This window comes from Dendrobates tinctorius, unplaced genomic scaffold, assembly GCF_039654945.1.
Source record: "Dendrobates tinctorius isolate UK_male_01 unplaced genomic scaffold, ASM3965494v1 ptg000265l, whole genome shotgun sequence".
Taxonomy (NCBI): Eukaryota; Metazoa; Chordata; class Amphibia; order Anura; family Dendrobatidae; genus Dendrobates; species Dendrobates tinctorius.
Genome location: NW_027361932.1, coordinates 10560002 through 10703908, shown reverse-complemented (window position 1 = coordinate 10703908; position 143907 = coordinate 10560002). Strand labels below are relative to the sequence as shown.

Genomic DNA, 143907 nt, shown 5'->3' with positions numbered 1-143907 from the left:
AGTATATACCTTTGCCAACCAAAGTTGGCTATCTTGTCATGGTCTTACTATTTTTACCTTTAGGCCACAGGTGTGTACCTGGTTGTGTTTTATGCAAAGTATTTCACCTTGTAACAAAAGTTGTGTACATTGTTAGGAAATCACCAACAATAAACACAACTTTTTAGGTGAAATACTTTGCTTCAAACACAACCAGGAACACAACTGTGGCAAAAAGGTAAAATGTACCCACAGTTATATACCTGGTTTTGAATACCTTTTTACCTTTGAAATACCCTGTATTTAACCTTTTTTTTAAACATAGTTCGCCGCAGAAAGAAATGACAGACAACCATTGTGAAACGATAATTTAACTTTTATTTAAAATATTTTTTTTTTGTAAAATGTTTTTAATGTGCAAAAAACTTTTTTAATAAAGGTTTTAAAAACAATAGGCATTTTTATTAAAAAACACATTACAAATCTGTGTAGTGTGGGGTGGAAATACTGCTGGAGGGGCTGCGGGACACTTCGACACTGGGAGTGTGGAGAGAGGACTGGGATCGTGGTGGGGAAGGAACAGTTAGAGGTGAAGGTGTGGAAAAAGCTACAGAATGGGTGGACATGTAGGAGGCAGAAGAGGTGGTGGGCGGTGGAGTGGAGGGTTGGGCAGGGACTGTAGGAGCAGATGATGTTGATGGCAAGTTGTATGGGGAAGGAGTTTGGTAGGGGGAAGGAGTTTGGTACGGGGCAGGTTGCTGGAAGTGGGGAGATGTCTGGTACTGGGGAGGTTGCTGGTACTGGGGAGGTTGCTGGTACTGGGGAGGTTGCTGGTACTGGGGAGGTGGCTGGTGCTGGGGAGGTGGATGGTATGTAATAGGAGGGGGAGGATGGAAAGTGGCTGGAGGGGGTGCAGGTGGAGGAACTACTGTGGTGGGAGGAGGAGGTTGGGAGGTAACGTGCTGGAGAGCACCGTGGCATGAATGCATTACATGCATCTGCTGGGTAGGAGAGAGCGTTTCCATGCGCTCCACAACAGACCTGAAAAAGGTATGGTTTGGCGAAGATCTTGCTTCTGAATGCATGGTTTGCAGAAGTGTCTTCACCTCCAGAATGCTGGAGTTGATCTGCTGAAAGCCTGCGGAGATTTGCTCTGACAAGACTTTTAGACAGTTCTGGAAAGATGCATTCAGATGCAAGAACTCTGGCGCATAAGTCTTTTCCTGACCCCTCTGCCGCTGCCGCCCAGTACCCGCAGGTGTACTAGAGGTGGCAGGGGCAGAAGGGTGGGGTAAAGGGAAAGCGATCTCCTCACCAGCAGCTTCATGTAATGTAGGCGGCCACGATGCTCCTGTGCTGGTGGATGGGACAGATGGGTCGAATGTGTGGGAAGGCTGGGAAGGTGCAGATGTACCGGGGCGGTCGAAGTGTCCCTCAGTGCCGGTCTCCTCAGGGATCGCCTCAGAAGGGTCCAATCGTGCAGGCTCCCGAGTGCTGCTCACCGTGCTGTGGAATAAAGAGAAAAAAAAACAATTAAAATAGTGACATGGTATGGCCCTGGCTGAAAAAAAAAAGTTACATAGAAACATTTTTTTCACATGTGCTGTGTAATATTTACCTTCTGGTGACCATTGTTTCCCGGAGGAACGACAGGGCTTGTGTGTACTTGTACTTGCTCCTGCGTCCTCCAGATCCACTCGGGGCCCGCATCTCTTTATTGAACTCCTGCTTGAAACGATCCCTCACAGACCGCCACCGCTTCACAATTCTGTCCCCTGAAACGAGAAAGGAGTGGTTAGTATACAACATCAGTGTTTCCCAAACTCCAGTCCTCATGGTCCCCAGGGGTCATGTTTTCAGGATTTCCATAGTAAATGGAAATCCTGAACACATGATCCGTGGGGACCACGAGGACTGGAGTTCGGGAAACACAGGTTTACATCAAGCAACCGGTACTATATATACTTACGCTCTTTAATCTGGGCCCGAGCATCGAGGTCCTCCTAGCGGTCCACAAGGAGCGAACAGATTTCCTCCCAGAGTCGTCGGGTAATGATCAGGTCAGCATGGCGGCGGTCAGCCATATTCCATAGCGGCTCCCTTTCTCTGACGAGATCGATGAGGTGGTCCACATCAATCCCTCCATCCTCACCGTCAGAGTCGGGAGCACGCTGTGAAGGCTGTTAAAGAAAAAGACAAAAATAACATAATTAGCCTCCACAAAAGAAATGAAATAAAAAGTGCAAAAAAACAAAACACAAATATTTATACTTACACGCTGGTGACCGCCGCGTTGCTGTCGCCGACGACCCTGGGAGGCACTGCGAGGACCTCTTGGCCGAGCACCAGATTGGGAAGACTACAGAAGAAAACAAAAAATGTTATGTCTTTGGATGTTGGCATTTGTTTGCTGTGTGTGGTCTGCAGAACATTGTTTTCTATGTGTTGTGTGTAGTGTGATGTTGTGTTTCTGCGTTTGATGCAAAAAACTTACCAATTGTGAGCCCACTCCAGGTGTCTGTCCACCCCTTCCTTCTTCTTCTGGGAGCTCCTCTTCATCTTGTGATTCCTGTTTTGAAATAAAAGGCAATGAATAGACATATATTACAGAGATGATAGATTTTGGAAATAAAAACTTACCGACAAACGCTGACGATGCGAGGGAGGGCTCCCAGAAGATGATGTGCTGTCTTCCTGCTGGCCAGACTCCATGCCTGTGGGTGGTGTTACTGCTGCTGCCAGTGCTTCCAGTGCTGCCACTGTTGCTGCTGCTGCATCTCTTGGGCGGCTGTTGAATAAAGAGAAACAAAGGGGCAATGAATATCTTGATATTCCATGGCCCTAGTTTGGAGGAATGGGGGATTTGATAATTACCGTCTCTAATCTGCTGCTGGACTCCCCTCCCGTTGTTCAGCATGCTGCTCCATTTGGGGTGGTGGTGGTGCTGATAGTGCTGCTGCAGTGGTCTCCTGCCTTCTCCTGCGCCTGGTTGCTGTCTTGGGTGGCATGTTGGGTGTGGCTGAGGGTCCCACTGTCATGCTTTTATATATGTGTCTTGTGGGCAGAGCTACTGAGCATGCTCAGACCAAAAAAACCGGATCCGGCCACCGGATCCGGCTGTCGCCGGATCCGGCGCATTGCGGCGCTCATAGGCTTTCATTGTGTGAAAAAGCCGGACGCGCCGGATCCGGCGTGTCCGGCTTTTTCGCCGGAGACAAAAAACGTTACAGTAGCCGTTTTTTCCAGACGCCGGATTGCGACACATTGCCGGATCCGGCGAAAACCGGATGAAACGCATTGGCCATCCGGCGCGATCCGGCGCAAATGCAAGTCAATGGGGGGGAAACCGGATCCGGCATTGCATTTCGCCGGATCCGGTTTTTGTCAAAAGCGCCGGATCGCGCCTGACGGCGAAAACCTGATGTGTGAAAGAGGCCTAAGAGGCACATGCTACTTAATGAATTAAATGCAAGTGGCATGCACTGTGCCAGAAATACTACTCCAGTCAAAAACACCATCATTTCTAATAATAATAATAATAATCTTTATTTATATAGCGCCAACATATTCCGCAGCGCTTTACAGTTTAACAGTTTCAAAACACAAGTCATAAGTAACAATGTTAACAATACAATAATTAAAGCAAAATAAGACAAAATAAGACGGCCCTTCTCGTGAGAGCTTACAATCTACAATGAGGTGAGGGAGATACAAAGTACAGGTGTGTATTTGCAATGATGGTCCAGCCATCTTGAGGGAATGAAGGATGGATGGAGATAGTGAATGGGCTACACATGCACACTTACACATAGAATGACTTTGATTAGTGAACGTGATAGGCCGCTCTAATGAATTTAATGGGAGGTCATGGCCATGCCCTGTTCCAGCTCCTCCTTAGTGCCTCCCATTTTGGCGGAGCTGATTTAAACTGACATGGAAATGGCAAAAGTCTCCATTTTTGTACAACTCTGTGTTCAAATCTTTTATAACTTCTCAATGCTTTTATGCAAGGCGTTCTTGCATAAAAGCTGTGATGAATTGGCCCCATAGTTTAAAGATATGGCCAGGGAACAAAGCTGGAGATAAATCTATTCTGGTGTCACCCTGGCCAACTTCACCCCTCACCTCTCTAGTTGATTGACCAATCTTACCCTTTATACTTGGCTGCAGTCATGCACTGATTTATGCCCGTGGTTTGGGCTGCATGTATTGACTAATGGATTCCATTTAGAAGTAATTTTTAGGATAGTCTTAAATTTCAAAAAATTCAATGACTGACAATGAGGGTTTATAGACTGGGAGAAAAAAAGCGCAATAGGGTCTTAACTGGTTAACGATGTTGTACAGAGAAAGGGAATCTGCACACCTGGTAGAGTTGCACTTAAGCAACATGTATAGCACATGGATCAGCTGCTGCAGGACATGGGTCCACAGGGACTGAGAAGCAAAGAAAGTGTCACCTTGTTGCGCTACTTATGGATATAGACTGCCAGACGGTATACTTTCAAAACTTTAAACAGGTTGTATAGGTCGACGCGTTTCAAGGACAGCACACGACCTCTTCATCAGGACAAAACCTAATAGCAACTATCAGAGATGATTGTCTTATATGCGGTCATTTTTGAAAAAAAAAAAACGCAAAATAGGGTAATGTCAAAGTTCATCACATACTAAGAACAGACATAAAAATCAAAATATATAGTCAAAAAGCAACTGAGATTACTGCTTCACAAAACAAACTCCCAAAATATTTGCACAACTATAGGAAAAATAATAAAAACATAATAACAGGTTTATTAAACAGAATCATAGATTGATATGCCTGAGAAAATGGTATCGAATAGGGAGCCGAAGACCAAGTTGATATGAGTTTGGATCCCTATTTGATACCATTTTTTATTTGTGAAAGTGTTCAGTGAGGAGTGCTCCTATGCCTGGATGAGGCATCCACCTCCTCTAAGAACAACATTTAGAAGCAAGACGCTTACATTAGACAGCGAGGCTCCATATGCCATAACACTGCCTGCACCATGTGTGACAGGTAATATGGGATGTCTTGGATCATGAACCCGTTTCCTTCTCCGTATTGTTCTCTTCCAATCATTCTGGTATAGGTTAATCTTGGTTTAATCTCTCTATTGAATCTTGTAACAAAACCGGCCGGCTTTTTTCAGTTGCTTTCGAGGGATGAGCGAACGTGCTGGGATAAGGTGTTATCTGAGCATACTTGGGTGCTAACCGAGTGTCTTCAGAGTGCTCAAAAGATATGTTCGGGTCCCCGCTGTTGCATGTCTCATGGCTGTTCGGCAGCTGCAACACATGCAGATTTCCTAACAAACAGGCAATCCCCGCATTTGTTGTGATTGTTTAACTGCAACGAGACATGCAACAGCCGGCACTCATTCTTCGAGCACGCCGAAGACACTCGGTTAGCACCCGAGCATGCTCAGATAACGCCTTATCCGAACGCGTTCGCTCATCACTATTGCTGTCCACTCTGTCCTTCCTGTTCCTGTGATACCAGTAGTTTGCCTCCTGAGAAAAACCTGCTGGATTTCCAACAATGAAGACGTCTTATGATTGTTGACCTTCACAATGATACATCCATCTCCTTGAGAGTGTTCTTGACTTGGCAAGGTGCTGTGAATAGAAAGAATTCTGTGATGATCCACTTTACATCTGTGCGCTTGTTTCATATGTGATAATAGCTGTAAGTCCTACACGGTTAATGCAGTATTTTGTAAATGTATTTATTTATTGTACTGTTATATAGCGCCATTAATTCCACAGCGCTTTACAGACATTATACTCCATGAATTAAAGCTGAAGGTCTACACTTCATTCACATCGTGATGCTTTTAGTTTCAGTCCTACTGTAAACATTGAACAGAGAATAAATTATAAAAATGCTGTCTGGACCTGACTGTACCGAATAATTATATGGCTCCCACATGATATTTATAGTTATTCATGTACAATGTTCATATTTTATCACTGGAGTTACTACTAAGGAGATGCCCTTATATTATATATTCCTTGGTAAATGTGCGGCTATTAGAAGTTTTACTGTATTTAGGTCTTGCTATTAATATAGATAGTAGTGTCCTCATATCTTAGGTTCCCTGGTAGATATCACTTCGGTGAGCAGCCATTAGGTGTTATACGACAATCCAATTCTTAGTAATATCACTGCAATAGCTCAGCTATTGGGATTTGCAGATACTGTATATGGCATGTGGGGTTAGTGTATATGTAGGGAGGGGATGTGTATTTACAGGACTATCCTCGACTATTTAATTTTTTTTACTATGGACCTAAGAACTAACAGGGGCTGTTAGTTGCTAACTACCTGCCTGTTGTGCCCGCCGCTGATCTCTGCTAGCACAGAGTGGTCACAAACCGCTCCTTCTGGAGATTCTGCACATTCCAGTGACGTCACGTCAAAGGAGCAGTGCTTCTTCTTCTGTTGATGGGGCATCCCTGCCAATGTCGTGTAGCCTAACGGCTGGGAGACAACTGTCAATCAGCATGATGTTGGAAGTCATGCCTCATATACAGAGCAGAAGAGTTGCTCTATTGACGTGAAGCAGCTGAATCGTCGGCAGGAGCAGTTAGTGACTGCTCTGAGACAGCACCAGGAAGAACAGGCAGGTAGATAGCAACTACCGGCTTATTAGTTATTAGCCTCATAGTACAAAAAAATTAAATAGTCCCATATAACACCTTTAAGATTCCCACTGTGGATGGGATGTAATGAGGAAGATCTAAGCCTCCACTGGTGTACAGGAGAGTAGGCTATATACAGTGGGGGAAAAAGTATTTAGTGAGCCACCAATTGTGCAAGTTCTCCCACTTAAAAATATGAGAGAGGCCTGTAATTGACATCATAGGTAGACCACAACTATGAGGGTCAAAATGAGAAAACAAATCCAGAAAATCACCTTGTCTGATTTCGCAAGATTTCTTTTTCAAATTATGGTGGAAAATAAGTATTTGGTCATTAACAAATGACAGAGGTCAAACGTTTTCTGTAAGTCTTCACAAGGATGGCACACAGTGTTGGTGGTATGTTGGCCCATTCCTCCATGCAGATCTCCTCTAAAGCAGTGATGTTTTGGGCCTGTCGCTGGGCAACACGGACTTTCAAATCCCTCCAAAGGCTTTCTATGGGGATGAGATCTGGAGACTGGCTAGGCCACTCCATGAGGAATTGATGGTGTCCACATCAGCAGACCTTATACACGTCAATTCAGCAGCAGTTGAATCTGAGCACTGCAGCCCAGTAACTCCCATATGAGAAAACATATACTAATAAAGATCTATGATAGTTGGGTGCCTTGTTGGAGATTTTAATTGGGGCATACGAGCTCAGGCTGGCCTAAAGGGAACCATCTGACATTCATCTTCTTTCTCAAACCTCCTCCTCCACCTTTTCACAGCTTACATAAGCATGAGAACGGGAATACGCTGGATCTGGTCTTCTCCTGTTTCTGTTCAGTGCATGACTTTACTAAGTCCCCTCTTCTACTCTCTGACCACAGCCTTCTTTCCTTCTCTGTCAAGAACTGTCTTCACACCCAGTACGCCCCCAATTACCACACATACAGAAATCTACGTGCCATCAATACCCAGGAGCTTATGCATAATATACAGTCATTTTTAGCTCCCATCTCCTCCCTCTCTTGTCCAGATTCAGCATTGTCACATTATAACAATATATTGCAGAGTGCTTTTTCTCCAGCGCTGCTCACGGTGTGCCGAGGGTCTATGGAGAAAATCACTTACAGCAGAAGACTTCATCCACTAAAAGTTCATGCTCAAAATGTATTATTATGCTTTCCATTTGGCCAAACAAGTCTACTATACCACCTTCATCACATCACTATTAGTGATGGGTGAACCTGTGGATGTTCGAGTCTGGCTGAACATCTAAAAAAAGTTTGGTTCGGATACCAGAACAGTACTCAAACTTGGATCCAATTCAGATGAATGGGGGTCCCGAACATCCGTTGTTTGCTACACTGTCATCTGCATGACAGCACGGCAAACATGGGCTCTCATCGGTGGTCAGAGCCAGCAGCTGTGGCCAGCGGTAAAAAGGTTACCGCCGGTCACAGGCGTTGGTTGTTGAGAGAGTACTAGATAAGAGAGCAGGCACTGCTGATGGGAGTATTCATCAGCCAGCACCTGTGCTATGAATAAAGCTCTCACACAGCAAGGGGTGCAGTAAGTGAAGTCACCGTGGTTCATCAGCTATGAACTCCAGTGACTTTGCTCACAGGAGCACAGTGCTGCACACTGCAGCAGCGTGATTACAATACTGTCTACATGTGAACCGGCTGGCGTGGATAGTCATCGCATCACTGATGTAACCGAAATCCAAACTATCCAGTTCTTTGTGGGAATGATATGGATTATCTTCATGTAGGACAGGTGAGGAATATGGTTGCTTATTATTTTTATTCTTTTACAGGGGACATGAGCTTCAAGGGATTTGTATAACTGCTTTTTATTTAAAATAAAAATGTCAATGTATTTCAATTAAAGGGCTTTATTCTGGCAGTGTCTTTTTACAATCTAACTATGGGGATAGTAATGGGGTGTCTCATAGATATCTCTACATTACTAACTCCTGGGCTTCATGTTAGTGGCCATAAAGCAGATAAAATAAACCCCAACCCTAGCACACCACTTGCCACCGCACAAGGGGAAGAGGTAAAAGCCGGGCATCTAACGGGCGGCTGCGGGTTGCTATTTTTAGGCTGGGGGGGCCAATATCCATCAGCCTGAAAATACCAAACCTCAGCTATCTGCTTTAGCTTAGCTGGTTGTCGAAAATGGGGTGGACCCTACACAGCTTTTATTAAACTATTTATTTAAATAATTGAAAAAAAAGAGGTGGGACCCCTGTATTCTTGATAACCAGCCTTGATAAAGCTGATCCCTGAGGGTTGCAGCTGTCGGTTATGCCTGCGTTGGTTAAAAATAGAAGTGTCACTTAAAAAAATGTATTTATTTATAGCACATGCTGATTAATACTGCCACCAGTGGCGCCTGCTCTCGCTGTTATCAGCAACAGCAGGCATATGTGGAAGAGAGTGTTTCTTACTGTTGGCAGTGCGGGAAACAGCCAATGTTTGGGGCGCCGAACCCGAACATTAACATGGACTTCCTGGAGAAGGTTCGTGCATGAACACTAGAAGTTTGGTACGGACCCCGAAATTTACTGTTCGGGTTCTCCCGTCTCTAATCAGTAGCCAACAATCCAAGACAACTATTCAAAACTTTCCACTCCCTCTTGAGCCCTAAAGTATAGGCCCCGATCACCAAGCTCGGCGCTGACGATCTGGCCACTTATTTCCTACAAAAAAAAAAACAACATGTGTCAGGACACTTTTGCACAATCCCTGCAGAGCCTGGATTCCCTTTCCTCACACATTAAGCTCAATTTTTATCTTCGAGCCTATCACAGAAGAAGTGACGAGGAAGCCTGAAGTATCCTAGCACCCGGAAGTGCGTCCCCCTGTCCTGCCCCTCAGCGCCGCCCACCGCTGGAGGGAGAGAGCGGGAGGGGGCGCGCGCGCGACAGGGAGCGGGTGCCAGGAGCAGCTGTGAGGAGGAATGCAGGACGGGCGCGCGCCTGGACGGGGGCGCGTAGGTAAGGAGACGCTGCGGCTTGCACTGCTGCTGGAGGGGCATTGGCGGGCATAGCCGCCGATGTCACACTGTAAAGGTTAATAAAGCTTGTTGATAGACTGCAGTGCAGCCAATAAACAATCTTTAACGCTGTGGGCACTTCCAGCCCCACGGCCCCATCACAGCCATGCCAAATAATGCCAGTAGGTGACCTGGCCTGACAGTGTAAAAAAATAATGCATTCCCCCCCTATTTTTATAACCAGCCAAGGGAAAGTAGACAGCTGTGAGCTTGGCTTATTATGTCGGGAAGAGACCAATATCCATTGCCCTTCCCAGACTGTTAATATCAGCCCCAAATGTCTGATTTGCCTTAGCTGGTTATTAAAAATGGAAGATCTTAAAATCTTAAAAAAATTACTTGTGGTCCCCCTTATTTTTTAATAACCAGTGAAGTCAATGTAGACAGCTTGGGGCTGATATTAATAGGCTTGGAATGGCCATGGATATTGGCCCCTTCCATTCCTGATAATGCCAACCCTTTGCTGCTCCAGAAATGGAGCTTCCTTTAGATGAGCCAATTCTGGTGCTTAATCTCGGTCCTTCCCGATTGCCCTGGTGTGGTGGCAATCGGGGTAATGAGATTGTGGCGTTGATGTCAGCTGTGTAATGTTCGCTGACATCAAGCCCATGGGTTAGTAATGAAGAGGTGTCTGTCAGACACCCCCATTACTACCACACTAAGTAAAAAGAGAAAAAAAGAACAGAAAAAAACACCCCAACAATTTCCATATTTCACCCATTTTTTTTTTTTAAAACTCACACCAGTCTGCCGTAGTCCAAATGGAGGTCCCACGACGATCCCTGTCTCTATCTTCCAGTGTATAGAGCCTCATTCAGAGAACGTGACTCAATAGACTGGAGCGGCAGCCACTGCTGGGTCTCACGCTGTACTCTGCCAAGTCTTGTGGAGTGTTACCGCTGCGGCCGGCTGCCCTGCCGCCGCTCCCCGGGTCTCCCGTGCTGGTGATGTGGGGTCACGTCGGGTGCCTCCTGACTTGCGTACCTCCCGGCCATCCGCGGTCCATGCTGTTTTCCTCCTTAGGCTGCGGGCGCACCCTTGCTTGGTTCCTTTGTTTGGTTTCCAGGTGACCTGACCCGGAAGTGCTCTCATCCTCTGTGTCTGGCGTCAGTATTTTTAGCACTCTCTCTCACATCGGTGCCTGGTGATGCACTCTGGTGCATACCCTGTACTGGTGTGTCTCAGGTCCCAGCGATCTCCCCGGGAGCATGCTTTGCTTACTCTCATATCTCCTGTACTTTACCCTGTGCGCGCTCTGCTCTGTCCTGGTGTCCTGTACCTTACCCTGTGCATGCTCTGCTCTGTTCTGGTCTCCTGTACTTTACCCTGTGTGCACTCTGCTCTGTCCTGGTCTCATGTCCATTACCCGGAACGCTCTCTGCTCTGCCCTGATCTCCGTTACATTTCCCAGTGCGCAACCTGCACCACCTTGGTCTCTGTCTCCTACGAGCCGGTCCCTGGTACTAGCTGTTGCAGTGTACCTACCCCCTGGGCCTGCTCCTAATGCTCCCTGTATAGGGAGCAGTTCAGCTCGCCCAGGAGTTGTCGGTCCCATGATCCTGTGGGTCCACTCTAGGAACCGTGGCACGAAGTAGAGTGAGAGCTGGAATGATGAGCGGTCACTCCGACAGGTCTCGTGAAGTACAGAATGAGAGCCAGAGTGATGGGCAGTGACATGACCATGAGTGATTTATGCAGCCTCGAGAACAAGGCTCCATAGGTCACTCGAGGTCCTGTCTCTCGGGCGATGATGTCAGTAACGTCATCACCCGTGAGACATGACCGCGAGTGACCTACAGCAGGGCTCCCCAACTCCAGTCCTCAAGGCCCACCATGTTTTCAGGATTTCCTTTGTATTGCACAGGTGAAGCAATTATCACCTGAGCAATACTAAGGAAATCCTGAAAACATGTTCTGTTGGTGGGCCTTGAGGACTGGAGTTGGGGAACCCTGACCTACAGTATGGAGACTCGTTCTCAAGGCTGCATAAGTCACTCGCGGTCATGTCACTGCTCATCATTCCAGCTCTTATGCCCACTGTTCTGAAACTGATCTAAGACCAACATCCTCTATAATCCGGACTTCGCACACCTTAGTCTCCAAGACTTATGTGACGCTCCGCTCGTGTTCTGGAATGCACTACCCCAAATGATCCGACTAATATCTAGCCAACATGTTTTTAAGCATTCTTTAAAACCACGTCTTTTGACAGTCTTATCACCTCAACTCACTAACCTAACTTTCCCCTGTTCCCTCCTAATTGTTAATCATAATCTGCTCCCTCCTGGTCATCTGTCTCCACCAGGGCCACCATCAGCCATCAGGGCATTATTGCCCTTACTGGCGTATGGGGCCCAATGAGCAGAGGGGGCCTGCAGCAGGCCCCCTCTGTTCTGCTCACCAGGCCCTCAGTGGCAGGATTCTGCCACATCAAATCTGTTGCCGTGCAGGAGATTCCTCCCACACGGCAACAGTTAACAGCCAACAGCCAATCACAGGACAGCAGCTGATGTCAACGCGCATGTCGCCGACGTATGACATCATTGTCATACGCCAGAACGACTCTACGCGCCTCAGCTAAATCGTAAGTGAGCTCAGCCAGGTAAGGAAAAACATTTTTTTGGTAAAACCGCGGTATGGAGCATATTATACCGGTATGGGGGTGCATTATACTACTATTCGGGGTGAGGGAAAGGTGATGCATTATACTATGGGGTGCATTATACTATGGGGCTGCTGTATTATACTATGGGTGCATTATACTGCTATAGGGCTGCTGCATTATACTATGGGTGCATTATACTGCTATGGGGCTGCTGCATTACGCTATGGGGCTGCTGCATTATACTCCTATGGGGCTGCTGCATTATACTCCTATGGGGCTGCTGCATTATACTCCTATGGGGCTTCTGCATTATACTCCTATGGGGCTGCTGCATTATACACCTATGCGGCTGCTGCATTATACTGCTATGAGGTTGCTGAATTATACTCCTATGGGGCTGCTGCATGTTACTCCTATAGGGCTGCTGCATTATACTCCTGTGGGGCTGCTGAATTATACTCCTGTGATGCTGCTGCATTATACTCCTATGGGGCTGCTGCATTATACTCCTTTGGGGCTGCTACATTATAGTACTATAGGGTGTATTATACTGCTATGGGGGTGCATTATACTACTATTGGGATGCATTATAGTGCTATGTGGGTGCATTATACTGCTATGTGGGTGCATTATACTATATATGACTATGGGGTACATTATACTACTATGGGGGTGCATTATACTGCTATACTGGATATGACTATGGGGTACATTATACTATTATGGATGACTATGGGGGCAATATGGAGAGACATGGGGGAAGTATGGAGAGACATGAGGCAGAATGGGAGGACACGTGGGGTCCAGAATGTAGGATATTATTACTGTAGGGGTTAATTAAAGGATATTATTTTTGAGGATACCTATTTCAGTGTGGGGGAGGAGATGTCTTGTTACTGTGTAGGGCGACACGGTCACTTTTTTTCTTCATCTGGGGTAATGTAGAGGTTGGGGAAAAATTGGGGAATATGTTCCAGATAACTGTGTTATTTTCTGCAGAGACGAGTCCTGGCTGGAAGAAGTGATGGCGGTGTGCACTGGATAAAGATGAAAAGCGAAGATGAAGGTCTTCAACTTGCAACGTCACCGGTGAGTCAGTGTGTTACCTGTACACTGACACTATACACTGTATAGTATTTACAGAGCTCCTGTGTATAATGTCACTGGTGATCACTGCATTGCCTGTACATAGACACTGTATACTAAGTACAGATCTCCGGTGTATAATGGCACTTATGGTGATATTAGTATTGTGTTTTTTCTATTAATGATCAGTATTGTAGTATTCGGTCACTATGTTGTGGTACTATGTGATCTGGTCATGGTGTGGCTGTATTTGTTCCTTGTATGTGGTATTATTCGGTCACTATGTTGTGGTAATATGTGGTCTGGTCATGGTGTGGTAGTTTTTGTTACTTGCATGTGGTATTATTGGATCACTATATATAGGTAACATGTGGTCTGGTCATGGTGTGGTAGTATTTGTTCCTTGTTTGTAAAATTATTGGTCATTTTAAAACTTGAAAAATAAATAAAAAAATATACCTAAATTGCATTGGATATTTTAACAAATGTTTAGTAAGTTACAGTTGTGCCCGGCCAAAAGAGTCGACCTTGCCGTGGCGGCGGATTAAAAAATCTTTTGGCCAAAATAAAAGCTGTTGGTTCTGTATGCGGTGATGGGAACTGTAAATGTGTGATTGATGAGCATGTGGCGCAGAAGTGGAGTTTTTCCTAGAGAGGGCGGTGGGACTGTGGATGGTTCGAGGGGTGGAGCCTGGGTGAACTCTCAAGGGGGCCCCGAGAATTTTACCAGTATGGGGCCCCAAACTTCCTAGTGACAGCCCTGGTCGCCACATCCTCTATGCATTTAATAGCACATGGTAACTGCACTTACACAGATACTGGCTGGTGACCGGATCATGCATATATAAAAACCCTTATTTATTAAAATGATGGCTGGCATTGCCTTCAAACGAACTTAATATGAAGAGGAAGTCAGAGATCAACTGCAGCTTGGACTTTCTCTTCCTGCTCAATTCATTCTAAGGCGGAGACAGTGACGCCAGCACTGATTTGGCGCCAGGCTCACATGTCACAAGAACCCTGGAACCGCAAGTGCTGACACTGCTGGAATGGCGCCAGCACGGGAGGTGAATCTAGGCTTTACGTTATTGGGGCCAAACATTTACATCAAGAAGGAGCCAAACCCTTTTTATTGCAACTCAGTTGTTTCACTTTAAAAAAAACTAGTGGCATGCAGAGTCCAAATCACAAAGATTATGCCAGTGTCCAAATATTTCTGGACCTAAATGTATCTTATCAGAGAAATCTGCTTTCTTCTCCTTCTGGTTTGATCTTTCATTCTCAATTCACATGTAAAATCTGTGACTCTAATGAAGAGATATACCCAGCTCAACGATGAAGTGAAAAACCGAATCTTTATTCACTCAGATCTTAGCAAAAATAGAGGAAAAAATTCAGCATAGTGAGACATGAAGGAAGCAGATTTCTCTGATAAGATACATTTAGGTCCAGAAATATTTGCACACTGACATAATCTTTGAAGAACGATGAAGTGAAAAACCGATTCTTTATTCACTCAGTTCTTGTCTCACTATGCTGAATTTTTTCCTCTATTTTTACTAAAATCTGAGTGAATAAAGAATCGGTTTTTCACTTCATCGTTGAGCTGGATATAACTCTTCATTGGAATTGTATACGCCAAGACACGGCGGTTCCATGCTCCGAGCTTCATGATGTCCTGATCGGTGAGCTGGATTGCTTTATATTCAAAATCTGTGACTACACACTTGGCATTACTGACATAGGAGATGGCAGTTAGTGGTCATAATTATGAAGAGGAGCTGGAGAGATTCTACTGTAAGTTCTCCTGAAAGGACAGTTAGGCCGGGGTCACACTTGCGAGTGCAATGCAAGAAACTCGCGAAAGTCTCTTGCCTCAATACCCGGCACTGCCTTCGGTGGTTCAAACTGGAGTGTTCAGCTGCACAGAAATACATGCAGCTGCACGTTCCGGTCCCGAGTGCCGGTGGCAGTGCCAGGAATTCAGGCGAGAGACTCGCGCGAGTTTCTTGCATTGCACTCGCAAGTGTGACACTGGCCTTACACTTTAAAGAGGTTGTCCTCAACTAGAAGAACTCCTTCTCATTCCCCATACTTGGCCTTGATAAAATAAAAAAGCATATACTCCACTCCCCGTGCTGTTGCTGCAGTGTCGGTACTCACAGTCCCAGGGCTCCCATGCAGCTGTATGACACGTGACCCTGGTGCCCAAATAATGCTGGCGTCACTGTCCCCGCCTACGTATGCATTGAACATGAAGTGGAAGTCCGGGCTGCAGCCCATCTCTGACTTTCTTTTCATGTTCAATTTAATGGAAGGCGCAGTGACGCCAGCGCTAATTGGGCGCCAGGCACCATTTCATACAGCTGCACGAGAGCCCAGGGACCGCGAGTGCAGACAGTGCAGGAATGTTGATTTTAATAATCAACATCTTTCCGCTGATGTTTGCATGTTGGAGTTCAATCCAGCTCATGGTCATCTTCTGTCCTACACAGTCGGTGTCCTGGATTGTCTCTGCAGGATACTCCAGAGACATCTGCACCTTGTAGGACCCTGTGACAGCTATTTCCCATTGCAGGTGATAGCATAAGCTATTGTCCGCTGTTATCTACAGCTTTGTTCAGTAGTAGGCTTGTGTGGGGTCTCATTGCTTAGCTACAGTTAGGTCCATATATATATGGACAGAGACAACATTTTCTAATTTTCGTTCTAGACATTACCACAATGAATTTTAAACAAAACAATTCAGATGCAGTTGAAGTTCAGACTTTCAGCTTTCATTTGAGGGTATCCACATTAAAATTGGATGAAGGGTTTAGGAGTTTCAGCTCATTAACATGTGCCACCCTGTTTTTAAAGGGACCAAAAGTAATTGGACAATTGACTCCAAGGCTATTTCATGGACAGGTGTGGGCAATCCCTTCGTTATGTCATTCTCAATTAAGCAGATAAAAGGCCTGGAGTTGATTTGAGGTGTGGTGCTTGCATTTGGAAAGTTTTGGTGTGAAGAAAATATGTGGTCAAAGGAGCTCTCCATGCAGGTGAAACAAGCCATCCTTAAGCTGCAAAAACAGAAAAAAACCATCCGAGAAATTGCTACAACATTAGGAGTGGCAAAATCTACAGTTTGGCACATCCTGAGAAAGAAAGAAAGCACTGGTGAACTTATCAATGCAAAAAGACCTGGGCGCCCACGGAAGACAACAGTGGTGGATGATTGCAGAATAGTCTCCTTGGTGAAGAGAAACCCCTTCACAAAAGCCAATCAAGTGAACAACACTCTCCAGGAGGTAGGCGTATCAATATCCAAATCTACCATAAAGGGAAGACTGCATGAAAGTAAATACATAGGGTTCACTGCACAGTGCAAGCCACTCATAAGCATCAAGAATAAAAAGGCTAGACTGGACTTTGCTAAAAACATCTAAAAAAGCCAGCACAGTTCTGGAAGAACATTCTTTGGACAGATGAAACCAAGATCAACCTCTACCAGAATGACGGAAAGAGAAAAGTATGGCGAAGGCGTGGTACAGCTCATGATCCAAAGCATACTACATCATCTGTAAAACACGGTGGAGGCAGTGTGATGGCTTGGGCATGCATGGCTGCCAGTTGCACTGGGTCACTAGTGTTTATTGATGATGTGACACAGGCAGGGCCGGCGTTAGGGGCAGGCAGACCAGGCAGCTGCCTAGGGCCTCCGCTCTTCCATTGGCCCCCAGCCAGCGGCACATCAAACAGCCGCTATGGGGCCCCTGTGAGGCAGGGGGGCCCGCCTGCCCCCAGCGCCGACTCCCGCTGCCGCCACATTGAACTATACCGGTGACTGCCGATACAGTTCAAAGCAATAATGGAGGAGAGAGCGTCAGCCGACGGTCCCTCTCCCATCATTCCCCGCTCTGCCTCTGATACAGCGGGTGTGCGATGACGTCATCGCGCTCTCTCTGTGTGCCAGACAGAGCAGGAGGAGACAGGAGTAGCCAGCAGTGCAGGCACGAGGAGAAGGTGAGGAGTGATTTGTTTTTTTTTGTTTTTTTTTTTAAATCAGTGTGAGTACTGGACTGTGGGGCCACTCTGGGGGGACTATATACCATGCTCGGCTGTATCATACCAATCTGGGGGGTTATATGCCATGCTGTGCTGTATTACACCATTCTGGGGGGGCTATATACCATGCTGGGCTGTATTATACCATGCTTGGCTGTATCATACCATGCTGGGGGGGCTATATACCATGCTTGGCCGTATTATACCATGCTGGGCTGCATTACAACATTCTGGGGGGGGCTATATACCATGCTGGGGGGGGCTATATACCAGGCTGGCCCGTATTATACCATGCTGGGCTGTATTACACCATTCTGGGGGGATATATACCATGCTGGGCTGTATTATACCGTGCTGGGTTCTATTATACCATTCTGGGGGGCTATATACCATGCTGGGCTGTATTATACCTTGCTGGGCTGAATTATACCATTCTGGGGGGCTATATACCATGCTGGGCTGTATTATACCATGCTGGGCTGTATTATACCATTCTGAGGGGCTATATACCATGCTGGGCTGTATTATACCATTCTGGGGGGCTATATATCATGCTGGGCTGTATTATACCATTCTGGGGTGGCTAGATACCATGATGGGCTGTATTATACCATGCTGGGCTGTATTATACCATTCTGGGGGGGCTATATACCATGCTGGGCTGTATTATACCGTGCTGGGCTGTATTATACCATTTTGGGGGGGCTATATACCATGCTGGGCTGTATTATACCATGCTGGGCTGTATCATACCATGCTGGGAGGGCTATATACCATGCTGGGCTGTATTATACCATGCTTGGCTGTATCATACCATGCTGGGGGGGCTATATAACATGCTGGGTCGTATTATACCATGCTGGGCTGTATTACACCATTCTGGGGGGCTATATACCATGCTGGGCTGTATTATACCATTTTGGGGGGCTATATACCATTCTGGGCTATATTATACCTTGCCGGGCTGTATTATACCATTCTGGGGGGCTATATACCATGCTGGGCTGTATTATACTGTGCTGGGCTGTATTATACCATTCTGGGGGGGCTATATACCACGCTGTGCTGTATTATACCTTGCTGGGATATTATACCATGCTGGGCTGTATTATACCATTCTGGGGGGGCTATATACCATGCTGGGCTGTATTATACCGTGCTGGGCTGTATTATACCAAATTTGGGGGGCTATATACCATGCTGGGCTGTATTATACCATTCTGGGGGGGGGGCTATATACCATGCTGGGCTGTATTATACGATACTGGGCTGTATTATTCCATTCTGGGGGGCTATATACCATGCTGGGCTATATTATACCATTCTGGTGGGCTATATACCATGCTGGGCTGTATTATACCATGCTGGGCTGTATTATACCATGCTGGGGGGGCTATATACCATGCTGGGCTGTATTATACCATACTGGGCTGTATTATTCCATTCTTGGGGGCTATATACCATGCTGGGCTGTATTATACCATTCTGGGGGGCTATATACCCTGCTGGGCTGCATTATACCATTCTGGGGGGGGCTATATACCATGCTGGGCTGTATTAGATCATGCTGGGCTGTATTAGACCACGGTGGGCTGAATAACATGTTGGGCTGTATTATACCATGTTGGGCTGTACTATGCCATTCTGGGGGGGGGGGGTATATAACATACTGGGCTGTATTATACCATGCTGGGCTGTATTATACCAATTTGGGGGGCTATATACCATGCTGGGCTGTATTATACCGTGCTGGGCTGTATTATACCAAATTTGGGGGGCTATATACCATGCTGGGCTGTATTATACCATGCTGGGCTGTATTATACCATTCTGGGGGGGGGCTATATACCATGCTGGGCTGTATTATACCATACTGGGCTGTATTATTCCATTCTGGGGGGCTATATACCATGCTGGGCTATATTATACCATTCTGGTGGGCTGTATTATACCATGCTGGGGGGGCTATATACCATGCTGGGCTGTATTATACCATACTGGGCTGTATTATTCCATTCTTGGGGGCTATATACCATGCTGGGCTGTATTATACCATTCTGGGGGGCTATATACCCTGCTGGGCTGCATTATACCATTCTGGGGGGGCTATATACCATGCTGGGCTGTATTAGATCATGCTGGGCTGTATTAGACCACGGTGGGCTGAATAACATGTTGGGCTGTACTATGCCATTCTGGGGGGGGGGGGTATATAACATGCTGGGCTGTATTATACCATGCTGGGCTGTATTATACCAATTTGGGGGGCTATATACCATGCTGGGCTGTATTATACCGTGCTGGGCTGTATTATTCCATTCTTGGGGGCTATATACCATACTGGGCTGTATTATTCCATTCTTGGGGGCTATATACCATGCTGGGCTGTATTATACCATTCTGGGGGGCTATATACCCTGCTGGGCTGCATTATACCATTCTGGGGGGGGCTATATACCATGCTGGGCTGTATTAGATCATGCTGGGCTGTATTAGACCACGGTGGGCTGAATAACATGTTGGGCTATATTATACCATGTTGGGCTGTACTATGCCATTCTGGGGGGGGGGTACATAACATGCTGGGCTGTATTATACCATGCTGGGCTGTATTATACCAATTTGTGGGGCTATATACCATGCTGGGCTGTATTATACCGTGCTGGGCTGTATTATACCAAATTTGGGGGGCTATATACCATGCTGGGCTGTATTATACCATGCTGGGCTGTATTATACCATTCTGGGGGGGGGGGGCTATATACCATGCTGGGCTGTATTATACCATACTGGGCTGTATTATTCCATGCTTGGGGGCTATATACCCTGCTGGGCTGCATTATACCATTCTGGGGGGGGCTATATACCATGCTGGGCTGTATTAGATCATGCTGGGCTGTATTAGACCACGGTGGGCTGAATAACATGTTGGGCTGTATTATACCATGTTGGGCTGTACTATGCCATTCTGGGGGGGGGGTATATAACATGCTGGGCTGTATTATACCATGCTGGGCTGTATTATACCAATTTGGGGGGGCTATATACCATGCTGGGCTGTATTATACCGTGCTGGGCTGTATTATACCAAATTTGGGGGGCTATATACCATGCTGGGCTGTATTATACCATTCTGGGGGGGGGGCTATATACCATGCTGGGCTGTATTATTCCATTCTTGGGGGCTATATACCCTGCTGGGCTGCATTATACCATTCTGGGGGGGGCTATATACCATGCTGGGCTGTATTAGATCATGCTGGGCTGTATTAGACCACGGTGGGCTGAATAACATGTTGGGCTGTATTATACCATGTTGGGCTGTACTATGCCATTCTGGGGGGGGGGGTATATAACATGCTGGGCTGTATTATACCATGCTGGGCTGTATTATACCAATTTGGGGGGGCTATATACCATGCTGGGCTGTATTATACCGTGCTGGGCTGTATTATACCAAATTTGGGGGGCTATATACCATGCTGGGCTGTATTATACCATGCTGGGCTGTATTATACCATTCTGGGGGGGGGGGCTATATACCATGCTGGGCTGTATTATACCATACTGGGCTGTATTATTCCATTCTGGGGGGCTATATACCATGCTGGGCTATATTATACCATTCTGGTGGGCTATATACCATGCTGGGCTGTATTATACCATGCTGGGGGGGCTATATACCATGGTGGGCTGTATTATACCATACTGGGCTGTATTATTCCATTCTTGGGGGCTATATACCATGCTGGGCTGTATTATACCATTCTGGGGGGCTATATACCCTGCTGGGCTGCATTATACCATTCTGGGGGGGCTATATACCATGCTGGGCTGTATTAGATCATGCTGGGCTGTATTAGACCACGGTGGGCTGAATAACATGTTGGGCTGTATTATACCATGTTGGGCTGTACTATGCCATTCTGGGGGGGGGGGGATTATAACATGCTGGGCTGTATTATACCATGCTGGGCTGTATTATACCAATTTGGGGGGCTATATACCATGCTGGGCTGTATTATACCATTCTGGGGGGGGGCTATATACCATGCCGGGCTGTATTAGATCATGCTGGGCTGTATTAGACCACGGTGGGCTGAATAACATGTTGGGCTGTATTATACCATGTTGGGCTGTACTATGCCATTCTGGGGGGGGGGGTATATAACATGCTGGGCTGTATTATACCATGCTGGGCTGTATTATACCAATTTGGGGGGGCTATATACCATGCTGGGCTGTATTATACCATGCTGGGCTGTATTATACCAAATTTGGGGGGCTATATACCATGCTGGGCTGTATTATACCATGCTGGGCTGTATTATACCATTCTGGGGGGGGCTATATACCATGCTGGGCTGTATTATACCATACTGGGCTGTATTATTCCATTCTTGGGGGCTATATACCCTGCTGGGCTGCATTATACCATTCTGGGGGGGGCTATATACCATGCTGGGCTGTATTAGATCATGCTGGGCTGTATTAGACCACGGTGGGCTGAATAACATGTTGGGCTGTATTATACCATGTTGGGCTGTACTCTGCCATTCTGGGGGGGGGGGGTATATAACATGCTGGGCTGTATTATACCATGCTGGGCTGTATTATACCAATTTGGGGGGGCTATATACCATGCTGGGCTGTATTATACCGTGCTGGGCTGTATAATACCAAATTTGGGGGGCTATATACCATGCTGGGCTGTATTATACCATGCTGGGCTGTATTATACCATTCTGGGGGGGGCTATATACCATGCTGGGCTGTATTATACCATACTGGGCTGTATTATTCCATTCTTGGGGGCTATATACCCTGCTGGGCTGCATTATACCATTCTGGGGGGGGCTATATACCATGCTGGGCTGTATTAGATCATGCTGGGCTGTATTAGACCACGGTGGGCTGAATAACATGTTGGGCTGTATTATACCATGTTGGGCTGTACTATGCCATTCTCGGGGGGGGGGTATATAACATGCTGGGCTGTATTATACCATGCTGGGCTGTATTATACCAATTTGGGGGGCTATATACCATGCTGGGCTGTATTATACCGTGCTGGGCTGTATTATACCAAATTTGGGGGGCTATATACCATGCTGGGCTGTATTATACCATGCTGGGCTGTATTATACCATTCTGGGGGGGGCTATATACCATGCTGGGCTGTATTATACCATACTGGGCTGTATTATTCCATTCTGGGGGGCTATATACCATGCTGGGCTATATTATACCATTCTGGTGGGCTATATACCATGCTGGGCTGTATTATACCATGCTGGGCTGTATTATACCATGCTGGGGGGGCTATATACCATGCTGGGCTGTATTATACCATACTGGGCTGTATTATTCCATTCTTGGGGGCTATATACCATGCTGGGCTGTATTATACCATTCTGGGAGGCTATATACCCTGCTGGGCTGCATTATACCATTCTGGGGGGGGCTATATACCATGCTGGGCTGTATTAGATCATGCTGGGCTGTATTAGACCACGGTGGGCTGAATAACATGTTGGGCTGTATTATACCATGTTGGGCTGTACTATGCCATTCTGGGGGGGGGGGGTATATAACATGCTGGGCTGTATTATACCATGCTGGGCTGTATTATACCAATTTGGGGGGCTATATACCATGCTGGGCTGTATTATACCGTGCTGGGCTGTATTATACCAAATTTGGGGGGCTATATACCATGCTGGGCTGTATTACACCGTGCTGGGCTGTGTTATACCATTCTGGGGGGGGGGCTATATACCATGCTGGGCTGTATTATACCATACTGGGCTGTATTATTCCATTCTGGGGGGCTATATACCATGCTGGGCTATACTATACCATTCTGGTGGGCTATATACCATGCTGGGCTGTATTATACCATGTTGGGCTGTATTATACCATGCTGGGGGGACTATATACCATGCTGGGCTGTATTATACCATACTGGGCTGTATTATTCCATTTTTGGGGGCTATATACCATGCTGGGCTGTATTATACCATGCTGGGCTGTATTATACCATTCTGGGGGGCTATATACCCTGCTGGGCTGCATTATACCATTCTGGGGGGGGGGGCTATATACCATGCTGGGCTGTATTAGATCATGCTGGGCTGTATTAGACCACGGTGGGCTGAATACCATGTTGGGCTGTATTATACCATGTTGGGCTGTACTATGCCATTCTGGGGGGGGGGTATATAACATGCTGGGCTGTATTATACCATGCTGGGCTGTATTACACCATTCTGGGGGGTTATATACTATGCTGGGCTGTATTATACCATGCTTGGCTGTATCATACCATGCTGGGGGGGGGCTATATAACATGCTGAGCTGTATTATACCATGCTGGGCTGTATTACACCATTCTGGGGGGCTATATACCATGCTGGGCTGTATTATACCATGCTGGGCTGTATTATACCATTCTGGGGGGCTATATACTATTCTGGGCTGTATTATACCTTGCCGGGCTGTATTATACCATTCTGGGGGGCTATATACCATGCTGGGCTGTATTAAACTGTGCTGGGCTGTATTATACCATTCTGAGTGGGCTATATACCACGCTGGGCTGTATTATGCCATGCTGAGCTGTACTATATCATTCTGGGGGGCTATATACCATGCTGGGCTGTATTATACTGTGCTGGGCTGTATTATACCATTTTGGGGGGCTATATACCATGCTGGGCTGTATTATACCGTGCTGGGCTGTATTATACCTTTCTGGGGGCTGTATTATACCATGTTGGGCTGTATTATACCATACTGGGCTGTATTATTCCATTCTGGGAGGCTATATACCATGCTGGGCTATATTATACCATTCTGGTGGGCTATATACCATTCTGGGCTGTATTATACCGTGCTGGGCTGTATTATACCATACTGGGCTGTATTATTCCATTCTTGGGGCTATATACCATGCTGGGCTGTATTATACCATGCTGGGCTGTATTATACCATTCTGGGGGGCTATATACCCTGCTGGGCTGTATTATACCATTCTGGGGGGGGTATATACCATGCTGGGCTGTATTAGACCATGCTGGGCTGTATTATACCATGGTGGGCTGTATACCATGCTGGGCTGTATTATACAGCCCAGCATGGTATACAGCCTGTATACCATGGTGGGCTGTATTATACCATGGTGGGCTATATACCATGCTGTGCTGTATACCATGGTGGGCTGGCCTGTATACCATGGTGGGCTGGGCAGTATACCATGTGGTGCTGGGGTATATACCTTGTGGTGCTGGACTATATACTATGCGGCTGTGTTATATACCATGGGGGTACATTTTACATTACATTCTATAGGGGGAGGCTGTGTTATATAATATGGGGGGGCTACATTATATTCTATGGGGAGGTGGGCTGTATTATATTCTATTTGGGGCTACATTATATTCTATGGTGGGGCTTTATTATATTTATTATATTCAATGGGGGCTGCATTATACTATATGAGGAGGGCTATATTGTATTCTATGGAGGGGCTACATTATACTATATAAGGGGCTGCATTATATCCTATGAGGGGGTTGCCATATACCGTATTTTTCGGACTATAAGACGCACCGGACCATAAGACGCACCCCTATTTTCAGAAGGAAAATAGGGAAAAAAATAATAATGTGTCAAATGGGGGTCCGTCTTACAGTCCGAATTCAGCTTACCTGGGAAGGGATCCGGCACAGGTGGAGAAGTAGTCACAGGGGTCATTCAGTGGTACAGGCTCGTGCGGTGGCGGCGGCTCTGTGATGGGGCAGCTGCACTGGGGCTGGGGCGGGTGGGCTGTGCAGGAGCAGCTGTGGCAGGGGCAGCTGTGGCAGGGGCTGCTGTGCTGGGGCAGGGGCAGCTGTGGCAGGGGCAGGTGTGGCAGGGGCAGCTGTGCTGGGGCAGGTGGGCAGGGGCAGCTGTGCTGGGGCAGGGGCAGCTGTGGCAGGGGCAGCTGTGGCAGGGGCAGCTGTGCTGGGGCAGGTGGGCAGGGGCAGCTGTGCTGGGGCAGGGGCAGCTGTGGCAGGGGCAGCTGTGGCAGGGGCAGCTGTGGCAGGTGGGCAGGGGCAGCAGTGCTGGGGCAGCTGTGGCAGGGGCAGGTGGGCAGGGGCAGCTGTGCTGGGGCAGGGGCAGCTGTGGCAGGGGCAGCTGTGGCAGGGACAGGTGGGCTCTGCGGTGGTGGCAGCGGGCGGCGCTCTGCGGTGCGGTGGTGGCAGCGGGCTGTGCTCCGGTGCAGGGGCGGCGGCTCCGCCGGCGTTTCCTCGCAGCCCGGAGGCCCCCGCACACCCCTTGCTGGGCGCCGCCATGTTGCGGTGGCCTCCGGGAGCATGGACGCCGGCAAGATGGCCGCCGGTCCGGGGACGGCGCATGCGCAGCTTCAGATCTCGTGCCGAGATCTCGGGCGGCGAGATTCAAATCTCGGCAACGAGATTTCCTGCAGGCCCCCGAAGGCCCCCGTCGCCATCTTGGATCCGGGGGCCTGCAGGAAGCTGGCTTCCTCAGTGCCTGCAAAGCGCAGGCATGAGGAAGCCTTCGGCAGTGCCTGTGTCAGATCGCTGATCTGTCACAGTGATCTGTGATGTGACAGATCAGCGATCTGTCACAGGACAGTGATGTCCCACCTGGGACTATTTAATAAAGTAAAAAAATAAAATAAAAAAAAGTGTAAAAATAATTAAAAAAAAATCGCCAAATATATTAGAAAAAAAAAAAAAATATTCCCCCAATAAATCCATTTTTTGGAAATAATAAAAAAAACAAACAATAAAAGTACACATATTAGGTATCGCCGCGTCCATAACGACCAGCCCTATAAAACTGTCCCATTAGTTAACCCCTTTAGCGAACCCCTTAAAAAATAAAAATAAAAAAGAAGCAAAAAATAATGATTTATTATCATACCGCCAAACAAAAAGTGTAATAACGCGCGATCAAAAAGACGCATATAAATATCCATGGTACCGCTGAAAATGTCATCTTGTCCCGCAAAAAACGAGCCACCATACAGCATCATCAGCGAAAAAATAAAAAAGTTATAGCTCGCTGAATAAATCGATGCAAAAATAATTATTTTTTATATAAAATAGTTTTCATTGCATAAAACCGACAAAAACATAAAAAAAGACTTAAATGAGGTATCGCTGTAACCGTACTGACCCGAAGAATAAAACCGCTTTATCAATTTTACCGCACGCGGAACGGTGTAAACGCACCCCCCCAAAAGAAATTCATGAAACGCTGGTTTTTGTTCATTCTGCGTCCCAAAAATCGGAATAAAAAGCGATCAAAAAATTCCACGTGCCCGAAAATGGTACCAATAAAAACGTCAACTCGTCCCGCAAAAAATAAGACCTCACATGACTCGGTGGGTCAAAATACGGAAAAATTATAGCTCTCAATATGTGGTGATGCAAAAACTATTTTTACAATAAAAAGCGTCTTTTAGCGTGTGACAGCTGCCAAACATAAAAACCGCCATAAATAGTAAATCAAACCCCCCGTTATCACCCCCTTAGTTAGGGAAAAATAATAAAATAAAAAAATGTATTTATTTCCATTTTTCCATTAGGGTTAGGGTTAGGGCTAGGGGTGTGTTGGGGTAGGGTTAGGGCTAGGGCTAGGGTTAGGGCTAGGGTTAGGGCTAGGGTTAGGGCTAGGGTTAGGGTTAGGGGCGTGTTGGTGTTCGGGTTGGAGTTAGAATTGGGGGTTTCCACTGTTTGGGCACATCAGGGGCTCTCCAAATGCAACATGGTGTCTGATCTCAATTCCAGTCAATTCTGAGTTGAAAAAGTCAAATGGTGCTCCTTCCCTTCCAAGCTCTGCTATGCGCCCAAACAGTGTTTTACCCCCACATGTAGGGTATCAGCCTACTCAGGACAAATTGCAAAACAATTTTTGGGGTCCAATTTCTCCTGTTATCCTTAGGAAAATAAAAAATTGGGGGCAAAAATATCATTTTTGTGGAAAAAAATGATTTTTTTATTTTCACGTCCGAGTGTTATAAACTTCTGTGAAGCACTTGGGGGGTTCAAAGTGCTCACCACACATCTAGATAAGTTCCGTGGGGGGTCTAGTGTCCAAAATGGGGTCACTTGTGGGGAGTTTCAATAGTTTAGGTACATCAGGGGCTCTCCAAACGCACATGACACCCGCAGACCATTCCATCAAAGTCTGCATTCCAAAACGTCACTGCTTCCCTTCCGAGCCCCGACGTGTGTCCATACAGTAGTTTTCTCCCACATATGGGGTGTCAGCGTACTCAGGACAAATTGGACAACAACTTTTGGGGGTCCAATTTCTCCTGTTACCCTTGGGAAAATGAAAAAATTGGGGACTAATTGATCATATTTGTGGAAAAAAATACGATTTTTTTATTTTCATTCCCGGGCATTATAAACTTCTGTGAAGCCCTTGGGGGTTCAAAGCGCTCACCACACATCTAGATAGGTTCCTTAGGGGGTCTCGTTTCCAAAATGGGGTCACTTGTGGGGGTTTCCACTGTTTAGGTACATTAGGGGCTCTCCAAAGGCAACATGACACCCGCAGACCATTCCATCAAAGTCTGCATTCCAAAACGTCACTACTTCCCTTCCGAGCCCTGACGTGTGTCCATACAGTAGTTTTATCCCACATATGGGGTGTCAGCGTACTCAGGACAAATTGGACAACAACTTTTGGGGTTCAATTTCTCCTGTTACCCTTGGGAAAATAAAAAAATTGGGGACTAATTGATCATGTTTGTGGAAAAAATATGATTTTTTTATTTTCATGCCCTGGCATTATAAACTTCTGTGAAGCCCTTGGGGGTTCAAAGTGCTCACCACACATCTAGATAAGTTCCGTGGGGGGTCTAGTTTACAAAATGGTGTCATTTGTGGGGGGTTTCCACTGTTTAGGTACATTAGGGGCTCTCCAAAGGCAACATGACACCCGCAGACCATTCCATCAAAGTCTGCATTCCAAAACGTCACTACTTCCCTTCCGAGCCCCGACGTGTGCCCATACAGTAGTTTTCTCCCACATATGGGGTATCAGCATACTCAGGACAAATTGGACAACAACTTTTGTGGTCCAATTTCTCCTGGTACCCTTGGGAAAATAAAAAAATGGTGACTAAAAGATCATGTTTGTGGAAAAAATACGAATTTTTTATTTTCACGCCCGGGCGTTGTAAACTTCTGTGAAGCACTGGGGGGTTCAAAGTGCTCACCACACATCTAGATAAGTTCCTTGGGGGGTCTAGTTTACAAAATGGTGTCATTTGTTGGGGGTTTCCACTGTTTAGGTACATTAGGGGCTCTCCAAAGGCAACATGACACCCGCAGACCATTCCATCAAAGTCTGCATTCCAAAACGTCACTACTTCCCTTCCGAGCCCCGACGTGTGCCCATACAGTAGTTTTCTCCCACATATGGGGTATCAGCATACTCAGGACAAATTGGACAACAACTTTTGGGGTCCAATTTCTCCTGGTACCCTTGGGAAAATAAAAAAATGGTGACTAAAAGATCATGTTTGTGGAAAAAATACGAATTTTTTATTTTCACGCCCGGGCGTTGTAAACTTCTGTGAAGCACTGGGGGGGTCAAAGTGCTCACCACACATCTAGATAAGTTCCTTAGGGGGTCTAGTTTCCAAAATGGTGTCATTTGTGGGGGGGTTCCACTGTTTTGGTACATCAGGAGTTTTCCAAACGCGACATGGTGTCCGATCTCAATTCCAGCCAAAAACGTCAAATGGCGCTGCTTCCCTTCCGAGGTCTGCCATGCGCCCAAATAGTGGTTTACCCCCACATGTGGGGTATCAGCGTACTCAGGACAAATTGCACAATAACTTTTAGGGTCCTGTTACCCTTGGAAAAATAAGAATTGAGGGTGAAAAGATCATTTTTGTGGAAAAAATATGATTTTTTAATTGTATGGCTTTATGTTATAAACTTCTGTGAAGCCCATGGGGGTTCAAAGTTCTCACCACACATCTAGATAAGTTCCTTAGGGGGTCTAGTTTCCAAAATGGTGTCATTTGTGGGGGGTTTCCACTGTTTTGGTACATCAGGAGTTTTCCAAACGCGACATGGTGTCCGATCTCAATTGCAGCCAAAAATGTCAAATGGCGCCGCTTCCCTTCCGAGCTCTGCCATGCGCCCAAATAGTGGTTTACCCCCACATGTGGGGTATCAGCGTACTCAGGACAAATTGCACAATAACTTTTAGGGTCCTGTTACCCTTGGAAAAATAAGAATTGAGGGTGAAAAGATCATTTTTGTGGAAAAAATATGATTTTTTAATTGTATGGCTTTATGTTATAAACTTCTGTGAAGCCCATGGGGGTTCAAAGTTCTCACCACACATCTAGATAAGTTCCTTAGGGGGTCTAGTTTCCAAAATGGTGTCATTTGTGGGGGGTTTCCACTGTTTTGGTACATCAGGGGTTTTCCAAACGCGACATGGTGTCCGATCTCAATTCCAGCCAAAAACGTCAAATGGCGCTGCTTCCCTTCCGAGCTCTGCCATGCGCCCAAATAGTGGTTTACCCCCACATGTGGGGTATCAGCGTACTCAGGACAAATTGCACAATATCTTTTAGGGTCCTGTTACCCTTGGGAAAATAAAAATTGGGGTGAAAAGATCATTTTTGTGGAAAAAATATGATTTTTTAATTGTACCGCTGTACGTTATAAACTTCTGTAAAGCCCTTGTGGGTTCAAAGTTCTCACCACATATCTAGATAAGTTCCTTGGGGGGTCTAGTTTCCAAAATGGGGTCACTTGTAGGGGGTTTCCACTGTTTAGGTACATCAGGGACTCTCCAAACGTGACATGGCGTCCAATCTGAATTCCAGCCAATTTTGCATTGAAAAAGTCAAACGGCGCTCCTTCCATTCTGAGCTCTGCCATGCGCCGAAACAGTCGTTCCCCCCCACATATCAGGTATCTGCGTACTCAGGACAAATTGCACAATAACTTTTGCAGTTCAATTTCTCCTGTTACCCTTGGTAAAATAAAAAAAATTGAACCTGAAGTATTTTTTTTATGAAAAAAAGTTAGATGTTCATTTTTTTTTAAATATTCAAAAAAATTCCTGTGACGCACCTAAAGGGTTAATAAACTTCTTGAATGTGGTTTTGAGCACCTTAAGGGGTGCAGTTTTTAGAATGGTGTCACTTTTGGGTATTTTCTATCATATAGACCCCTCAAAGTGGCTTCAAATGTGATGTGGTCCTAAAAATAAAATGGTGTTGTAAAAATGAGAAATCGCTGGTCAACTTTTAACCCTTATAACTTCCTAACAAAAAAAAATTTTGGTTCCAAAATTGTGCTGATGTAAAGTAAACATGTGGGAAATGTTAGTTATCAAGTTTTTTGTGTGCCGTATCTCTGTGATTTAAGGGCAAAAAAATTCAAAGTTGGAAAATTGCGAAATTTTCAAAATTTTCCCCAAATTTCTGTTTTTCTCACAAATAAACGCAAGTTATTTGAATGAAATTTTACCACTAACATGAAGTACAATATGTCACGAGAAAACAATGTCAGAATCACCGGGATCCATGGAAGCGTTCCAGAGTTATGACCTCATAAAGGTACAGTGGTCAGAATTGTAAAAATTGGCCCGGTCATGAACGTGCAAACCACCCTTGGGGGTGAAGGGGTTAAAAACAGGGTGGCACATGTTAAGGAGCTGAAACTCCTAAACCCTTCATCCAATTTTAATGTGGATACCCTCATATGAAAGCTGAAAGTCTGAACTTCAACTGCATCTGAATTGTTTTGTTTAAAATTCATTGTGGTAATGTCTAGAACCAAAATTAGAAAAATGTTGTCTCTGTCCAAACATATATGGACCTAACTGTATATTCCATGTCCGGAGATTTGACCTAAGGCCGGGATCACACATGCGAGAAACACGGCCGAGTCTCACATGTTAATACCCGGCACTGCCGCCGGCACTCGGGAGCGGAGCCTGCATGTATGTCTATGCGGCCGCACGCAGTGCCGGGTATTAACATGCGAGACTCGGCCGTGTTTCTCGCATGTGTGATCCCGGCCTAACAGTGAGGGCGCAGTCAGACTGTCGTATATATAGGAACACAGTGCACGGACTGGTCGGCGGCTCTCTTGACCCGAGTGTGACAGCGACATGTATCTCTATTTAGCTGTGATGCTCGGAGCCGCCGGCCAGTCCGTGCACTGCGTTCCGATTTATACGACCGTCTGACTGCGCCCTAATATGTAGGATTTAATACTTACTAGGTGTAACTATAATGGGTGCAGGGATTGCACTGACATCCAGGCCTCAGCCTAAAATCCCCCAATGGTCCCTTTGGCCCATATGAGAAGACCTGTTGAAGATTTTGCATTGGGGTCAGGAGCTTTATGTTACACTACAGTGCTACTTACTGAGGTAGATAAAAGCCCCAGGTCCGTCCCTCCCTGTGCCATGTGACTAGCCCTGCTGTGGGCCCAGTGCAGTGGGCTAGTCCCGACCACTGGAGGCCAGGCTTTACTATGGCATTTAGTAAATAGGACCCAGCGCACACTGACACCGCGCCGGGCAAGCCAGGCAGCGGGGGGCGGGGCCGCCTGTGTACTCGCTGACGCTCATTGGCTGCACGCTGTAGGCTGGGACAGGCTCCGCCAATGGCTGCAGGCCGTGCGCTCAGTAATGCAGCGGCAGCCTGCTCTCCTCATCCCTAGGAGTCTATTGTAAGGGAGCAGCACAAAGAACACACTGCACTGCTCACTGCATCACACACTGCACTGCTCACTGCACCCCATCCCAGCGCGGAACATGAGCACCAGCATCAGGTACAAGAGCAAGCTGCTGAAGACAGGTGAGCTGGGGCCCCTGGGAGTGCAGTGCGGGAGCCCCTGTGATCACAGCCCTGACCTGTCTGTTTCCTCTCTCCCCTCTCTCTGCTGGATGCCGTGCGGCCTCCCGGGTCCCCCACAGATGAGAAGGAGGTAAGGGCCCGTTATGTGTGGATTGTGCATGCATAGTACTACCATGGCTGCGGCCCCGGGATGGTGGGCTGTGGTGACAGGTAGACATGGCAGCAGATCATGGCTCCCATCATGCAGCCCAAAGCATGGCATCGGCGGATCGTGCCAGCTCCGTGTCTGCGGCCCCGCTGGAGTGGAGGAGCGCTGGCAGGGCATAGTGATCGCCCGGTACAGTCCGTCCTCTGCCCGGTGCTCGGGGTGTGTGGCCTCACAGGATCCCGGCGTAAGGACATTCTGGATGAGTGAGGGGAAGATGTCATCTGGACGAGGACTTAACCCATTCTGCATCTGCCAGGGGGAGTCAGACTGGGTGGGGTTCAAGCGTGCTGGGGCTCCCTCACCCTAATATTCACTCACACCCTAAGGCTACTTTCAGACTTCAGGCTTTTTGTAACGGCATGATGCGGCGAAAAACCGGACTACCGCATCCGGCCGCAAACGCAGGCACCGGATCCTTCTTTCTGCCGGATATATTCCAGGCAGAGAAGGTCTACCGGGCATGCGCAGTGCGGAAAACCGATCCGGCGTTTGGAAAAAACGTTGCATGCAACGTTTTTTCCAAACGCCGGACCGGCTATTTTAACCGGATCCGGCAAAAACCGGACGCGCTGCATTGCCATCCGGCGCAATGCGGCGGCAATGAAATAGCAGGGGAAAAAGCCGGATCTGGTCGTAACAGGCGCCGGATCCGGAAGTCCGGTTTTTCGCCGCACCATGCCGGATACCGAATGCCTGAAGTCTGAAAGTAGCCTAATACTCACACAACATCCCTCTATCTATCCCATATCTCTTTCTATATCTCTCTCTTTATCTGTCTAGCCCACCATCTCCCTATCTGTCCATCTATCTATATCATAGACTGCACAATTACTGTATATTGCCTCTCCAGTCTTTATTACAACAATAGTAGTAGCTGCACACAGTAATAATTACATTTATAATATAAGAGGGTTCCGTATACACCTACACCCCCCAGTAATATGTATGTAGTGGACACAGGCAGAAGAGGCCCCTGTGTGAGAACAGTACCTGGGCCCTTCGCCATGCAATCGCTCATCATTCCACCTGCTCTAGAGGTGTTACTGGCCCCCTTACCTCTACCCCCCGTGTTACTGCACAGGTTGCACCAATGATTGCCCATCCCTGCTCTGTATACATAGTAACATCTTCTGTAACATGTTCAGTGCTTTCATTACCACCCTAAGGCTACTTTCAGACTTCAGTTTTTTAAATCCGGCGGACCGCAGCCCGCCGGATCATCTGTTGAGGTCGGAGACGTGCAGGAGAGGGAGAGGGCGAGAGAGTCTTTGGGCATGCGCAGTGGAAAAAAGCGGTCCGGCGCTGTCAAAAATCATTGCAGGGAGCGTTTTTTGCAGACGCCGGACAGGCATTTTTTGCTGTATCCAGCAAAAGCCAGACGCCGCATGGCCATCAGGCGCAATGCGGCGATAATGCTAGTCTATGGGAAAAAAGCCGGATCCGGTGGCAACCGGCGCCAGATCCGGCTTTTACATTTTTCGCCGCATCGCGCCCGATGCTTAAAAACTGATGTGTGAAAGTAGCCTAATAACCATACATTGCCAGCATACATGGTAACACCATTATCACTATATATATATATATATATATATATATATATATATATATATATATGGTGTAGATAGAAGAAGCATATATGTATATTTCATCTGTCTATACTGTTTTACATTTTAAAACCTATGAACTACTGTATTAAGAGTAAGGACTTACATGGTTGTTTCTTCTTCCTCCCAATATGGCACCTGCTTTGTTCTCATGCTGTCGGCTCTAGGCTTTTGCTTAGATTCAGAGCCATATTGTTATTTTTTTATTATTTATTTATATGGCACCATTGATTCCATGGTGCTGTACATGAGAAGGGGTTACATACAAATTACAGATATCACTTACAGTAAACAAACTAACAATCAGACTGATACAGAGGAGAGAGGACCCTGCCCTTTGTGGGCTACATTTTCCTGGATGATGGGGAAGGAGACAGTAGGTCGGGTGTATTAGTGGCTCTGGTGGTGTTGAGGTGGCAGCGTGGTCCTTGCAGGTTGTAAGTCTTGAAGAGGTGGGTTTTCAGGTTCCGTCTGAAGGATCCGAATGTGGGGGATAATCAGACGTGTTGGGGCACAAAATTCCTGGGGAAGGGGGATATTGAAGGTAATTGAGTGAGGAATGAATAAGTGTGGAGGAGAGAAGAAGGTCTTGGGAGGACCGGAGATTACGTGAGGGAAGATATCAGGAGATTAGTTTGGAGATGTTTGGAGAAGACAGGTTATAGATGGCTTTCTAGGTCAATTTTAGTAGTTTGAACGGGATACACTGGGAAATTGGGAGCCAATGAAGGGATTTGCGGAGGGGTAGCGAGGAGAGAGATGAATTAGTTGGAAAGGAGAGTTAAGGACGGACTGGAGAGGTGCGAGAGTGCTAGAAGGTAGGCCACAAAGGAGGATGTTGCAGTAGTCGAGGCAGGAGATGATGAGGGCATGTACAAGCACTTTATTAGATTGTGGGTTGAGGAATGGACTGATTCTGGAAATATTTTTGAGCTGGAGGTGACAGGAAGTGTGGTTTGAAGGACAAGGCAGAATCAAGGGTTACTCCAAGTTTCCAGTACAGGGAAAAGCCTGATGTTATTTATTGTGATAGATCTGGTAGGGAAGATACTTGAGATGGAGGAAAGATGATGAATTCAGATTTGTCCACATTGAGCTTGAAGAAGAGAAAGGAGAAGAAGGAGGATATGGCTGATAGACACTCCGGAATTCTGGACAGCAGAGAGGTGGCGTCTGGGCCAGAGAGGTAGATCAGAGTGCCATCAGCGTATAGAGGGTAATGGAAGCCGTGGACGGAAGACAGATTGTAGTTTGTCGAAAAGAGCAAATTACATGAGAGGTGGGAGGAAAGTTCAGTGTGAACATGCTGCTCAAGGAGTTTGGAAGTGAATGGGAGCAGAGATATAGGGCAATAGCTAGATATAGCTTTCAGGTCGAGGGATGAGTTTTTGAGGAAAGGTATGATTGTGGCATGTTTGAAAGCAGAAGGGAAGGTACCAGAAGTTAGTGACAGGTTGAAGAGGTGGGTTAGGGATGGGATAAGTATGCTGGGATGGGGTAAGTGCACAAGTGATGAGGTATGTAGGTAGTTTCTGTTACTTCTCAGATGTCAGCTTACATGGTCATTATAGACAACATTGCCATGTACAGGAGCCCAATCTCGATACACTGTGCATGGGTGTCTGCACACAACAATACAGTATGTAGTATATACATATACCGAAATTTGGGGATTATAAGACGCACTCCAAATTTTGAGGAGAAAAATAGGAAAAAAACTTTTTTAATAAAATGAAGGTGCCTCTTATAATCCGTGCGTCTTATTGCTTAGTGGGGGTGGTGGCTGCGGTGAAGCGGGGTCCCAGGGTTGCTGCTGGAGGAGGCAAGAGTGGCGCGTTGCTGCAAGCCATAGGCTGGGATGAGGGGGTGTTCCGATGTGCGTCGCTGCGGGGGAAAAGGGCTGCAGAGCTCTGTGGTGCGGTGGGGGCTCGTCTCGGGACGAGATCTCATTCTGAGATATCAATCTGAACATGCGCCGCCCTCGGCGGCCATTTTCCCGGAGGCCACCGCATCGCAGTAATGGATATGTGGGGGGCTCGGGGCTTTCATAAATGGCGGTGGAGCCCCCCTTGCACCACAAAGCACTGCAGCCATTTTCACCTGCAGCGGCACACATCAAAACACACCCTCATCCCATCCTGCAGTCTGCAGCAACGCGCCTCTCTTTCCTCCTCCAGCAGCGACCCCGGGACCCTGCTCCACTGCTGCCGGTAAGGTATATCCGCATTATAAGATGCACCCACATTTTCCCCCAAAAATTTTTTTGGGGAAGTGTGTCTTATAATCCAAAAAATGGTGTGTGTGTGTGTGTGTATATATATATATATATATATATATATATATATACACATAGAAATATTTATGAACATATACATCTGTAATAGTTAGTCCAGTTCCAGTCTGTCTTGTATATAGATATCATATCTCGGGAATGTCTTGGATGAAAGAATGGATGTTTTTAGTGATGGAAATGTGCAGATACGAGGTCATACAGATTTGGTATCTTTTAGTAAAATACAGGTGGTGTATTGTTTGGACCTATTACTAATATAATGCATGTGTTGAGCAGAAATGCCAAACCATTTATCATTAGCAGGAATGTGGGCCCTGGAGCTACAGTATATCACTCAGTGAAAACATTATGGATAGGACCAGAGCTGGGCGATACGTGCTAATCTCTATGTAGCAGTGGCATTATATCGGTTACCAGGTATTATAGCCTGCAGTATGAGGTGAGGCCTTGATGGCCGGGTGTAGTGATGCCATCACATGGTCCTTGAGATATATCTTCAGCTATGTCTTCTTTTTCCTCTATTTGTAGCCTTCTTGGTCCAAATAACATTGTCATTTCGATTTCTAAGTGTTGCCGTAAAATTTGCATTGCTTAAAATAAAACCGCACAGTTCCAGCCGCAATGTTGCTGTCTCTATATATTGATTTATTACCACAACTGCTGTCTATGTGGACATTTATATGAGACAGTCAGAATTCATCAAATATCACAAGGATGTGTGCAGTTTTAATGTGAATGGTCACAATGTGGATTTAACTATACCCAATATGGTCTATAATGGTATTGTGCTCAATAAATATCTCTCTATGAGATGAGACAGAGCAGTGGGCTTCTGCAAACAGCAGCTCTCGCTCCGCTAGACCTGGCCCATTGGCCTATGATACCATCTGATCACTAGAGGATGAAGCCAGACCTGCAGCGATCTGCTGACTGCCAGGCCAGCCTTAGGATAGAAAGTGTCAAGCTCAGACGGCCTCATGCTCAGCTATGTCCATGCGTGAAGGGTTGTCCATGTACTAGCTTTATGCTGGTGGGGAATTCTTGTATTACAGACCTGCATTTGCCTCTTATAATGAATGTGGATCTTTATTTCAGCATTTAAAGTTTTTCTGAAAACAAGTAGTTCTCCTCTCTCCATAACAAAGTGAATAACCTAATGATGTAGGCTCGTCATGAATATAGTTGAAGCGCACATTCTTGACCTGTGCTCCATTGATTGTCTATGGCACTGCTGGAAAAAGCCGAGTACACCACTCAGCTATTTCCAGCAGTCCCATAGACAATCAGTGGAGCAGAGGTTGAACATGCATATCTGTAATCCATTCAAAGCTGTACTGCATGGGCTCCGCTTAGAACTGCGGGATTTCCAGTTGTCATATAAATAGGAAGAAATTATTCAGTATAATTAGAGATATGTCTGAGTTATTTCTTATTTGTCCTGGTTTTGTATAAGATTCTGTCTGCACACTGGTGTCTTAAGTTCTTAAAGGGGTTTCCCGAGATTTGGTAAAAGTACACTGTGACATGTGGGAGGGCTAAAGTGGCAGCGGCAGAACTGAGGTCACAGATTGGCTGAAGTCGTCTAGTATGGTAGATGGCACATCATTGCTTCAACCAAGAGTCGGGGACCGTAGCAGCAGTGCTGGATGGGCATCGATTTAGCAGCTCAATACTTGGTGCTTTATTATTTTATCATATTGCCCCAACCTTGTTAAAATGTTAACAAATTCTGGAAAACTCCTTTAAGGATATAAGTGTAAAACTGTGTTGAAAACTGCAACCTCTCATATTTTTAACACAGTCTACAAAAGAAAAAAAAGCAGAATTGCAAATGAGCAAAAACGTGTTTTTGTTTTTTACAGCCACGATCTATACAAATGGCCTCACCCCTATATAAGTCTTAGGCCTCTATCACACTTCCGTTTTTGCCAATCAGTCAAGATCCGCCAATTTTGAAAAAAAACGGATCCGCCATTTTTCTTTGCGGATCCGTTTTTTCCCCATTCACTTTCATTGGGGGATCCTGACTGATTGCCGTCCGTTGCATCCGTTTTTTTGAGGATCCGCCACAATGTTAGTGTCCGTCAACATCCTCAAAGATTTCCAAACGGAGCTTGCAACGTTTCTGTCTGGGTGCCAGACAAAAAAAATTATCTCTCTCTCTCTCTCGCCAGCGTTTCCTTTAAATTTCGTCATTTTCAGGATCCGTCTAAAAACGGATCCTGTGCCATCCGTTCGCGTCAGTTCAGAACGGATCCGCTTGTCTGCCTTTTTGGTGGATTGTAACTGATGCAAATAACTGAAGTGTGAAAGAGGCCTAAGCCATTCATACTTTTCTAATTCACAATTATTTATACTATTTTTCTCCAGAATGTGGATCTAAAGCTTTTGTGAAACTACAACTCCCATCATGTTGTGGTTGTCACAAGTTGGAAAACTACAATTGGGGAAAAATCACACATATTACTTACAGGAAAGATGTATATCTGATAGCCTGATGAAGAGACCTGAGTAGTCTCGAAAGCTTGCAATGTATTACCATCTTTTCAGTTAGCCATTAAAAGGTATCAACTACTGAGGACTCTCAATCCTGAATATTTCACATATTACTTAGGCCTTCTTCACACACACTATTTTTATATAGCTGTAAAAGCTTGAAAAAACACTCGTGGCGTCTTCATGGTCATTTTTGGCAGCGTTTTTTTATTTTGCAATACTTGAAAAACTCCAAAATAAATATGTTTTAAGTCCTATAGAGAAGCTTTAAAGAAAGCCGTACCCAGAGCATGCCACAAATGACATAGACTTGACATTGTTCAGACAAAACGCGAGGCTTTTCAATATTTGCTGTAGGCAATATCTGGCCACAGCATTTTTGACAGCTAAAGGATTACGGTATTCCCATCTCCGCCTTTCATGGCTGAGGTAGGAGCTTCTAGGTGCCATCCACTATAGGTGGGGCTGGGAAAACAATATGATGGCTGCGTACGTTGTTCTGTGCGGTATCTACAAGTCCCACTAATTTCTATGGTAATTCTGCAAACGGCGTAGCGCAACTGCGCTCCGCTCCTTTCATATCCCTGCCTCTGGTAGCTGGGACCTGCAAGCAGTCGTTGCTGTCTTGGCCATGAAAGGCTGAAAAGGGAATACCCCTTTAAAAATGCCAGCAAAAGGACTGCAAAAACTGTATGTGAACACAGCCTTATATCACTTTGTATCTAGCAAAAGACAGGAGAGAAGGTCAGGATTAGTAGCCAATGCCATGACAACCATTATACTTAGGTTTAAGAGGTTTTCCCAAGGTTTAGGTTGGGATCAGACTTGCGAGTAACTCACACGAGTCTCGCACCTCAATGCATGGCACTGCCACCGGAGTGTGCGGCTTCATGTATTTCTATGCAGCCGCACACTCCGGTCCTGAGTGTTGGCGGCAGTGTCGGGCATTAAGGTGCGAGACTCGTGCTAGTTTCCCGCAAGTCTGACCCCGGCCTTAAAGTGGATAGGGTATAACCTATTGATCCTTGGGGTTTGTGGGGGTGGGCAGTGGGCGAGCATTCCCAAGAACGAGGTTCTACTCCAGTTATTCTCTATGGGACTTCTGGAGAAGGCTGAGCCATATAATAGACCAAAGCCCTGCTAGTAAATATTAAAGCACCACTTCAGCGGTTTTTATTTATTGCAGCGCCACTAATTTAAGTTTCCCTGCCCTCTGTCTCATACCCACCAGTCGCCATCTTCATCGTTTATCAGCACTGCTACAGTCATCTTCTGCAGTCGTTACAGAAGTCGCTACTCAATGTAAGTCCGAGAGCCAGAACAAATCCCTAATAGTCTTACATTGATAGCTTGGGACTGTTATCACTGACTTCCGGTCCATCAGAAGTTGTGGTCACAACAAGATGGCGGATCAGGACCGGAGCAGTGCTGGGAACAGCAGAAGATGGCGGCTGGTAAGTGGAATACTATGGCAAGGGAATTTAGATTGGTAGCACCATTCCAACGCTGAAAAAAAACCTAAAACCCTAAAGAGGTGCTTTTGGAGCGCCCCGCGGGGCCTGTGGGTACTCGGTACTGGGCACGTCGACTTGAATGGGGGACGGTGTCACGGCGGCGACCCGGTTCATGGCCCAGAGGCGTCCAGTAATAAAATAGGGGAAAGTTTTGTGGTATTTATGTGGTAAAAATGAAAATAAAGTTATGAGATGGTGAAATACGTGACGCCACCTGAGGTATTCTAGTCAGAGGTGACCAGCGCTGCGGTGTTGTTCCTCTGGGATGGATGTTGGGCGCAGCTATGGTGTTGTAGCCCTCCACAGGTAGGGCTGTAGTCCCAGGGTAAAGATGTTAAATAGTAAAAGTGGCTGTAAACGTTGGGGTGCAGATAAATGAGAGAAAGACACAGAGAGGTGCAGTTTTACCTTTTACTGGTAATAGGTTGCAGTCCGGAGTACCACATACAGGTGATGGAATGAGTCCGGCTCGCCTGGAGGCATTCAGGTGATCCACCTTGACAGGTGGGGATTTAGGACCTTCCTTTCTGCGCTTTGTGTGTGGGTCTCCTGTTGTGAGTTCATTCTCTGGTTCACCAGTTGTGAGTTCTCCTTCCAGACTCCCTCTGGTGGTAATAGGAGGTAGAGAGGCTGATTTGATCGGTGGAGATCTGCCACCTGAGAATGAGGATGACGATTGGATCTCAGGAGTCTCAGATTGGATTTAAGACAGCCGACGCCCTATTCAGTTGCTGGTGATTCCTTCTGGCTTGTCAGCTCTTGGTTTTCAGCTCTGTTCCAGTCATCTAAAGCTAAGTTTTTCTGCTAATGTTTACACTTGCTTTTGTTGGTCTATTCAGTTTTTTGGTGTGTTCAGCCAGCCCCTGCTGGGGGCTGTGCTGAATTTCCACTCTTATTTATCAGTATTTTGCCAATTGGCTTTTTGTCCCTTACTAGTTCGGTCTCTTTTTGCTCTGTCTCAGAATATTTCAGAGTGCTGATATAGTGGGAGAAGTCTAGTGACTTCAGGGTTAATTTTGCTATCAGAAGTGTTGGACATTATTTTTGTAGGGTTTTTTGCAGGTTGCAGACAGTGTCTTTCCTTTCCTGTCTAGTTAGTTTGGGCCCCCATCATTTGCTCAGCCTATTTTCCTGCCTTTGTTTGTGCCTTCATCTTGTTTCACCGTCAATACATGTGTGGGGGCTATCTATTCCTTTGGGGTCTGCTCTGGGGAAGTTAGTTTTCCCTTTTCTTGCTTTAGGCTTATTTAGTCCTCCGGCCGTGACGAGGCGTTTAGGAACATCGTAGGCACGCTCCACGGCTACTGCTAGTTGTTGTGGTAAGATCAGGGATCTGCAATCTGCATAGTTACCAACCTCTCTGGTTTTCTGTGACTTAGCTTGTTCTGCTTTTTTCTCCTCGGTGACCCATTCATAACAGAATCACCAGCCATACCGCAGATTCTAGGGTACTCAAAAGCAGGTTGTTAAAAGAAAAAAACAAAAAAAAGGGTCAGAACTTTTTTTTTTTTTGTATTTTTTCCTCTTTTTTCTCTAGGGCCGTAGGAGGATTTTTTTTTTCTTTTTCCTAATGGAGATTAAGCAATTGTCTGATCGTGTGGAGCAGCTGGCTGCTGAATTGCAGGGAATTTCCACCTATCTCATTCAGACACATGCTGCTGAACCTAAGATCCCTACTCCTGATGTGTTTTCTGGGGATCGGTCTAAATTTCTGAATTTTAAGAATAATTGTAAATTATTTCTGGCCTTGAAGCCTAACTCATTGGGGAGCTCTGTGCAGCAGGTTAAAATTGTCATCTCCTTGCTGCGCGGCGATCCCCGGGATTGTGCTTTTTCTCTGACACCTGAAAATCCTATTCTGACTAATGTGGATGCATTAAACCAGGGTCAGGATTCTGCAGAGTTATACTGTCAAAAATTCCGAAAGTGGGCGGTCCTTACTACATGGAATGATAGTGCATTGGCAGCTCTCTTTCGGAAGGGTTTATCAGAGACCGTAAAAGATGTTAGGATGGGATTTCCTGTTGCCTCTGGTCTGGATGATTCTATGTCATTAGCCATTCAAGTTGATCGGCATTTACGTGAACGTAAAACTACACGGGAGGCACTGCTGCCTTTTGAACAAACGTCTGAACCTATGCAATGTGATGGGGTTTTGTCTAGGGCGCAACGTCAGGAGTTTAGAAGGCGTAATAAGCTGTGTTTTTTCTGTGGAGACGCCTCTCATATTATTTCTGTCTGCCCAAAACGAGAGAAACGTTTTGCACACACATTTGCTGTGGGCAGTATACAACCTAAGTTTCTTTTGGCAATTACTCTGATCTGCTCCTTATCCACGTTTTCCACGAAGGCTTTTGTGGATTCAGGAGCAGCGTTGAATCTGATGGATTTGGACTTTGCTAAACGTTGTGGTTTTTCCATGACGCCGCTGTGGACGCCTATTCCTTTGAGGGGTATTGATGCTACTCCTTTGGCGGAGAATAAACCTCAGTTTTGGACCCAGGTGACAATGCGAGTTTCCCCAGACCACCAAGAAAATTGTAAATTTTTGGTGCTGCATAATTTGCATGATACTATTGTTCTGGGTTTTCCTTGGCTGCAAACTCATAATCCAGTTTTAGATTGGAAATCTGGGTCTGTGGTGAGTTGGGGTTGTCAGTGTGTTCTTAGGGACGCTCCTGTTTTCTCCACCTCTCCTCAGTCTCATGATATTCCTGATTATCTAGCTGATTTTTCTGATGTATGTAGTGAGAGCAAGTCTGCGTCTTTGCCTCCTCATAGGAGTTATGACTGTGCAATTGAGTTGATGCCTGGGTGTAAATTTCCCAAGGGTCGGCTTTTCAACTTATCAGTACCCGAACATGATGCTATGCGATCCTATATTAAGGAGTTGTTGGAGAAGGGTCATATTAGACCATCCTCGTCACCTTAGGTGCTGGTTTTTTTTTTGTGGCCAAGAAAGATGGTTCATTAAGACAGTGTATTGATTATCGTTCCCTTAACAAGATGATGGTTAAATATCAGTAGCCGTTACCTCTGATGTCTGATTTATTCTCCAGAGTTAAGAGTGCCTGCTGGTTTACTAAGCTTGACCTGAGGGGGGCGTATAATCTTATTCGCATCAAGCACGGGGATGAATGGACATTTTGAGTACCTGGTGATGCCTTTTGGGCTCACTAATGCCCCTTCTGTCTTCCAGTACTTTATGAATGATATTTTCCGTGACTTTGTGGATAAGTTTTTGATCATCTATCTGGATGATATTTTGATCTTTTCTAGTGATTGGGATTCATAGAATCATAGAATCATAGAATCGTAGAGTTGGAAGGGACCTCCTGGGCCATCTGGTCCAACCCCCTGCTCAAAGCAGGATTCGCTAAATCATCCCAGTCAGATGTCTGTCCAGCCTCTGTTTGAAGACTTCCATTGAAGGAGAACTCACCACTTCTCGTGGCAGCCTGTTCCACTCATTGATCACTCTAACTGTCAAAAAGTTTTTTCTAATATCTAATCTGTGTCTCCTCCCATTCAGTTTCATCCCATTGCTTCTAGTCTTTCCTTGTGCAAATGAGAATAAAGTTGATCCTTCTACAATGTGACAGCCCTTTAGATATTTGTAGACAGCAATTAAGTCTCCTCTCAGTCTTCTCTTTTGCAAACTAAACATTCCCAAATCCTGCAACCTTTCCTCATAAGACAGGGTTTGCAGACCGGTCACCATTCTGGTCGCTCTTTTCTGAACTTGCTCCAGTTTGTTGATGTCTTTTTTAAAATGTGGTGCCCAAAACTGGACACAATATTCCAGATGAGGTCTGACCAAAGAGGAGTAGAGGGAAATAATGACTTCACGTGATCTAGACTGTATGCTTCTGTTAATACATCCTAGAACTGCATTTGCCTTTTTTGCTGCTGCATCACACTGTTGACTCATATTCAGTCTGTGATCTATTAGTATACCCAAGTCTTTTTCACATGTGCTGTCACTTAGCCCTATTCCTCCCATTCTATATATGCTTTTTTCATTTTTATTGCCCAGATGTAGTACTTTGCATTTCTCCCTGTTAAAAACCATTCTGTTAGTTACTGCCCACTTCTCCAGTTTATTTCTCATGTGGAACACGTCCGGACTGTGTTCCGGATTTTGAGGGAGAATTCCCTGTTTGTTAAGGGATCGAAATGCCTCTTTGGTGTACAGAGGATTTCATTTTTGGATTTATCTTATCTCCATCGACTATTGAAATGGACCCGGCCAAGGTACAGGCCATTTATGATTGGGTTCAGCCTACTTCTTTGAAGGCCCTCCAGAAGTTTTTGGGTTTTGCTAATTTCTGTCGTAAATTTATAGGTAATTTTTCTAGTATTGTCAAACCACTGACTGATCTGACCAAGAAGGGCGCTGATGTGCTGAATTGGTCCCCTGAGGCTATCTCAGCATTTCAGGAGCTTAAGCAGAGATTTACTTCAGCTCCAGTTTTACGGCAACCTGATGCCTCACTTCCATTTCAGGTGGAGGTAGATGCTTCTGAGATTGGTGCAGGAGCTGTGTTGTCCCAAAAAGACCCTGTGACTTCTAAGATGAATCCCTGTGCCTTCTTTTCTCAAAAGTTCTCCCCATCTGAACGCAACTATGACGTGGGGAATCGGGAATTGTTGGCCATGAAGTGGGCATTTGAGGAGTGGAGACATTGGTTGGAGGGAGCTAGACATCAAGTTGTGGTCCTCACCGATCACAAGAATTTGATTTATCTGGAGTCGGCCAAACGCTTGAATCCTAGACAGACTAGATGGACCTTGTTTTTCATGCGTTTTAATTTTGTGGTCTCTTTTCTTCCGGGCACTAAGAATGTTAAGGCAGACGCCCTTTCTAGGAGTTTCTTCACCGATTCTCTTAGTGTGACCGAGCCTACTACCATCCTAGGTGAGGGGGTAGTTCTCTCTGCCATTTCGCCCAATTTGAGACGTGCCCTGGAGAAATTTCAGTAGGATAAACCTGAGCGTTGCCCTATGGGAAAATTGTATGTTCCTGACCAGTGGAGAAAGAGAGTGATGTCTGAAATTCATTGCTCCGCATTGGCTGGTCATCCAGGTATTTTTGGTACCAGAGATTTGGTGAGTCGGTCCTTTTGGTGGCCTGCCTTATCTCGTGACGTCAGGAATTTTGTACAGTCCTGTGGGACTTGTTCTCGGTCTAAACCCTGTTCTCGTTCTAGTGGGTTGCTGATGCCCTTGCCGATGCCCAAGAGGCCATGGACCCATATCTCAATGGATTTTATTTCTGATCTTCCTGTCTCTCAGAAAATGACTTATCTGGGTGATTTGTGATAGATTTTTGAAGATGGTCCATCTTGTACCACTCCCAAAGTTGCCATCTTCCGCTGAGTTGGTGCCCATGTTTTTACAACAGGTGGTTCGGTTACATGGGATTCCTGAGAATATTGTGTCCGACAGAGGAGTCCAGGTTCCAGATTCTGGAAAGCCTTTTGTTCCAATCTGGGAATTCAGTTATCCTTCTCCTCCGCGTTTCATCCCCAGACCAATGGACAGACTGAGAGAACAAACCAGACCTTGGAGTCTTATTTGAGATGTTTTATATCTGCTGATCAGGATGATTGGGTCTCATTTTTGCCCTTTGCCGAATTCGCACTGAACAATAGAGCTAGTTCTGCCACTTTGATGTCCCTTTTTCTGTAATTTTGGGTTTCATCCTCGATTCTCTTCAGGGCAAGTGGAATCTTCGTCCTGCCCAGGTGTGGACACTGTGGTTAAGAGAATGCAGCAGATATGGGACCAAGTGGTGGATAAGTTGTCACTCTCTCAGGAAAAAGCCCAGCAATTTTCCAACCGGCATAGGACCATTGGTCCCCGGTTTAAAGTGGGTGATATGGTTTGGTTGTCATCTAAGAATATTCCTATGAAGGTTGCATCTCCTAAATTTAAGCCAAGATTTATTGGTCCTTATAAGATTTTGGAAATTCTTAATCCTGTTTCGTTTCGATTGGCTCTTCCAGTTACATTCAAGATCCATAACGTATTTCACAAATCTCTGTTGAAGAGGTTTGTTGAGCCAGTGGTTCCTATGGCAGCACCTCCTGACCCTGTGTTGGTTGAAGGCAATGTGGAATATGAGGTAGAGAAAATATTGGATTCTCGTTTGGTTAGACGGAGACTCCAGTATTTGGTCAAATGGAAGGGTTATGGTCAGGAGGATAATTCTTGGGTCTCTGCCTCCGATATTCATGCCAATAGATTGGTTCGTGCTTTTCACCGGGCCCATCCTGATCGGCCTGGTGGCGTGGATGAGGGTTCGGTGACCCCTCCTCAAGGGGGGGTACTGTTGTGAGTTCATTCTCTGGTTCACCAGTTGTGATTTCTCCTCTGTGGAGTCGGTAAGCCAAACCTGCGACTCCGACTCCTCAATTTCCCTTACACCGACTCCGACTCCACGACTCCGACTCCCACACAGATTGCTTATATTTAAGTGAAAAATTTATTGTAGTACAATGTGAACCTCAGACATTTAATCATTTTTATGATCCAATAATCAAGATATTTAGATAGAACAGAATATATATTGGTGTACTACCCGGTTTTCATTCTTTTTGGTACAGATACAATATGGATAGACAGATATGGATAAATGGATAGATAGAGCAGATTTCTAATCTGCTTTTGCTATTGAAAACATTATCTATGAGCTCAAAAACCTTTCAGGTGATGCAGTTTTTTAAAAAGATGATCAGCTTTTGCAGCTGAAAAACGTATCCTCAAAAAACACAGGAAAAACGCTGTGTGTGAATGTAGCCTTAGATCAGGAATAGAACAGCCATTTATAGGACATTTCATAACTTTCCCAAACTCCTATGAAAAAATATTCAGCACATCCTGCATTGAATTACTGTACCCAATTTATTATATATTTTAGGAGTCGGTCCATTTTATACCGACTCCAACTCCGACTCCGACTCCACCAAAATGAGCTCCGACTCCGACTCCACAGCCCTGCTTCCAGACTCCCTCTGGTGGTAATAGGAGGTAGAGAGGCTGATTTGATCGGTGGAGATCTGCCACCTGAGAATGAGGATGACGATTGGATCTCAGGAGTCTCAGATTGGATTTAAGACAGCCGACACCGTATTCAGTTGCTGGTGATTCCTTCTGGCTTGTCAGCTCTTGGTTTTCAGCTCTGTTCCAGTCATCTAAAGCTAAGTTTTTCTGCTAATGTTCACACTTGCTTAAGTTGGTCTATTCAGTTTTTTGGTGTGTTCAGCCAGCCCCTGCTGGGGGTTGTGCTGAATTTCCACTCTTATTTATCAGTATTTTGCCAATTGGCTTTTTGTCCCTTACTAGTTCGGTCTCTTTTTGCTCTGTCTCAGAATATTTCAGAGTGCTGATATAGTGGGAGAAGTCTAGTGACTTCAGGGTTAATTTTGCTATCAGAAGTGTTGGACATGATTTTTGTAGGGTTTTTTGCAGGTTGCAGACAGTGTCTTTCCTTTCCTTTCCTTTCCTGACTAGTTAGTTTGGGCCCAGTCATTTGCTCAGCCTATTTTCCTGCCTGTGTTTGTGCCTTCATCTTGTTTCACCGTCAATACATGTGTGGGGCCTATCTATTCATTTGGGGTCTGCTCTGGGGAAGTTAGTTTTCCCTTTTCTTGCTTTAGGCTTATTTAGTCCTCCGGCCGTGACGAGGCATCTAGGAACATCGTACGCACGCTCCACGGCTTCTGCTAGTTGTTGTGGTAAGATCATGGATCTGCAATCTGCATAGTTACCAACCTCTCTGGTTTTCTGTGACTTAGCTTATTCTGCTTTTTTCTCCTCGGTGACCCATTCATAACAGTCTCCGCTGTATATAACTATGCTGCGACCCTCTATTCGTGATGGTTTCACTAACCTGTACGGCTGTCAGCGTGAGCCTATTCCACGGGTACCTAACTCTTCACCGTCGGCCCCGGGCTCCTTATCCGCTGCCATGCCCTCAGGTGATTAATGTGCACAGGAATTTACAATCCCCTGTACTTTCAGATTCGGCTATCAGGGCGTACAGTTCCTGTCAGCCTAGGACTCTGATGTCCCTTTTCTCTTTATTAGCGCTTCACTCAGGGGTCTACTATATGCAGTATTTTAGCTTCCCTAGAGTCTCTTAGTTTCTGCTCTTGTCCTTTCCCTCTTCACAGATCAGCTCCCTGTCTTCATCTCCTCTCAGATTAGCTCCCTGTCTTCATCTGACAGGATCTTCCAGAAAGATCTCTTTACCTCACGTCCTCACGTTTAACTGTCATTTTTCCTCACAGCTCACAGCTGTTTCGTTTCCATGACAACCCCCTCAGCTGATTTCTAGCTGACTCGCCAACCCCCTCTGCTGGCCAGAATTTATAAGGCATCTCCCTTTTCTGACCTGCAGCAGGAAATTGTGATTAAATCTATGCTGCCTGGCATGGGGTCCCTTTCTGCCTCCAAGCATGACTTCACCTCGATGTCACTGTGACAACCAAACTCTGGGGTGTCACACTTTGCTGCTAATGTAATCCCAAAGCTAAAGATGAGCTATGACAACAGTGACTAATTATTGGTTATATTACACTAATAATGCTGCTTTGAATCTAAATGTCCCAATAACATTTTATTTCCTTGGAAGAAAATAAGAAACGTCACCTTCAAGCCTCATTCACATGTCTGATTTTTTTCCTTTTCTGTGAAAAACATACCTTTATTTCAGTGTGACAGCACTTGGATCCCACAAACCAGTAGAACATGGATGGCATTTGTGTGCTGCCCTTCTTTTTCACAGTGACGGCCACTTGAATATTCAACTTTGATAGATAAATTGGTTCAGAATAGGACTTCTCCACTTTCTTTGGAGGATGGACTAAGGTGACGTTCTAATGTTGAATGTTTGAGTCTTTGGTGTTGCAGATTTTCTTCACCTATTAGGTAACTTGGGTTTCTTGTATTTTTTTATTTTGTTTTTTGATGTGTTTTTTATGCTTTTTATGATGCTGTTGTTTTTGACTCGTTTTGGTAACTAATGTTTTAAATTAAGCTGCCTGGTATTTGACTTTACCAAAACTTTATGGATTCAGGCATGTTCGGTTTACATGAGTTTTTAATGTGTTTCTGTAGCGTTTTGCATATTTTACCTGCCATGTGCATTTATTTCCTACATCTAATACTATGCCGAAAATCTGCAGAGGAAACTTGGTGAACCCGAAAGAGAAATTGACAGGTTGCGTCAGATTACACTGCATGAAAGAAGCATGGTGGGCAAGAGATTTCTCTAAATCCCATCCACTTTGCTGGAACTGCAACACTCTTCATTTTTTGCACAAGAAAAATACGCAGTGTCAAAAACTCACCAAAAAGTAATGTGGGAACTTAACCCATTGATCCACAAAAAAAGATTTAACAAAAAGTAATGGTGGGAACTTAACCAATTGATCCACAAAAAAAGATTTAACATTTGAATGTACCAATTGAAATGAATGTACGACATAAAACTGATGTGTGGATGGTGTAAGCTTGCGAGCAGCACCCTCACTCCTCTTATTAATTGTAGAATTATGTGTTACTTTGTAATGTCTTATATTGTCTGTACATGCCCCCCCCCCGGATTGTAAAGTGCTGCGGCATATGTTGACACCTATAAAAATAAAATGATGATTATGTTTGCACAGGTCAGCTACTTAACAGATTTTCTGGAAGGGAAAAAAATGAAATATTATCCAACCATCTAAAAAAAACCCTCAGCATAAGGCTGCATTCACACCTCCATGTGAGATGTCTGTGTGCTGTGCTTTTTTTCTCTCGAGCAACGCATAAACCCATAAAGTTTTGTAGATCCATACACTCATCCATTTTAAAAATGGATCCATGTGTCTGAGCCATGAGACTTAGAGAATGTCCTGTTTTTATCCGTTTAGTGCATCAGACACGGCCATTAAAGGTTATATAAATCAGTTAAAAGTAGGTTTTTTACCTGCAGATTTTCCGTATCTAATGCAAATCTATCCTACTGTTCAAAAGTTTAGGGTCACTTAGAAATTTCCTTATTTTTGAAAGAAAAGCAAAGTTTTTTACAATGAAGCTAACATTAAATGATTCAGAAATACACTCTATACATTGTTAATGTTGTAAATAACTATTATAGCTACAAACGTCTGGTTTGTAATGCAATATGTTCAAAGGTGTATAGAGGCCCATTTCCAACAACCATCACTAGTGTTCTTATGGTACTATGTGTTTGCTGTGTAAGAAGGCTAATGGATAGTTAGAATACCCTTGAAAACCCTTGTGCAATGATGTTAGCACAGCTGAAAACAGTTTGGCTGATTAGAGAAGCTATAAACCTGACCTTCCTTTGAGCTAGTTGAGAATCTGGAGCATTACATTTGTTGGTTCCATTAAACTCTCAAAATGGCCAGAAAAAAAGAACTTTCATGTGAAACTTGACAGTCTATTCTTTTTCTTAGAAGTGAAGGCTATTCCATGCGAGAAATTGCCAAGAAACTGAAGATTTCCTACAACGGTGTATACAACACCCTTCAGAGGAGAGTACAAACAGGCTTTAACCAGAGTAAAAAGAGAAGTGGGAGGCCCCGCTGCACAACTGAAAAACAAGACAAGTACATTAGAGTCTGTAGTTTGAGAAATTGACGCCTCACAAGTCCTCAACTGGCAGCTTCATTAAATAGAACACGCAAAACACCAATGTCAACGTCTACAGTGAAGAGGCGACTCCGGGATGCTGGCCTTCAGGGCAGAGTGGCAAAGAAAATGCCATATCTGAGACTGGCTAATAAAAGGAAAAGATTAATATGGGCAAAAGAACACAGACATTGGACAGAGGAAGATTGGAAAAAAGTGTTATGGACAGACGAATCCAAGTTTGAAGTGTTTGGATCACACAGAAGAAAATTTGTGAGGCGCAGAACAACTGAAAAGTTGCTGGAAGAGTGCCTGATGCCATCTGTCAAGCATGGTGGAGGTAATGTGATGGTCTGGGGTTACTTTGGTGCTGGTAAAGTGGCAGATTTGTACAAGGTAAAAGGGATTTTGAATAAGGAAGGCTATCACTCCATTTTGCAACACCATGCCATACCTTGTGAACAACGCTTGATTGGAGCCAATTTCATCCTACAACAGGACAATGACCCAAAGCACACCTCCAAATTATGCAAGAACTATTTAGGGAAGAAGCAGGCTGCTGGTATTCTATTTGTAATGGAGTGGCAAGCACAATCACCAGATCTCAACCCCATTGAACTGTTGTGGGAGCAGCTTGACTGTATGGTACGCAAAAAGTGCCCATCAAGCCAAACCAACTTGTGGGAGAGGCTTCTGGAAGCATGGGGTGAAATTTCTCCAGATTATCTCAGCAAATTAACTGCTAGAATGCCAAAGGTCTGCAGTGCTGCAATTGCCACAAAGGGAGCATTCTTTGACAAAAACAAGGTTTGAAGGAGAAAATTATTATTTCAAATAAAAATCTTTTTTCGAACCTTGTCAATGTCTGGACTAGATTTTAAATTCATTTGGCAACTCATGTGATTTAATAAAAGTATGAGTTCTCATGGAAAACACAAAATTCTCTGTGTGACCCCAAACTTTTGAACGGTAGTGTATGTGGAAAATCTGCACATAAAACTTAGGGTACCAGCAAGATATGACATGTTGCGAATTTGAAACGCGCGTCGCAGGTCGGTTTATGCTGAGTAAATAAGAAGCACAGTGAGCATGAGTTTCTATAAATCCCATCTACTTTGCTGGAACTGTAAGGTGTGGCATTTTTGATACCTTGAAAATGCGCAGCGTCACAAACTCTTCATGAGCGCAAAGCCTAAATTGCCGTGGATTTCACATCTGCACCATGTCAGTTTATACTATAGATTTTTTTACTGCAAATTTTACCTTTTGCAATGAATAGGATAAATCTAGAGGAATCAGTTGCAAAATCTGCTGTGGAAAATCTGCAAAATATGTGACCTGTGTGGATGTAACCTAAGGCCTTCTGCATACAGGCAATAATGTAAGATTTTTCGCAGTGTTTATTTTATTCTGTTACATTCGCATCTGTTTTTTTCTGTCGTATTTCAAGTCCAATAGGAAAGCTTAGAAGAAAAAAAACGAAAAAAATCTTATATCTAGAAAATGCTAGGCCAAAAGTGGTGCCAAAATGCCAGAAACCAAATGCATTGCTTGTAGTATGTTTTATATTTCAACACATCTGGATGCAAGATAAGTCGCAAAAACATGAAAAAATGTCCTAAATAATGGGATGTTCCTCTAAAAAAAAAAGCTTGTGTGTGTGAAAGCAGTCTGTAACTGGAAACAGAAGTGGATGGATTTATGGAGGGAGAGCGAATACTCCTTCCACGCTTGGCATGGCTCCACAAATGGCATTTGTTTCCAGCCTTTCCGTACGTATGGAGTAGTTGTTTTGATTCTCCATGTGGGAAAATGATTTGTGTTTTTTTCTATGTTAAAAGATTGGAAATTACCACTTTATAACCTTATAAAAGATTTACTAGATGTACTGAAGCTACGCAGCCCATTGTAATATAGGTGTGGTACCCGCGACCAGCCCATGAATGCTCTCCTGCTTACATTGGCAGAGGAGGTGGGATGGAGCGCCGTAGAGCTATTACACATGCGGAGCCAAGTATTGTGTGTCTTGTATGTAAATAATTGACAAAATTAAATCATTTTTTGGAATAAACATTGTTGTATCTGTCAATTTCAAAGCATTGTTATCATTGGACACGTTACACCTTTCATAGGCTTTGGTGGGTCAGAGCGGCTGTTCCTGATTATCCAGCCAGCGCTCACTGTTTATCTGGCACGACGGCATTACTCAAGACTTGTCTCATTGTAGTATCCTGAGAAGAGCTGGGTAACACCTAGAGAGCTGTGCCGGGGCACGTACGTAGGGGAGCCTGGCCACGAGGATCACATACGGAGTTTTATAGGGAATAGCTTGTATATGTCATTATAGGTTACCCCTTGTCTTCAGTTTACATCATATTTATTATATTATTATGTAATGCCTTTTTATATAGACAACTTTACCTCTTTGATACATTTTTTTTGTCCAGAATGACAGATATTTCCTGCTTCATGTGAATGAAACAATTATTAAAACATACGGGGAAATGCTTTTGTGCTTCTCTTTTAGTCAGAAGAGCAGATTTACGGCTTTGAGAATATAGGTTGTATTATAGTGGTAGCCTATTCGACTGAGGACACGTTCACACGCTCAGTATTTTATATCAGTATTTGTAAGCCAAAACCAGGAGTGGAGCAATCAGAGGAAGAGTATAATAGAAACACGTCACCACTTCTGTATTTATCACCCACTCCTGGTTTTGGCTTACAAATACTGAGGTAAGGCTGGTTTCACATTTGCGTTTTTTAGCGCTGGAAAAAAACGCATACCTGCGCATGCGTTTTTTCCCCTATATTTAACATGGGTGCGCATACCTGCGCGCTGGTAAGCGCAGGTATGCGATTTTCATGTGCTGCGTTTTTTTGGGGTGTGCGTTGGTATTTTCCAGACGCAGCATGTTGCATTTTTTGGCCCTGCAAAAAAGCGCATGCGCACATATGCGCACGTTTTGCGCTAAAAATGGCCATTATAGCCTATGGATGCGCATATGTGCGCACTGGCATGCTCATGTATGCGTTTTTTTGCATATGCGTTTTTTTTTTTTAACCATGGAATTTAGGGGTTTGGGTTAGAGTTAGGGTTAGTTAAGGGGGTTTAGGGTTAGGGTTAGGGTCAGGGTCAGGGTTAGGGTTGGGGTTTGGGTCAGGGTTAGGGTTAAGTATGGTTTGGTTAAGGGTTAGGGTCAGGGTTAGGGTCAGGATTAGGGTTAAGTATGGTTTTGTTAAGGGTTAGGGTCAGGGTTAGGGTCAGGGTTAGGGTTAGGGTTGGGGTCAGGGTTAGGGTCAGGGTTAGGGTTAAGTATGGTTTTGTTAAGGGTTAGGGTCAGGGTTAGGGTCAGGATTAGGGTTAAGTATGGTTTTGTTAAGGGTTAGGGTCAGGGTTAGGGTTAGGGTCAGGGTTAGGGTTAGGGTCAGGGTTAGGGTTAAGTATGGTTTTGTTAAGGATTAGGGTCAGGGTTAGGGTCAGGATTAGGGTTAAGTATGGTTTTGTTAAGGGTTAGGGTCAGGGTTAGGGTCAGGGTTAGGGTCAGGGTTAGGGTTAGGGTCAGGGTTAGGGTTAAGTATGGTTTTGTTAAGGGTTAGGGTCAGGGTTAGGGTTAGGGTCAGGGTTAGGGCTAGGGTTAGGGTCAGGGTTAGGGTTAGGGTCAGGGTTAGGGTTAGTTAGGGTTTAGGGTTTGGGTTAGGGTTAAGTATGATTTGGTTAAGGGTTAGGGTCAGGGTTAGGGTTAGGGTCAGGGTTAGGGTTAGTAAAGTCATGGTTTGGGTAGTGTGAGGGGCCACCTAAAAATGTTGGAAAAAAACGCAAACGCGGTAAAAACGCACTAAAAACGCATACAAACGCATAAAAACGCTGCGTTTTTTTCATGCATGCTCATAAAAATGCTTGAAAAAAACGCAGCAGTTGTATGCTTATGTATGCGTTTTTTCAATGCGTTTTTTTGCGGGAAAAACGCGCTGCAAAAAAAAGCAAGTGTGAAACTAGCCTTAAAGACTGACCAAATACTGAGCATGTGACAGTAGCCTATGTTATTGAACTTCTGTTATAGATTAAGGGTTAAATGGAAACCAAATGTAGAGGTGGCCATGCACGTGAGACGATCTGACCCCACAGATAGGATATTTGGGTGCCCAGAAGTGGAGCTTTGATTTCTCTAACACTTGTGGTGTTTTCTTACACACTAGGAATTGCCTCTCCAACAATGGCTTGTATCCTAAAATTTAATGGAAATAGAGGTCTGTGAGATATTTGATGCAGATAGCAACCCCCTGGTCTTCTCTCCTCGTACCTTGTTTCCATCTTTCTTCTAAATATCACACGTATGGATTGCATTTCGGTACTAATATACTGTACGTGTTCACATGGCTTCAAACTCCGTATTGTTGATCTTGCCTTGCTATTGCTCCTGCTTGTGTATGCCATGGGATATGCACTGATAGATCTCAATGAACACATCTGGTTGTTTTAGGACTGCTTTTTCTGTTTTTCACATTGTCACCATACATTTGAGTTAACTATTTGCCAACATCCATTTCATTATATGCAAATGGAACAAATAGAGAGGAACGATAGGGTGTGTTGAAATCCAACATACTCAATCCATCTCTGAAGATTGGAGAGACCCCTAAACACAATGGCATTTATGTAATGGGAATGACCAGTTGAAGGTGGTTTTACATATCCGTGTATGACCTGGCTGCAAATTTCCTGATCCAAACCCAACAGCTTCATAGGCCATTTTGAATATCTTCGTCCGCACTTGGACCGTGAATCATAAATGTATGAAACAGGCCTCACTTGACTGTCTTTCCCTCCTGGGAAGATATGGTTGATGTGCTATTTTTTATGTTCATAAAAATGATCTTATTAAAATAAAAGAGTTGTCCGATTTTAGAAGAAGGTGTCTTTTTTTCAGACACAGCATTAATTAGTCCATGGTTCTGTTTGGCATTACAGCTAATCTTCTTTAAAGTCAGTGAGTATAAATTCTAGAAGCGGCCCATGGACAAGTTTGTCCTGTTCCTGGACAACCCCCTCAACGTTTCAGAGACAGTTGGACAATTGGGACAATTTCTATAACATATTACACAATCTAAACTTATGGGTTCATGCATGGAACAGTAATAGGACTTCAATAAAGGTGCATAGGGCCTCTACTGTTTCTCAGTATAGTGCTGATTTGTCTTTATCCTGAATGAACCAGACATGAAAAATTCTGTGTTTTGAAGTATTCGACCCTAGAAAACTTGAGTCTCTTACCTTATGGAACCATGTAATGGAGAGCCAAATGACCTCCACACCACATTTTGGGCATAATGAGTTGAGGCATGTTTTATTATCCCTGACAAAAAAAATGTATACTGCAAGCAGCTGTATTGAATAATGTGGCAGGTGTGAAAGAAGCCTAAGGGTATGTGTGTCAGTAGGTGACAGATTGCAAAACTGATTTTTTTTTTTTTAGATAATTGCTGGACAAGAAAAATCAAAATCGAAATATGAACATATATATTATGACCACATAGTGGTGGGTCCTATGTTATTCAGTGGTAAGTCATCCCCCTGCCTGATTTATATACCGGCAGCATAATTCAAGATTTTACTGTGCACTGAAAGGTTTGTCTCATAAGGACAAGTTTCTTCATGGGATGACTAGATTAAAAAATGTATTGTAAATATGACATCGCAAAGGGTTTATCAAGGAAATGCTTAAAGCAATAAACATTGATCGCCTACTGGGACAGCACCACTGCCCTGGTGGACCCCTCGGTCATTGTTGATTTGCCACGAAACCATCTAGGTACGTAAATTCATGGCCTCAGCTGTCTTGTGCCTCACATATAAGCATCACCGCGGAGGCCAGTGATAACGTGGTTAGGCGGCAAGTGGTCAACTCCAGGGAAGTAAGCAGAGACCGGCAGTGACCACTGAAGCAGTGACGCTGGAACAGAATGGGTTTGATGCGTAAGCAATATTTATTTTTTTTATATTGAATCATTCCATGGATTACCAAAAAATAACTATTTTCTGGACAACCCGTTTAATTTTATTTCTAAAGATCTTTAAAATATTCTAATAGATCTTAAAAGAAAATTGCTCCCAGAGTGAGATAAGTATAGAAACAAAAGCATAAAAATTGGCGTTGCTGTGAGTCATGTGGACTTCTTTGAGACTCCCTTTTATTGTCCAGAGCAGAGAACGACTCATAAAGAGCAGCTCTGTCTCTGTAGACCATCCCATCCTTTGGAAAATAGTGTGAAACACAACTTGAGAGCTTACGATTGTTTCCCTTACTGCCCTAAACAACTACATCACGGCATGGTTGGACATATGTTTGAATGCCTGGCATCAAATACTTGGCTTTTCCGTAGTTGGTATTGCTGTCAGTGTAAGAAGATAGCCCATTGGTGACAGTCCTTTTGAAGATATACATGAATAATTGGATCTTTTGTGACAAATGAAAAAAAGAATGCATCTCATAAATATGCCCTTATGGAATTCAACTTTCCATGTAAAGCCTTTATAGTGACCTGTAGTGCACACAAGCCCCAGTATAAAGGATTAAGTAGAGAAAAAGCACCCTGAGCCTATGAAGAGCCAGACGATGGACATCCACTACCGCAGCCCAGGGTTTCTCTAGACACGTAGAGTATAATGACCTGCGGTTACGGACAAAGGTTGGGACTTCCTGGAGCAGAACTGACAGGGAGCCAACATTGAAGGAAATAGGTGATGATATACCTCTCTGTTTTCACACTCCTGGAAGCTAGTTGTTAATTTTACTTCTCCAAGGTCTCATTTTTTGTTTACAGGAACACCTGAGGAAAAGTGATGCTACAATTGATGACACAGTTTTCTATAGGATCATTCCCAGTCATCCTGCCCATCAGTTGTTCTGCCAGATTGGTCCTTGAGCCAGATAAATAAAAACATTTTTTGGTAAGGCCGTTAACCCCAGACTGATCCACAAAGTGCACAACTTTTCATCAGTTGTGTCAAACTCAAGATGTAAACCCAGTCTTAGTTCCTCAATCCAAAAATTAGATTATCGAGCCTTTAGTCCCATGCCCTAGATTATCCAACCCCCACAGTAATCTATAATAATAAATGCGCTAAGCAGCTTCCGTCCGGTTGTAATGCAGCTTCCGTCCGGTTGTAACTTGGTGACATCACATCCACCACACACCTCTTGCCATGTTAACCCTCAACACACACTCCTCCTCAACACACACATCTCCTCAACACACACTCCTCTCACTTTTCACCATCTCCACTCACGTCCCCCCCCTCTTTCACTCCACATACGACCCTTTCTCTCACTCCGTCTCTCATACTTACGCCGTCATCGCCGCTGTTCCACGATCACTGACATCTTCCGCTGGCGCCATCTTGGATCCCGATGTCGTCCACGCCGGCGACATGTTCTTGCGGCGACACCATCTTGGATCGGCGAAATCCCGCGATACTCAAGATGCCGTCGCCGCAAGAACATGTTGCCGACGTGGACGACGTCGGGATCCAGGATGGCGTCGGCGAAATCTTGCGAGACTTCGCCGACGCCATCTTGGATCCCGCGGAATTTCGTCATTTACCTCACGCCGACTTGCTGTGCGGACGTGTTGCCTTGCTCCTCTGCCTATTCACTGCCGGTGTCTAATTACAGGGCCAATTTGCCTCTACCACTTCATAACTACTGCTGCCTTGCTCCTCTATCCTCCCGATGCGATAGCATCGGGCCTTAATCTAGTACTGTATAATTGTATTGATAGTTGTGGTGTCAAATGTGAACAATTTATGGGTTTTTGCAGAGTTTGGAGTTGATGTCAGATATGATAAGTGTAGTATGCAATTGTAGCGCAACCTGCCTGGCAGCAAAATCTTCCTGGAAGTTTTCTTCAGAAGTTGGTCGGTGGGATAAGTTTTTGCCTTGTTATAGGTTTACAGTGCACACGTTCACATAATCATGTAACTTCATTATTACCTTTTTGACAGTTGCTAGAGGGCTGCCAATGACCCAAGTACTGACATGTCGGAATCATTTTCTTTCATTATAAACGTAAAGTAATACCAATGGCTTGTACTCATCGTCATCGCTAATATTAAGCTGGAAGTTCAGGGTTGGCAACCTTTTATCCTCTGACTGCACCAGTGTGATATTCAATACGAAAATCACATAGCACTAATGTCCATTGGACTTACACCTTCCGAGTTTGGGTCGGCCATGTACTTATGTTGTAGTTATGTTGGTAGTTCTCTTTGCAACCTTTGTAGTTGTTGTTTCCTACCTTTGATTTATGTAATGTAATGTATAAATGAAAGCTGTCATGAGGGCATAACCAATATTATTTAGACTTTATATATAGTTACTTAGTGAAGACTAAAGCGCTCAATGCCAGGCAAAGTGTTGCTTCATATATTGGCTCTAACACGTTACCAGCCCAGCCTCAGCCACACTTGCTCAATATATACTTTGGCATTCTCCTAGTAATCTTGTTTGGTAATAATGAACATTACCAGCCTGGTTATTCTACTGATAAAGGTTGCCATAACATGGACTGGCTGTTGCTACAGTCCAAATCGTCTCTCACGGCCGGTCAATGGCTTCAGGTTAAAACTTGTAAATAATGTGGCATTGATGCGACTTTGGGTGGGAGACATTTCAGCCGTTGGGCTAAACGTTTCTGCCCGCAGTTTCGCCAGCGTTTGCATGATTTCAGGTGCATGCTATCCAGTGTGTTGGCTGTTGCACACTTGCCAAGAGTTACCCTGTTATTATTTGTACTATTTTTCAGCTTTATTATTTCAAATTCCTGAGAGCTTGCCTAGATTGTCCTGTCTAGACAGTTATGGCTCATATTTCCCATACCCCACATGAAGCTGATTACTGCGCTCCTGCTGAAGGGCAAACGTGTAATGTGCTAGTCGGCATAGAAGCCATAACTGAAATAAATTACCTTTCATTATTATCCAGGCTACTACCTTGAAATTGGCCATTGCCCCAGAGTAACTGTTCTTGACTACTTTTGTAGCTCTCCATTCATTCAACTGACCACATCTCTCAATAGACGTTTCCAAAAGACTTCAGGTAGCATAGCTGTCAGGGTGTAAGAGCGGGTCGATTGGTTGCCTTGGCATTTGTATAATGCTGTCCCATCATCCGTTTTATAAGGGGTAAAGACCAAATTTGGAGGTTATCCCCTATCCAAAGATCAAGAGATAATTTTCCAATTTCTGGAACCTGTAAGATCCTGAAAACCGGGGTTCTATGGAACCTTCTTCTTGTATCCAGATGTTTTGCATTCCAGAAAGAAAGTACAACCATGAAATAAATTGTGTCGTGCTGGTATGATAACAATGTATGCAGCATCAGGCCTTAGCCGGTGTAGGAGGAAGAGTGTATGGGAGGTGAAGAGGTGCGTACACTGGGAGAGGAGGCCTGATTCCAGTCTGTGCAAGATATACAAGTAAAGTCATTGAAGCTTAGCGACTTTTACTGGCATTGTCTGTATTGTTTTGGTTCATTATTTTTGTGGGTAAAGTGTGAAGTTGTTAGGTATGTTTCTGAGGTCAACCATGCATGTAGATACAACCCCAGTTCCCCAAAAGATGGGCCGCTGTGTAAAATATATAGAAATTAATGATTTGGAAAACTCTTATCGTCATATTTTATTCACAATAGAACAAATATTAGAAGTAGAAAGTTAGACATTTGTCCTTTTCATTGTTAAAAATTAACTCGTTTAGAAATTGATGGTGGCATATTTGAGCAAAAGCTCCGAGCGTATACTTAAAGAGGTTGTCCATTGCCTGGACAACCTCTATTTCTCTAAGGCCGGGATCACACATGCGAGGACTACAGCCGAGTCTTGCATGTTAACACCCAGCACTTCCGCCGGCACTCAGGAGCAGAGCGTGCGGCTCCATGTATTGCTATGCGGCCGCACGCTCTGATCCGAGTGCCGGTGGCAGTGCCGGGTATTAACATACAAGACTCTGCCGTATTCCTCGCTTGTGTGATCCCGACCTAACACTTATAATCACCACCGTTCCAGCAGTGTCGACTCTGGCTCCCCCAGGGATTGCATAACTTTATGTCATGAAATCCCTGCAGCCAATCAATGCTGGCTTCACTATCTCTACCTTTGTATGTATCACATACATCCGGAGAAAGTGAGAGAGCAGCAGCTCTGGTTTCCTCCGGATGTATGTGATTTGTCCTAAGGTAGGGATAGTGAAGCCAACGCTGATTTGCCGCAGGAATTGCATAACATAATAATGTTATGCGATCCCTAAGAGAGCCAGTGCCAACACTTCTGGAACTGCAGCGGCATCGTAGCTGAGTATAAGTGTTATTATTTTACAAGGGGGAAACATAGGGATTGAGAAACGATTGTTTGAGTAGTGGACAACCCCTTTATCCATTCATATAGGCACCCATTCACCCGACAGACGCCAAAAGAGTGTTATCTTGGTTTCTGCTTGGCTGTCAGCATTTGAATACCTTTTATTTACTTGGGAGCCATAGAAAATTACTTTTTTAAACAGAGGGCAACTGCAAAAAATTTAACACTGAATCTCTATGGTGAACAGATGCCTTGTCTATAGTCATACCTAATGAGCATATATGCCTAACAGAAACACAATGTGCACTTAGCCTAATTTGCTTGCTCTTTCTGCAAAACACCAAGATGCAAAATTTCAGAATCTTATGCATCATGGCCTCTGTTTTAGTATAAAGAAAGAGCCCTTTATATCATGACTTTAATGTGAATCTAGCACCAGGTTCTAGCCTTCTAATCTGAAAGGAGCATGATATGAAGAGACCCCGATTCTATCTATGCGTCGCTTACTGGGCAGCTTGTGTGTAGTGTTGATAAAATCATTGAGATTATCACGAGATTAGCAGTAAATCTACTACCATGTAGTCCCCCATATCCATGAGCTCTGTATAACCCCATCTTCACCACATAGGTGAGGTTATACAGATCTCAGCATTCAGATTACTGCTAAATCTACAGCAAATAAAATAGGGATTTTATCAAAAGTGCAGCAAACAGCCCAGTAAGTGACACATTGCTGGAATCAGGGTTTCTGGCTCTACATCATAATGCTGTCAGATGGGGTAGCAAAAACTTGGTGACAGATTCCAATAAAGACTGAACATACACATGTTGTACCATTATCAACCAATTAACTCCTGTTGTAATCGTCGAAGACCTTAAACTCCTTTACGCAAAATCCCTAATCCCCTCTTTATGTGTCTGGGTTTCTGAGTTCTGCTGTCATTTTAAAGGAATTTGTACTTGATGTGACTTTCTTAGTAAGGGAATGTAGGATTTCCTGCTCCTTGTCCTGGCATTGTTTATCCATAGATATAGATATATAGCAATCGCAATCGGCTTTCTAGGTTGTCACCCCTTAAGAATGCACTAAGCAGACCTAGACTTCCGTAGCATCATTCATTCTCCAAAGAAGTACTAATGGGATTGTATAAAAAGCAAAACGGGCCTGACTGCAAGGAAAGCCATCTGCACATTAGTAAATGCATTGCACAAGAGGTACATGACTTTACCTACAGTTGTGGCCAAAAGTATTGACACCCCTGCCATTCTGTCAGATAATACTCAGTTTCTTCCTGAAAATGATTGCAAACACAAATTCTTTGGTATTATTAGTCTCGCATGTTAATACCCGGCACTTGGATCGGAGCGTGCGGCCACATAGCAATACATGGAGCCGCACGCTCCGCTCCTGAGTGCCGGCGGCAGTGCCGGGTATTAACATGCGAGACTCAGCCGTATTCCTTGCACGTGTGATCCCGGCCTTAGATTAAATTCCCACCACGAGTTTTTGATGCTGAGCAAAAAAGCAGCGTCTTAAGATCTAGCGACGTGAATGGCATTTCTAGAAATCTCAGGCCCACCGTGTTTTTTTTTTTTTTTTGGGTGTCTCTAATCCCCAAAATGTCAATTTCTCTTGCGAGTACAATGAGTTTTATCTGTGGATTTTCCCCATAGACTTGCATTAGATGCGGAAAATTCACAGGTAAAAAAATTCATGCACGTTTTTAGTGCGTTTCGTCTGCGGAATCGCACATGTAAACCACAAATGGCTGTATCAATAAAGCTTTGTCAAAGCCAAACACCAGGATGTATCAAAAACACAAAGCAGCTTTATTTCAAACAATGCATACCAAAAAGAGACAAGAACCACAGAGTCAAAAATGGAAACAAAATGCTTGAAAAAATGCAGTCAAAAACTCACTGGAAAAACCGCAAGTAACCTAATTTAGCAATTAGGTGCAGAAAATTTGCAACATGAAAACTCAGCAAATACTCACCATGTGAATGTCACTTTACTATGTTCCCACGATGAGCTTTTGCTGAGTTTTTCATGTTGCAGATTTTCTGCTGCATTTTTGCACCTGTTAGGCCGGTTTCACATTCGCGCTTTTGAGCGCAGCGACGGCCTGTGCACGGCCGCCGCTAAGCCCCGCCCCTGCCCCGGCTCCACCGGTATCTCCGCCTCCGGGCGCATGACGCTGCATGCGTCGTGCAACCCCTATCAGGTTGCGTTTGGCGCTGCTCGGCGCACCGTCAAAAGGACGCATGCGCCGCCAAACGCAGACTGTGCGCAGACTGCGCACGGCCTGCGCCCTTTGTGATGAAGATAGGGGACGCACGACGCATGCAGCGTCATGCGCCCGGAGGCGGAGATACCGGTGGAGGCGGGGCAGGGGCGGGGCTTAGCGGCGGCCGTGCGCAGGCCGTCGCTGCGCTCAAAAGCGCGAATGTGAAACCGGCCTTAGATAAAATAGGTTACTTGCAGTTTTTTTTAAATATGCAGCTTAAAAAAACTCACCAAAAACTCATTGTGGGAACCTAGAGGCCACATGCACACATTTTACCTCATAATTTATAAGCCAAAACCAGGAGTGGGTGATAAATACAGAAGTGGTGACGTGTTTCTATTATAATCTTCCTCTGATTGCTCCACTGCTGGTTTTGGCTTACAAATACCGAGGTAAAAAAACTCTCCAAATACCCAACGTGTGTTTATGGCCTCATGGTCCCAGACCTAAAAACTTGCCTTAAATTAAGCAAGCTCTTCTCTACAGCGTAGGCCAGATTCACACTGCTTTCATAGCATCTATCCAGGGCTTCCATCTGATTTCCTTTAGGCTGTGAGCACATGTTGCGTATTTTTAAGCGTTTTTGCTTTTTTTCCGCAGCGGAAATGCTATTAAAACCCACCCCATGCAATTTATTATTATTATACATTTATATAGCGCCATTTTTTCCATGGCGCTTTACAGGGAAAAGGGGAAATATAGACAAGTACAATAAACATGTGCAAGACAAGGGACACACGAGTACAAAAGGAGAGAGGACCCTGCCCGTGAGGGCTCCCAGTCTCCAGGGATGGGTGAGGATACACTAGGAGAGGGTAGAGCTGGTTGGGCGGTGGTTCAGTAGACCGAGGATCATTGCAGGCTGTAGGCTTGTCGGAACAGGTGCCTATGGGATTCCGCAGTTGCTGTGCCCATGCTGTGGATTTTACCACTGCGGAATAGCATAGCAGTAAGGCCGGTTTCACATTCACATTTCACATTCATATCTTCATCACAGAGGGCGCAGGCCGTGCGCAGTCAAAAGGACGCATGCGCTGCCAAACGCAGACTGTGCGCAGACTGAGCACGGCCTGCGCCCTCTGTGATGAAGATAGGGGACGCACGACTCATGCAACGTCATGCGCCCGGAGGCGGAGATACCGGTGGAGGCGGGGCAGGGGCGGGGCTTAGCGGCGGCCGTGCGCAGGCCGTCGCTGCTCTCAAAAGCGCGAATGTGAAACCGGCCTAAAATCCGCAGCATGTTCATTATTCCTGCAGAATCACGGCTATTCCGCTGCCATAGGATTGCATTGAAATGCTCACTTTATGCATGTGGCTATGCCCACCATGCGTGAAGTGAGCGCTTCATGTGCGGCTGGTACCCAGGGTCTAGAGGAGAGGAGACTCTACTTCATGCCCTGGGTACCATATCCCTGTAAAAAATAGAATAAAAATGAAAAATAGGGATATATTCACCTTCTGAAGGCCCCCGGAGTCCTTCCCGCCCTCAGCCAGGCTGCCAACATCTTCCGGTCCCATGGATACATTGCGCAAATCACCTGAGATGTCATCTGGGGTGATTCTCGCAATGCATCCCTGGAACTGGAAGATGCTGGCAGCGTCGCTGAGGAGATCGGGGGCCGTCGGAAGGCCAGAATAACCATATATTTTTTTTTTCATTTTACATTCTGTCTTTTACTATTGATGCCGCATAGGCTTCACCTTTCCAAGCGTTGTTACAAATCGCTTGGAAAACGCAAGCATTCTGCAAGCTAAAAACGCTTGCAAAACACTTGTGTTTTGCGGGAAAACACACGCGAATTCCGCATGCGTTTTACCCGTGGCAGGGAGTTGCGGAAATGCTGCGGACATTTCCGCAGCTTTTCTGCAACGAGGGCACATAGACTTACTCTTATGGAGCCAATCAACAAGACAAATAATGGCGTATAAACATGTTCCGTTTCCTTTCTGTTTTTTGGCGATGTTTGTCATTGCAGATGGACACTAGATCGTAGTTGACTACTAAGGAAAAAAAAGGAGAGCAGATGGAGTTGTCTCTTTGTAAAGAATGGCGCCATCAGGTATAAAGCTGAATTTCGGCTTGCAAGGTTTTACCTTGAGGCCATGGTGGATAAGAGTTTGCTTTATTTTGGGTGAATTTTGCCTAAATTTTATTGGGAATCTAACCTTACGGATAGAGCACTCATCAAATCCAGCATGTTTCTCTTTCAGCTTTGTCTCTTTCCTATATTCTGGACTCACACCCACTAGTTTGCGTTACCACATTACTGCAGCCTTTGTGCTTTGATGCCAGTCACTTGTATATAATGTTATTAATTTGGGAAGTCATTATTCCTTTGGAAATGAGGTGTGGCTGTGCGGTTGTCTCCTAAGTCACACTGCCAAGTGGAAGTAAACATTCAGCTCTGCAGGTTTCGCATTCCTCTCGCCGCCACTTAGGGAATGCTGTGTTATTGCTGTCAGAGGAATCTCCTTAGAAGTTCTTTGCGCTGGTCTCCAGCATGGACAGAAGAGGAAACTCGAGCTTTGTTTTGTATGTAGTGGAAGAAAAATGGAGGGCAGTAATTTAGTGGTAAATCCAGATATCCCACCCATATACTAAATGTAATGAACCCATTTGGTAGTAATTATAATCATTTACAATTCAGAGAAGTGTCCAAAATTCATAATGTAGAAAAAAAGTTGACTAGCTTTGCACATGCGTAGGTCTGCATTATTGCAACTTTATGGATAATGGCAGCCCCAAAAGCCCCACGCACACATTAGATAGAAGTTCGCAAAATTGACTTTCGGCTGACACCTCTCCCTCACCTCTCCCATACTTTGCACTTTGCTGAATGATCCTGTGAGAGCTGTTGTCAGAATCATCTAGCAGCAGTTTATCTCCCCATTGAACAGAAGGATGGGGCAATTGAATTCTAACTGCCTGATCCTTATGTCTCTCGGCATAATCTGTCGGGGGTGAGCTGGGAGGCCATCACACTCATTAGATCTTGGCCATCATTGTAAGAATTATCAGTAGATCGCAAATCTCATTGTCCATTATGTTGTAGAAAGGAGAAAAATCCTTAAAAGCTGTATGGCAGCCCACCTGAACAAATAACTTAAAGAGTGCGGTACATGCTCAGAAGCGAAGCAGGGCTGTGGGGTCGGGGCCAGGGAAATTGAGGAGTCTGAGTCGGTGGTTTGACTTACAGACTCCCTGATTTGGAGTTTTCTGCTAATTAGATTTCGGTGCACAGGGGCTGGACTGTACACTGGTCTTCTCCCTGTCTGTGATTCTCGGGCCCCTCCATCTGCTTCTGGTGTTTGACCTTTTCACTGACCTGCCTCCTCTGTTTTGAAATCTCCTCTTCAAACGGAGGAGGCTGGCGGAGGGGCTGAGGAACCATAGACAGGAAGGACCAGCCCCAGTGCACAGTCCGACTCTTGCGCGCCAAAATCTAATTAGCAGAAAACTTCAAATGGTGATTAAAAAAGAACAGCACAGTGGATTTCTTCACCAAAGGTATCAATTTAATCAGTATTATAGCTCAATTATAGCCACATTTTTAATCTACATTACAAAATTGTGCTGTCAGGTTCTCTTTAAGACTGTAGTGTGCAATGCCAGTCTTAATTATTCCAATGTATATAAGAAAAGACTTTTCAAATAGCCCTAATTGAATAAACTGTGAATGTTTTGTGTCTATAGCTCCTGTTCAGATCTGTGCATTTCATTGGTAACAAACTACAAATAACCCCTATGTAATCTTATATACATAGCGGTTCATCAGCTGTAGTATTGCCCCTGATGACGCCGCATAACAGCAGCGATACTCGGGTCTATCCCCACTGACGTGTTTCATGGTATACCTTGGGTTCTTGGATTCCATATCATGGACATAATCTGATTAATTTTCAACAGGGTGTATTGGCTAGTTACCTATAGGTACTTTCAACATATATTTGGGCCTTTAATTTATATAGTTATACGGTACTTCTCTCATGTAGTGGACTTTATTGTTGTTCATAGGTTTTCCCGTATGATCTACATATGCCATATAAGTTTTGCTTGCACCTTATTGATACATCGCTTCGATTATGTATTTGTCAGTTTTGGGGTCATCGTGTGTTTATATTAGTGCTTGTATTTTGGTCTCAATAAAATTTGTATATTTTTATACAGGTGTGCATATTGTTGTGTCATGCTCTTTTCTTTTGTTTGTATGTTAATTTTTGATTCGTGATTTAGCACCCATTTATTTATTAGCTGTTTTGTAATTGATCAAGAGGCACACGTCCCTGGATCGAGACTGTCATTCTAAATTTCAGTCATGGTGTATGGCACCCATTCTCCACATTCCTGCTCATTGTTATTGGCACCCATGAAGTTTAAGTACATAATGTGGAATATCTCCTGAAAAAAATGAATCAAGTGAAACAGTTTTTTTTGTATACAGCACTTGAGTTTAAATACAAAAGAGCAAATTATAAACAACTAGAATTAGGCCCGATGCTATCGCATCGTGAGTGCTGTGTTCCCCACGCAGGCGCAGTAACAGCCACGTTGTTACCACGCATGCGCGGTTAGAGCGCGCAGTTGTGGCTGTTACTGCACGTGCGCGGGAATAGCGGTGCCGTGAATGTCACTTGCGCAGGCGCAAGTGACATACACGTCACTGCTATACCCGCGCATGCGTAGTAATGACGCAGTTGTTACTGCGCCTGCGTGGGAATAGCGGAGATGTGTATGTCACTTGCGCAGTTCCTGGCCTTGCGGCCAGGAACTGCGCCTGTGCAACCGACTACCATGGTGCCTTATGGGATTCGGGGACAGCGGCCAACTGGAGATTATATAGGACAATAATTTAAAACAAAAAACAATGGGAGGGAAAAATAGAAAAACCTAAAGCTTGCTGTGACACTGGCATTGGCACATTTTACATTAAATTATTATGGAAATACATTTTGACTCGCCTTTGGTAAATCACAAATGAGAATCACCTGTGATTAGTTGTCGGTGCCCATGTGACATGAATTAGTCAATGAATGATGACTTCAGTGTTTTAAAAAGCCACATGGTAGGCCCTGTTCCTTTGTTACAATGGTAAAGACAAAGGAGCTGTCTGAGGACATCAGAACTGCTATTATTAACAAACACAAGACTTCCAAAGGGTATAAGGCCATCTCCAAAGACCTTGGTATCCCAGTTTCAACAGTGCACAATGTTATTAAGAATTTTACCAATAATGGAACCGTCAAGAACCTACCTGGACATAGGGGTAAAGAGGAAAATTGACAAGAGGTGTCTTTGAAGGTTGGTGTGAATGATTTAAGAAACACTACGTAAAACATCCAAAGACCTGAAGGCCAACCTGGAACAGTTTGGGGTCATGGTTTCAAAAAGTACCATACGCCGCACACTAAACCAAGCAGAACTTTATGGGCGATGGCCAAGGAAGAAACCATTGCAGGGAAAAAGACATAAAAAGGAATGACTGACCTTTGCCAAAGACTACCTTGACAAACCACAATCCTGGGAAAATGCAAAGCAATAGTTTGTTTACAGACAGTGCAATGAAGGACACCCTACCAACAGTTAAGCATGGTGGAGGATCCATAATGCTGTGGGGTTTCTTTGCTGCGTCTGGTACTGGAGGCCTTGATTGTATTACTGGAATCATGAAATCAGAGCATTATTACGAGATTTTAGAGTGAAATGTCCTACCCAGTGTAAGAAACCTTGGTTTGAGTCGAAGATCATGGGTCGTCCAGCAAGATAATGACTCAAAGCACACATCCAAAAGTACACAGGAATGGTGGAAAAAGAAAAAAATGGACTGTTTTATAATGGCCATCAATGAGTCCTGACCTTAATCCCAAAATCTTTAGGGTAAGCTGAAAACTGCCATTGGGAAAAAGAGCCCTGCAAAACATTCAAGACCTTGAACAAACTGCAAGGGAAGAGTGGGAGAAAATACCAGCTGAGAAGTGCAAAAAGCTTATTGATGGCTACAAGAAACATTTGGAGGCTGTCATCAATGCCAAAGGGTGTGCAACCAAATATTAATTATGGGTGCCTTTATTACTGCACATGCTGTTTATTCTGTTTCTTCTTTGAAATTGAAACATATAAGTTGAAAAACAATGTTTTATAGTTGGACCACTAATTAAGTCTGTGAATAAAATGAAGGGGTGACAGTAGGGACCAGCACTGTATTCCATCGATTTCTATATTCCTCCTAACATACGTTATGTAGGTTAACAAAACGTGTGGAACAGATGGACTGTGGCAGCAGACTATACAGGGTTTTTTTTTGTAGGCTGTTACTATGGGGACACATATACAGTATCTGAATGGGAGCTGTACAGACAAAACAACAGGAGATTCTAATTTAAAAGAGGTTGTCCACTACTTTTACATTAATGATCTATCCTTAGGATAGTTCATTAATGTCTGATTGGTCGGGGTCTGACATCCAACGCCTATCAGCTGTTACCGGTGTCATTGGGGGCCAACGGCTGGAAATACTTCATCTTCTGATCCTGGCCAACGCTGGGTACTGAACATAAAAGGTGTATGTGTAGTGCCATGTGGCGACCACTATCAGAAGACGGCCAGCTTCATAAATGAGTGTTTACAGCCACCACATCCAATAATAGCTGATCGGGGAGGCCGGGTGTCGGACCCCATCCAATGAGACCTTGATGACTTACCCTAAGGATAGGTCATCAATACTAAAGTAGTGGACAAACTCTTTAAGGATGTATGAAAATTCACATAATTTTTCACCTTTCTTTTGAAAGTGGCTCTGGTTTTTATACTCTAACCATCATAAACAATCAAACATGTACAATTTTTTCATATAGCTGATCTTTTGATTTCATTTTGTGCTGTAGGACAGCTATGGATGCTTTCTTGGTCTGTATCTCCCAGCTGATAAGAGTAATGATGCTACATTGAGGTCCTTTTCTATATCCTTTTCACCCCTTAGGAGCTGGCTTCATGAATGGCTTCCTTTTTGAGTACAGACATCCATCGATACTTCGGAGTCAGGACACTTGGAGCACCTGGCTGTACTGAGAGGCAGCTTTGTGTTATATTCCTGTGCCTGTCGCTGCAGCTGCTCTGGTCATATGCAGCGCCTGTCACCCACTGTCCCTGTCCTATAATGCTCCAGTGTTGTAATCTGCGGCTTCTTGTCTTCTTCTCTATGGATGTGGGCGAATACTAACAAGGCTACAGATGATGATGCTCATTGCTGAGGACATTTCTGAATGTACACATTACTAGCTTTCTCGGGCTGTACTGGCATGTGGGTGCTCAAGGCTTCTGTGACCTGTTTATTACTGATGCCGTATTGGCTTCTGGTTTCTTGCCAGGGATACTCCTGCACTATACATTTCAGGAGATGCCACCATCCATGTCTTAAGGTGTGTCCATTTGCTGGAGGGTAAGGTGTCTTATTTATTCAAGTTTCAATATATCATATCATAAAAAGGAGCTCTCCTGACTGATCTGTCTTAGGAAATATTTCTATTTCCCAATTAAATAAAATATCTGAACCATCTTTTCTTATAACTCTAGATAGTGTTGTTGCTCTGTTATTCCTCCTGTCAATTTTGCACTGATTGGACAGTGTCAATGTGTAGAACACAACCCCAACATCATCCAGTAGTCAGTATTCATACATTTCTAGGAGGAATATCAGAGGAATGGAGAGATCTAAGAAAAGGATCATTCAAAATTGCTATTTTAGAGGGAATTGAATTATTAACTAAACAGTAGAGATGATCATAAACATTCACAGGATCCTAGTCAAGCAGCACTTTGGTAGTCCATGGCGGCCCATCAGAGGCCCACGAACTTCTTCCTACCTGCTGGAATCCTTGGTGCCTCTCGTGATTTGTATATTATATAATTACCACAGCACAGAAATATGTGCAAGTGAAACAAGCGTGATTTATGGATGCAGGCAAAATTATCTGTACATGAAACAGGCCAACGTTTTGGTAAAAATGACCTTTATCAGGTGTGAGAATATGAGAAGGGAACGCTGCATGAAGGGTCCTGATCAAGCAGCCACTTCGGTAGTCCATGGCTGCCAATCAGACCCCTATGAACTTCTGCATGCCGGCCGGAATCCTTGGTGCCTCTTCTGATTTGTAGGGCCTAGAACGAAATCTTCATTCTGGTGTGATGAACGCATGACATTGTGCTGGGCCTACCAAGTAAAAGGCACTAGGGATACCAGCCGTGTGGATGAGGGTTGCAGTGCTCTGGTCTGTTGCCACAGGCTACCGACATGGCGGCTAGACCACAGTCCTTCAAATCTTTTTGATGATCTCTACTATAAAGACATATATAAAAAGCTGAGAGGTTCTACCAGTTCTTTGTAATCTCTGACAAGACTGATTCTATGATACAGCTCAGTGGATAGCACTACAGCCTTGCAGCGCTGGGGTCCTGGGTTCAAATCCCACCACGGACAACATCTGCAAGGAGCTTGTATGCTCTCCCTGTGTTTGTGTGGGTTTCCTCCCACACTCCAAAGACATATTGATAGGGAATGTAGATTGGGACAGTGCCGATAATGTCTGTGAAGCCCTGTGGAATTAATGGCGCTATATACCGTGAGTAAAATAAATAAAAGCTTCAGGAATAGCGTATTCCATTAGTAATAGTTTTAGTACCGCATGGTTATCAGTCGCCATCACTGTTGCTAATATCACATGTACATGGGTTGTAAATTTCCCAATACTTTCATGTTTTAGGTTAGTTACTTGGTGCTCTCCAACAATCCTAGGCTGACTTGTGTTTCTATGAACTTGGCCTTAATGTGAGAAATATAAATTACGGTAGATTGTGAGCCGAATAGAGATACTATGGACAGACAGGAAATTTGTTTCTTTTTGAAAAATTGGGTGTTATGTGACCCTCAATAATTGTATATGGTGCATGTTTAGGGTAAGTTCACACTGGGCGTTATTGCTGCTTTTTTTTCTGCTGCTTTTTTTTCTGCAGCAAAACTTGGTTTCTTGGCAGGAAAGAAGGTGCGGCAAAATGCAGGTTTAGGTGTGATTTTGGTGCGGATTTGGTGCGTTTTTTGTGTCTCTTTGTCCATGCTAATGTCCATGACTTTTCTGCAGAAAAAACACTGCAAATAATGATACCTGCGTTTTTTCTACATTTTTGCTGTGTTTTTTCAACACCCATTCAAACCAATGGGTGAAAAACGCTGCAAAAACGCTGAAAGAAGTGACATGCTCTATGTCCAAAAAACGCAGCAAAGCACAAAATCCTGATGACACAAAAAACCAATGTGTGTGCATGAGATTTCTGAAATCCCATAGGCTTTGCTGGTCTTGTAAAAAGCAGCTGAAAATTAGCATAAAAAAGCGCAGCAAAAACTCCCAGTGTGAACATACCCTTACAAAGTGTGGTTTGGTTTTTAACTATTAATCTACACATGTGGTAGGAAGTTATTGGTGAACCTCATTTCTTAACCTGCTCCTTGGAAACACAATCTAATTACGGTATGTCTGCCCATACACATTAAATTGCTTTTGGCAAAAAAAACTACTTGTTTAGTGAACAGCTTCTCCTCCTGACCTCCTGTTATATTTTGAGTAGAGTAAGTCAGTGCCGGATAGTTCTGGCAGTGACCTATCTCCTTTAGGATAAAGAAGGATTGGGCACAATCCTTTTGTTATTGACATCTGCGGTTGGGGGAAACGTTCCAATTTATGTTTATTTCATGAATTCTCTGCCTGATTTGGATATTACGGGCTAATTCATAGTTGCATTTTGTAAGCAATGATTGGAGGAGGATATCGTCCTCTCCGTGTAGTCTTCGTGTACAGCCTATGAACGCCATGTTGTTAATCTCTTGCAGACTGCAGGGTTTGATGGCTTCGGAAGTGGTTTGAAATTGGGCTCTCACGAGGGCCGCCCTCAGACCCTTACTACGGTAAGAAGATCCATGTCCACCTGCTCCTTGACTCTGGGTCATCACCTTGGCTCAGCAGGACCTTTACCTTGTGCTGAGCACCTGTTCCTTCCCTACACAACTTTCCTTTTTACCCTAGGTTGTAATGCTGCATTGCGAAATGCTCCAGCATACAACATCTCCCTTCTTCTAGCATGATGTTCACTCCTATCTTCCTTAGTCTTATACCACACTGCATTTCCTAAATGTTCCCTTTGTATTAGCCTGTACGTTATCTTTTGGTGGTGGGTACCTTCTACTTACCTTATGCCTTTACTATGACCATTACTTAACACATTTTGATTCTAGGTTGCTGCAATGAATTTGCCTTGGTCTAATGCAATGGCAATATATGCTGAGTACTCTACATTCTATACACCGAGAATACTGTTGATTTGCTTGTTAAAATTAAAATAGGTCAAGAATGAATGAGCCTCTTAAAATGCTGATATCTTAATATTGTTGAGGTATATGAGGATAGTAGTAGACCATGCGATTCTGTGTCATAACCTTCCCTGGGGATACAACATCTTTTCAGGTATACAGTAGAGCTTTAAGATCTTGTGTAAAGACTGGATACTGTATCTGTGCTTCTTTAGGCCAGTTTCAAACGTAAGTGGCTCCGGTACGTGTAGTGACAGTTTCCTCACGTACCAAAGACACTGACACTCATAGACCCATTCAAATGAATGGGTCTATGCACATGTCAGCGTGTTTTCATGGACCGTGTGTCCGTGTGCAAAACACGGAGACATGTCAGTGTTTGTGGGAGTGCACGGTCCGCAAAACGTGCTGAACATGTGCCCACATAGAACAGTTCACACTGTCCTCTGTGTTCACGGACGGCCACCGGGGAAGAAGCGCTACTGTAAGCGCTGTTCCCCTGCAGCTGGTGCTGAACGCGGCTGTCATTCTTCTCTCCTGCTCTGCCGGCAACAGAATAAATGAAAGAAAACCCGACGTGGAGTCCCCCTCTTTTTGTGAACCAACCCGGGAAAACTCACAGCTGAGGGCTGCTATTCTCAGGCTGGTAAGGGGTCATTGATCTTGGCCCCCCACAGCTTAAAAACAGCAGCCCGCAGCTGCCCAGAAAAGGTGCATCTATTAGATGCACCTATTCTGGAGCTTTGCCTGATTCTTCCCACTTGCCCTGTAGCAGTGGCAAGTGGAGTTAATAAGGGGTTAATGTCACCTTGCTATTGTATGGTGACATTAAGCCCGGCTTAGTAATGGAGAGGTGTCAATAAGACACCTATCCATTACTAATCTTAGAGTTATTCAAGGGTTAAATAAACACACAATAAGAACAAAGTATTTTAATGAAAGAATACACTACACAGTTTTAAAATCTTTATTATACTCCTAATCCCAAATCGAAGCCATTGTTCTCCTGTAAAAAATCAAATAGCAATGTTTAATTGGAGGAGGGTTTACTATTATAAACGGACTTTGGTTGGTTATAATATAGCATACTGTACCTGTCCGCCGTACAGTCGAGTCTCATGGCGTAAATCCATCTCAGGGGGTTAATCAGTTTACAGCCGAACCGCTGCTAATACAGCCGCTCCGACTGTAAACTACTGGGGAATGAATGGAAGCAGCCTCACATGCTCAGTAACTAGCGGTGACCTCATCACTGAGCTTGTGCGCTCTGCTTCCATTCATTCCCTGGCTGTAAACTGATTAACCCCCTGAGATGGATTTCCGCCGTGGGACTTGACTGTATGCCGGACAGGTAATGTATATTGTTGGTTTGTTATTTTTTGATTTTTTTTTTTTTAGAGTAAAGACGTAGCAAAAAACCAATGGCAAAGCGACATCAGAAAAAAACCTTTGAATAGAAAAAATTGGGTACTCTTAGGGCATTTTAACACAGAGTTTTTATCAGAATTGTTTGGAGCAGAAACTCTCCAACAACCTTGAGGCGTTCAAAAACCGCTAGTTTTCATTGGCGAGTTTCTACTCCAAAAACTCAATGCAAGCTTATCATTAAGGGCAAATTAGACAGGTTAAATTCAGTCCATTATGGAGTGCCTATTTACTAGATACAAGTTGATGGGCATTCGATTACTGGCCTGTTTACACAGGCTGACAGATGCGGATGGGAACAGAACGATTGCCAATATGAATGTTTTGTCACCATACAACACCATGTTATCCCCAGTACTTCCCGTTTACATATGGTGATGTGCTAATGATAATGATTATTTAGTTATTCCAGCATAAATGATCCAATCACCCAACGTGCCATTGTTTTGCTTGTTCGTAGAGTGATTACCAGCATGTTTACATGGGGCTGATAATCAGGAATGAACCCTCTTATGAATGCTGGTTTGCCAATTGTCAAGTCATCTATATGTACATTAAACTTTAACATTGATGGCCTAACCTTAGGATAGGTCATCAATGTCTGATCGGTGTGGGTCTGACACTCGGTGCCTCCACCAATCAGCTTTTCCCGGTGCCTGTATAGTGGCCCAAGCTGGGTACTGCATATCTGCTCCCCAATACTTGACTGCAGCCACTGTTCTGTTGACAGAGCTGTGCTATGCTGCCCCGCAACTGAGCAGCTCCGGCTATCACCGGGAACGGATGATGACCCCCACCGATCAGACTGATGACCTATCTTATGTATAGGCCATCAAAGTTAAAGTCATGGAAAACCCCTTTAGTTAGCCATTACTTTGCGTTACACAATAGGGGAGGACAATACAGTACACTGACCACCTAACTGAGCTGCTCTATGTCTATAAGTGGACATCAAAAGTTACTCCCAAAGAGCTGCTCTGCACTCAGTAGAGATGCAAATTCTTAGGGCATGAAAGAATAGTTACTGTTAAGGCCTCTTTCACACTTCATTTTTTTTGGCGGAATCCATTTTTTTCCTATAGACTTACATTAGTGACGGAATGCGACGGATGGTCATCCGTTGCATCCATTTTTTGACATATCTGTCATAACTTTGGTGTCCGCTGTCTGGAGTGGATGGACAATGAAATGTTTTTTGCCTGCGTTGAAACGGCTGATAGCAACAGATCCGTTGCTGTCCGCCGTGTGCTATAATGGACACCTATGGGCGACGGATCCGTTGCAAACCGTTAATTGACGGAATCCGCCAACGGATTCCTCTTTGTTATACTGAGCAGCTTGCATTCATGTAATTTAACCCCAAAAGCCGTTCTGGCACTGAAAAATCTTTCAAATTAACTCTTTCTCTCTTTTTTCCAGAGTTCTGTTCCTTTAAATTTCATACACTGCTGGCTGCAGCGAATCCATCAAAAAAGCAGATCCGGTGCATCCGTTTTTTGCACAACAGAAACGGATCCGTTTTTTCACACTTTGGCGGATTTCAACTGACGTCAAAAGACTGAAGTGTGAAACAGGCCTAATCTGTTAGAGATAACATTTGCAATAATAAATTCCTCCTGGACCTTTATCAGTGCTATCTGTTATGGTGGTATAGGACACTATGTAGCAAACTCATAACTGATATCATTGAAAAAAGATCTGGAGGAATAATAGCCTTGAAAAAAGTCCACAAGGACTGAAATGGATGTTCTGTAGTATCTCTAATTTTGCAACAAAGTATCGGATTAATGATGCATGTGTCTAACAAATTGGAGGTTTCCGTCATGGTCACTATTTTCCCCTTTGCTCTCTCCATTTTTTGAATGTATTATGTATGTGAGTTGCACCTATACTGAGTGTCGGGAATTTTTGTTTGCTATCTGGTGGGACCCCAACAAGTCATCATGTGGCACCTAACAAGGGGGTTAGACGGACAGAATGCCAAACATATTGTTATTGGCCCAAACTTAAGGTAACCGCTTGGACAGGTAAATGCAGCCTATGGGAAAATATCTCGGGCAGCTGAGCCAGAAGTCTGTGACAACAGTCATTATCACTGGAATGCCATGACAATAGAGAACCAACTCAGAAATGAGAGGATGCAGAGCCAATTATTATTATTTGTAACTTCACGCTGCCAAAAAAATGTGGTACTTGTAAAGCAGTTTATGTAAAGTTCCCTGTTCCACACCTGCACTGCATAACAATAGCTTGACTGTCAGACCAGTACTGCGGCCTTCTTTATGTTTGCCTAACTACTATTCATATATGCTGGTTTTCTGTAAAGACATATAGCTATGTAGAATCCTGTTCCTGGCATATAATAGTGCTGCCCTCTATAGTACAAATCTTACATTGCGGTAATCATTAGGTATTTGTTAGAGGGAACCTGTCATGTAAAACAAACGCCATTAACTTGCAGATATGGGGTTAATCTGCAGGTTAATAGCATTCTGAATCCATGCAGCCGTCTCACAGAAAGTCCGGCTGCCAGGAGGAAATTAACTTTTCCTTCCGGCAGCCTTTGGATTTCAGTCAGAGATGCAGCTTCAGTCACCACTCAGAACATAGTTAGTGATGGCTGTAAAGACTGACAACCACCTCTACAAAGCATCACTACAGAGCTGGCTGTCAGTTCTCAGTGCCTCTGGGCGTATGTGATTTGTCTGAAGCAAGTGAAGCGGCCGGCTCATGCGACGTAAACCCTGGGAGAGCCAGTGCCGACACCTCTGATGTCATCCGAGTGCAGTGCAATTACCGAGGACACAGAGAATATAGAAGACCGAGAAATTCCTTCCTCTGTCTCCACCGCACCTGTGCTGCAACTCTCATGGGAGAGAATCAACGCACAGTACACTGACACTCGGATCAAACACTGACATAATTTAATCCGAGTGTATTTGCATAATTGTCCCCATAATTGGCGGTTGTGTGACCCCGACCTAAGAGTTTCACACATCTGGTTTTTCCAACAGTTCGGTACCTGCTGTTGAGTTGTACACAGAGAAATCCCTTCGTCCCTTGGTTTATAGCTTGTTGCAGATGTAATAATTTTCTAGGCAAATATTTTGTATTGTGAGAAGAAATCGATGGGAGAACATACAAACTCCTTACAGATGTTGTCCTGTTCAAACTCAGTCTCAGGTTCCCATGCTCAATACAGATGTGGAATAGAACTAGAAATCAGACATTTTCATGGCAATTACACTTCAGACTATGGCTCCCATTCATTTTCTATCATAGGCCTAAGAACTAAACAGGCAGATAGTTGCTAACTACCTGCCTGTTTTTCCTGGTGCCGGCTCAGAGTGGTCACGGACTGCTCCTGCCAGCGATTTTGCTGCTTCACATCAACAGAGCAGCTCTTTTACTTCTTTGCTGCTCTCTCGACGGGGGGTGACTGCCGACCTCATGCCGATTGACATCTGGCTTCCCACAGTTGGGCAGCATGGGAGTTGGCGGTCAATCAACATGTCATCGACAGTGATGCCCCATGAACAGCAGAGCGGAAGCAGTTGCTCTGTCGAGATGACGTCAGCGGAAGTCGCAGAATTGCCAGCAACATCGGTCTGTGACCGCAGAGATCGGCAACTGACAGGTAGTTAGAAACTACTTGCTTGTTAATTCTTAGGCCCATAGTAAAAAAAGTAAAATAGTCCTCTATAACCCCTTTAAGGACTTGCATATTTACATTACAAGGTGGGGCCCTGTTTTTCCTATAAAGAACTGTGAACTACCGATTTCCCTTTAAATATACTCCATGACAAAATGCCACCTGCAGCTGAAGCATCCTGCATTTATACAGTCTCCATGCTACTGACAAATCTATAGGCAATGAGGTTCTCCTATTAGTAGAAGCCCCCCTTATGCTCTGGGAAATGAGGTTTTCCTTTTAGTAGAAGCCCCCCTTATGCTCTGGGCAGTGAGGTTCTCCTATTAGTAGAAGCCCTCTTATGATCTGGGCAGTGAGATTCTCCTATTATTAGAAGCCCCCCTTATGCTCTGGGCAATGAGATTTTCCTATTAGTAGAAGCCCCCCTTATGCTCTGGGCAATGAGGTTCTATTAGTAGAAGCCCCCCTTATGCACTGGGCAATGAGGTTTTCCTATTAGTAGAAGCCTCCTTATACTTTGGGCAATGAAATTCTCCTATTAGTAGAAGCCCCCCTTATGCTCTGGGCAATGAGATTTTCCTATTAGTAGAAGCCCCCCTTATGCTCTGGGCAATGAGGTTCTATTAGTAGAAGCCCCCTTATGCACTGGGCAATGAGGTTCTCCTATTAGTAGAAGCCCCCTTATACTTTGGGCAATGAAATTCTCCTATTAGTAGAAGCCCCCTTATGTCTGGGCAATGAGATTCTCCTATTAGTAGAAGCCCCCTTATGCTCTGGGCAATGAGATTCTCCTATTAGTAGAAGCCCCCTTATGCTCTAGGCAATGAGATTCTCCTATTAGTAGAAGCCCCCTTATGCTCTGGGCAATGAGATTCTCCTATTAGTAGAAGCCCCCTTATGCTCTGGGCAATGAGATTCTCCTATTAGTAGAAGCCCCCTTATGCTCGGGCTCTCGGGCAGTGTCTGAATAGTTATCCCACCCTGAGTGTTCTTGAATGCGGAATTCATATAAACATTTCTCATGACTCGTAGATTTGCATTCTGCTCTAGCGACCCCTGAAATTTTTACCAAAAAATCATTGTACGTAATTAGACATCACTGTTCTCTGTGGGAAAAAGATGCTGAATTCTGACTATACGGTGGTGCAGTCTGTTTCATATTGGAATTTAGCAGTTTGCAGTTCATTTAGATGAAGCAATGAATAGCTTGTAAAGTTAATTACGGTACTAAATTTTTGGCATTGCTTCATTGAGAGAAGCAAAAGAAAAAGCAGTTGGCACCAGGGCGGTGCTCATTTTGGTAGAGTCGGAGTCGGTATAAAACGGACCGACTCCGACTCCTAAAATATTTAATAAATTGGGTACAGTAATTCGATGCAGAATGTGCTGAATATTATTAAATAGGAATTTGGGAAAGTTATGAAATGTCCTATAAATGGCTGTTCTATTCCTGATCTAAGGCTACATTCACACACAGCGTTTTTCCTGCGTTTTTTGAGGCTACGTTTTTCAGCTGCAAAAGCAGATCAGCTTTTTAAAAAACCGCATCACCTGAAAGGTTTTTGAGCTCATAGCTAATGTTTTCAATAGCAAAAGCAGATTAAAACCTGCTCTATCCATATCATATCTTAACTGTACCAAAAAGAATGAAAGCCGGGTAGCACAAAGACTAACACTCATAGCTGCCCAAAAGGACGCCCAGGACAGGCATTGCTCGTCTTCAGTAACACATCAACATCAATTGATAGTTGGATAGTTTAGACTGCATTCATCACCACATCTTCTTAAGGTGCAGGCTTTATTTTCAAGTGTAGGGGTGTGCAGTATGAGGTTCTGCAGCAGTTGAGGTGTGCAGTATGAGGTTCTGTGGAACAATATGAAGTTCTGCCCCCCCTAGGTTTGATCCTGGCTACGCCCATGGTGTGAATGTAGCCTGAGAATCTAGGCTTTGTCTTAGCTGAGATAAGTCATAGTGACACACCTTCTCAAAGAGTTTTCTTTATTTCCATGACTATGAAAATTGTAGATTCACTCTGAAGGCATCAAAATTATGAATTAACACATGTGGAATTATATAATTAACAAAAAAGTGTGAAACAACTGAAAATGCTGTATGTCTTATATTCTAGGTTCTTCAAAGTAACCACTTTTGCTTTGATTACTGCTTTGCACACTCTTGGCATTCTCTTGATGAGCTTCAAGAGGTAGTCACCGGAAATGGTTTTCACTTCACAGGTGTGCCCTGTCAGGTTTAATAAGTGGGATTTCTTGCCTTATAAATGGGGTTGGGACCATCAGTTGTGTTGTGCAGAAGTCTGGTGGATCCACAGATGATAGTCCTACTGAATAGACTGTTAGCTGCCTTTTTCTTGCCATAATACAAATTCTAAGTAAAGAAAAACGAGTGGCCATCATTACTTTAAGAAATGAAGGTCAGTCAGTCCGAAAAATTGGGAAAACTTTGAAAGTGTCCCCAAGTGCAGTGGCAAAAACCATCAAGCACTACAAAGAAACTGGCTCACATGAGGACCGCCCCAGGAAAGGAAGACCAAGAGTCACCTCTGCTGCAGAGGATAAGTTCATCCGAGTCACCAGCCTCAGAAATCGCAGGTTAACAGCAGCTCAGATTAGAGACCAGGTCAATGCCACACAGAGTTCTAGCAGCAGACACATCTCTACAACAATTGTTAAGAGGAGACTTTGTGCAGCAGGCCTTCATGGTAAAATAGCTGCTAGGAAACCACTGCTAAGGACAGGCAACAAGCAGAAGAGACTTGTTTGGGCTAAAGAACCCAAGGAATGGACATTAGACCAGTGGAAATCTTTGGTCTGATGAGTCCAAATTTGAGATCTTTGGTTCCAGCCACCGTGTCTTTGTGTGACGCCGAAAAGGTGAACGGATGGACTCTACATGCCTGGTTCCTACCGTGAAGCATGGAGGAGGAGGTGTGATGGTGGGGGTGCTTTGCTGGTGACACTGTTAGGGATTTATTCAAAATTGAAGGCATACTGAACCAGCATGGCTACCGCAGCACCTTGCAGCGGCATGCTATTCCATCAGGTTTGCGTTTAGTTGGACCATTTTTCAACAGGACAATGACCCCAAACACACCTCCAGGCTGTGTAAGGGCTATTTGACCAAGAAGGAGAGTGATCGGATGCTACGCCAGATGACCTGGCCTCCACAGTCACCAGACCTGAACCCAATCGAGATGGTTTGGGGTGAGCTGGACCGCAGAGTGAAGGCAAAAGGGCCAACAAGTGCTAAGCATCGCTGGGAACTCCTTCAAGACTGTTGGAAGACCATTTCCGATGACTACCTCTTGAAGCTCATCAAGAGAATGCCAAGAGTGTGCACAGCAGTAATCAAAGCAAAAGGTGGCTACTTTGAAGAACCTAGAATATAAGACATATTTTCAGTTTTCACACTTTTTTGTTAATTATATAATTCCACATGTGTTAATTCATAGTTTTGATGCCTTCAGAGTGAATCTGCAATTTTCATAGTCATGAAAATAAAGAAAACTCTTTGAATGAGATGGTGTGTCCAAACTTTTGGTCTGTACTGTATATATGTAATCGATATTATATAGTGTATTACATATTTACAATTTTTTACAGTTTTTTGTGTTCTAAAGTTGTATTCCAATAAATATATATTATGTTCTATCTAAATATCTTGATTATTGGATCATAGAAATGATTAAATGTCTGATGTTCACATTATACTACAGTAAATTTTTCACTTAAATATAAGCAATATATGTGGGAGTCGGAGTCAGTGTAAGGGAAATTGAGGAGTCGGAGTCGCAGGTTTGGCTTACCGACTCCACAGCCCTGGTTGGCACCTGACCGCAAGTGTGCAAATCGCAATACAACGGTTAAGTGATGACTGCTGTAAATGTGAGACGTAGCGTAATACTAATAATGTGTACATCACACACTTACTGGTAGGAGTCCCCATATTAGGCCACGTTCACACGCTCAGTATTTGCTCAGTATTTTAGTATTTATAAGCCAAAACCAGGAGTGGAACAGTCAGAGGAAAAGTATAAGGCTGGAGTTAGACTAAACGAGAGTCGCACAAGTGTTCTCCGTATGGTGATCCGTGTGTAATGCGTTTGCAATGCGATGATGCGATTTTCTCGCACCTATGTATCCGTATGACTTTACATTTCTCACTGAGTTTCCCCATTGAATTAAATTGCTCAATGAGCTGAAATGAGGAAAATGTGTTTGTGGCAAGCTAGACGAATGGTCCGAGTGGCGTCCGAGTTTTTCTCGCATTCCTAGGCTTGCATTGGCGAGTCTCAGACAATATACGGGTACAATCACAGCATGCTGCGATTTTACGCACACGTAGAATACGCCTGAGAAAAAATACGGTGATGTAAGCTGTCCCATAGTTTACCACTGGCACTCGTCCGTATTCTTCGGTAGTGGGACCCCGGCCAAATAGAGACACGTCACTTCTGTATTTATCACCCACTCCTTGTTTGGGCTAACAAGTACTGAGGTAAAGTACTGACCAAATACTGAATGTGTGACCTTAGACTTCCTACCTAATTTAATATCATATTTCAAGGCGCGTTAAAGGGTCTGTAATGACTTGTAGGATTGCAGCTTCCAACAGGTGGCGCTATAGAGTTCAAGTCCTCTTCCTCTTTGAAGAGGCAATTTGCATATACCCAAAGGGGCATTTGTATCCCCATTACAAAATAGAAAAGCAGTGCTCATGCCCGCTCCCTTCTTTCTCTATAGCTACCAAGAAAAAGCCAAGTGCAGCCCAAAGAAGTTGTTTTTGCTTTTTTTGTTAGCAGTAGTGCAGTTAAGAAGTGCCACCAGTGTCGGACTGGGGTGCCAAGGGCCCACCAGTAAAATTGACCTTGGGGGCCCACTGTTCACCTTCATACAAATATCACACTACCCTCGTTCATTAATTTACCTATATCTCTATATAATAATAAAGTAGATAGTTTGGTTAATGAATGATGAGATGCTGTTTTTTTCTGTACAGTGTAAATCCTGTGAATTACGCCAAGTAATACCCATATAGTGGGTTTTGGGGCCCGTGTCTGCACATTGGCCCACCGGGGGATTCCCCTGTTCCCCTATGGGCCAGTCCGAGCCTGAGTGCCACAGTATGTTCCACTGGCTTTAGTCTGTTGAAGTAATTTTAGCATGGTGGCTCAGTGGTTAGCACTGTTGCTTTTCAGCACTGAGGTCCTTGGTTGAATTCCAATCAAGGACGACAGTTGAATACGTTTTTATGTCTTCCATGTGTTTGTCTGGATTTCCCCCAGGTTCTACGGTTTCCTCCCACACGCTAAAGACCTACTGATAGGGAATTTAAATTGTGAGCCCCAATGGGGACAGCGATTAAAATGTTTGTAAAGCACTGTGGAATTATGTTATTGGTAAAAAAAAAATAAAAATGAATAACAAAAGAAAATGTAATCTAATACTTTATGTTCCTGAAAATACAATGGGTCATATTTATGAAGCTAAATTTTAATGGTTTGTGTGACCAGGGGGCGTGACCTTACCTGAAAAGGTGTGGCTTATTATGAAGAGGGCGTGTCTTAACGAGTGACATAACGCATTAGAAAATGTGCCAAAATCGTGGTGCACATTTCTGGTACAAAGTAAGCCAACTAATTGGTGGTGTAAACTTAGGCTTGATATATTTATCAAACAGCGTGAACCACTTTGATAAATTTGGTGCATTTTAAGATTTTCTAGTCTAATCTAACAAGTAGATTTTGATAAATCTGCCCCCAATGTCTGCACTCACCAGTTCCTTAAATCAAAGCTTTTATTAAACATTAGTTGGCATCTACAAAAAGTGATGTATGGACCTTGCACAAGCGGGCATGGCCTGAGGACATGTAGTGATCACGTGGAGCCATTGTTACCACTTTTTGTATATTTTGGAATACATCTGAATTTTGAGAAATTGGTGAGTGCCACTTTTTGGATTCTGGAACACTGCCGGACGGGTGAAGTGCTTCATATGCAAGTGCATGGCCGACGTTGCCTTCTTTCCACCAGGCCTGCGACACCTTAAACATGATGACATATTTAGAAGTCAATCCTTAAAAGTCACTTCTAGATCTAACGTCCAGGATAGGCAGTGGATGTGTTTCTCTATTACAATACAACCGTAAAGTCAACTTGGTCAGTGCTGAGGCCAGGTTCTCTGGGGTTAATGGGCTTTCCCTCTTCTGTCTCTCCCATTATCCGCCTTCCCTGCTGCTAATCTTCTTTCCAATGGGAAGTGACAGGAAATTCCAGGGCCCAGGCTGGGGAGGGCAGTCACACATGCTGCAGCTTCCACACACATACATATGGTTATGGTCAGTGGTGGGAGGGGATGGATGGGTGTGTGTATACTTGGCGAGGTAACTCTGGACTAGCGGCTGCTGCTCGTGGGTATGGATGCCATCATAATTCAGGAACTTTTGGCCGAGAGGTTGCTGTCGCCCAGAACTCTGACACAGAGAACATACCCCATGAAGCTGAAGGTAATTTAAGGGGTACAGTTAGTAGGGAACTGGGTGACGGAAAGCAAGAGCTTGGATCTTCGAAATGTATATGTATTTCATGATAATAAGTATGTAAGAGCGTTGATTCTTCAGTTCCGCACTTTGTACAATGCTACCCTGTGTTCTGGAGCTCCAGCATGTATGCACTTAGGGAACGTGCGTTTTCATGGCTTTATCAGGACTGTTTAATAAGTAACTAGATAGAAAAGCGGTCATTTTCTGAGCACAGGAAGAAGTGGAGTAGAGGGGGGTGACAATGTGACTGTAGAAGGAGCCTCACAAAGCACATGAAGGGGCCGAGCAGCTGGTAGATGAAGAGACTGAGGCCAGAATGAAGAAGAGAATGAATGGGATCAGTTGAGTCCAGAGTTCTGCGCTGGGCCTGGTTTGCTCCTTACATGTTGGATTGTCATATAGTTCACGTAGGTGCCCCTTTAATGGAGCAAATAGAACTAAAATAAAAAAGAAAACATTGACAAAGTTTTTATCCATGATTTCATGGTACTGCCTAAAATAATCAAGTATATTAACAGGGTACACATCGCAGTATGTGTTATTAATTATCACCGTATATTAGAGCACATTGTAAATGATGACAGAATGTATTTCCATGAAGGCTTGAAAGGGTTACTTCTATCTTCACAGATGGCTATTGTCAAAAAGCACTTGTAAAAGCCAAAAGCAAGCATTATTTACTGCCTATTAAAACTTGTAGCCATTCTTGAGACACTAACACTTCTTTTCTTTAGTTTACAGCGCGTTACCTACGAGACCGACCACCCCTGCTGTCGAGCTTGTAAACACTGTGCTAAAGGTGTCTGGGATTGGGATTTAATAGCACGCTCCTGTGATCCCAGCCAGTTTCAACACAGTGTTTACAAGCTCAATAGAAAAGAGCTTCTATGCGCTGCAATAGTGGTTGTTCAAGAAAACGACGAGTTGACAAGCGTTAATATCTCAAGAACGGCTAATAATTTTAAAAAGCAGTAAATCGCAAAATTGCTCGTGTATAATTATTATCTGTAAGTACCCATTTATGAAGATTGGGATAACCCATTAAAAAAGAATTTGGGGACTAGCAGGATGTCATTGTTGGTTTGTACTGTTCTTGACAAATCTTAAAGGGAATCTGTCACCCCTTTTTTGAGATATCATATAATGATATCATTCAATTGTGTGTCACATAAGGATTCTCTTAGAACTTTTGCTTCCCCCTGACCCCGCACCTTTCATGCATAAATACCTTTCTTATATCGGTTCAGATGTATGTAAACTGCCATGGTCCGGTCCAATGGGCGGGGCTTATTCACCTGCTCCCCACCTCCCTGTCTTGCTCTACGCAAGAAGAAATGTGTAGAGCAAGACAGGGAGGGGGGAGCAGTTGAATAAGCCCCGCCCAGCGGACCGGATAGCGGCAGTTTACATACATCTGAACAGATATAAAAAGGTTTTCATGCATGAAAGGTGCGGGGTCAGGGGGAAGCAAAAGTACTAAGAGAATCCTTATGTGACACACAATTGAATGATATCATTATATGATATCTCAAAAAAGGGGTGACAGATTCCCTTTAATTCACACATCTGGGGGCTTTAGGCCTGTAACGTGTGTTGTAATGCTGGGTACTTGAGTGTATTTGTGGGTTGCAGTTGGTACTGTTGCACCGAGGATCTGGTGCCTAAGTAGTCCAAAGGTGTTATTGCCGCATAACAAGACAACAGCAGTACCATAGCACTACTACTACTGGAGATACACTTTGCCTACTGCAGCCATTGACCAGATCTGGAGATCTAAGCAGGACAGGAAGGAGAAACTATAGATAATAAGATTAGATAGTGAAGGTCCGGAAGATAAAAGTGGTCCAGGTGCCTTGCATCAATATTGTAGTTCATATCCACCATTGGGTTCTTGTCTTTGTCCTGCTGTCACTTCAAGGTTGTGGCAGATTTGCAGTAATAATCGTTGTGTTTTTGTCTCTGAGAAGCTGATAGGTTGTCTCATCACACTTGTGTAGCCCAGTAAGATAACACTGCTTTGTTTGGCCATTGACCAGAAGAGTGTCTTAGGGCAGTTTCACACGTCCAGATAATTCCGGTACCGGAGCTATCCATGTCCATGTGCATACGTATGCCATCCGTATGTCCATGTGTACCATCCGTGTGCTGTCCGTATGCTGTCCGTGTTTTTGAAAAATTATTTTCAATGTTAACCCTTTGACTTTTAAAAACGCACACGGACAGCACACGGACAGCATCCGTGTGCGGTACGTGTTTACACGGACCTATTGACTTGTATGGGTCCGTGTGATCCGTGCTGTTGCACAAAAACGGACATGTCAGCGTGTTTTGCATACGGTCCGTGAAAACACGCTGACATCTGCATAGACACATTCATTCGAATGTGTCTACGTGTGTCAGTGTCTCCGGTACGTGAGAAAACTGTCAGTACACGTACCGGAGCCACTGACGTGTGAAACTGCCCTTACAGAACGCTGTTAGAGATCTCGCCATCTCTGCTTTGAATGTTTCCAAGTACATTTTTTCTCTTGCAACATCACAAGGATTTATTCACTTTTTCTAGATTGTTGGACTCCAAAAATATCTGAATTATTGACTTTGTGCTTATTTCATTCTTATCCTACTGATGATCAGTAATTTGCAGCTTTGGGATTTCGGAATAGGAGTTTCATCCTAGAGTTGTATATCTCTCTTCTAGGGTAATCCTTACAATTGTCTGCTTCCATAGGACCAAGAAAAGCAATATGTTGGGTTTGCAACATTACCCAATCAAGTCCATCGGAAATCTGTTAAGAAAGGATTTGACTTCACTCTCATGGTAGCTGGTGAGATGATCTGACTTACAGCCTATGTTTCTGAGCTTTTGCAATGTGTGTTCTCAGATAAAAGTCATTATGATTTTCATATTGTTAGATGACCTTACATTTTCCTGTGTAGTATTTTGCATCTTTATGATTGTAAAATGACAAATCTCTGCTTCAAGGGCATTTACACCAAAGAGCAATCTTTTGGCAGCTTGCCGAATACAATCAGTGTGTAATATCCACGCTACAAGGATTCAGCTCGCTAGCTGGTTCCAGCGGTCTACACGTGATTGCAAGCATGCAATTTGAATATGAGAATCTCGTCAGCATGTGCTTACTATTCAAATCAGATATACAGAGACGATTTCTAACAATGTGCATATTACACACTGATAGTCCTCATGCTATGCTAATTGTTAGGACTCATACTCACTTGCGAGAGACTCGCACTCGGACCGGAGCGTGCGGTTGCATAGAAATTCATGTAGCCACACGCTCCGGTCCGAGTGCTGGCGGCAGTGCCAGGTTTTCATGCAAGAGACTCTCTCGCAAGTGAGTTTGAGCCCTTATATAAATGATTCTATGTAATCTGAGAGCAGTATGAGGTGGGCCCTCAGAGCCTGGTTCAGTGATGTGTCACTTACTAGGCTGTAAGGCTGTATGTTGCTGTTTCTGTAAAGTCAGTGCTTTAACAGCAGGAGATCACTACAGGACTAGGTGTCTCGTGCCTCCTAGTCAACTTCAACTTCTCTGTGTAACCCCACCCCCACCACTGATTATCAGCTTTCTGTCAATGTAAAATGTACACAGAAAGCTGCCAATCAGTGGTGTGATTGGATTATACAGGGCTCAGCATTCAGAGCACTGCAAGATTTCCAGCAGAAAAAAGTGTATTCAAATGATGTCATGCAGAACAGCATACATCACTGGGTTCAGGGTCTAGGCCACTACATCATGCAGATTACAAAGCAACAACCTGGTGACAGATTCTCTTTAATATTTTCTAATAGGTAAAATTGTAAAGTTCTAGTACAAATAACCAACTTTGCAACTTACCTCTTATTTAATATCTTCATCATTTTCCATAATGGAGGGATTTTTAATTCTATAGTTTACCTCTTGTTGCCTAGGTTATTGGCCACCTCTGCAGTTTGAGCAGTGACCGTTCTCCTAAGCAAGGAGCACAACACTTACAAGCTCTTTTCTTGCACAGCTTGCAAGCGCTGCTCTGAAATATGAAAGGTGGTATGTCCATCACGCCACAGTCATGACTTTGTGCCAGCTCGGCTTAAAAAAAACAAAAAAAAGAGCCGGGAGGTAAGGAGATTTGCAGACCTCTCATCAAGCAGTCATAGATTACTGGCCTGGCCGATAGACCGTCATTGCAAATGAATTCTCTCATCCCTAGTGTTTTAATAATTAATGATTTTCTTAGTGCTATAGATGAAAAAAGTTTAGGATCCGTATTTTTATGACGCCTTTGTACGAGAACTATTATCTGATTGATCAATGTAACAAGCAAAGTTCAGATATCTGTATATAGTTATTTGAATGTCCATTTATTATTGAAAATTGGTTTAACAAATGTTCATATTTCTGACTTCCAGGTGAATCCGGCCTAGGGAAATCCACCTTAGTGAACAGCCTATTCCTGACGGATCTCTACAAAGACAGGAAGTTGCTTAATGCAGAAGGTTCAGTATTTTTATTTGTTAAAAAATGTATTCGTGTTATTCTATATGTATTCATTTACTGTACATTGTATCATATGTCCTGCTGGTTTGTTATTATATTTATTATAATTATTTTATATTAATAATCATATCACTTTATGTTGAGCAGAATTAAGTAGGGTCACACCTATCCCTATGTATCGTATGAGCTCCCATGCAGCCCCCTATATACAGTGTGATCCTACACACAGCACCCCCTATATACAGTGTAAGCCCACATGCATCTCCCTTATATACAGCATGAGCCCTCACTTAGCTTTTATATAAATTGTGAGTGCACACAGCCCCCTATATACAGTATGAGCCCCTATTTACAATATGAGTCCCCACACAGCCTCTCTATATACCATGTGAGCCCCCTATATACAGTATGAGCCCCTATACACAACATGAGCCCCACACAGTTTCTCTATATATGAGCCCCCTATATACAGTATGAGCCCCTATATACAATATGAGCCCCACACAGCCTCTCTCTATACGATATGAGCCCCCTATACACAGTATGAGCCCCACTATGTACAGACACATATTCCACACTCATAAAACACACACATATTCACCGTGCTCCCATCTGCTCCACTTAGTAATTAGTGACCTCATCATGTCTGCTGTCTTAGTCACACACATTGAAAGGTGGAGGAAGGAGCTGATGTGGAAGAAGGAGCTGACGGCTCCATGCCCCTCCATTATATTCATCTCTACCTGCATCCTGATCATACAGATGCGGTGAAATTCGGAATACCAGGTGGGGGAGGACGGCAGCCTCGTGTGTGTTTTTGGCTCTTCAGCTGTCTCGGTCCACGGCTGGAGTTAAACAGCCAGAGGGCTGGATGAGGCCCATGGTCCACACTTTGCCCAGTTGTGATCTAGCATATTCTTGTTTTTTTGTGCTATTCAAGAGTGGGACAGATGACTGAAGGATGATTCCTATTGAGCGTTCATTTTAAAATCTTTACTAAAATCTTACTTTCATGATATGTGCGCAGTTTAATAAAATGTATCGCCATTTTATATCTGACAGTATGGCAATACCATTATTAGGCTTTATTATAACATGCTGTAAGTATGTATTGTAATAAACATTCAGAATGTAGAAGTTAATTTTAAAAGCTTGTTACTAATCTGTGGAAAAGTCTTTCTCAAGAGCCGGTCACCATGGAAATGTTCAAAAAATGCGTAGATCCTTTTCTAGAACAAAAAAACATAAATAAGTATACAAATGTGTGATGTTCTTTTCTGAATAGTTAGTTCAGTGGAACGATAATTCGTTTCAGGAGGGAAAGATTAGCCCTTTTCATACATTATGGTGGTACATATACCACTTCCTTTTATAATTTCCCATCCCTCAGTAGAACATGTGTCTTTTTTTCAACCATATTAAAGGGGTTATCTGGAACTATTTAATTTTTTATCTATGTGTCTAAGAACTAACAGGCAAGTAGTTTGCTAACTATGTGTCTGTTGTGCAAGATACCAATCTCTGATGGGACAGAGCGGTCACAGTTTGCTACTGCTGGCGATTCATCGGCTTCCGCTGACGTCAGGTTGACAGAGCAGTGTCTTTTTGTTCTGCCCTGCTCTATTGACGGGCCATCAACATCATGCCTGTTGCTTCCCATTGACAGCTTGCTCCCTGCAGTTAGTGCTCACAGGTATTGGATAAATAGGATATAGTATACCTAACAGACTGGACATTCAGCGTGTTCCACGCACACACCACCTCCTCACCTCGCCCCCTATCTGTCGGTGTCCCCCAAGGTTCAGTCCTAGGTCCCCTATTCTTCTCCATTTACATTTTTGGCCTGGGATGGCTCATGGAGTCCCACAGCTTTCAGGATCATCTCTATGCTAATGACAGATTTACCTCTCTGGACCCGATATCACCTTCTTACTAACCAGAATCCCACAATGTCTGTCTACTATTTCATCCTTCCTCTCTGCTCGATTTCTAATAAAACAGAATTCATCTTTCCTCCATCTCACTCAACCCTCCCAACAGACATATCCATCAAAGTCAATGGCTTCCCACTTTCCATAGTCCTGCAGGCTCGCTGCCTTGGGGTAATCTTTGACTTAAATGTCTCCTTCAAACCACACATCCAAGCATTTTCCACTTCCTGCCGACTCCAACTCAAAAATATCTCCCTGATTTGTACATTCTTCAACCAAGACTTTGCAAAAGCACTAGTGCATGCCCTCATCATTTCCCGCCTTGACTACTGCAATCTCTTGCTTTGTGGCCTCCCCTCTAACACTCGCACCCCTCCAATATATCCTAAACTCTGCTGCCCAACTAATCCACCGATCACCCCGCTATTTCCCAGCCTCTCCCCTCTGACAATCCCTTCACTGGCTCCCCATTGCTCAGAGACTCCAGTTCACAACCCTTACCTTGGTATACAAAACCATCCACAACCTGTCTTCTCCATATATATCTGTGACCTAGTCTCCTGGTACTTACCTGCTCACAACCTCCGATCCTCACAAGATCTCCTTATCTTCTCTTCCCACAATTGCATACAAGATTTTTCCTGTGCATCCCCCCTACTCTGGAACTCTCTACCCCAACATATCAGACTCTCACCTACCGTGGAAACCTTCAAAAGGAACCTGAAGACCTACCTTTTCCGACAAGCCTAAAACCTGCAGTAACCCCTGATCCAACATACCGCTGCACGACCAGCTCTACCCTCGCCTACTGTATCCTCACCCATCCCCTGTAGATTGTGAGCCCTCGCGGACAGGGTCCTCTCTCCTCCAGTACTAGTTGGTAACTCGTTTTGTTCAAGATTATTGTATTTGTTTTTGTTATGTATACCCCTTTTCACATGTAAAGCACCATGGAATAAATGGCGCTATAATAATAATAACAATGTGGAACATCAGTTTAGTGCCCTTCCTATAAAACACATACATTATACATATACCCCATTATTTAAAATAGTGTTTATTTAGTGTCAACCCTTGAAACTACTATAACTGTATTATTACCTTACCTTGGACCTTTGTTTTTTTGCTGCTACTTTAATGTGCACCTGTTTTGGGTATTATCCCTATAGAGTTGATGGTTAATTGTGTCTGGACTGACTGACTGTAGCTACATTTATACACTTCTATTATAATTAATAGGGTATTTTTAAAGTAAACCAACAAAGGTGTATGTATTTTATAGAAAGGGTATTTTCTCCCTGCAGTAAGGCAATCAGAATGACGTCAGCAGTCACGTCCTGTCTACAGAGCAGATCGGAAGAGGAAGAGCTGCTTTGTTAACGTGGAGCAGCTGAATCGCTGGCAGGAGTGGTCGGTGACTACTCTGAGCTGACAGCAGATAGAACAGGCAGTTAGTTAACTAGTTTTTAGACCCGTAGTGAAAAAAAAATAGTCCTGGACAACCCCTTTAACTATAGCTGTGTAATTAATTCTCTACATCTAAAGGGAGTGGTTTATAATTGAGAATTTGTAGAAGCGGAAAAGAATGCATTTGGTACTTGATTGCAAGTATACAAATTCCATAGGAGCGGTCACGTGACAACTGTTGGTCGAGTGGATTAGAGGGTAATCCTAACTGTGTGCACATTATACGCTTTTTTGTGCTCTTTTTTTAAGTCTATTTTATATGAGTTCACTTGTTTGTTTTTTAAGTTCACCGCTGTTAGAGATTTTTTAAGTGTTTTTGCCTAATTAATCATTTCTGCCTTTCATAGAAGTTGCAAATGTATTCCAGTCCTCTTCTTCGAGTGATTTCATGTATGGCAGAAATTTTTGCAACTTTTTTTTGAAACCTGTGACTTTTTGATGAGTTCTGCGCAAAAATGTTAGCGAATAGCACGAGATGAATCAGGAAGAGTGAATTAAAAAAAAATCCTCAACTGATTAAACTGATTTTCTGTTATAATCTGCTTGTTTCAATGTAGAAAGAATTAACCAAACAGTAGAGATTCTGAAGCACACTGTGGACATTGAAGAGAAGGGTGTAAAGCTGAAACTGACCATTGTGGACACCCCTGGCTTTGGAGATGCAGTGAACAACACGGAGTGGTAAGAGATCTGTCCTCAGATCAGTGGGTACATCGCTGGACAGTATATATAATCTGACATTTTATGTTTCTTCCTGGCACAGCTGGAAGGCCATTACTGACTACATAGACCAACAGTTTGAACAATATTTCCGGGACGAGAGTGGACTGAATCGGAAAAACATCCAGGATAATAGAGTGCACTGCTGCTTGTACTTCATCTCACCGTTTGGCCATGGGTGAGGAGGATGTGGGATTCATGATGGGTCCTGTAATTCCAATCATTATATGGATAATGATAGAGTCACATACGAAATCTAGTGTAAATAGGAAGGGTGGAGTTGCTATGGCAACCGCTCAGATTTCTAGCATTTTAAAGAATGATGGCAAACCTCTAATACGTTTCCATGGTTATCACCACTGTTTTCCCTACACTTTCAGCTTCATTTTTCTGTATCTACATTTACGTATCTGTCAAAACATTAGAAATATTCACAGTTCCACATACTGGAATTTGGAGCTGTGAAAATCAGTTATTTCCCACTATAGTAGCTATTGTTAGAATATGCCATCATTTACTAAAGTGCCCTGGAAAGGTTCCATTCTCTCTCTCGTTCTTTCTCTCTTTCTTGCTCTTTTTCTCTTTATTGCTCTTTCTCGCCCTCTCTTTCACTCTCTCTTTCTCGCTCTCTCTTTCTCTCTCTCTTTTTCTTCAACTCTTCCTCACTCTTTGTCTCTTTGTCTGTCTCGTCCTGTCTTTATTTTTCTTTCTCTCTCTTTGTCTCCTCTTTTTTTTGTCTTTCTCTTTTTTCTATCTCTCTCGTACCACAAGTAATATTTCTTTAATTGTGTTAGATCATACAATTTTCCATCATTCCAATTTAATGCAATATTGCATCAGCCAGTAATAAAATGTACTTGGTAAAGTATAATTTTTTGTTAACATGGAAACCTATGGGCATCAGATTGCCAAAAAATAGTATCCTTTGTGGCTTCCATCCAACGTATGCTTTTTTCCCCCCATTTTTAATATCTTGCTGCAGTTTAATCCCTAAGGCTGGAGTCACACACAACCATTAAAAAATCTGTCCGATTTTTACGGTACGAAATTGCACAAAGATTTCTTGTCCAGGGATCCGTCTGTCATCCCAATTTCCGGCAATGAACCGATTTTATTCGCATCTAAGCATCAAATTGACATCCAATACCAATGCCTGATGCTCTTTCCTGTTGACCAGGAGAAGTCTTGCGATTTAATCGCAAGTCTCACTTGTGGTGCGTTTTCAATGCGATTTTTAATCGCATCCATAGACTTGCATTGGCGAATCCGATCCGAAAATCGGTGACAATCGCAGCATGCTGCGATTGTCTCAGTCCGAGGAACGGATCCGATAAAAAAACGCATGATGGGAGCAGCACCATAGAATAACATTGGGACGAATGCAATGCGATTTTTTTTATCGCATTGCATTCGTCCGATTTAATCGCTAGTGTGACTCCAGCTTAAATGCCGCTTTCAATCTCTGCCAATGGCATTTAAGGTGCTCAATATGGCTGATATGATATTTTCATCTCCCATTGCCATTCACCCCACACCCCTACCCAATGTGGGGTGCCGATGGGTTGTAATTGCTAATCTTGGTGTTCCTGGAAAGCTCAGCTGTGCGTCATAAGGGGCCATCATTTACACTGTATACTGCAATACAATATATAGAGTAAGCGAATAAACCACAGTCGTTTCAAGTTTACTAACCGGACTAAGAAACAAGGTAAAAAAAAGTTATTTTTAAAAAAAATATATATATAACATTTGTATCACTTCTCCCGATGTTATATCAGTGTAAAAAATAAAGAGGTAAACAATTTGGTATTGCCACATCTGTCAAAGTCTGATCTGTCAAACTATAAAATGATTCATGCAGTGAAGCAAAAAAAGAAAAAAAATGGAACACCAGAATTGCTGTTTTTTTAGTTGCCACACCTCCCCCAAAACTGCAGCAAAAAGCAATCAAAACCTCTCATGTACCCCAAATAGGTACCAAGAAAAATATCAGTACTCTACTCAAAACAATTATTCATGCAGCTCCTTCGATGGAAATGAAAAAATGTTACTGGTCTCAGAGAATGGCAACACAAGCAAAACTTTTTTCTTTTGCACAAATTTCAGGATTTTTTTTTCACTACTTAAATAGAAAAATTATTTTTTACCAGTTATTGCTATAATCATACTGACCTAGAAAATCTTCTCACTAGGTCATTTTTACTGGATAATGAATGCCAGAAAAACAAAGCCCAAAATCAATGTCTCAATTGTTTTTTTTTTAACCATTTCATCACACCTGGAATTATTTTTTTACCGTTTTCCAGTACTTTGTATGGAAAAATGAATGGTGTCATTCAAAGCTACAGCTCGTCCTGCAAAAAAAAACCAAACCCTCATATGGCTTTTTTGCAGGAAAAATAAAATGTGAGTGGGAGAAAAAAAAGTGTAATAGCAAAAAATCATCAAATGATGAAGGGGGTTAAAGACCCAGAGTTTACATGACTTCGATCAGACACTGTGGGTGACATCGAAAATGTGATACCCCCAAAAATCTGCTGTGTGTTATTTCATACATGTATTCATTTCCTTCCAATTGTAACGCTGCAATGTTACAGAGACACTGTGTGAGGCATTCCAGTGTACACCATGCTGAGATCCTAAGCATTAGCTGGTAGGAGGCCATTAGGTGACCTCTCTGTGCTTTCTTTCCATTTGTGTCAGGCTGCGGCCAGTGGATGTGGCTTTTATGAAAGCTTTGCATGAGAAGGTTAATATCGTTCCTCTGATCGCCAAAGCTGACTGCCTGGTACCCAATGAGATCAGAAAACTGAAAGATCGGGTGAGTTTTTGGAGAACTGTGTTTGTTAAAGGGAACTCGGACAGGTCTCCCATTCCCTCCAACCTACCAGCATTTGTATATTCCTTTATAAATATCCTGCCTAATAAGCACTTTCTCCTAGACGACACACAAACAGATACTTAAAACAAGTTTTTTTACAGACCGTTTTTAGGCTATGTGCACACGTTGCGGATTCCGCTGCGGTTTTTTCCGCGCGGAAACGCAGGTAAAGTGACCTGCGGTTTTGCTGCGTTTTGGCCTGCGGTTTTGCGCTGCGGTTTCACACCTCTACTATGTTAAAGGTGTGAAACCGCAGCAGAATCCGCAGAAATAATTGACATGCTGCGGAAAAAAACCCGCAGCAAAAACCGCAGCATGAGCACTGCGGTTTTGAAAACCCATAGGCTAACATGGTAAAGTACCATGTCTGTGGAACTGCTGCGGTTCCGCAGGGCCAAAACCGCAGCGGAACCGCAGCAAAAACCGCAGCGTGTGCACATAGCCTTAATATGCGAATAACCTTTTGACTAGTCAATGGGGCGTTAAAATTAAAAAATTAAAAATGGACAGCAAAAAGACTTTTAAACATCTGTTTGTGTCATCCAGGGGAAAGTGTATTTATAAAGGAGAAAACAAATGCTGGTGGGTAGGAGGGCATGGGGGACCGCTTAGGTTAATGGCCAGAGATAATAGGATGCAGCAGAGCGGGTACTACAAAATAGATTTTAATTGGAAATTATGTAGTTACGATGCTGCGTACTTGTATGCTGTGTTCACTGTTGTGTTAGTCTCTTTCCATTAGTTTGGATTTGAGTATGAATGGTCAGAATATGAATGCATGCAATCTAAAGTAAAGGGGAACCCTGAAGACAGACCAGTTCATGGGGACAAAATGGATCATCCCAAATGAATCATGATGAACCTGCAAAAATGGAAGTCATGATACCAGAGTGAGCAAGGCCTTACAGGGGTATTTTAATGTTATAAAAATTGGTATAGGTAGTTAGACAGCATGAAAACAAGCACGTTTGTAATTGACTTTTTCTACCTGCTGTCGTTCTGCTATGAGAGCTTTTTTCTTGAATTGTTGACAGCTCTTTACAAAGGAGACTGACCACCAGAGCCTAGCTGAGTATGCAGAGTAGCAACATTCAAGGCTGAAGAGTTAACTACTGAAATCTAATTCTGGTCTCTCCAGCCCATTCATTTCCCCCTCCTGTCAGCCTCTGACCTGAGCTGATGTTAACTGTCCTGTAAAATGGCAAGCTCCCAGCCCACACCAGTTACTGTTCTGCTAAATCACTGCTCTCACTTTCCAGTTTTCCTAATCACTACTCTCACTTTCTGGAGCCATGTGCTTGTTGAAAGGCACTATTATATTTATTGGCAAATAAAGTGATATCAGTGTAGACTTCAGAACAAGCCACTGACTGACCTCAGTGTGTAGCACCATAAGCTCATCAGAAGGACAAACTGCTGAAGTAGAACTCAGTCAGGAAGGAGTGCCTTTCTCCCAGCAACAAGGGAGTGAAGAGACTGGAGACGTGTGCACTGCTGAACACTCATGTTGAGAATAACCCTTTAAAGGCATTATCTGAGAATTTGCATTGATGACCTGTCTTTGGCACAGGCCATCAATGTTTTCTCCCTTTTGGAACAAGTCCTCAGAAGGGTTTTCCACGCTAAGAAAAGTGATCCCCAAACACTTAATACATGTAAAATAGGAAACAGACCAGGTACTCTCACTCATTTGGTCCAGCACCAGCTCTCCATTTCTGCTCCAGTCTCTGTGTTTTAGCTGCAGTGTACATTGCATCACCGCTGCAGTCAATCACTGAGCTCTGTGGTTTTACATTTTGCTGATGTAGATACGAGCCACTGAGCTTGGTGATTAGCTGCCGTGGTGGTGGGCTCTGTTGACATGACTATTTTGCTGCAGACAAAACACAGATACTGGAGCAGCAGTGGAGAGCCAGTGCTGAAGCTTGGGAGAGTGAATACCTGCTCTGTGTGTTATTTTACAAGTGTAAAAGAACTAGTGCTAAACTTGTGTGGCTACTTCACCTAAATACCCAGAGCAGCAACATCCTTTTTTTGGAGGGGTCATTGAGAGTCATTATGACTTTACATCAAAGCTTCTTTATAGAAAACAAGGTTACAGGAGTTAATAAATTCCAGCATCATCCCTGGACCCTTCCACAAAGCTGTCACTTTTATTTCCATTATGTTGACATGTTTCTGTGATCTGTTGATTGTTATTGAGTTTTTTTTGCTTAGGACAATCTCAAAAATTCTTCAACGATTAGATGATAACAAAGTGCCCCAGCAGACAGCTGTAATCCATGGAAACATGTTTTTAAGTGTCCATTTTTCCTGCAGCGCCACCACAGAGAAAATAAAGCATTACACAGGCAGGGTCCTCCAGAGCAAGCCGTGATATGTGTAATTGCTCCTCACGTTGGCCAAGAGATGAGGATGATCCTGAACAGAAAACCCCCTTTATATCTCAGGATTCACCGGTACTTGAAAATGGATTTTCTGAACTGGGCAACCCCAGCTTGAACCCCTTTCTCTCATTTTTCAGGTGAGAGAAGAGATTGAAAAGTTTGGAATAAAAGTCTATCAGTTCCCAGAATGTGATTCTGATGAAGATGATGACTTTAAACAGCAGGACAAGGAGCTGAAGGTGAACAGAACAAGCTCTATTTTTCATAGTTCCCTAATAATATATTTTGATGTATAATATAGTACATATTATCTTACACTGGCCTATAGCCATCTACCACAATTAGCCGGTGCAGTATAGTTTTTACCTACAGTAACTAGTCTTATTGCTTTTAAGTCTATGCACGATCGTTGTGTTTTCTGTATGAATTTATCACTTACTTTTCTGTTACAGGAGAGTGTACCTTTTGCTGTAATTGGAAGCAATACAGTGGTAGAGGCTAAAGGTCAGCGGGTACGAGGTCGTCTCTATCCATGGGGCATAGTGGAAGGTAAGTTAGAACTTCTAAGGTCACTTCCAGTGTGAGGATTAACCTTGTCTAAGATTGTATCAGCGTCTATAGAAAGTTTTAACCTGTATAGTGAAATAATTTAATGGGTGATCAAGCCTGCCCACTTTTTTATTCTTACAGTTTTTTTTTTTATTTTTGATATATATTCAAACATAGTTCGTATACAGTTACATAGTTACATAGGTTGAATAAAGATCTAGGTCCATCAAGTTCAACCTTTCTCCACCAACTGTACATTTTGTCACTAATTTAGCTATAACCCATAATGTTATGTGTATTGAGGCAATCTTCCAGCCCTTTTTTTAAAAGCTGTCATAGTGTCTGCCGTTACTACCATCTTGTGGTCGGCATTCCACAGTCTGACTGCTCTTATTGTAAAGAACCCTTTCCTAGTTAGCTGCCGGAATCATCTTTCTTCCACCAGTAATGAGTGCCCCCTTGGTCCTTAGTATGGTCTTTGGAAGGAATAAGTCATGCGCCAGTCCTTTGTACTGACCAACACGTATATTTATACATGTAAATGAGATCTCCTCTGAGACGTCTTTTTTCTAAGCAACACAAGTCCTTCTTTTCCAACCTCTCCTCATATGAGAGGCCTTCCCTCCTTTGTAATATACTAGTTGCCCATCGTTGAACTGATTCTAACTTCTGAATATCCCAGAACATCTCAGAAGTATGAAGTATGATCTATTCCAGGGGTGGATCATTAATTTTCCCAAAGGGCCACATAGGAGACCATGAATGTTGTGGATGGTTGAACTTAATTTTGCTCATTATTAATGTTTTATATCACTTTACTATCGGGTCCCTGATCCAACATTGTATTCACCGGTGTCGTAGATATCAATGAAAGTGAGACACTAGGCTGGGGGCGACTGGGTGGTGACACCACTTCATCTAATTCTTTGGCTGTCCCAGTCCGTGGCCAGCCAGAGGGCCACATGTGGTCCTTGGGCCGCACTTTACCCAGGTCTGGTCTACTCTGCTCATAGCAAGCCTAAGGTTCAGGTAGCATGAGTAGAACAAAGCTATAAAGTGAAAGAGAGCGATTAGTTTATTATTGCACATGAACATATGGAAGCCCCGTCTTAGATGAACAGGATATCAGTAGACATTGTTGCAGCAAATCTGTATGTGAACATACACTTATGATGTATTCCACTTTGAGACAGTTTTTGGCCATGATTTTTTTTCAAGAGTGCATTGCTCCTAGCCTCCGGATTTGCTGCGGATAGTGCGCTCCTGAAGACTGGTCGCACTGCTGGGCTGAACCGTACATTTACCCTCACAGATAGCAGAGACAGCTTTGATTCTGCAGCATGAGAGATGGCGCAGGAGAACTGAAGCTGGGGGGTATCCAACAATCCTGCCAGCTTCAGAATGCCTTGTGCAGGCTCTGAAGTAGTGTTTCTCAACTGCAGTCCTCAAAACCACCAACTGGTCAAGTTTTCAGGATTTCCTTAGTATTACACAGGTGATAATTTCATCATCTGCTCAAGCATTAATTCCATCACCTATGCAATACTAAGGAAATCCTGAAAGCATGACCTGTTGGTGGGTCTTGAGGACTGGAGTTGAGAAACACTGCTTGCAAGCGGTGTGAGCTCTTTGCCTTGGAAACTGGCCACTCAGAGATTGCAGAGTGACCAGTAACCTAAGCAGTGTACACTAGAGAATTAAAAATCCCTTTGTTCTTAAGAATAGAGGGTATTTTTTAATAGCAAGTAAATTTCAAAGTTGCTTATTTTTGCAACCAGTTTGCAACTTTAACCACATAAGAACTTGGGACGACGCTTTCAATGTCTTTACAAATTACAGTAAAATGCAGGGGTGGATATGGGATTTTTAAAGTGGAGGAGATTTTATGGCTTTTGACATAGATACACTTAATCCACACATACTTGCACAAACACACATACACACTGTGACGCCATTAGCACACATACAGTATATCTGGTTATATACTGTGAATTTGTCACAGTCAGTGTGCGTAAGTATAATTGTACTATACAAGTATGATAATGTTTATGGCCATGGTCCTCCAGTTAACAAAATCTTGAGCATCCCCTGACTGGAAGATGGAGGCCCTGCTACAATATTTGCATTGGGGCCGAGTATTTGCTTTGCATACTTCATGTATATAGCAGAAAGTCAGGTAAGTGGCGGCCAGTTGTGTGTGTGATGACCTTAAATACATGGTGTGTTCAAAGAAACAGGAACTACAGACACTATTTTTAGGAGCCATAACAAAAAAGAACAATTCTGCTTTTATTTCAGCTGTTTGATGTATGAATAGCAAAGCATTATGTCTATGAACAAAACTCTGATTGCAGCGGTGATGGCCGCACTTCCTCTCCTTCTCAGACACATATTTTTCACAATGTGTTAAAAAGCCTTTGTCTGCTGCCAAAAACAATCAAAACATCTTCACAAGTCGTGCGTGATCCTACTCCTTTTAATCATTTAAAGTGCCTCTGTCTTATATCCTGTGCAACCTGTAATTGCTGCTAATACCATTAATGACCATGGGCCGAAATTCATCAAAGCTTTCACCCCAGAATTCTGTCACAAAAGTTTTTGAAACGTGACAAAATTTATGTGCCGTTGAGCCACAATTTTGAGACTTTTGGTGTTTCATGACAGTTTTTCCCAGGTCCAACTACATGGGAGGAACTAAAGCGGGCCAGGACCCTACAGCTCATCCTAATTCATGACAAACTGTGGAGTTCCTTACGTTCCCTACTTGACAAATTTCACTCCAGTATCTGACTGTATTGATATTTCTAGTGTAGCTCACAGAAGGGCACGCCACTCGCCAGACGTTCCTGATTCATGAAGAGGCGTGCACATGTTCATGAATCCGGAGTCTTGATGAATCGGGCCCTTTGTATAAAAGTATTGGAAGGAGTTCATGCCTATAGATAAGTATGATAACATACATTAGCTGCCTTCCGTCTAGCTTGGCATGGCCAATAACAGGGAATAATAGATTTGTTTAAACTATTCAGCACTTGCAAATAAATATGTAGTGCAGTTATGATGTCCTCTAGGTCCAAGTAGTATTGATCTCATTCACACCTCTACACACATGGTCAAAATTGTTGGTACCCCTCGTTTAGTGACAGAAAAACCCCACAATGGTCACAGAAATAACTTGAATCTGACAAAAGTAATAATAAATTAAAAACCTATGAAACTGAATAAATGAAAGTCAGACATTGCTTTTCAACCATGCTTACACAGAATTTTTAAAAAAATAAACTGATGAAATAGGCCTGGACAGAAATGATGGTACCCTTAACGTAATATTTTGTTGCACAACTTTTTGAGGCAATTACTGCAATCAAACGATTCCTGTAACTGTCAATGAGACTTCTGCACCTCTCGACAGATATTTTGGCCCACTCTTCAAGAGTAGATTTCTCCAGATGTCTCCTGTTTGAAGGTTGCCTTTTCCAGACAGCATGTTTCAGCTAATTCCAAAGATGCTCAATATGATTTAGGTTAGGGATCATAGAAGGCCACTTCAGAATAATCCAGTGTTTTCCTCTTAGCCATTCTTGGGTGTTTTTAGCTGTGTGTTTTGGGTCATTATCCTGTTGCAAGACCCATGACCTGCGACTGAGACCAAGCTTTCTGACACTGGGCAGGACATTTGTCTCTAGAATCTCTTGATAGTCTTGAGATTTCATTGTACCCTGCACAGATTTTAGACACCCTGTGCCAGATGCAGAAAAGCAGCCCCAGAACATAACAGCGCCTCCTCCATGTTTCACAGTAGGGACAGTGTTCTTTTCTTGATATGCCTCAGTTTTCCATCTGTGAACATAGAGCTGATGCGCCTTGCCAAAAGTTCCATTTTTGTCTCATCTGTCTGTAGGACATTCTCCCAGAAGCTTTGTGGCTTGTCAGCATGTAGTTTGGCAAATTCCAGTCTGGCTTTTTTATGATTTTTTTTCAACAAAGGTGTCCTCCTTGGTCGTCTCCCATGAAGTCCACTTTGGCTCATACAACGACGGATGGTGTGATCTGACACTGATGTTCCTTGAGCTTGAAGTTCACCTTTAATCTGTTTAGAAGTTTTTCTGGGCTCTTTTGTTACCATTCGTATTATCCGTCTCTTTGACTGTCATCAATTTTCCTCCTGCAGCCACGTCTAGGGAGGTTGGCTACAGTCCCATGGAGCTTAAATTTCTGAATAATATGTGCAACTGTAGTCACAGGAACATCAAGCTGCTTGGAGATGGTCTTATAACTTTTACCATTTACATGTTTGTCTATAATTTTCTTTCTAATCTCCTGTGACAACTCTTTCCTTCGCTTCCTGTGGTCCATGTTGAGGGTGATACACACTACAGTATGTCGCCAAACAGCACAGTGAGTATCTGTAGCCCTCTATACAGGCCCACTCACTGATTCCAAGATTGTAGACACCTGTGATGCTAATTAGTGGACACACCTTGATTTCACGTGTCCCTTTTGTCACATTATTTTCAGGGGGTACCATCATTTCTGTCCAGGCCTATTTTATGAGTTTTATCTTTTTTAAATTCTTTGGAAGCATGGCTGAAAAGCAATGTCTGACTTTCATTTGTTCAGTTTCATAGATTTTTTATTTATTATTACTTTTGTCAGATTCAAGTTATTTTTGTGACCATTGTGGGTTTTTCTGCCATTAAACGAGGGGTACCAACAATTTTGACCATATGTGTCTTCAATGTCCTTGGATACACAAGGAGGAACTTATGTTTGCAATGTTAAGAGCTGCAAAACCTGCACTCGTGTAGTGACTACAGACAGGATACAGATTCCCAGCACACAGCAGGACTAAGGGACATTCACATGTTCCTCTTCCAATGTGGTGTACTTAATTCTGTGCACTATATGTTCTACTAGGAGTCTCTAAGTGGGAGAAACAGGACAGAAACTGAGAGCAATGATTATGGGTGAGTGCACACAGTGCGGATTACACTGCAGATTTTTCTGCGCGGATTTGCAGGTAAAACCGCAGGTAAAATGACCTGTGTTTTACCTGCAGATTTGTCTGCGGTTTCCCCTGCGTTTTGACACCTGGACAATGGAACAGGTGTCAAACCGCTGCGGAATCCGCAGAAAGAATTGACATGCTGCGATTTTAAAACCGCAGCAAATCCATTCGGAAAATTCCGCAGCATGTGCACTGCGGTTTTTAACCCCTTCACTACCAAGGGTGGTTTGCACGTTAACTCCCGGGCCAATTTTTACAATTCTGACCACTGTCCCTTTATGAGGTAATAACTCTGAAACGCTTCCATGGATCTCTGTGATTCTGACACTGTTTTCTCGTGACATATTGTGCTTCATGTTAGTGGTAAAATTTCATTCATATAACTTGTGTTTATTTGTGAAAAAAATGGAAGTTTGGCGAAAATTTTGCAATTTTCCAACTTTGAATTTTTATGCCCTTAAATCACAGAGATATGGCGCACAAAAAACTTAATAAGTAACATTTCCCACATGTTTACTTTACATCACAACAATTTTGGAACCAAATTTTTTTTTGTTAGGAAGTTATAAGGGTTAAAAGTTGACCAGCGATTTCTCATTTTTGCAACACCATTTTATTTTTATGGACCACATCACATTTGAAGCCACTTTGAGGGGTCTATATGATAGAAAATACCCAAAAGTGACACCATTCTAAAAACTGCACCCCTTAAAGTGCTCAAAATCACATTCAAGAAGTTTATTAACCCTTCAGGTGCTTCGCAGGAATTTTTTGAATAAAAAAAAAATGAACATTTAACTTTTTCAGAAAAAAAATACTTCAGGTTCAATTTTTTTTATTTTACCAAGGGTAACAGGAGAAATTGGACTGCAAAAGTTATTGTGCAATTTGTCCTGAGTACGCTGATGCCTGATATGTGGGGGGGAACCACTGTTTCGGTGCATGGCAGAGCTCAGAAGGGAATGAGCGCCGTTTGACTTTTTCAATGCAATATTGGCTGGAATTCAGATCGGATGCCATGTCACGTTTGGAGAGCCCCTGATGTACCTAAGCAGTGGAAACCCCCCACAAGTGACCCCATTTTGGATACTAGACCCCCAAGGAACTTATCTAGATATGTGGTGACCCCCAATTTTTATTTTCCCAAAGGTAACAGGACCCTAAAAGTTATTGTGCAATTTGTCCTGAGTACGCTGATACCCCATATGTGGGTGTAAATGACTATTTGGGCGCATGGCAGAGCTCGGAAGGGAAGCAGCGCCATTTGACTTTTTTTGGCTGGAATTTAGATCAGACACCATGTCGCGTTTGGAAAGCCCCTGATGTACCTAAACAGTGGAAACCCCCCACAAATGACACCATTTTGGAAAGTAGACCCCCCAAGGAACTTATCTAGATGTGTGGTGAGAACTTTGAACCCCCAAGGGCTTCACAGAAGTTTATAATGTACAGACGTACAATTAAAAAATCATATTTTTTCCACAAAAATGATCTTCTCACCCTCAATTCTTATTTTTCCAAGGGTAACAGGACCCTAACAGTTATTGTGCAATTTGTCCTGAGTACGCTGATACCCCATATGTGGGTGTAAACGACTATTTGGGCACATGGCAGTGCTCGCAAGGGAAGCAGCGCCATTTGACGTTTTTGGCTGGGAATGAGATCGGACATCATGTCGCGTTTGGAAAGCCCCTGATGTACCAAAACAGCGGAAACCCCCCACAAATGACACCATTTTGGAAACTAGACCCCCCAAGGAACTTATCTAGATGTGTGGTGAGCACTTTGAACCCCCCAGTGCTTCACAGAAGTTTATAATGCCTGGGCATGAAAATAAAAAAATCGTATTTTTTCCACAAACATGATCATTTAGTCCCCAATTTTTTTATTTTCCCAAGGGTTCCAGGAGAAATTGGACCCCAAAAGTTGTTGTCCAATTTGTCCTGAGTACGCTGATACCTCATATGTGGGAGAAAACTACTGTATGGGCACACGTCAGGGCTCGGAAGGGAAGTAGTGACGTTTTGGAATGCAGACTTTGATGGAATGGTCTGCGGGTGTCATGTTGCCTTTGGAAAGCCCCTGATGTACCTAAACAGTGGAAACCCCCCACAAATGACACCATTTTGCAAACTAGACCCCCTAAGGAACTTATCTAGATGTGTGATGAGCACTTTGAACCCCCAAGTGCTTCACAGAAGTTTATAACGCCCGGGCGTGAAAATAAAAAAATCACATTTTTTTTCACAAAAAAGATATTTTTGCCCCCAATTTTTTATTTTGCTAAGGGTAACAGGAAATTGGACCCCAAAAGTTGTTTTGCAATTTGTCCTGAGTAGGCTGATACCCCATATGTGGGGGTAAAACACTGTTTGGGCGCATGTCAGAGCTTGGAAGGGAAGGAGCACCATTTGACTTTTTCAGCGCAGAATTGGCTGCAATTGATATCAGATGCCATGTTGCGTTTGGAGAGCACCTGATGTGCCCAAACAGTGGAAACCCCCCAATTCTAACTCCAACCCTAACCCCAACACACCCCTAACTCTAATCTCTGCCCTAACCCTAGCCCTAACCCTAATGGGAAAATGGAAATAAATACATTTTTTTTATTTTATTATTTTTCCCTAACTAAGGGGGTGATAAGGGGGGTTTGATTTACTATTTATGGCGGTTTTTATATTTGGCAGCTGTCACACACTAAACGACGCTTTTTATTGTAAAAATAGTTTTTGCATCACCACATATTGAAAGCTATAATTTTTCCAGATTTTGACCCACTGAGTCATATGAGGTCTTATTTTTTGCGGGACGAGTTGACGTTTTTATTGGTATCATTTTCGGGCACGTGACATTTTTTGATCGCTTTTTATTCCGATTTGTGGGACGCAGAATGAGCAAAAACCAGCGTTTCATGAATTTCTATTGGGGGGTGCGTTTACACCGTTCCGCGTGCGGTAAAATTTATAAGGCGGTTTTATTCTTCGGGTCAGTATAAATACAGCGATACCTCATTTATGTCGTTTTTTTATGTTTTAGCGCTTTTATGCAATGAAAACTATTTTAGATAAAAAATTATTTTTGCATCGCTTTATTCTGTGAGCTATAACTTTTTTATTTTTTCGCTGATGGCGCTGTGTGGCATCTCATTTTTTGCGGGACAAGATGACGTTTTCAGCGGTACTATGGATATTTATGTGCGTCTTTTTGATCTCGTGTTATTGCACTTTTTGTTCGGCGGTATGATAATAAATCATTATTTTTTGCTTCGTTTTTTTATTTTTTAAGGCGTTCGCTAAAGAGGTTAACTAATGGAACAGTTTTATAGGGCGGGTCGTTACGGACGCGGCGATACCAAATATGTGTACTTTTATTGGTTTTTTTTTTTTTTATTTCCAAAAAATGAATTTATTAGGGAATATTTTTTTTTTTTTTTTTTTTATTTAGCGATTTTTAAAAAAAATTATTTTCACACCTTTTTTTTTTTGTTTTAACTTTATTACATTGTCCCAGGTGGGACATCACTGTCCTGTGACAGATCGCTGATCTGTCACATCACAGATCGCTGTGACAGATCAGCGATCTGTCACAGGCAGTGCTGCAGGCTTCCTCCTTGCCTGCGCTTTGCAGGCATGAGGAGGCCAGCTCCCTGCAGGCCCCTGAAGGTCCCCGTCGCCATATTGGATCCGGGGACCTGCAGGGAAGGAGCCCCCCGCAGCAGCGTTGCACATTGCGCTGCTGTGGGGGCTCAGGGAAGCACGGAGGGAGCCCCCTCCCTACCGATGCTTCCCTTTAACCCCCAGTACACCGCGATCGTATTTTATCGCGGTGTGCCAGGGGGTAACGTGTCGGGGGCGGTCCGTGACCGCCCCTGACACATAGTGCCAGGTGTCAGCTGTGATAATCAGCTGACACCCGGCCGCTGATCGCTATGACGTAATATTCCGTCCATGGGAATTAGGTCCCAGGTCACATGGACGGAATATTACGTCCATTGTAGGAAAGGGGCTAAAATCCATTGATTAGCATTGTACTGTACATTGTTTGCGAAACTGCTGCGGATCCGCATAGGCAAATCCGCTGTGGATCCGCAGCAGAATCCGCACCGTGTGCACATGCCCTATGTCTTATCGCCGCATGATTACAGATTTAAAAAAAAAAAAAACATTTACCAGTGGCTAAACATTTCTATTGTCCAGGACACAACATAAACAATATGAAAGTTGTCATACTAAAAGGCTGCTTTAAAACACAAAAAACTTGCAAGGATTGGGAATACAAACTTATTGGAGTCCTTGATTACATTCACACAGGACTAAATCTGTCAGGAGGATTTATGACTTACTACAGAATCTGAGGAATCTGCTCCAGAGACAGTGAGGGCACCAGGCCTCTGATCTTGGATATTGGGACTATAAAAGTTTCACACCACTAATCTAATCCAATTAATGATTCATTCTTTGAGCTCAGTTTGTTTATTTAAATGTCCATTTATTATACCATGTCACTGTTTTTTTTGCGTGCATATATTTGTGTTTCTGCAAAAACATTTCTAGAATTCGACCTTTTCTTACTTTTGACTCCGCAAAAACTCTTCCTGTTTCTCTTATTCAATCTCATCTCAACTATTGTAACTCTTTTCTAATCGGTCTCCCTCTTACCAAACTCTCCCCCCTCCAATCTGTCTTGAATGCTGCAGCCAGGATCATATTCCTCACCAATCGTTACACCGATGCCTCTACCTTGTGCCAGTCATTCCACTCCAGAATCCAGTACAAACTTATTACCCTCACCCACAAAGCCCTCCATGGCTCAGCACCACCCTACAGCTCCTCCCTCGTTTCAGTCTACCAACCTACCCGTGCCCTCCGTTCTGCTGATGACCAGAGTTTAGCATCCTCAATAATCAGAACCTCCCATTCCCGTCTCCAAGACTATACACGTGCTGCGCCAATTCTTTGGAATGCACTTCCCAGGTCAATACGATTAGTCCCCAATCCCCACAATTTTAAGCGTGCCCTGAAAACACATTTATTCAGACTGGCCTACCGCCTCAACACATTAACCTAATCTATCCCTGTGTTGCACAGCCAAAAGTTTTACCATAACCAGGTTCCCCGCATCATGTTCTCACATGCTTTGTGCATCTATTAGCCCTCTGCATCTGTACTGTTACACACTTAACATTATGGCTGGTCCATACAATCAGGGCAACTGTTAACACCCACCTTTCGTGTCTACTTCTTTCCTCATAGATTGTAAGCTTGTGAGCAGGGCCCTCATTCCTCTTGGTATCTGTTATGATCTATGTGATTATTGTTATGCTGTAATGTCTATTGTCTGTACAAGTCCCCTTTGAAATTTAAAGTGCTGCGGAATATGTCGGCACTATAGAAATAAAATTTATTATTATTATTATTATTATTATTATTATTCTTTTTTCAACTGGCTAACATGATACCAAACCCTTTTTTTTATTCTTTCTTCTATCTGCTCACAGTAGAGAACCAGGCACACTGTGACTTTGTAAAGCTACGGAATATGTTGATTCGGACTCATATGCATGACCTCAAGGATGTTACATGTGACGTACATTATGAGAACTACAGAGCCCAGTGTATCCAGCAGATGACAAGGTAAGGTGCCCTAAAATAATAATGGCACTATCAGGAGATACATGGAACATTCATTCTATACAAATTTAACTGCTCATTTTTAGCTGGACTTAAATGGGCATAGAATCTAAAATACAAGTTGTCATACATTTTTACGATAGTAGTTTATACTTAAATACATGTACAGTAATCTACTCGAGCACTGCATCAATATATCTAACTGATGTACTTCTATCTACCTATTCTGACGGTTCACGCTGTGAATTTACTGTACTTGGCTTATGAAATTTCGGGTTTCCTATGAGATGTGTGAATAAAAATCGGACGGCATACACATGGTCCGTCCTTATGCAGTGCGATTTTATTTTTTTGCTCGCATCCATTCACTTGCGTTTTATGTGGCCTCATGCAGCATGTTGCGATTTTTTTTTTTTCCTTGCCCCAATTGCAGGTGAGCAGAACTCGCAGATGAACGCTGCCTGATTTAATAACATTGCTGCAAGTGCAATGCAATTTTTTTCTCACATTGCACTTGCCGATTTTATACTTAGATGTGAGTGAACCCTAATGCTGTTTTTTAACGTAACAGGGTTACTTGGCAGATTTACAATAGTATAGTGCATATACAAAATATTTCATAACCTGTGCTGAATTTAGAGGCTATAAGAGTATTGCCAAAGCCCCCCCCATCTAATTTTGTATCTTCCATCAGTTTTCTCTTGGCCTCAAATTATGCATTACTGGATTATTGAAGGCTTCTTGTAAGCTAAATATTTCTGATAAGCCAACTTGTATTTTAGACTTGGTGAGATATAAATCACTTTCCGTATCAAGCATCTTTGTGACTTACATAGAATAACCCAATAAACTTATCCCGGGATAAGTTTGTTCTGTAAAGTCTGCTGAATGTTCCCTTTATTCCCTTTAAGTCTGTAGTTACTCTTCTTTGGTGTTTCTTCATGTGGTCATATATGCTAAGAACACTGCCAGGGCAGAAGATACATGCACATACTGTTGGGTAGTTGTATTGAGTAGTGACGGTGTGTGAGTATGACGTGAAAATAACTGATATCAAACTTTGCAACTTTGAAAAACTATCTCTAATCTAATGCAAAATATAAAAATAAATCAGGAAAACTGAATATTGTAAAATACTGAGTCACATCCACCCCTGATTAAATATTAATGGCTTATTCTAAGGGAAAGTTATAAATCTTTAACTCCCCCGAAACATGTTTAACTATAGTTTTGCCCCAGGGTAGAGCTGCTTTAGCTGTGCTCTCATCAGTGAATTTCCCTTATTTATTTTACGCACTATTTTAGCGACATTAATTTTCACAGCGCTTTACACATCTCATCGTCTCTGTCCCCATTGGGGCTCACAATCTAAATTCCCTATCAGTATGTCTTTGTGAGTGTGGGAGTAAACCAGAGAACCCGGAGGAAAGCCACGCAAACACAGGGAGAACATACAAACTCCTTGCAGATATTGTCCTTGGTGGGATTTGAACCTAGAACCCCACCAATATAACGCAACAGTGCTAAGGCTAGTGTCACACTAGCGTTTTTGAGCGCAGCGACGGCCTGCGCACGGCCGCCGCTAAGCCCCGCCCCCTGCCGCGCCTCCGCCGGTAGCTCCGCCTACCGGCGCATGACGCTGCATGCGCCCTGCGTCCCCTATATTTATCACTGGGGGCGCAGGCCGTGCGCAGTATGCGTTTGGCGGCGCATGCACCTTTTTGACGGTGCGCCGGCGCAACCAAACTGCAGCAGGTTGCGTTTGGCGCAGGTCGGCGCACCGTCAAAAGGACGCATGCGCCGCCAAACGCATACTGCGCACGGCCTGCGCCCCCAGTGATAAAGATAGGGGACGCAGGGCGCATGCAGCATCATGCGCCGGTAGGCGGAGCTACCGGTGGAGACGCGGCAGGGGGCGGGGCTTAGCGGCGGCCGTGCGCAGGCCGTCGCTGCGCTCAAAAACGCTAGTGTGAAACTAGCCTAACTACTGAGCCACCGTGCTTCATTATTGCATGTTTCAGGAGTAAAATACATTTTAGCAATCATTTTTGCATTACTAAAATGCATCTCGTGAAGCGAGGTGTTCTTCTGCTATGTGTCTGATGGCACAGTACTTGAATCTTAGACTCATCTGAAATAAATTTTCATCAATAGGTCTTGGAAAATTGATAAGTTCTACAATTGGTTGTATTAAAAAACAAATGTCCCTGTGCAGAGATATCCTTATAAATTTGCCCATGCTATGTACTGTGTTATTTGCTTTGTCAAACTGTGTGGAGTCCTGCATGTTATGGTCGCACATACACAGCTTTTGGCAGGGAAGAAAGCATAAGTGAATATACTGGTGATACAGCAGGGATTTTCAGCTGTTTGTGTGTGTTAACACATTTCCTTGCCTGTTTGTTTTATCACAGGAGTGAAGTGTTGCCAGTCAGTGACCTAAGAGCTAAAGTGGCTGCCAGAGCTCATCCCTCACTGATTTTATTTATAATGAGCTTACAGAGAAATTTGTTCCCTAACACTGAGAGTCCCTGCTTTGTCACCTGTATATTCACTTATTCTTTCTTCTCTGGCCAGGAGCTGTGTATTGAGGACCATGGAACCATCAGCAGCTTTACATGGTTGGACACAGTAAAAAAACACAGTACATAGCAGGGGCACATAGATCAACCTCTTTAAACCTAAATGTACCCAAGAGATGGCTGAATGCTTGAATAATATTTTCCGACTCCTCCATACACGTGACTGTTTAGCTTGGCTGAGCGTTCATGTGTTTCCAGTGGGTGTAGGAAGTTGGCCTCTGTCAAACACCTCTGGCAATGGTTTATCTCCTCTGAAAACAAAAGGATCAAAAGTTTAATAATTCCCAATTTTCCTCTCACCTGACACTGATGTGAGAGACGAGTGAGAGGGAGAGAGATAATGGTTAGCTGGCCCCACCGAAAGTTAATGTGCATGGAGCCTTAAGTCATAATTTGAAAACCTTCCATTTTTCTTCTTCGTTTTAAGCAGCAAAAATTACATGAAAGCTGCACTGTGTGAGCAGGGCGTAAATATCTGGTAGTCTAATCAATGGTATTCAAATTAAGGCTTGGTATTGGTGGTAGCTCGAATCTTGCGGAAGGCTCTGGGCAATCTTGGGGCCTTACCCTGACTCAGCCATAGTAAGGTCCTTGGACAATGATTGTCTGCTTGTTAGCACCATGAATGGGATAAGGTCATAAAACAGACCAGTCCGTTATATTTTTTGGTAGATCCTGTCGTGATCAAATAAGTCCTTGGATCCGAAAATGCTGGAAAATACTAACTTTAATACCATTAACATAATAACGCTTCTGCCATCACAGAGCTTACAAATAACTTATCTTATAACCCTATTAACCACAATCTGATACATATTCAGGTCTGCATTATTACATTTTATCACTTTTTGTCTTTTAAAGGCATGAAGAAGTTTTGAACACAGCAGAAAGGTTAGGGTTAAACTTAAGTAACATTTTGCCGCCGAATGTTCACATTATATGCTGTCTAATGATTTAAGAGAATTTAATAAAACATTTAGGGTCTTACTAATCTGTATGTATGACTGTCTGCTCCCCTGTGGCTGTATGCAAGAAATAAAGCTTGAAGTGACTGTCATCCTGATCCATATGATATAATCACTTGACTGCATTGCTTTGGCTTCTTCCGCTTGGAATGTGGCATTTCTTCAAAAAAGAGAGCAGGATAAGGAATTGAAAATCTGCCGCATGTTTTGAATTGTGCACAAATTTTTTCCCGCTATGTGTGGATGAGGAGACGCCATTCACACACATTGTACTATAAATTGCTGCAAAGTTTTGCAAGAGAGTCATCACTTAATATACTTTGCTTCATGTCTGAACATGGCCCAACTCTCTTCTATCTGTCTGCAGCTTCTGAAATATGAGCTGTACAGTATCAAATAGGACTGTAAATGGAACTTACCTAAGACGTGTTTTATGTTTAAAGGCGATATACTCCTTTGACATTGAAAAAAATAGTTTTACATATATTACTGCTTACATTTATTTCTTAATATATTACTATTTTTCATTCTGCGATCTTCCTTCATTCATTTTCAAACCCCTTTTTATGCAATTTATAGCCTGATCCAAGTTTCAGATTTTCCTCTTGTGGGAGTGTCTCTCCCAGTAATACAGGCTGGATATGATATATGTGTGTATCTAGAGTGCTGCTATCTTCACTTGCTTTTGAATATCAGCACTACTCCAGAACTGCACATATTTCCTCTTCATATGCTGTCGTCTTGTTCTATAGCCTGTTTTCTCTGCCCTTCAAGATGCTTTATAACTGATCATGTTGCAGACATATTCATAAAATCCCCATCCCTCCTGCTATCTCTGACTGAGAGAAAGAAGGGGAGGGGAGAAGATACAAAATGATGAGCAGGAGCTCTGACATATTTGTATCTTTTCACAGATAACTCAGCTGTAGGCCAGTTTCACATGCCCAGATTTCCGGTACTGGTAAACACGGTACTGGAGCTATCCGTATCCGTGTGCATATGTGGTACCTCCATGTGGCACATGTGTGGCAACTGTGTGCCGCATGTGTGCCTCATCAGGACCACAAGGACGGCTGCCGGGACAAAGCGCTATAGTAAGCGCTGATCCCAGCGGCTGGTGCTGAACGCGGCTGTCATTCTCTCCTGCTAAGCCAGCAGCAGTGAGCAGGAGAGAAAGAATGAATGAATGAAAACCCGACGTGGAGTCCCCCTCATGTTGTGAACCAACCAGACGAAACTTACAGCTGGGGGCTGCAGCCCTCAGCTGTCAGATTCAGCAAGGTTTGTTCTCAAGAATAGAGGGGACCCCACGCCGTTTTTTTAAATGATTTATTTAAGTAATTAAAAAAACTGCGTGGGGTCCCCTCTGTTCTTGAGAACCAACCTTGATGAAGCTGACAGCTGAGGGATGCAGCCCCCAGCTGTAAGTTTTGTCTGGTTGGTCCACAAAATGAGGGGGACTCCACGTCGAGTTTTCATTCATTCTTTCTCTCCTGCTCGCTGTTGTCGGCAGAGCAGGAGAGAAGAATTAGAGTGGCGTTCAGCACCAGCCGCCGGGGAACAGCACTTATAGTAGCGCTTCGTCCCGGCGGCCGTCCGTGAGCACGGAGGACAGTGTGAACTGTTCTCCGTGTGCACATGTGCAGCACGTGTTGCGGGCCGTGTGTCTGTGTTAAAGTGGACATGTCAGGGTATTTTGCACACGGACACACGGCCCGTGAAAACACGCTGACATATACATAGACCCATTCATTTGAATGTGTCTACGTGTGTCAGTGTCTCAGGTACATGAGAAAACGGTCACTACACGTACCGGAGCCACTGACATGTGAAAGAGGCCATATAAAGGACTAAGGGTATGTTTCCACGGTCAGGATTGGCTCTGAATTTGCTCAGGATTTGACGCAGGTGAAATCTTTACCAAATCTGCATCTGAGGTCACTGGCAGGTCACCTGCATTTTTTATGCGTTTTTTTACATGCGTTTTTTCATTACATGCATTTTTTTGTCACTTGAAATAAAGCTAATTGAAAGTTGGCTTCTGGGAAGGAAAGAAAAAAAGTGTTTTCCTGTTTGCAGATATATAGGGTATGTGCACACATTCAGTAAACGCTGCAAAGAAATCCCATGTCCACTATGCGTTCAAAGATGCAGGTAGCAGACCTGCGTAAACGGACATGCGTAGCGTCTTTCCAGACCGCAGCATGTCTATTTACCATGCGGAGATGCTCCGTCCCTGCAGCGTAAATTTCCCATAGACTATCATTAGATGCGGTAAAACTGCATCTAATTATTAGTCACATGCGTAATAACTGTGGAAACGCAGCTTACTACGCATGTGTACTAATTTACAATGTGTTGAATCTTGTGTCACATCCAGAAGTACGTAACACAGGAAGTTCCTGAAAGCAGAGAGAGGTCAGTAATATGTAATGTCCTTTCCTTTTTTTGTAACTAAATAAAGAAAGCAGTAAGGCTGCTTTCACATTGGCGTTTCATGCAGCAGTGTCGGCCTGCGCACGGCCGCTGCTAAGCCCCGCCCCCTGCCACGCCTCCTCCGGTAGCTCTGCCTATGGGCGCATGACGCTGCATGCGACCTGTCTCCCCTATCTTTAGCATTGGGGACGCAGTCCGTGCGCAGATATGCGTTTGCCGGCGCATGCGCCCTTTTGACAGTGCGCCGAGCGCACCAAAATGCAAACACGGTGTATTTGGCGAAGGTCGGCTCACTGTCAAAAGGGCGCATGCACCGGCAAACGCATATCTGCGCATGGACTGCGTCCCCAATGCTAAAGATAGGGGACGCAGGTCGCATGCAGCGTCATGCGCCCATAGGCGGAGCTACCGGAGGAGGCGCGGCAGGGGACGGGGCTTAGCGGCGGCCGTGCGCAGGCCGATGCTGCTGCATGAAACGCCAATGTCAAAGCAGCCTAAAACAGACTACTGGGATTGGTATTTCAGGCTGGTAATGATCCAATATCCATGAACCTTACCAGGTAATAATACCAAGTAATAATTCCAGGCCGCAGCAGTCTGCTTACCTTGGATGGTTAGCAAAAATAGTGCCATCCCCTCGAAAAAAAAATACTGTGGGATCCCCCTGTTTTTGTTAACCAGACAAGTAAATTTTGCCCCTCACGGTCAGCTGATCGTGAGAACTTGCCTAGTGACCGGAGATAACCCTGGCGGTCACGTGCACGGCAGTTCTCGCGGTTAGCTCACTTATCGCGAGAATTGCAGTGGGCGCAAATTTCCGGCGGTGTCACAAGGTAAGACATTATTTATATTAGTTCCTGCAGTTATTATGCATGTGACTAATAATTAGATGCGGTTTTACCGCATCTAATGATAGTTTATGGGAAATTTACGCATCGTCTCCGCATCGTAAATAGACATGATGCAGTCTATAAAGACATGACGCATGTCCGTTTACGCAGGTCTGCCGCCTGCGTCTCTGAACGCATACTGGAGATGGGATTTCATGAAATCCCATGCACTATGCTGTAACATATGGACAATGCGGGTTTGATGCTGCGGAGGTACGGAGCGTCAAACCCGCAGCGTTTACTGACCGTGGAAACATACCCTTAGAGTCAATGAGCAGCAAAATTGTACATTTTTAATGAAGACAATTTAGAAAGTTACTTAATTTTGCATTTTAGAAGCAAATGAGCAAGAAAAAAAAAATTCTTTGCAAAGGTGTAGATAGGCTTTGAGTGCTTGGTTGATGCTGTGCAGTTAAACACTGTGCAGGGCCTATATGGAGTGGAAAATATGTCTTGTACATTAAAAGGAATGTTTCATGTAAAAAAATGCTATTAACCTTCATATATGGGATTAATAGCATTTTGAGATCATGTGGCCGCCACACTGAGAGCCCCGCTGCCAGAGGGTACTGAACTTTATTCCCTGGCAACCATGCTCTTTCAGTCATAGGGGTGTGTGACTCTAACGATGAGCTGTGTCACAGTTTCAGCCACCGTTCTCTCTGTACTGAGCAGTTAATAAACCGTGCTGATCGCACCCCTATTGACTGAAAGAGCATGGTTGCTGAGGGGAATAAAGTTAATTTCTAGCCTGCAGCGGGGCTCTCTGTGCGGCGCCAAAGTTCAGAATGCTATAACCTGCAGATTATCCCCATATCTGCAGGTACATGACTCCTTTGATGCATAAATACCAGTGTGCAAATCAAATAGTATGTGGAAGCTACTGATTACACATCCCTTTTACAGTAATGTAAAGGAAATGGAAATGTGTCATCTTTAACTTTAGGCCTTTAAGGCTGTGTGCAAACATTGCAGATTTGGATGCGGATCCGCAGCATTTTTGGCCGCATGGATTCGCACCAAATCCAGTGTAGTGCACAGCCAATGTTAATCTTTGGGAAATGGAAATTTGTTGTGCACATGCTGCGGAAAAATCTGCGCAGATTTGCTGCGTTTTTTTTCCGCAGCATGTCAATTCTTTTTGCGGATCTGCCGCGTTTCTGCACTCATTGACTTCCATTGAGTCAGACTCATCCGCAGCAAAACCACAGATGTAAAAAAGATCTGCGGATTTGCTGCGGATGTGGGTACTAGAAACACTGCAGATCAGGAGGAGGGAAGTGTGTGGGCGGAGACTGTGTGTGTGCGGGGGTCTGTGTGTATGTGTGTATGCAGGTCTGTGTGTGTGCTGGTGTGTGCGAGTCTGTGTAAGCAGCCATTGTCTGATGGGACTACTGCTCCCATCCGGCTATGAATGCTCACAGTGATGGCATTGCCGAAGATGGGAAAGTTGTCCCATCAGACAATGCGTGTGTTCAGTAGTAAATAAAAACATACAGTACATACATATAACATACATTACAGACAGTACATATAACATAGAGTACATACTCACCAATCACCTAGTCCCCAAGCCCTCGGTCTCCTGTAATAATAATAAAAATAATAAACCAACCAATACATTACCTTTCCACTGTAGTCCAGTTAATAACGAGTGTCCCACGGCGATCTCCCGAGGGAAAGGTAATGTATAGGTTTGGTTATTATTTTATTTTTGGTTGCAGGAAATCAAGGGCTACGGGGACTAGGTGATTGCTGCGAATGTACTCTATGTTATATGTTGTATTTACTGTCTATAATGTATGTTTTATGTCTGTACTGTATGTTTTTTTTTTTACACTTGACAACTTGACATGCATTGTCTGATGGGACTACTTTGTCATCATCGGCAATGCAGTTGTCCCATCAGACAAAGGCTGCTTACACAGCAGACACGCACACACACAGGGACACACAGACACGTACACATACAGGGACGCGCAGACACGTACACATACAGGGACACACGCAGACACGCGCACACACATACACGCAGACCCCCCGCACACATTCTCCGCACGCACACAGTCTCCGCCCACACACTTCCCTCCTCCCGATCTGCAGCGTTTCTAGCACCCACATACGCAGCAAATCCGCAGATCTTTTTTAAACTTGCAGTTTTGCTGCGGATGTGCCTGACTCAATGGAAGTCAATGGGTGCAGAAACACTGCAGATCCGCAAAAAGAATTGACATGCTGCGGAAAAAAACCCACTGCGTTTCTGCGCAGATAAAATCCACAGCATGTGCACAACAATTCTTAATTTCCCATTTACTATCATTGGTTGAGCACTACACTGCGGATTTGATGCGAATCCGTGTGGCCAAAAACGCTGCGGATCCGCATCTAAATCTGCAACGTGTGCACATATCCTATAGTAACAGAAAGCTGCTAATCAATGCTGCAGTCAGGGTTGGACTATTCTCCATGTGCCATGTTGTCTAATAATTACAATCTCCTTCTGATAAAATGCTGATTGTATTGAAGCAGCAAACACAGCCCAGTAAGTGACATATCCCTGTAATCAGGGTCCCTGCTCCTATGTTCTGGTGCTCTCAGATTACATAAGCAAAAACCTGCTAACAGATTCCCTTGAAGCTTGACTAAACATTTCAGATAGTTTTGATACGGTATATCCACTGTTTAGTAGTTTGGAGTGGTGAGGGTTTAGGGACTGACAACACCACCGATTGCTCAAAATAAGATTAAGAGTGTCCAGGTTATTCTTAAACTTGAGCAGAGCAGGGTATGGGCTCAATAGAAAGTCTGTGGGTTCGAACACCACCCTGCTCGCTTGCGAGGGTAAGCTGAATGCTCTGAACTTTCATTTTCAACATTCATTTAGGGTCTCAGGACCCCCCGCTATCAAAATTGCTAAATGGTGGCAGCAATATAACAAAACATTTTTAAATGTTTAGTTTCCATTTAAAGTCACAATAAATGTTAGGTTTATACAGATATACACCGGCGCTACCAATAGAAAGGGAGGGCTGCTGGTGCCTAGACAGAAGCTGTGCTTGTTCTGCCAAAAAAGGGTTAAATAAGTAAATAGAGAAAGGCACTGTGCTCACAGGACAATTCAAAGATGATAACGTAAAAGTGAAAGTCCTGCCTTTCACACATAAGCCTGATACTCAAAGCATGCAGGAGATACAAATCTACCACAGCAAGATACACTGATGAACGGTAAAGGACTTATAGCTAGGGTAAGTTTGTATAAGTCCTTTACCGGGCTTATGTGTGAAAGGCAGGACTTTCACTTTCACTTAAATGTTAGGTTTGTTAAAGGGAATCCGTCAGCTGTTTTGGCCAATATAAGATGCGGCCACCGCCTTTCAGGGCTTATCTACAGCATTCGATAATACTGTAGATAAGCCCCCGATCCGACCTGAAAGATAAGAATAATAAGTTTTATTATACTCACCCAGGGGGGTGGTCCAGTGAGTGTCGCAGGTTCGGGTCTGGCGCCTCCCATTTTCTTTTGACGCCACTCTCCCGCTTGCTTCATTGCTCCCCGGCATCGGACTCCTGCGCAGGCGTACTTATCTGCCTTGTTGAGGGCAGAGCTGATTCCTGCAGTTCGCAGGCGCTGAGCCTCTCTGACCTTTCCTGGCACCTGTGCACTGCAGTACTTTGCTCTGCCCTCAACAGGGCAGATAAGTACACCTGCGCAGGAGTGCGATGTCAACGCGATGAAGCAAGCAGGAGTGCGGTATCGCAAGAAGATGGGAGGGGCCGAACCCGAACCTGTGACACCCATGAGACCGGATCGCAGTGGACTGCCCCCCCTTCCCCCGGGTGAGCAACTTATAGCGGCCAGAACACCTGACAGGTTCGCTTTAAGAACGCATAAAACTTTTCTGCATGAAATACATTTTATCCATTAGAAATTTACAAAAAATAAGCACTCCCTTGACAAGAACCTTTAGGTACATGGATTCAGCTAGGGGATGATATTGATATTCTTTCCGCAATGGTGATATGTAAGTAACAATGACAGCCAAATAATTCTTAGTTGCTTCCTCATTTCTCACACACCGCGTCTTGTCTTTTGCAGCAAACTGACTCAGGATAACAGGATAGAGAGCCCCATCCCTATCCTTCCACTGCCGACCCCAGACGCAGAAACAGAGAAGCTCATAAAAATGAAGGATGAAGAGGTATGTAATAGGAGCAGTTCTGCTCATTGAGCCGGACATGACGATTGGAGTAGAATGATGAGCCTTCCTTAGTCTTCCCGTATGGTGCATTAAGACAAGTAGTTCACCATCAGTAACCATGTCACCGATAATTTGATGAGTGAGCAAAACACTTGTTCCTAAAATGATTGATCATATGTTCCAGCAAAAAAAGTTATAGCTGTGCTATACGGGGAGAGAACAATTGTTAGCCCTCATTTTATCCCCTTTATTGTGTCAACGGACCAGTAAATGCTTGTTATATAGTTACTCATGGCTATTGGACAGCCCCAACACATGCGGGGATTGCCTGTTTGTTAGGCCTGCATGTGTTGGGGCTGTCCAATAGCCGCAGGGACTCGAATATATATTTCGAGCATGCCGACGACAGTCGGATAACGCCTCATCTGAGCATGTTCGCTCATCACTACTTTAGAAGACAGGCTACTGTGATCCACAAAAATTGTAATGTTCGTGAAGGACTGAATTTCTCTTCTGTTCACATGAACATAAATTAATTTGTGCCAAACTGAAGTCCTGTTTGTTCTCTAAACTAGAACTTGCAGACCCATAAATTCCACTGTCCTATTAACTGAGATCTGTTTAGCGTATAAATAAGATTTACGTGGAGCGAGTGATCTACTTTTAGTCAGTGACCTTTAATATGATGATCAATACAGTAATGCCACAACCTGATACAGGTTTGAGATGGTTGTAGCTTGTAGGTATTGCCACTAGGTGGCCCACTTTTTCAATGATTGGACTATGTTCTTAGCGTGTTAGACTACACAGCAAGATGATCGCTGTCCTGTGCCCTTAGGAATGATTTCACAATTACAAGTTTGTACTAGGGATTAGTCGTAGACAAAGCATAGGCGATATGGTGTGGGTGTGAATGTACATGAAGAAAAGCACATTGAAAGTATATGCACTGTAGTGTTGCATTGTGAGGAATTCACAGTGACACTGAGTGTAAAGGTGTTGTATGAGATAAGAAGAAATGTCTGCTTTTGTTTTTGCAAATAACAGCACATGTTCTTGGGCTGTAAAGCTGGCTATACATATTAGATAACTGTCGGCAGAGCATATGTTTGGCAGACTGCTACCTCTCTCGACTTCTCATACCCACGAGCACTCGTCTCAGCCACATGAGTGTTTTGTGTTTTAAACAGTAAAGGCCCCGTTACATTTAGCGATGCACCAGCGATCCCGACCACGATATGACCCGGTCAGGATCGCTGGTGCATCGCTAAATGGTCGTTAGTGAGCTTTCACACCTGAAGATCTCACAGCGATGCAGCAGCGATACAGCGGACGATACTTACCTTTCAGACGCGACGATCCTGATGTCCTCCGTCCGCGTCCACGCGTCTCTCGTCAGCTCCAGCAGGAAGCCCAGCAGGAAGCTCCCGACGAGAAATGGAGCTGCGCGATCTCGCGCGATCAGCGATGGACAGCGGGGGAGCCAGTTGGAGGTAAGTATCACACATAGCGATATCGCTAGCAATATCGCTGCTACGTCACCAAATCGGTGATGCTTTAGCGATATTGTTAGCGATATCGCTATGTGTAAAACCCCCTTAAGAGGGGAGGAAGCTGCTGAAAACTAAAGGATCAGTCTTTGAAATTCCTGTTAAGGTCTCCATATATTTCAAATGGTCGTCCACTCCCACCAAAATTGGTAGATGCAGCCGACTTCCATCTAATGTTTTTACGGAGACTGAAAGGGGTTATACAGGATGTTGAATTTTTTTTTACTACGGGCCTAATAACTAACAGGCAGGAAGTTGGTACTTGCTTGTCGGGCCCGATTCCAATCTCAGCAGCTTCCACTGACGTCACGTGATGTCCACAGAGCAGCTGCAGTTGACATTGCAGCCCGGAAGAAGAAGAGCTGCAGCTTGATTGCCATCAGGAGTGTTCAGTGACCGCTCTGAGGAGGCGCCAGGTTAGTATTTAGGTGTCACAAGTGTGTCAAGTCCTCCTGGGAGATCTGGGGTTAGAAATTCGTTACATATTGTGAAATGCAAGTCTTCCATTTAGCCTGTGTGTTTTGTTTCCCATGTTAAATGGATTTTGTTTTGGTGCTGAAGAGGTTAACGACCCTTTCTATGCTGGTTAGGGTCATCTATCTCCATCTCACAGCTGCTCCTGACCTGCTCATTTCCTCTCTCTATTAAATCTGGCCAGACCTTCTCTTCCTCACCAGTGAAAGTTTATTTCCTGGTTTGCTGTACGGAAGTTGAGATTGTTGTTGCTGCTAGAGATTGTTGTATGCTAGTTTTGGGTGTAGGCTTTCCTCATTGTCCTATTGCCATTTGGTTTGTACTTTCCTACCCCTCCCTATATTTCTCACTACCTTTAGTGAGTGTTTTGTAGGTTAATTTCGTTTTGTTATTCCTGTTTGTCTTCCGTGTTTACACACTAGTATTTCTGCCCCAGGCCTCCTGTGGGGAGGGGGAGGGGACAGCTTAGGGTATACCAGGAGAACAATAAGCCTGGAGGCCCAAACCTCCTCACCTTTTAGAGGTACCTTTGGGAGCAGGTATAGTTAGGGCCTCAGCTCCAGGGATGGTGCAGGGCCCCTTTCCCTAATCTTGTACATTGTAATGGTCATTAGGTCCATTATACAAAAAAAAAAGTCTTTGGACAATCTCTTTAACTGATATTCAAGTAAATGGTGCTGAGTTGCAACAACATGCACAGCCCGGGGGCATGAGTGCCCATGTTTTTGGAAAGACCCTATTTCTTTTCTCCTACAGCCTCTTTGGAGCTTTAACACTGAAAAGCATATACCGTATTTTTTGGACTATAAAACACACTGGACAATAAGACACACCTATGTTTTAGAGGAGGAAATTAGAAAAAAAATTAAAGCATAAAAATGTGGTCAGTTCTGTACTCATATCCCCTATCCTGATATCTATGGTCCTCTCATCCCCATCCTGGTATGCATGGCCCCCTCATCCCAACTCTGGTATGAATGGTCCCATCATCCCTATCCTAGTTTGCATGGCCTCCTCTTTGCTATCCTGGTATGCATAGCCATCCCATCCCTATCCTGGTATGCATGGCCCCCATCCCCATCCTGGTATCCATGGCTCCCTCATCTCTATCCAGGTATGCATGGCCTCCTCATCCCTTTCCTTGTATGCATAGCCCCCATCCTGATATATATGGCCCCCTCATCCCTATTCTGGTATTCATAGCCCCCTCATTTCTATCCTAGAATGCATGGTCTCCTCAACCCTATCCTGGTATGCATAGTCCCATTTTGGTATGTAAGGTCCCCTCATCCCTGTCCTGGTATGCATGGGACTCCTCATCCATATCCTGGTATGCATGGCCCCCATCCCCATCCTGGTATCCATGGCTCCCTCATCTCTATCCAGGTATGCATGGCCTCCTCATCCCTTTCCTTGTATGCATAGCCACCATCCTGATATATATGGCCCCCTCATCCCTATTCTGGTATTCATAGCCCCCTCATTTCTATCCTAGTATGCATGGTCTCCTCAACCCTATCCTGGTATGCATAGTCCCATCCTAGTATGTAAGGTCCCCTCATCCCTGTCCTGGTATGCATGGGACTCCTCATCCCTATCCTGATATGCATGGCCTCCTCATCCCTATCCTGGTATACATGGCCTCCTCATCGCTATCATGATAGGCATGGTCCCCTCATCCCTAGCCTAGTAGGCATGTCCCCCTTATCCCTACCCTGGTAGGCATGGCCCCCTTATCGCTATCATGATAGATATGGTCCTCCTCCTCCCTATCCTGGTATGCATAGCCCCATCCTTATCTTGGTATGCATGGCCTCATCAGAAAACATTAAAAAAAACATAAACTATTATACTTGCCTTCCTGTGCTCCCTCACAGAATCTTGTTCTGATGCCAGCAGCTGATTTATGTTTGTAAGCAGTGAATGACAGTGATGTCATTTGCTACTTACAAGCATGAATACTCAATGCTCCCCACGCTGGGACTATGAGCAGCAGGCACAGGAGTTAGCTGCAGCCGCCGCCACCTGTGACTCGTACAGTATATACAGGTGCATCTCACAAAATTAGAATATCATCAAAAAGTTAATTTATTTCAGTTCTTCAATACAAAAAGTGAAACTAATATATTATATAGAGTTATTACAAACAGAGCGATCTATTTCAAGTGTTTATTTCTGTTAATGTTGATGATTATGGCTTACAGCCAATGAAAACCCAAAAGTCATTATTTCAGTAAATTAGAATACTGTATAACACCAGCTTGAAAAAATGAATTTAAAATCCGAAATGTTGGCCTACTGAAATGTATGTTCAGTAAATATACTCAATACTTGGTCGGGGCTCCTTTTGCATCAATTACTGCATCAATGCGGCATGGCATGGAGGTGATCAGCCTCTGGCTTTGCTGAGATGTTATGGAAGCCCAGGTTGCTTTGATAGCAGCCTTCAGCTCGTCTGCATTGTTGGGTCTCGTGTCTCTCATCTTCCTATTGACAATACCCCATAGATTCTCTACGGCATTAAGGTCAGGCGAGTTTGCTGGCCAATCAAGCACAGTGATACTGTTGTTTATAAACCAGGTATTGGTACTTTTGGCAGTGTGGACAGGTGCCAAGTCCTGCTGGAGAATGAAATTTCCATCTCCAAAAGCTTGTGGGCAGAGGGAAACATGAAGTGCTCTAAAATTTCCTGGTAGACGGCTGTTCTGACTTTGGTCTTGATAAAACATCGTGAACTTACACCAGCAGATGACATGGCTCCCCAAACCATCACTGATTGTGGAAACTTCACACTTGTCATTTGTATTAATTTTTTTAGAGTGACTAATGTCCTTACTTTTATGAGATTCAATCTTTTTTTTTCCTTACAGCTGCGAAGAATGCAAGAAATGTTGCAGAAAATGCAGCAGCAGATACAAGAGCAATGAAGATCCTATCCTGATGGCACTTATTCCTCACATTGCCTGCTTCCCAACCTGTCACTTCAAGGACCAGTTTGGAGATGGATGTGGTACCCTTGGACTCATTGCAGTATCTTATTTATTGTCCTGAAATACCCGTCCAATATGAACTCCTCCCTTTTGGCTCATCCCGTTTCTCTAGAACGTCCCTTCATGGAGCCAAGCACATATCAAGCTGAAGTCTGCTCTCTGTTACAGCCATGATCATCACCAATCCTTCTTTTACGCCATATTCGAGGTGTTGACTGGACTGTTGCAAACATGTATTGGAAGCAGCACCCATGGACCTACTGGGTGATAACTCCTATGTATCCTGCATCTTCCACAAGGCTCTGTCCTTTACACAGAAGGGATGTTTTTTGGGAAGGGAGGCGGCTGAGTAATTGTTTTCTACCTACACATTACCCCTGCTCTACAAGAAGCTTGTGTTTTTTTATTTGTACAGTGTTGCAGTTTCTTGGACTCAGGACTTATTTTTTTTGTTGTTTTGCTGTACCAATGTTTACTCAGTTAATTGACCAATAATCCGCTAATTATTAGAGAGCACCAGAGGAAGTATTTGCCTGGACAGCAGTGCGATGCAATGGATGCACCGAGCTTACACTGGGTTTCGCCATAAGATGTCATCAGGTGCAGGCAGCCCTCCAGAATTCTCCGGCAGGCTGCGTTCATCCATTGAGGTGCAGTTGCTGCATGTAGATGGATATTAAAATGATAGCTTTTTTTTATTTGGAACCTTCTCTCCAAAGAAATACCGTTTCAACATTATTGCAACCTCATTGTACGGACACAGCTTTCAATGGAATCTGTCGGCACAATTTTACTCCTGAAACTAGTAACTCTGTAGGCACCAATGCAGCAATGAATATGATACCAGTTTAGTAGTAATCTGATGTGGCAGTGCTGAGAAGTCAACTTCAAAGCCACATGAAAAATAGCCTGAAAGTTCATTGTGGGCGTGTTCCTACACCTCTTGTGCCTGGACACACCCTCGGTGCACTATCAAGCTAATTTAAATCCTGATCTCTCAGCACTGGCACATCAGGTTATTACAAAATAAGTAACCTTTTAATTGTTTTGCTAGAGACTATACAGTCATACCATTGGTTTCAGCGATAATAAGTTCACTTTAAACTTTTCAGCCATTCATATCTACCAACAGCAGTCGTCTACCATGTTACTAATGAATGCATATATGGTGGTTGCCTTACTAAATACACTTAGTAGTGAAAATAGAGTATATTCATGGCCCCAGCTGGAAGGGACCAAGCATATCACTATTCTTGTGCACTAGAGATTGGGGCTGATCACATTTCTTGAGCTTTTTGCTTATTATGTTCTTCTGCACCTCTGTTACCATAGAGGTGCTCACATGTAATGTCTTATTTAATCACATCACAGATGGATTATGGGATGGATGCATCATTTTACTTTATATACCTTATTCTATGTTTCTGCCAGTGCACCGCTGGGCAGGAAAAGGTCTCTGTGCCACACTAAAGTGCTATGGCACGCCAGGGCTCAAAGCCCAATGGGACATTCACATTGGCAGGTTGGGTGCTCCATGGTCGAAACTCGTCTGGAAAAATCACACATATTGTTGGTGTTTTTCCATGTGGTTCAGGTGTGACATTTCCAACAATTATCACTTATATAAGACGCTCTGCAGCCAAATACCAGATTGCAAAATCATGGTAAATGCAAGCAGTTTTACCGAGCAGCTTTAGACCACATGGCACACATTCTCCTAAATTATGATTATCCAATTAAGTTTTTTTGCGTGTGTATTTTACCAATTATCAACTAATGGAGTAATGTTTTTCTTTCCTTCAGTAGCTGTGGTCGCTGCACATCATTCATAAAGATTTCGAGTAAAGGACAGAATAAGAATAGGGCTACACCTGGACTTTTTAATCTATAAAATAATCAAAACCTAAATTAGTGATTTTCATCAGATTTCAAAGACTTTTTTGTGTTCCTCAATCGCAGAATATATACCGTAGCTCCCACTTTTTAAACACGCTTATGCAGCAATGATTCTGGGGAGTGCTCCATGCCTATAAGATTCAGCCTTATGTACGAAATCAGAGACATACAGAGATAGTCTGGTTTATTACTCTCTTGAGCGATAATCGATAGGACCTGAAGCTGAAGGTGGCCATACACTTTCAATACCTGATGGTCAAAACCTTTTAATCTGACTCAATCACACACACGTATGCTCGTTTCAGATGGATATGCATGGGGTCTGTATAATAGAGAGGAGTGTCATTGTCAGACTCTTCTGGTGGTGGCTTATTTGCATTAAGAACAAAGGATCAGCATGTTGAAATCCAAGGGAAACCTAATTGTTAGGTTTGACTAACCTAGCCTAAAGTGTTTGGCCTTCTCCAAAGTCCAGCTAGGCTCAGATCATGAATGGTTAAGAAGAAGTGATTGATATGCACTCTGCTTAGCCACCATTTTTCATATTCTCGTAGAATTACCGTGAGAGAATAGTTTTTCTCCTGGAGATCGTGTACACACTGTCCACAGCTCATCACATACAAATGTCTCATTGTACTATGCAGTCACATTAAATACCTATTGCTATGCCATCCATTAGTTTTCTATTGCGTAGTTATCAGTGGCCATTTTATTCTTGGCTTTATATGCTGGTATACACAAACTCATTACTATAGGAAAAAATTTTATCCTATTAGAGGCATTTAGGGACACAAATAATTCCCCTAAATATAGAAATCACAGACATAAAAACAGAACTGATTATTTGCTAGGCCGATTTGATCTAAGGTTGGATTCACACATGCCATTTTTGACATAGAGGCTTATTCACCAGTTTCAGTATGTTAAACTGGTTATATGAGAGATGTAAAAAAAAATGTTTATTATTATTTTATCTCTCCATGTTGCTGAGATATTAGCTTGTATAGTGTAGGTTATAATTTATTTTATATTTCAACTGTGTGTTACCAGAGATTTATCTCTGGGGGCGTGTACTTCTTCCCCTGCATGAGATTGACAAATCATAAGCAAGCAAGGACACACAGGGGAAAAAAGAACAGAACTTTGTTGAGTTATATATCACTGCAATCCCTTCCAGATCTTATCTCACGGCAGTTAGTGTGGGGGAGTGGACAGAGCTGACAGCACTGTGAGATGAGATCTGGAAGGGTTTTTTTAATGATACATAGCTCAGCTCTACTCTATCTCTATACAATGTAGCTGCAGTCATTTTTTTTTATTACAAACACTTCCATATTTGTATGTATATATATTTAATCTCATGGCAGTCAGTGTCAGAAAGGTTAGAACTGACAACACTGTGAGAGGAGATTTGGAAGTGTTTGTAATGATTCATAACTAATCTCTGGTGTATCTTTAAGGGTACCGTTACACTAAGCGACGCACCAGCGATCCTGACAACGATACGACCTGGTAAGGATCGCTGGTGCGTCGCTACATGATCGCTAGTAAGCTGTCAAACAGGCAGATCTACTAAACGACGGAGCAACGATGTGGCGATCCGTATAATGACCTCGGTGGTTGTTGGGACCTTGTCACACAGCAGCTATTCTGACGACTCACGCCTGCGTCCATGAGTTCTGCGTCGCCAACGAGGTCGCTCGTCAGCGTCAAACACAGCGATGCATGCTGGCCAGCGGGACGCCAACGATCAAAAAACGGCCTGGGACATTCGAGCACGATCAATGATATTCAGCAGGGGGGGGGGCGGTCGCCGCTATGTGTCACACGTAGAGAGATCGCTAGCGAGATCGCTGTTGCATCACAAAATCGGTGACTTTTCAGCGATCTCGCTAATGATCTCGTTATGTGAGACATGGCCTTAAGGCTTCATTCAGACGCCTGTATTACATTCATGTATCTGTGTGGTGTATGTATTGACCATTGCAAAGGATAGGAGAAACTTTGTAATTTATTTATCCATCCATGTAAAACACTGATGACAAACTGATGGTAAAAACGAACACACAGACCATACATGGTTGCAAAACACTGATGACATTGGTACCAATTTTTCAAATGTGTGTTTAAACATGGACGTGTGAATGAGGCCTAACTATTCCATGGTGTGGCGAGTTTAACATGCTCAAACTGATGAAAGGTCCGCTTTAAGGAGAAGAGAAACTATTAGGCTGGCTTCACATACAACGTTTTATTCTACCTGTTTTTTGACTATTTTTTGTGCATCCAGATTTACATACAAGTCTATAGTGAAATAATAATTGCTCTACAAACTATTTATTTTTGTCTGTTACATTTTTAAAAGTGCAGCATTTTTTTGGGCCTTCTCATAGGCTTCTTTATAGAACTTAAAGTAGAAACAAATTTAACAAATTAAAACAATGCCACGAAAAACATAATTGAAGAAAGTCTTAAGGAAAAACTTTGCTTTCTCCTGTGTGTGTCCAATTGTGTATAAAAGAGGAATACTGCCTTAAAAATTACATGTGTTAATCCAGCCTTAAAGGAGTATTCCCAGTTCCAAGATCCTATATGTAATAGGTGTAATAATAATATTAGCAAATGCCTCCAATTAGACAATTAGAAATGTAGTATAGTTCTTCTGATTCGCTGTGTCTCTTTCCTCATGTGCAAGCATTGCAGGACCTTAGATATCCATGACTACGACCACTAGCAACTAGCTAACTGTCACTATTGGTTGGAACCTTGGATACCTAAGGTTCTGCAATGCCTGCACATGAGGAAAGAGACATAGTGAATCAGAAAAACTATACTACATTTCTAATTGGAAGTATTTACTAACATTATTATGATTACACCTACTACATATTGGGATAGGATCTTGAAAATAGGAATACCCCTTTAAAAGGGTATAACCGATACAGTAAATACAGTGGGGCAAAAAAGTACTTAGTCAGCAATAGTGCAAGTTCCACCACTTAAAAAGATGAGAGGCGTCTGTAATTTACATCATAGGTAGACCTCAACTATGGGAGACAAACTGAGAAAAAAAAATCCAGAAAATCACATTGTCTGGTTTTTTTTCATTTTATTTGCATATTATGGTGGAAAATAAGTATTTGGTCAGAAACAAGCAATCAAGATTTCTGGCTCTCACAGACCTGTAACTTCTTTAAGAGTCTCCTCTTTCCTCCACTCATTACCTGTAGTAATGGCACCTGTTTAAACTTGTTATCAGTATAAAAAGACACCTGTGCACACCCTCAAACAGTCTGACTCCAAACTCCACTATGGTGAAGACCAAAGAGCTGTCAAAGGACACCAGAAACAAAATTGTAGCCCTGCACCAGGCTGGGAAGACTGAATCTGCAATAGCCAACCAGCTTGGAGTGAAGAAATCAACTGTGGGAGCAATAATTAGAAAATGGAAGACATACAAGACCACTGATAATCTCCCTCGATCTGGTGCTCCACGCAAAATTCCACCCCGTGGGGTCAGAATGATCACAAGAACGGTGAGCAAAAATCCCAGAACCACGCGGGGGGACCTAGTGAATGAACTGCAGAGAGCTGGGACCAATGTAACAAGGCCTACCATAAGTAACACACTACGCCACCATGGACTCAGATCCTGCAGTGCCAGACATGTCCCACTGCTTAAGCCTGTACATGTCCGGGCCCTTCTGAAGTTTGCTAGAGAGAATTTGGATGATCCAGAGGAGTTTTGGGAGAATGTCCTATGGTCTGATGAAACCAAACTGGAACTGTTTGGTAGAAACACAACTTGTCGTGTTTGGAGGAAAAAGAATACTGAGTTGCATCCATCAAACACCATACCTACTGTAAAGCATGGTGGTGGAAACATCATGCTTTGGGGCTGTTTCTCTGCAAAGGGGCCAGGACGACTGATCCGGGTACATGAAAGAATGAATGGGGCAATGTATCGTGAGATTTTGAGTGCAAACCTCCTTCCATCAGCAAGGGCATTGCAGATGAAACGTGGCTGGGTCTTTCAACATGACAATGATCCAAAGCACACCGCCAGGGCAACGAAGGAGTGGCTTCGTAAGAAGCATTTCAAGGTCCTGGAGTGGCCTAGCCAGTCTCCAGCTCTCAACCCTATAGAAAACCTTTGGAGGGAGTTGAAAGTCCGTGTTGCCAAGAGAAAAGCCAAAAAGATCACTGCTCTAGAGGAGATCTGCATGGAGGAATGGGCCAACATACCAACAACAGTGTGTGGCAACCTTGTGAAGACTTACAGAAAACGTTTGATCTCTGTCATTGCCAACAAAGGATATATCACAAAGTATTGAGATGAAATTTTGTTTCTGACCAAATACTTATTTTCCACCATAATATGCAAATAAAATGAAAAAAAAACAGACAATGTGATTTTCTGGATTTTTTTTTCTCCGTTTGTCTCCCATAGTTGAGGTCTACCTATGATGTAAATTACAGACGCCTCTCATCTTTTTAAGTGGTGGAACTTGCACTATTGCTGACTGACTAAATACTTTTTTGCCCCACTGTAAATGTTATTATTTGTATAATTAAGTTATACAACTTTATAATATCCTTTCTGTGCCTATTGTACACAATTTTCATTAACTCTACTTGCAGTAATTCAAAATGAACCATTTATTCTTTACTTCCCTGGAGATTGAAATCTGTCCTGGTTATATGATGGACACGCGGTTATCGGAGTGGTCACCCCAACTTTCACCGTGTAAATCTGGCCCGATTTATTATTGCAGTAGCTAGTTTTTGGTGTGTTTAGTCTGTTTTTCATTTGCACCTAATTCTGTTAATATGCGCCTTTTTTCAAATCTGTTTTAAATGTGTTTGCTTGTTTGTTTTTTTAACGTTCTCCATTATGGGTAAAGTTTAGGTTTTCCACATGTACTCACCTGATTCACCATTTGTGACCTTTTTACTAATTTGCAAAATTTATCTCAAATGGACTCCAGTCCCACCTCCTAGAGTGACATTATTACAGTATGCCATTTACTTTGGTGCAATTTTGGTGCCATTTTGCAAAATGTATCTTTTTTTTTTTTTGCTCAAAAAGTCACAAAAAGGTTTAAGACAAAAATAAAGACAATTTTTAACTTTTCGCAATATAAATGAACCGCGCTATTTGACGTAAAACATCAGCGAAAACCACAAGACAAAGAAATAAAATTGACTTCGCAAAAAATCGCAAAGGGTGAATCGGGTCCCATGTGTTTGTATACATGTCTTAAGGGGGTTTTACACTAAGCAATATCGCTAGCAATATCGCTAAAACGTCACCGGTTTTGTGACGTTATAGCGATATTGCTAGCGATATCGCTATGTGTGATACTTACCTCCGACCGGCTCCCCCGCTGTCCATCGCTGATCGCGCGAGAATGTCCGGCTCCATTTCTCGTCGTCTGCTTCCTGCTGAGACTTCCTGCTGTGACGTCCAGCGACGCGTGGAGGCGGGCGGGAGGACGCAGGATCGCTGTGTGTGAATGGTAAGTATCGTGCGCTGCGTCGCTGCTGCATCGCTGTGAGATCTTTCTGTATGAAAGCTCACTAGCGATCATTTAGCGATGCACCAGCGATCCTGACCGGGTCGGATCGCTGGTTGGATCGCTGGTGCATCGCTAAATGTAAAAGGGCCTTTAGTCTTTTTAATCAATTTTCTGCTCTATCTTACAAGGGGGAAGCCATGCTTTTCAAGAAAAAAAAGGAATACTTATCCCCAAAATCTGCCCTCTGATCGCAGCTGGAATGGAAGAGATGGCATAGCCACCAGTGACCAGACTGCTGAGGCCACTGTTTGGCTGCAAGGAAAAGTGGCTAGTGGTTGAGATGTCATCTCTTTCATTCCGGCAGAGACCTTCCGGAGGATAGATTTCAAGGCTAAGTATGCCTTCTTTTCCTTATCTTTTTTGAGCATGTCTTCCCACTGTTACGTTTTAAAGAAGAGCGGATAACCCTTTTTAATACCTGTTTCTCAAATACATTTTTCTTTAACATACTTTGAAAAAATTAATATCCCAGAGATGTATTTGCCCAAATTTTTAATCTATACTTTGACTTCTGTTTTCTTTGGCGTGCACGGCTCTGTAATAGGAAATGAACTCATCTCTGTTCATCTCCGTACTGCAAATAGTTGGCAATCCGGCACTTGTCAAGTCCAGTGAAGTAAAGGAATTCTACTTGTAATAGACTTTCCAATGAACTTAGATGACATATGAGACTATTTATTATTCCTCATTGACTTATTTCTGAAATTCTTGATTCGCCTGTATAAACAGTTATTTGCAGAATAATAGGTACTTAAGGTTATAAACTAGAAATTTTAACATTAGAACCTCCACATCTTTCCATATTTGTAAATATTATTAATATACATTGACTAGTATATTTTGGGAATGAAGGGGTAAGCAAACCCACTGCCTGTTAATCCGGTGCCTCTGTCACCTTATATGTAAGGTGGAACCTGTGCCCTACTGTATGACTGTCTAAAAGTAACCCGCCTCCTACAGTGCATATCCACCCAGTGATTATTTTGTTATACTGATTGTTGCTGTAATTAATGTTTACAACCTGAGAATCCTAATAAACCTACATAAAAATATGTGATCACGTCTCTCCTGTAATATTCTGGACCTGCCGGTGTTTCTTCATCTTATTCTGCACAAAGCCACATAGAGATCCTGGCAAATTCACTTCAATAATTGTCAATCAAAACAAACTGGATACATGAAAAATATGCAAAGACATGAACATGATCATGAAGAGGTATTATTTATAATTGTTACTGAAAATCAAAGCCATGCCATGATACATGAAATGCAAAGTGGCTGCAGAGTCTGAACACAACCTAAATATACAGATGCGCCTCACAAAATTAGAATATCATGAAATAGTTACCGTAATTTATTTCAGTTCTTCAATACAAAAAGTGAAACTTATATTTAGAGTCATTACAAACAGAATGATCTATTTCAAGTGTGTATTTCTGTTAATGTTAATGATGATAATAGTAATAATAATCTTTATATAGCGCCAACATTTTCCACAGCGCTTTACAATTTAACAGTTTCAAACATAACAGTCAAAAATAACAACTTTAGCAATAATACAATGATTACAGCAAAATAAAATGGCCCTGCTCGTGAGAGCTTACAATCTACAATGAGATGGGGGAGATACAAAGTACAGTTGTGTATTTACAATGATGTATTTACAATGAAGGTCCAGCCATCTTGAGGGAGTGGGGGATAGATGGGGATAGTGAATGAGCTACACATGCCACTTACACATAAAATGACTGATTAGGGAATGTGATAGGCTGCTCTGGACAAATGTGTTTTGAGGGAGCGCCTAAAACTGCAAGTTGTGGCTGGTCCTAATTTCTTGGGGTAGAGCATTCCAGAGGATTGGCGCAGCGAGGGAGAAGTTTTGGAGTGGGGAGTGGGAGGTACGGAGTGGGAGTAGGATTGGGGAGTGGGAGTAGGATTAGTGCAGAGGTTAGTTGAAAGTCATTTGCAGAGCGCAGCGGTTGGTTAGGCTGATAGACAGAAATGAGGGAGGAGATGTAATGGGGTGCCGCACTGTGGAGAGCTTTGTGGGTGACAGCAAATACTTTGAATTGGATCCTATAATGAATGGGCAGCCAATGCAACGAAGAGCGGATGCGTTCGAGTACTGATTAGCCAGATGGATGACCCTGGCTGCAGCATTAAGGATGGACTGGAGAGGGGAAAGTCGAGTGATGGGGAGGCCAATTAATAGAGCATTACAGTAGTCCAGGCGGGAGTGGATCAGGGCAACAGTGAGGGTTTTTGTTTCCACAGTGAGAAAAGGGGGGATTCTAGAGATGTTCTTTAGGTGTAAGCGGCAAGAGCGGGCAAGAGATTGTATATGGGAGGTGAAGGAGAGATTTGTGTCAAACATAACACCCAGTAAGCGCGCCTGCTGCTGGGGTGTTATTATGGTGCCACCCACTGAGAGGGAAATGTCAGATATAGGGAGGATGGTAGACGGCGAGAGTAGAAGTAGTTCAATTTTGGAAAGGTTGAGTTTCAGATAGAGAGCGGCCATGATGTTGGAGACTGCGGACAGACAGTCACTGGCGTTCTGTATTACGGCTGGGGTAAGGTCAGGAGATGACATGTATAGCTGTGTGTTATCAGCATAAAGATGGCACTGAAAGCCAAATCTGCTGATGGTTTGTCGAATTGGGGCCAAGTAGAGAGAGAAGAGAAAGTTGAGATGATTATGAAGATGATTATGACTTACAGCCAATGAAAACCCAAAAATCATTATCTCAGTAAATTGGAATAATTAACAAAAAAAATCTGCAAAGGCTTCCTAAGTGTTTAAAAAGGTAATTTATTCTGTTTCAGTAGGCTCCACAATCATGGGGAAGACTGCTGACTTGACAGATGTCCAGAAAGCAGTTATCGACACACTCCACATGAAAAGTAAATTTTGCATTTTATTTGGAAATCAAGGTCCCAGAGTCTAGAGGAAGAGTGGAGAGTCACACAATCCAAGCTGCTTGAGGGCTAGTGTGAAGTTTACACTATCAGTGATGGTTTGGGAAACCATGTCATCTGCTGGTGTAGGTCCTTTGGTGTGCTTTATTAAGACCAAAGTTAGTGCAGCCGTCGCACTTCATGCTTCCCTTCGCCAACAAGATTTTAGGAGATGGACATTTAATTTTCCAGAAGGACTTGGCACCTGTCCACACTGCTAAAAGTACCAATACCTTTTTTAAAAACAACAGTATCACTGTGCTTGATTGGCCAGCAAACTCACCTGACCTTAATCCTGACTGAACTGGAGAGGATTTGCAAGGAAGAATGGCAGAGGATCCCCAAATCCAGGTGTGAAAAACTTGTTGCATCATACCCAAGAAGACTCATGGCTGTACTAGCTCAAAAGGGTGCTTCTACTCCATACTGAGCAAAGGGTCTGTATACTTATGACCATGTGATATTACAGTTTTTCTTTTTTAATAAATTTGCAAAAATGTCTACATTTCTGTATTTTGTAAGTCAAGATTAGGTGCAGAGTGTAAATTAACCCCTTTACTCCCAAGGGTGGTTTGCACGTTAATGACCGGGCCAATTTTTACAATTCTGACCACTGTCCCTTTATGAGGTAATAACTCTGGAACGCTTCCATGGATCCCGGTGATTCTGACTTTGTTTTTCTTGTGACATATTGTACTTCATGATACTGGTAAAATTTCATTCATATAACTTGCGTTCATTTGTGAAAAAAATAAATTTGGTGAAAATTTTTGAATTTTTATGCCCTTAAATCACAGAGATATGTCACACAAAAAACTTAATAAGTAACATTTACCACATGTTCACTTTACATCAGCACAATTTTGGAACAAAATTTTTTTTTTTGGAAGTTATAAGGGTTAAAAGTTGACCAGCGATTTCTCATTTTTTGCACCATTTGTTTTTAGGGACCACGTCACATTTGAAGTCATTTTGAGGGGTCTATATGATAGAAAATACCCAAAAGTGACACCATTCTAAAAACTGCACCCCTCAAGGTGCTCAAAACCACATTCAAGAGGTTTATTAACCCTTCAGGTGCTTCACAGGAATTTTTTGATTGTTTAAAAAAAAATGAACGTTTAACTTTTTTTCACAAAAAAATTACTTCAGGTCCAATTTTTTTATTTTACCAAGGGTAACAGGAGAAATTGGACTGCCAAAGTTATTGTGCAATTTGTCCTGAGTAGGCTGATATCTGATATGTGGGGAGGGGACCACTGTTTTGGCGCATGGCAGAGCTCGGAAAGGAAGGAGTGCCGTTTGACTTTTTCAATGCAAAATTGGCTGGAATTGAGATTAGACGCCATGTTGCGTTTGGAGAGCCCCTGATGTGCCTAAACAGTGGAAACCCCCGAATTTTATTCTATTCTATCTAAAATAGTTTTTGCATCACCCCATTTTGAGCGCTATAGTTTTTCCATATTTTGACCCACAGAGTCATGTGAGGTCTTGCTGTTTGCGGGATGAGTTGACTTTTTTTGTACCATTTTCGGGCATGTGTCATTTTTTGATCGCTTTTTATACTGATTTTTGGAATGCAGAATGAACAAAAACCAGCATTTCATGAATTTCTTTTGGGTGGAGGCGTTTACACCGTTCCGCTTGTGGTAAAATTGATAAAGCAGTTTTATTCTTCAGGTCAGTACGATTACAGCGATACCTGATTTATATATTTTTTTCTGTTTTGGAGCTTTTATACAATAAAAACTATTTTATATAAAAAATAATTATTTTTGCATCGCTTTATTCTGTGAGCTATACATTTTTTATTTTTTGCTGATGACGCTGTATGGTGGCTCATTTTTTTGCAGGACAAGATGATGTTTTCAGCGGTACCATGTTTATTTATATCCGTCTTTTTGATCGCGCGTTATTGCACTTTTTGTTCGGCGGTATGATGACAAAGCATTGTTTTTTGCCTTGTTTTTTTTCTCGAAGGGGTTAACTAGTGGGACAGTTTTATAGGGCGGGTCGTTATGGACGCGGCGATACTAAATGTGTAATTTTTTTTCTATTTACAAGAAAAAGAATTTGAGGGATTTTTTTTTATTAATTTATAAAAAAATTCCTAAATAATTTTTATACATGACATTTTTTTTTTTTTTTTTTTTTTTTACACTTTATTGTAATGTGCCCCCTGGGACAATATAATAAAGTGTCAGAAAGCTGATCTGACACTGCAGTGCATTGTGTCATATCAGTGATCTGACAGGCACTGCAGCAGGCTTTCCCAGTGCCTGCTCTCAGCAGGCACTGAGGAAGCCGCCTCACTGCAGGACCCAGAAGTCCCCCCGGCCATATTGGATCTGGGGGCCTGCTCTGAGGGTCTTAGGGAAGTGTACAGTGAGCCTCCTCCCTGCGCGATTCTTCCCTATGCCCCGGTACACTGCGATCATGTTTGATCGCAGTGTGCCAGGGGTTAGTGTGTCGGGTGTCAGCTGTGATAATCAGCTGACACCCGGCCGCGATCAGCGGAGCCCCCCCCGAGAGTGCCGCTGAACGCTATGACGTGCTATCCCGTTCTTGGGAATTAAGTCCCAGGGCACATGGACGGGATAGTACGTCATATGGCAGAAAGGGGTTAATGAGAAAAAAATGAACTTTTTGAATTTACCAAATGGCTGCAATGAAACAAAGAGTGAAAAAATCAAAGGGGTCTGAATATTTTCCATACCCACTGTATATTGGTAAAACACCAGAACGGAGGTCACTATATTACCGTAATATCGATTTGAACAGCATCCATCATGGAAAACAGAAATGTTACATTTTGTCACAATTTGTCCCTTGAGGAGGAAGTGGTTTGAAGATTATGTGACAGACTTGTGCTCTGTATAATATCATCTGAGTGCAGAATATCTTCTGGTTTCCTACCCCCTGCCACAAGGATCACATAAATGCCTCCATATAAGGAGTATGTATAGGCTGTATACCCAAATCCATTCTATGAGAATGCTACATACTGTATAACTAGAGATGAGCGAATATTTCAATATTCGGTTTGGGTTACGGTCGCCGAATTTGACAAATATTCGCCAAACATAGCCGAACGCCATTATAGTAAATGGGAGGCAAAAACTAACGCATGCACAACACCTTAGAATGGCCCCAAATGCTACCAAAACACATCAAATGAGGGACAGACACCAGGAAAGTGGCCTCAATTCACCCACAGTACAAACTGCAGCATGGAACTGCAGCAATCAGCCAGGCATGAGGTATCAGGGTCTGGGATAGCATTTACAGCTTTAGGCCGAAGTCACACTTGCGAGTGCAATGTGAGAAACTCGCATGAGTCTCTCGCATCAATACCCGGAACTGCCACTGGCACTTGGGACCGGAGCGCTTAGCTGCATAGAAATACATGACATGCTACATGTTTCCCAAAATCCACAAGTCTGGAAATCCAGGAAGACCAATTATTTTGTGTGTGGGCACCCTTACTGAGCAGGTATCTGGATGGGTAGAGGGTATTCTTAAACCACTGGTGAAGGATACAACTAGCTACATTCAGGACACAACTGACCTATTGAATAAACTAGCAGCAATAGGTCCTCTACCAGAAGGAACCATCCTGGCCACCATGGATGTGGAATCTTTGTACTCTAATATCCTCCACCAAGATGGATTAAATGCCTGCAAATTCTTCATGGAAAACACAGGGACTGATGCTGATGCTGTGGTGAAACTTATAAAATTCTTCCTCACCCACAATTACTTTGAATTTGACAACAAGATCTAGCTACAAGAAACTGGCACAGCTATGGGAAGTAAAATGGCTCCACAGTATGCAAATCTTTTCATGGCCAAGCTTGAAAGCGACTTTTTGTCCTCATGATCCATCAGGCCCCTGGCCTACTACCGCTTCATTGATGATATTTTAATCATCTGGACGGAGTCTGAGCAACAGGTAAAGACATTCCACGAACAGTTTAATCAATTTCATCCTACCATCAATTTAACACTCAACTTACTCCAGCACTGAGGTTAACTTTTTGGACACCATCATTAAGCTAAAAAACAATGAAATAGAGACATCCCTGTATCAAAATCCAATCGATCGTCCAACATACCTTAAATGGGACAGTTTCCATCCAAAACACATAAAGAACTCTATTATCTATAGCCAAGCCATCAGATACAATCGTATATGTTCAAACCCCATGGATAGAGACAAACACCTTGGTCGCCTCAAAAAGACCTTTTTGAATCAGGGCTACCATCCAAGAACAATTGAAAACCAAATTACAAGAGCCATCAGAATGTCAAGGAATCACCTGCTACATTACAAAGCTAAAGAAGAAAATAACCGGGTGCCTCTAGTAGTCACCTACAACCCAAATCTGGAAGTGCTAAGGGGAGCTGCACGGAAATTACAACCTTTACTACAAAAAGATGCCCGATTACAATCCATTTTTCCAGACCCCCCCACTGCTGTGTTTTAGGCAGCCCCCAAATTTAAGAAGCATCATTGTCAGAAGCTCCATGTCCTCTCCAACAGCTGCAGGAACCTTTCCTTGCAACCAGAAAAAATGTAAAACTTGTCCATTTATAATGACCACGGACAAGATAAAGATCCCCAACTCACATCAGGACTACAAGATCCCAGGTACTTTCAGCTGCATTACATCTAATGTGGTGTACTTAATTATTTGTACTAAATGTCCAACTGGGGGTCTGTATGTGGGGGAGACAGGGCAAAAGCTTAGAACAAGGATGAAAGCTCATCGTCACACAATAAGAGAAAAAAGAATGGATCTACCTGTGGCAAAACATTTTTGTATCCATGATCACAGCAACATGGATATGAAATTACTGGTATTGAAAGGTAACTTCACATCTCAGAGAGAGAGACGTGTTTGAGAGTATAAATTTATGACGACCTTTGACACTCAGTGCTGGAATGAATGTGTCGCATGGATTTATGTCTTTTTACATCAATAAAGGAATTTGCTTTCAAGACCTGGTGGGGGCATCACAACACATTAGGAGACCCCAATCAGAGGACTATAAAACATCCGGACTCCTTATCTATGTACTGGTCCAATATCTATGTTTCTCCCTCTCCCATATTGATAGTTCTGCTTCACGTCACTTGTCTTATCCATTGCATTTTTTCTGTGTTGTATTGTGCATAAATATGTGACTCTTCAGATTTTGTATTAGTTTAGCCTGAAGAAGAGACCTGAGTAGTCTCGAAAGCTTGCAATGTGTTACCATCTTTTCAGTTAGCCATTAAAATGTATCAACCACTGAGGACTCTCAATTCTGAATATTTTTTTAGAAATACATGCAACTCGCACAAACCGGTCCCAAATGCCGGCGTCAGTGCTGGGTATTGATGTGAGAGACTCGAGCGAGTTTCTCGCATTCCAGTTGCAAGTGTGACCTCGGCCTTACAATGAACGTCATAGTAAGACGAGGTGGGTGAGGGATCAGTGTAGGGCCCCTTTGCTGGGAGCCCTGATAACACATGCAACACCTCTATCTGCTTTCATGCTGAGCAACACTCAGGTGACACAAATATCAGTTTTCTAGACTACCATTGTCAGAAAAATATAAGGATTGTCAGAACAATATAAGGATAGTAACACGGGTAGTTGAGTGCAAGGAAGTGGAGGCCTGACGGTCTTGGAGACCTACTGCTATAGGCAACACGCATGAAGGAGACCTAAGCAGGAGAGTTCACTTTTCAAAAAATTATTAACAGATACCACAAAAGTGGCATCAATTTCACCAAGTAGAAACAGTAGAATAGGGACCGACAAGTCTTTCACTACACCCAATCCAGCAGATGTACACCCTACCAGGAGTGTTCACATTTAAAGAAATGAGGGCCTTACACCACAGAAGTGGCATCAATTTCACCACAGTATAAATAGTCTAATGGGGACCAATAGTTCTTTCTGTACACCCAATCCAGCAAATAGGCACTCAACCAGGAGTGTTCACATTTCCAAAAATTATTGGCATACACCATCAAAGTGGCATCAATTTCAACACAGTAGAAATAGTGTAATAGGGATCGACAGGTCTTCCACTACACCCAATCTAGCAGATGGACACCCAAATTGTATTGTTCACATTTAAAAAAAATGGGGGCCTGACACCACCGAAGTGGAATAACTTTCATGAGAATAGAAATAGTATAATTGGGACCGACGCTTCTACCACTACAGCTAACTCAGCAGATGTAGACCAACCATGACTGTTCACATTTCCACAAATTTCTTTTAACATCAGCAGCAGCCACAGAAGTGACACTAAAGATATCACAGAGTGCAGTTACGTGACATCACATGCATCACACTAAAAAATGCAATATCACCTAGTGTGTACAGTCTGAATTTGGGGTGCAAAAGTCCTTGGAGATCCATGACTTGTTCATCTTAATGAAAGTTAGGCAGTCAACACTTTCAGAGGAAAACTGAATGCGCTTATCTGTCAGGACACGACCAGCTATGCTGAAGACACGTTTGGAGAGAACGCTGGCTGCTGGACACAATAAAACCTCCAAGGCATTTGAGGCGAGCTCAGGCCACTCCTCCATTTTGGAAGACCAAAATGTGAAAGGGTCCAAACCCT

The 143907-nt window shown here is 43.4% G+C and overlaps 1 protein-coding gene across 6 annotated transcripts; it reads left to right on the top strand.

The window, feature by feature from the left end:
- Positions 1–32080: 32080 nt before the first annotated feature.
- On the top strand, positions 32081–129414 carry SEPTIN5 (septin 5). Of its 6 annotated transcripts, XM_073559089.1 has the most exons (13): positions 32081–32294; positions 32414–32424; positions 88418–88514; positions 90101–90187; positions 94144–94267; positions 94350–94484; positions 97010–97127; positions 99712–99813; positions 100027–100123; positions 110629–110764; positions 114205–114234; positions 121731–121833; positions 126728–129414. In XM_073559089.1, the coding sequence occupies exons 1-13, from the start codon at positions 32252–32254 to the stop codon at positions 126782–126784; spliced, it is 1140 nt and encodes a 379-aa protein (XP_073415190.1). In that variant the 5' UTR covers positions 32081–32251; the 3' UTR covers positions 126785–129414. The 6 variants fall into 6 exon arrangements, with proteins under 6 accessions (XP_073415190.1, XP_073415185.1, XP_073415184.1 ...); XM_073559084.1 differs by lacking the exons at positions 32081–32294; positions 32414–32424 and adding an exon at positions 73576–73650 and having other exon boundaries at positions 110632–110764; XM_073559083.1 differs by lacking the exons at positions 32081–32294; positions 32414–32424 and adding an exon at positions 73576–73650.
- Positions 129415–143907: the final 14493 nt, after the last annotated feature.

Bases quoted from the DNA above. Each gene is read 5' to 3' on its own strand.
- SEPTIN5 (XM_073559087.1), top strand. From the start codon at position 85,564: ATGGATGCCATCATAATTCAGGAACTTTTGGCCGAGAGGTTGCTGTCG. The intron at 100,124-110,628 runs GTAAGTTAGAAC...ATCTGCTCACAG, and splicing joins TCCATGGGGCATAGTGGAAG to TAGAGAACCAGGCACACTGT. The intron at 121,834-126,727 runs GTATGTAATAGG...TTTTCCTTACAG, and splicing joins TAAAAATGAAGGATGAAGAG to CTGCGAAGAATGCAAGAAAT.